General features: G+C 42.0%; 1 protein-coding gene and 1 long non-coding RNA gene across 3 annotated transcripts; one reads left to right on the forward strand and one right to left on the reverse strand.

Moving 5' to 3' along the window:
- Nucleotides 1-27,189: 27,189 nt before the first annotated feature.
- On the forward strand, nucleotides 27,190-104,472 carry ITGA6 (integrin subunit alpha 6). 2 transcript variants are annotated; one of them, XM_086718906.1, is made up of 25 exons: nucleotides 27,190-27,600; nucleotides 64,932-65,056; nucleotides 66,487-66,566; nucleotides 67,986-68,241; nucleotides 70,629-70,760; nucleotides 73,871-74,081; nucleotides 74,811-75,004; nucleotides 75,151-75,239; nucleotides 75,938-76,056; nucleotides 78,900-78,998; nucleotides 79,458-79,519; nucleotides 83,551-83,711; nucleotides 84,100-84,243; nucleotides 85,855-85,970; nucleotides 86,099-86,288; nucleotides 86,379-86,462; nucleotides 86,560-86,639; nucleotides 86,789-86,866; nucleotides 86,953-87,055; nucleotides 88,344-88,517; nucleotides 90,048-90,146; nucleotides 90,247-90,357; nucleotides 90,457-90,555; nucleotides 96,817-96,942; nucleotides 102,380-104,472. In XM_086718906.1, exons 1-25 carry the CDS (start codon nucleotides 27,419-27,421, stop codon nucleotides 102,539-102,541), a joined length of 3,276 nt encoding a protein of 1,091 aa, XP_086575032.1. In that variant the 5' UTR covers nucleotides 27,190-27,418; the 3' UTR covers nucleotides 102,542-104,472. The 2 variants fall into 2 exon arrangements, with proteins under 2 accessions (XP_086575032.1, XP_086575033.1); XM_086718907.1 differs by lacking the exon at nucleotides 102,380-104,472 and adding an exon at nucleotides 100,125-100,254.
- Nucleotides 101,787-103,310, reverse strand: LOC112872000 (uncharacterized). Its single transcript, XR_003224638.2, has 2 exons — nucleotides 103,189-103,310; nucleotides 101,787-102,487 (listed from the first exon to the last, which is right to left on the reverse strand). It is a non-coding gene; the product is annotated as an uncharacterized LOC112872000 (long non-coding RNA).
- Nucleotides 104,473-144,179: the final 39,707 nt, after the last annotated feature.

The raw sequence follows: 144,179 nt of genomic DNA on the forward strand, positions 1-144,179 counted from the left end.
CTGGCTCAGGTGGCTTTTAATTAAAGCAATTTATATTCAAAGAATGTATGCACATGCAGGCTCACACGAAATCAATGAAATCAAGAGAGGAAACGGAAAAAAAAAAAAAAAAAAGAATGTAACCAAGTGGCACTTATGTGGAAGGGCAAAAAGAAATTCTTTGTGTTCAATTTCTATTGAGAATATTTGTATACGTAGCCTCATTTCAGCCAAAATTCTAAATGTGTTGCATACTGTTTCCTATTCTCCCTCTCCCTGACTGCCCTCCCCCTGCAAAATAAGGCTGAGTTCCGTCCTACGTGAAGCCTAACTCCTTATTTTTCTTACACTTAAACAAGGACACAGTTTGAGTGCCTAGGAGGACACATGGAATAATTTTCTGCCCCTTTCTTTCAACCAACTCCGTGAGGATGAGGTATTAATGAGAGTGTCCCCTTAAACAAGCTGCACAGTTTTGTCATTTCCATGAAGCTTGCTGGCATAGAAATATAACCCCACATTCTTTTATGAAACACATAAATGCAATAAAATAGTTGCTTTGCTTCTTTTCTGGAGGCAGAAGGAGAAAAATGTCAAACTCTCATTGTTCAGTGTTTCCAACAGACCTCTTTTGTATAACCGGGATGACTTTCCAGCACAAAGTTCCCAACTGCAGATAATAGCTTAAAAGGCTATCTGAACTCATTCTGTTATGTAGATGAAAGGCAGTCTTTAAAATTAATCTATGGCATCTCTGAATAAAAAAGAAAGGCACTCATCCAACTCATTTCCTTGGGCCAGAGCAGTGAGCAAGCAGAACAAAAATGCCAAAATTCTGCTGCTCCAAAACCAGAGTTTAACATGGCACCAGCACAGCAGATTAGCAACCAGATTTTCGCTTCTGACCTGTCACTGTTTGGAAATATGAAACAGTGTGTTATTATTCAGTGTTATCACTAAATTCAAAGTTAATGTAAGGCATCTGACTAAACGGTGGCGAACCTGTTACTTTGCTGTTTTATAACAAAATGTTTTGCGAGAGATAGATATTTAAAAGGACATAAGTACTCCTTATGTAAATATTGAAAGACTGTCCAAACCAAGGGAAGCAACAGAAAAACAAATTCTGTTTGTTACTTTGGAATAAATGTACTGGGAATGATCGATCACACATCATCCTTGACAATCAGTTTTATTAATAAAATTGTATCTCCAAACGTATTTCTATCACAAGTACTGTAGTAAGGAATCAAATGCAAATATCGGCAAAGCACGAGATTTAAAGACTGAGTTAGGGGCGCCTGGGTGGCTCCGTCGGTTAAGCGTCCGACTTCAGCTCAGGTCGTGATCTCACAGTCTGTGGGTTCAAGCCTTGCGTCGGGCTCTGTGCTGACAGCTCAGAGCCTGGAGCCTGCTTCGGATTCTGTGTCCCCCTCTCCCTCTGACCTTTCTCTGCTCATTCTCTCTCTCCCTCCCTCCCTCTCTCTCTCTCTCTCTCTCTCTCTCTCTCTCAAAAATAATTGAAAGTACTCAGTTCTCAGAAAGAATAAGCATTTAGGGGGATTAGTTACAAGATAATTGTGCAGATCAAGACTGCTCCCCTATTGAGAGCCAAAGCATAAGAGACTCTTAAAAACTGAGAACAAACTGAAGGTTGATGGGGGGTGGGAGGGAGGGGAGGGTGGGTGATGGGTATTGAGGAGGGCACCTGTTGGGATGAGCACTGGGTGTTGTATGGAAACCAATTTGACAATAAATTTCATATATTGAAAAAAAAAAAAAGACTGCTCCCCTATGCAAGCAATACATAGGAATATAAGAAAAATACAGATCCCATTCATACTAAGATGTTGATACACACAAAACATCAACAACATAGGAATATACCTATCTGTAGAAAAAAAACCCAGTTTCCTTTTGAGACATGTAAGAGGAGGTTTGAATTCTATTTTTCTCCTGGCAAAGACATAATAATAATATCCATTAGTAAGTCAATCCCTTCTAATTAAGCTTTGATTTTTAACAAATTTGTAATGAGAATGCCAATAGGATTTTAGGGAGAACTTGACAAAAATGTTCTAATGTTCGTCTGAAGAAAAAAATCCATGATAAAAGTATGTAGGAAAATCCTGAAAAAGTAGAATAATGATGTAGGATTTGCCCACGTTTAAAAATGTATCATAATTATTTTGATCAAAACAATATGGCATTATGGGGAGCCTGGGTGGCTCAGTCAGTTAAGCGTCCGACTTCAACTCAGGTCATGATCTCATGGTTTGTGAGTTCGAGCCCCCCATCAGGCTCTGTGCTGATAGCTCAGAGCCTGGAACCTGCTTCGTATTCTGTGTCTCCTCCTCTCTCTGTCCCTCCCATGCTCATGCTCTGCCTCTCAATAAATAAACATTAAAAATTTTAAAAAAACGGTATGGCATTATCACAGGAATAGGTAAATAGGACAGGAATCAGTAACATATTTGGTCACTCTACCAGTTGGCTGGACATGGTAGTGAACACATATAGTTGGGGTTTCTTTCCCCAAAGAGGCTTCTTACCTCCCAGATAAATACATTTCTACTGGGCATTTTTTCAGTTTATCAACAGTGCCTAGAGGTATTCAATGTTTGATGCGTGAATAAGTGACTATATTAATAAATGTGCATTGGAAAGAAAACTTTGAATAATGTTAGGATGGTCCACCAGCTTTAAATCTCCGCTTGAGAGTTGCTGACAAAATTCCTTTTCAACGGCTGGCATTAGAATGAGATTTCCTATTTAACAAACCAAACTGCAGCTAATACCTTAGTTAGGTATTTCTCAAATTAAATTAATTTATAGACGGCTTTTCATGGAAAAAAAAGCCCAAGTGATGACTCAATTTTTTTTTTTAAAGTAACATTACTTAGAGGCACCTGGGTGGCTCAGTCAGTCGAACATCTGACTGTTGATTTGGGATCAGGTCATGATCCCAGGGTGGTGGGATCGAGCTACGTGTCTGGCTCCACGCTGAGCGTTAAGCCTTCTTAAATTCTCTCCTCTCCTCTGCCCCTCTCCCCCACTCACACTCTCACTCTAAAATAAAAAATAATAATAATAAAGTAACGGTACTTAAACATAAATACAAGTAAAACTAGGTATATCCTTTCTAGGTTTATGAATATTAGGCAAGCATAATACCAAAATGCATTTATCAGTTAAACATCCATATTATAAAACCAGTAAAATCCAAATAAGCAACAGATGGTATTTAATGAAAACCAAATTGCTGGTGTTGGGTTTAATAATAGAAAGATGTGTTTAGCTATTGTACATTTCACTAGTTGGCTTGATTCTTTCAGTCTTCAGTATGAAGGACCCTTATCTGAGGCTTCCTGAGGCTTTCTGAGGTGTTACTGCTGTTATTTTTAGTTTTTGCAGTTCTATCCATTGATCCTCTATAGTGGTTGTCCATTGAATTTAGTACATTGCCTAGCATATAATTCGTGTACAATGTTGTGTACAACACTGTAGGGTTGGCACCAGGTCTCATGGAAACACAAATGCATATGCTGAACTCAAGATAGTGTTTGGTCATAAGTGGTCATCCCAATGGTCCAGAACCCTCTTGTATTACTTTTCTTAGATTATAATCTAAAAGAAAACTCTGAATTAAAAAATCCTTTCAGAGCTTATAAACCTTTGTTTGAGAAACATTGCCCTAGCCCATTTCAAATAGTAATTGATTTTTTTTTTTTAATTCCAGAATAAGAGAGCAAATGGGGCAACATTTTGTGATTGTTGTAAATAGATTTTTGACCGTTGATCTATATTTTCAACACCATCTGTGGCATGAACCAACCGATCCTCCTTTGGAGACAGGCACCGCTAACCCTACTTTCCAGAACAAGAAACTGAGGCAGCGAACAGCACTCGGGAGCACAGAGAAAATTGTGGTGAGATTTAGATTAGAGGTCGAAGTCGTTTGTATCTCATTGATAGGGAAAGTGAGTGGTAATCACACAAATTGCTGAGCCTTTGGCTTGCTCTGACAATCATTTAGGCTTTACCTCTTTTCTTCTTCTGGCTAAGTAGGACTCCTTGATATCTCAGACCACAAGGTACAGAGCCTCATTGAGCACTTGTGCTAAATACACACTCCCTGTACCTTACCCCCATGTGTCCTATTCAGCTACAAGGGACTCAATGAAAGCTAATAGCTTGTCTGAGACCATGAGAGCCCGCAGTCAGCTTAAAGGTGTTATCCACTTCTAATTACAGACCTGTAAGGGGTGAATGCTTACCATGGGGAGCTACTATTCTTTCCCAAGTACAGGTGTCCCTTCCCCTTGAGCAGCCGCCAGGTGCTCAGCAGCTTGGGAGCCCTCGCGTAAATAGTACCTCAGGTTACATTGCCTCAACTGTGGCATGTGCAGGCACAGCCCTCAGGTATTTGGGCATGGACCTGCCTTAGTCATAGTAAGACTAGAGAGAATATTCCTTCAAATCAGACGAAGTCATAACCGCTTCCCTAAATATCAGGGGAACATCACCTAGCCATTAGTGACTACTATAACCAAAAGAAATCACCAGCAAACATAGAATTCCAAACTGTGCCAAGTAGATTCCTAATTAATGTAAAATAAGATACCATTTGGTATTAAATATAACTTTCCTATGTTTGAAACCTTTCTGCAACTCAGCAGAAGAGCACTGAGAAATAATTTCAGTTCCATAATTCTTATTATTAACTCTAGTAAGAGCTGGCATCCTATTTTTAAATTACCAAATTTGACCTATTTGCATGTTTGGAGTAACCTGCCCAAACTAGTAAGCCAGGTCGCACTGTTCCATACCTATATTATTATCATTTTCAGGGTCCCCAAAGTAGGGCCTAATACACTCTTAAGAGGGAGTTTGACCTATGATCTTTAATAAGGAGCTTCTTAAATCGTGCAAGGTTTGGAAGGCAAATATTTATAAACATGTTCCTACATGCATAAAAGGGAGGATGTAAACCTCACTGTTAACAATGATAATCTCAGGGGAGTGGCATTAGACAGGGAGGAAAATGTCACTTTCTGTTTTATACACTTCTATTGTCTCAGTTGCTTTAATAGTGAGCATGTGAGTCATATTCTAACTTTTTAAAAACACTGTTTTTATTTAGAATAATTTCATTCCCTTATGGAAAATGAAACTAGAATCACACTCAACCCAGAGCAAGTATGATTTAAGGCACATTAGAATAAGTTCATTTGAATTGATTGGCTTCAGGATGAACCTGTGAACATAGACACAATCTGGGGTAGAACCTCTAGAAGAGGGGGAAGGGATGATTTCTCTCCATTTCTGGATAAGAAGTAGTATGAAGTCAGAGAGACTGCAAGCCCTTGTGTGGAACCTGAGTGGCAGTGACTGGCAACCCTATTAAAGCAGACAAGATCCAGCCTCAGTAGAATGTGATGGCAAAACACAGTCATGAAATCACCTCAAACTCTGCCAGGTGTTTGCTCACAACTTTAGCATCTCTGGGCAAATATAAATTCCATGGATATGTTCCAATGCAAAGCCCTAGGAATTCTAGTGTGGGGGGTTGTGCTTGAAAAAAAGAGCATGTCACCTCTGTGTTGATCTGGCCTGCTAGGGAAAATACTTGGTGAGATTAGGAAGACTCATGATCTAATCCTGATTCTGCCTCTAACCCTTTATGGGTTTCAGTTTCCTCAACTCTGTATACCTGAGACGATTGAATTATACATGATCCCTCAAGTTTCTTTTCATACAAAAGCTTTATGACCTCTAAAGCGGTCCATAAAGCAAGAATTTTGAGTAGTGAGTACCATACCGTTTCTTTCTCATTAGTAAGAGCACAACTTAAAAAAAAAAGCCCAACTTTAATTAAACACAGCAACTCAGTCACATATGTGTACGTCATATGTAACATGATATATCGTCAAAGAAAAGTCAGCCTCCCCTGTAGCCTCCCCTGTATTATAGGAATGGAATTGGAGAACCAAGAGAAGTGGTATGCTTCAGGTTTCTCATAAAATAAGCATGGACTTGGAATTAGGATTTAGTCCTCTATGCTCCAACGTGGAGACAAAGCTGCCTTCACATCTCTCTTCATCAGCACAGTACCTTAGGAATAAGGACCGTGTCACCCATTTTCCTTCAAGTGACACCTTTGCCCAGGGGCAGAGCTCTGCATAGAATGGGCACTCCAAGTTGACGCCATGATTGATATTGTGGTCAAGGCATTCCCACTCTGGTAGGGTCCACTCTCAGTTGGGTTCCTGAAGGTAGTTGATGAGTCAGTCTTAGACTGACTCTCAGGTGTCTCCCCCAGGAAGGTCTTGTGAAGATCAGGAAGGACGACTACACATGAAGTGCCTGAACTCTTGGCCACTCTATTTGTCATGCTCAACTTGGGTTACTTCTAAACCGGGATGTGATTTGATGACAGCTACCCCGTTGCATAGTATATTGTACAAAATAAGAGAGCAAAGAGTGACCTTTGGACATCATCTGAAAGGTGAAAGCTAACATGACCACTTCCTCTGACACATGTCCCTATCTGTTTATTTCTTCTTCCTCTCTTTTTCTTCTATACTCTATTTATTTATTCCTTCTCATCTGACTCATGGCTCCCCATGGCACTTCTGGATTGGCATTGGGTATTTTTGTTGGCAGCCTCAGATCCAAAGATGCTACTGAGTTCTGTTTGTCAACCATGTGAGACTTCCATGTGTTTTCTAAATTTCTTCTTGAACATGTCTCCAGGGCTGGGCAGTCCTTGGCCTTGTGTAACCTGTGAACAGACTCCTCCTCCTATTTGACAGAAGAGATTTGACCAAAGCTCATTCCTACTTTTATGAATACAAGACATAATTGTGATTAAAAACCTTCCATACCTTTGAAACAATAAAAAGTTACTCAACTTTCTTCTCTCTAGACCAAAGAGCCCCAATTCCTTACAGTTTCACTTATAAGTCATACTTTAATAATTTAAAATTTCTTGAAACACTTGCCAGGAGATCTATATCTCTGTATCTTTTTTTATTTTATTATTATTTTTTTAAGTTTATTTTGGGAGAGACAGAGAATGCGAGTTGGGGAGGCACAGAGAGGGAGGCAGAGAATCCCAAGCAGGCTCCGTGCTGCCAGTGCAGAGCCCCATGCTGAGCTTGAACTCATGAAACCATGAGATCATGACCTGAGCCTAAACCGAGAGTTGGATACTTAACCAAGGCACCATCCAGGCACCCCTATATCTTTTTTATTTTAAAGGATGGCAAAAATGACACTGTGTGCTAAGTAAGATTTGATTAAAAGAGAGCAGAAAGTTTTTTGAAACCTGCCTCTTAAAAAATCATGATTTATGTAATACATTCCTTTTCATATAGGTCAGTATTGTATTGTTTCTTTGAAAAATGGTTTCACATAGGTAAAATTATTCTTTAAGTCATGTTTCTTTTTCTCTTCATGCATCAACATTTCCCTAACCTATTTTGGAGTAGAGAGATTTTGTCCAAAAGTGAATTGCTTTTCGCTCATCTGATTTTCAGGTTAGGTTTTTCTGTTTGCAAGGAACAGAGCCCCTCTTGAGTTCTAAGGCCATGGGGCTTGTAAGAGTTCCTGTGGACCACAGTGGAACATGAGCACCGCCAGAATCTGGAGAGGCACAAAGCATAGCCGTGCTCTGATTTCTCATGTTCGTCTCTCTCCCTTTCTCTTTCACTCTGTATCTCTTCTTCATCCTTCTCTCCCAATGGGCCATCTTGCTCTGCTCACTCAAAGCTTCTGCTCCCCCGTAGCTTTGGCTTGCATGTGTACATGGCCACAATGGCCTCTCATTTTCTTTCCTTATATCATAACTTTTCAACCTGAGTTGCTGTAGCCCACTGGGACACTCTGTTTTCTAGAGAACTGCCAAGAGCAAAGATCTGATAGGCCCACTGCAGCCTATGGACAGACTGTGACCCACGGGCAGTCCAACACCCCTGGGTCAAGTGTTGGTCCACATCCAATCACCTATGCCGGGCACGTGAGCACATGTAGCGTGGAGTGGCTGATTTGGCACTGTATTTAATAAACATCTCTGGCACATCTAAAGTGAATTGAATAATTTTTATAGAATTATTCCCCCCCTTTTCTGAGAGTTAGTTGGAATTTCCATCGTCTTCCAAGATATTAACAATTTCACTGAAGTCATTAGCATACTGTTAACAATTTCACTGAAGTCATTAGCATACAGAAATTGAGGAAACACAGTCTCTTTTTATCTACCTAATAAATACTGATGCTGAATGAGATAGATTCTAAGAATGAACCCCGTGGGACTCTCTTCAGAACATCACAGGTGGACACTGTCCCTATTGACCACTTTTAACTTGTGATTTAAGTCTGGAAGCCATGACTCCAACTCTTACCAAAATAAAATCAAAAGATAATACTTGTTCTTGATTGATAACTTTAAAAAGTCACATATTCTGGGAATTGGTTGGGGGTTGGAGTCATGTATACAGGCTCTGGAGCTGGCCTACTTAGAATCAAAATCTGGCCTTGACACTTCTGATCTGTGTAACTTGGGGGACTTATGTGACCCTGCTGTTCGTACATACATAAAATGGGACCACTAAGAATATTTTTTATTAAAAAAATTTCTTAAGTTTATTCATTTATTTTTGAGAGAGAGAGAGAGAGCAAGGGAGAGGCAGACAGAGAGGGAAAGAGAGAAAATCCCAAGCAGCCTCTGCACTGTCCAAGCAGAGCCTGACACAGGGCTCGAACCCACGAACCACGAGATCATGACCTAAGCTGAAACCAAGAGTCGATGCTTAATCAACTGAGCCACCCAGGTGCCCCAGAATATATATTTTTTAAATAACTTCTTTTTAGGTTTATTTAATTATCTTGAGGAAGAGAGAGAAAGAGAGAGCAGGGAAGGGACAGAGAGAGAGAGAGAATCCCAAGCAGGCTCCATGCTGTCAGGGCAGAGTTCGACTCAGGGCTCGAACTCAGGAACTGTAAGATCATGACCTGAGCCAAAATCAAGAGTCCCACTCTTAACCGACTGAGCCACTCAGGCGCACCCCACCCCCTCCAGAATATTTCTGATACAGGTTCTCGTGAAGATTAAATAAACGAATCAATGTTAAATGTTCGCTGGGAGCTACCTATCACACAGTAAATAAGCCATAATTGTTATTGTTGTGATAAGTAGTGCCACAACTTTTGTTGAATACCGATTGTATAGCTGAAGCTGGTTTGAGGTGGGATTCTGTGATTTTTAAACCATGGTGGTCTTTTTCAAGAAAATGCGGGTGGGTCTCTTGTCACTTTCTCCCAATCAATGTGGCCATGATTTTACTATAGAAAGACTGGAGACTGGTTTGTTTTGACAAGCTCCTTACAGAATCACACTGGCAATCTCCTGTCATCTTCATATATATTATTTCATTAGTTTCCTGTTATGAATATTTTCAACTGCCTGGGATCAAATTGAGAGCAGTTGCACAGTTTCTGTTGTTTTCCAGAATATTAGATATTTAATTTCATTTATTCCAATTAAAGCGTCCTTCATTTAATATAAAATATTTTTGCAAAGCTGATTCTTTGAATCTTATAGTGACATTGTTTTTGTTTTGTTTTCCTCTCTATTTCTTCTGGCTATGGTGATTTGAAGCTGTGAGTATGTCGGTGTGGGAGTCTATAGTAAAACAGACACAAGAGACACTCTTGAATCCAAGTTCACGAAGTGTGAAAAGCCTAATAAAGAAATGTGGTTTTGCTAGTTGTCATCTGAACTAAGCTGCGCAAGTTCTGCTCCAAGGTTCTGTCACACTAAATACACTCATCTTGCTAAGGATACATATCAGGTTCAATGCCTCTAAACAGGCAGCCTCTTCTAACCCAGTGGTAAACATTTTGATTAGTGAGAAGTGTTTCCACATCTGCTTATTTCAAGCTTAAGTGCTTTTCTCCTTCTCACAGAAAAATTGAGATAAGGCAAATATCATCATCTCCATTCACTGCCATTTGCAGTTTCAGCTAGAATGTAAATACAAGGCTCAGAGGACCAGAAAATGCCTTAAATTAACACAGTATTATAACTGCGTTGCCCAATGCTGGGGAGTGATGGGAAATTGGTATTCCTAACGGAGCCGTGGTGAATATTCATTTTTTCCATCTGGAAACTAAACATATGCTATTTAAGAGATTGAAAATTGGTGTGACTTCAGCACTGTAACTATATAAACTTTACAGTCTTGAGGGTGTATTTCACATTAAAAAAAATGAACGTGTCGCTGTAAAAGTATACAAATGAGAAATCGAACTGAATTAGCTGCCGGAGCTAATTAAGTCTGTTTTTCAGAGGTGATCTGGGGCACAACCATGTTAAGAAAAAATCATGGGTGGGGATTCAGGACCATACTTTGATCACTATTATGAGGGGCTATAAGAACTTGGAGACGTTCTCTGCCCATTTCTCCACAGGATCTCAGTTTCAACGAGAATTGCCAGAATCTCCCTAGAAATGCAGAATATTGAGGAAATGGAAAGAAACTGAGTAACTCAAAGACACACCTTATACCTTGAATAAAATCCTGGAGTTAGACCTTGGATTGAAAGCCTCCCGGGGATTGACAGCTCGTTCCTCTGTTACAACTGCTCTCTGGAAATTAATGGGCTTGGCTTTGTATCTCCAACTGTTCTGCACAAATGAACCAAACTGGGAATCAGTTGGAGTTAGTGAGGCTTAACACAACTCCAGCTATTGTTTACACGGCTCCCATGAAACCCCTGCGCCAAACTGATTAGATTTACAGTTCATTCGATAAGCTTGTCTGCTCATGGCACATAAGGCAGTGAACCTTCTCACAAAATGAAACTAGAGCTGGAGAGAGGGGGAGAAAGGCCTTTAATGAAGAGGGAGGCTGACAGACATTGGTGGGGGATCTTTTGAGTTTTAGGCAGCCTCCCTTCGGCTGGGATTCTTCCATTCCGTGTTGGAATGACACTTTGGGATTTGCCTTCCTGCTTACCTGACACTCTGCGGTGCCATTTTCATTTTGTTGTTATAATGGATATATGTAACATTACTGGCCCTAGGCACTAGAAAAGACTCTTAAAGGTAAAATTGGGTCAGGGAGCACCAAGTGGCTCAGCAGAAGCTCTTACGAACCGCACAACACCAGACAGAGCCGCTTTTTGTTCCTCCCCTATCCCCCATGCTAGAGGCTGGGAGAAACCATACAAAGCCTACCCTATTTGCACATGCTTTGGATCTATTATTGAGTGATTGAAAATTAGTCATGGAGCCATGAAATCATCACCCTCAAAACTCTGTCTAGTCACCTTTAAGCAAGTATAACTGCCCTCATTTCTCAAAGATCATGACCCCAAAATTTTGCCAACCACGGCCTAGCACTGTGGATTTGCTCCCACTGAGAAAGATGTCAGAGGACGGACCAGCTGAATAGAAGGTGATGCTCACCATCAGAAGGGTCCCACGTGGGAACTTTATACCTCATCTGTTGTGGTTAGCTGTTGCTGCATCACAAACTACCCTAAAACTTAGTGTCTCAAAACAATAACTGCTGTATGAACATCTTACAATTCTGTGGGTTTGGGTTCCAGGCAGGGATTGGCTGAACCCTGCTTTTTCTTCACATGGTCTCCGCTGGGATTTCTTGGCGGTATTCGGCTGGTGGCTGGGCAGGTTTGTAGGGCCCAAGATAGCTTCACTCCCATAGCTGGCACTTTGCCATGGACAGCTGATGGCTGGGCTCTGTTGGACCTCTCCCCCTCCATGTGGTCTCGTGGTTCTTGTGCCATAGAAGTTGAACTTCTTGCATAGCTTAGGGCCCAAGAATGAGTGTTCCAAGAGTCCCAGGAATGAGCTGTAAGGCTCCTTACGCTTTAGCCTGGGAAGTCTCAGAACATCACATCTGCTCATTTTTATTAGTCAAGAAAATCTCTAAGTCCAGTTCAGATTTAAGATGAGGGAGTTAGACCCCATCTCTCAATGAAACGAATGTCAAAAAACGTGTGGCCATCTTGAGTCTTCCTCAAACACTTTCTAGTGACCTTAGAACTCTAAGAATGAATTCAGTATTACAAGTCATTTCTCAAATCTCTTACCCAATGATGGAAAAAAAAATGGAAGAAAACTCTCAAGAAACCTTTATGTATACACTGAGCATGCACTGAGTATTTAATAATATCGAGGAAACCTTGGTATGTGCTGAATTCTTAATATTTAGTAACAATTGAGAGATCTATTAAATGGAATATATGATTGAGAGTAATTGCACAGGCTCTAAACAGATAACTCTTGGCTGACAATTTTACTATCAACCTTGAACAAATCCCAGAGAAAATTGATGTTTATATAGAGCAATTTAGTCTGTAAGTATTAAACCCTGGGACTCACACATTGGATGCCTTTTCCCGCTGTTTACCTCATGGTTTGTCATTTATTGCCGTAACCATATGCCCTCACACACACTAACCGTGTCTCCAGAATTCTATGTAAACTATAGTTGTGGCTCTTAACCATAATATATCATCCCTGTAGTGGCGAACAGAAGCCTATTTTCTCAGGTCTTTTGATTTTTTTGTAATAAAAAGTTACATCTGTAGTATTGCGTCAAGCTTGTGAGCCTCAGCTGGTCTGCCATGTATACTCAATGCATGCTCTCTCCCAGAAAACCTTTCCTGAGAAGGCCTGGCTGGCATTAAGCTTTCTCCCAGTTCGGCAAGGACAGCTGGGATTGGGAGAAGGCCAGGTGCAGAGACTGTCCCAGTCACACACTGTTGGGTGGACTGGGCCGGGGACACGGGGGAGATTAGGAAGCATGTCACCTGGACCCTTCCTACTTCAGGTCACTACATCTTTTTATTTGGTGACTAAAGGACGAGGCACACTGACGGTGGCAGCATTGTGAGCACGCTGGGACAGCAGACCAAGGAGTGAAACCATGGATTTTCCAATTTAGGGGATCTAGCCCTCCAAGGACACTGCTACTTTCTTTGTTCAAAAGGCTTCTGGATTTTCAGCTTTCACGCCCCCCTCTTCCATCCACCCACCTCTTCACTCTCCCTCTAACCTCCCCCAAATCCTTTGCTAAGAATTTCCGCTCCAGATTATGCAGTCCACTTTCACTTTTTCCTAGCTGTCTTTGAATTGTTGGCGGGATTAGCGCTTTGGAGACCTTGAGTCCAGAATGGTGCCTTGTTAATTGGCTGACTGGAGGAAGGCGTTTTGCATTTCCATGAGAATTCCTGATCTTTAGAGGAATCTGGGGAGGGAGGATGTGCCCTTTGAATAAAGTATACTGTTGGGTATGCTCCATTTGCAGCATATAATACAAGGGTGACACATTTTCTGTAAAAAAAAAAAAAATGCTTAGGTACCATAGTCAGTCATTTTTTCTAGCTTCCGTGTTCCAGGACTAGTTATTGGTACCAGGGATACAAAGATGAATAAAGCTTGAATAAAGCTGACCTCCACACTGAAGGAATTAAGTTTAGTAGCAGGCAGTTTAAAAAAAAATTCATTTTAGAGGCGCCTGGGTGGCTCAGTCGGTTAAGCGTCCGACTTCGGCTTAGGTCACGATCTCGCGGTCAGTGGGTTCAAGCCCCGCGCTGGGCTCCATAAACGTATTTTTGAGACAGAGAGAGTGTGAACAGGGGAGGGACAGGCTCCAGGCTCGGAGCCGTCAGCATGGAGCCCAGTGCGGGGCTTGAACCCACCGACCGCGAGATCGTGACCTAAGCTGAAGTCAACCAACTGAGCCACCCAGGCACCCCTGTAGCAGACAATTTTGTAAGCAGATGAAACACAGTATCACAAATATAAAGTGGGAGAGAGATGTATGCATACCGTTGATGGAATCTGAACAGATGGACAGGATGTCTACTTAATGCTACTCTCCTTTTTGAGTATTTATTGTAAGTGGCTAATGGCTAGCATATATATATATATTATATATATATCATATATATATATTCTATATACATCTTTTAATTAACATTTGAAAAGATTTCAACTAAGGAATATATTTTAAAAATACACATAACACTAAAACTATTTTTCCTGAGTTTGAACTATTTACAAAATACAGCTAGAAATTATTTATAACCACTAACGACATTGCTAGATGACTGTAGCCAGCACATAAAGAAAGCTCAGAGAAATAAAATATTTTGGTTATTTACAGAGTGTAAATTAGGATATTCTAATAGCCCTTCAAAATCAAAGAGCTGACTGTCTCCCACACCCTCTTACCTTCCTTTCAACCAGTGTGGCATTTACCCAAACTCTTCTGTAACCAATAGCAACTGGGGGTGGATTGGCTACTCTGGGAAAGCAAACTTCTGGAGCAATGGCGTGGAGACTCTATTTACTAGTAGGGTCCAAGGCTGAAAAAAAATTCACCCTGGTTCATTGGGCTGGGTAGAGAGTGAATCCCCCTGGTTAGCCTTTCTACACTTTCCACCCTTCTGTAAGCAGGAAGAACGTGCACATGTGTTTATGTCTGAACACCTCAACCTAACTGATACAGTGTTCCTGGTGGTGGTTTCCTGCCGGAGAACACCTTGGACAGAGATTACTCTTTTTTTTTTTTTTTTTTTAATGTTTATTTATTTTTGACAGAGAGAGAGAGACAGAGTATGAGTGGGGGAAGGGGCAGCGAGAGGGGGAGACACAGAATCAGAAACAGGCTCCGGGCTCTGAGCTGTTAGCACAGACCAACGCGGGGCTCAAACTCACAGACCGCGAGATCATGACCTGAGCCGAAGTCAGAGGCTCCACCGACTGAGCCCCCCAGGCGCCCCAGGAGATTACTCTTGGTGACCTGCTACAGTTCCTGGTTTGGGAGGCAGGAAATTTGGTCTTTGTCCGCCAAAGCTGAAGGAGACTATAAAGGTGTGGTGTTGGTTACCAAATCAGAAGTCGAGATATCCTGAGTCTTCATTTGTTCAGAGACCCTGGCATTCTCTCTTAGGAAAAGTCCCTGCTTTAGTGTCTCCAGATATAAAATTAGGACAGTGGCTTTGCCTTTGGAAATGCACTGACTTTCTAAAGATTTTGGAAAGATGAAATGTGATATAAGTGCCAGTGAGGCCATTTTTCTCCGTTTTCACCAGGACTGCCCAGAAATACCTTGTATAATGCAGAATCATTAGGCCCCTCACTTTGAATCATGTGATCTGGGACAGCAAAGCCATTGTTACAGGAACATTCTCAACTACTAGGTGGTCTAAATTTCTGCATTCTTTTCCTTCTTTGTTATTTGTTCTATACAGTGGTACGTTCACAGGGCAGAATTTATTACCTTGAGTTCAAACATCTTGCTAATGTGCTAACAGAAGCGACTTATTGAACAGTGAGTTCTTAATTATTCATGTGCAAATGGCTTGCTTTCAGATTCAACTGTGAAGAAATTTTGACGTTCAGGGTCTGATTTCTCGATTAAGCAGCAGGTTCTCTTAACTACCTCGCCAATTGATTTTTCAGTAGTATAAGCTGCTTTAACATTAGCAGCAAGATGTATTCAATAAGCTAAAGTTTCAAACAGAGTAGCAGTGATTTGTTAAGTCGGCCACGGTTTTGGAGGATCTTTATCACTAACGTTTCCCCTGGTTGGACAGACTGTGAAAGGAAGGAGATAAGAATGTGTTTGGAAATGTCCTTCTACTTTTTCTTTTTTAATTTTTTTAACGTTTTATTTTTAAGAGAGAGAGAGAGAGAGACAGAGTGTGAGCAGGGGAGGGGCAGAGAGAGAAAGACACAGAATCTGAAGAGGCTCCAGGCTCTGAGCTGTCAGCGCACAGCCCGATGCGGGGCTCCAGCTCAGGAACCACGAGATCATGACCTGAGCGGAAGTCGGATGCTTAACTGACTGAGCCACCCAGGCGCCCCTGTCCTTCCACTTTCACCTCATTCTCCCGCCCGGCCTCCTCGCAGGCTGGTCCTCTGAGCTGTTTTTCCCTTTCCAGCTTCTGGTGTGGAGTTTGGGGCCCATCGTTGCTTCCGCAAACACTGCAGGAGGTGCAAGTGGCCCAGAGCTAGTGTGAAGCGTGGACGTGCTTGCGCCCAAACGCCAGGCACTGAGAAGGTGCAATGACAGGGACTATTGGCCAAGCTCAAAGGGAAGGAACGGTTTATCCGGACCATTTACATGAAGTGACTGTGGGGTGCAGGTGACCTCATGTACATAGCCTCTCCCCTGTGTTTAATACCCATTGCCTGAAGCCTGCTCTTGTTTTATTTTCTAGAATATTTTCTCCTTCTTCATTTTCATAGCTACTATTTTACTCTCTATGTATTTAATAGTAGGCATTGTGCTCCATACCTCACGTCCATAATTCATTTAATTCGTGTAACAACCCAGGGAGACAAGAATGCTGGACATTTTGTGGATTAGAAAACCGAGTCCTTGAGAAGCAGAGGAAATCGTTCCAGCCCCTCAGCGGGGAAGTAGGTGAGGCTAAGCTGCCACTCTTGAGTGCTTGCCTTGATCTGAACTGACACACTCCAGACATCACTGGTTTAAGTCCTGACTCAGAATCAGCTTGTTATTGTTTTTCATTGAAGTTCTTTTTGTAGAAAGCGAAATTTTTTTCTTTACTTTTTTAATGTTTATTATTTATTTTTGAGAGAGGGAGAGAGAGACAGAGCACGAGTGGGGGAGGGGCAGAGAGAGAGGGAGACACCGAATCCCAAGCAGGCTCCAGGCTCCAGGCTGACGACAGAGAGCTTGATGAGGGGCTTGAACCCAATAACTGTGAAATCATGACCTGGGCCGAAATCAGACGCTTAACCAACTGAGGCACCCAGGCTCCCCTAGAAAGCAAAACAATTTTTTCTTTAAAGAAATCAATTTTAAAAATGTCTCCTCAGGGTGCCTCGGTGGCTCAGTCGGTTAAGTGTCTGACTTTGGCTCAGGTCATGATCTCCTGGTTCACTAGTTTGAGCCCCACGTCAGGCTCTGTGTTGACAGCTCAGAGCCTGGACCCTGATTCAGATTCTGTGTCTCCCTTTCTCTCTGCCCCTCCCCCACTCATGCTCTGTCTCTCTCTCTCAAAGAATAAAGATTAAAAAATTTTTTTTTAAATGTCTCCTCTAAGTTTGGCCTTTCAGTATATAGAAAATCAATATACAGAAATCCATTGCATTTCTAAAATTTTTTTTTTTTCAACGTTTATTTATTTTTGGGACAGAGAGAGACAGAGCATGAACGGGGGAGGGGCAGAGAGAGAGGGAGACACAGAATCGGAAACAGGCTCCAGGCTCTGAGCCATCCGCCCAGAGCCTGACGCGGGGCTCGAACTCACGGACCGCGAGATCGTGACCTGGCTGAAGTCGGACGCTTAACCGACTGCGCCACCCAGGCGCCCCGGAAATCCATTGCATTTCTATACACTAATTATGAAGTAGCAGAAAGAGAAATTAAGAAGAGTCCCTTTTATTTTTATTAAATTTTTTTGAAACATTTTTTTTTTGTTTATTTTTTGAGAGACAGAGAGAGAGCACAGGGGAGGGACAGAGAGAGAGGGACACACAAAACCCGAAGCAGGCTCCAGGCTCTGAGCTGTCAACACCAGAGCCCCATGCAGGGCTTGAACCCACCAACTGTGAGATCATGACCTGAGCTGAAGTCATATGCTTAACTGACTAAGCCACTCAGGTGCCCCAAAACAGTCCCATTTATAATTGCACCAAAAATAAGAAAATACCTAGGAATAAACTTAACCAAGGAGGTGAAAAACTGGTACTCTGAAAACTATAACACATTGATGAAAGAAATTGAAGATGACACATACACATGGAAAGACATTCCATGCTTATGGATTGGGAGAACAAATATCGTTAAAATGTCCATATACACAAAGCAATCTATAGATGCAATATAATCCCGATCAAAATACCAACAGCATTTTTCACAGAACTAGAACAAACACCCCAAAACTTTGTATGGAACCACAAAAGATCCCAAATAGTCAAAGCAATCTTGAAAAAAGAAGAACAAAACTGGAGACAGCACAATCCCAGATTTCAAGATACACTACAAAGCAGTAGTAATCAAAACGGTATGGTACTGGCACAAAAATCGACCCATAGATCAATGGAACAGAGTACAGAGCCCAGAAATAAGCCCACGATTATATGGTCAATTATCTTCAGTAAAGGAGGCAAGAATATGCAGTGGGAAAAAGACAGTCTCTTCCACAAATGGTGTTGGGAAACCTGGACATCTACATGCAAAAGAATGAAACTGGGCCACTTTCTTACACCACACATAAAAATGAACTCAAATTGGCCTGAAGACCTAAATGTGAGACCTGAGACCATATAATTCCCAGAGGAGAGCATAGGCAGTAATCTCTTTGACATCAGCTGTAGAAAAATTTTTCTGGATATGTCTCTTCAGGCAAGGGAAACAAAAGGAAAATTAAATTATTGGGACTAGGGGCACCTGGGTGGCTCAGTCGGTTGGGCGGCTGACTTCGGCTCAGGTCATGATCTCACGGTCCGTGAGTTCAAGCCCCGCATTGGGCTCTGTGCTGACGGCTCAGAGCCTGGAGCCTGCTTCGGATTCTGTGTCTCCCTCTCTCTCTGACCCTCCCCCCGTTCATGCTCTGTCTCTCTCTGTCTCAAAAATAAATAAACGTTAAAAAAAAATTAAAAAAAAATAAACTATTGGGACTAAATCAAAAGAAAAAGCTTTTACACAGTGGAAGAAACCATCAGCAAAACAAAAAGATAGCCCACCGAATGGAAGAATATATTTGCAAATGATATATCCAATAAGGGGTTAATATCCAAAATAGATAAAGGACTTATACAACTCAACACGAAAAAAATAAATAATCCAGTTAATAGCAGGCAGAAGACATGAACAGACATTTCTCCGAAGAAGACAAACGATGGCCAACACACATATGAAAAGATGTTCAGTGTCACTTACCATTAAGGAAATACAAATCAAAACTACAACGAGATATCACCTCATACCTGTCATAATGGCTAAAATAAAAAACACAAGAAATATTGCCCAAGAGGATGTGGAGAAAAAGGAACCCTCGTGCACTGTGGGTGGGAATGCATATTGGTACAGCCACTGTGGAAAAGAGTATAAATGTTCCTTAAAAAGTTAAAAATAGAAATACCATATGATCCAGTAATTTCACTACTGGGTATTTGCCCAAAGAATATGAAAACGTTAACACTACATTTCCAAAGATATTTGCACCCCTATATTTATTGCAGCATTGTTTACAATAGCCACGTTAAGAGCCAAATGTCCATCAGCAGATGAATGGATAAAGAAGATGTGGTATATTTATACAATGGAATATTACTTAGCCATATAAAAGAATGAAATCTTGCCATTTGCAACAACATAGATAGATCCAGAGGGTATAATCCTAAGTGAAATAAGTCAGAGAAAGACAAATACCATATGATTTCAGTCGTATGTGGAATTTAAGAAAGAAAACAAAAGAACAAAGAAAGGAGACAAACTAAAAACAGACTGTTAAATATAGAGAACAAACCGATGGTTACCAGAGGAGAGATTAGGGGCGGATGGGTGAAATGGGTGAGGGGGGTTACAAGTACACTTATCACGGGGTGCTGGGTGGCTCAGTTTGTTAAGCATCCGACTTCCACTCAGGTCACGATTTTGTAGTTCGTGAGTTCCATCCCTGCATCAGGCCCTGTGCTGACAGCTTAGAACCTGGAGCTTACTTCATATTCTATGTCTTCTCTCCTGCCCCTCCCCTGCTTGTGTTCTGTTTCTTTCTCTGTCTCTAAAAAAATAAATAAACATTAAGAAAGATTAAAAAAAGAGTGATGTATAGAATTGTTGATTCATTATAGTATACACCTGAAACTAATCTAACACTGTATATTAATTACAAGTGAATTAAAAGAAAAAAGACTACATTGCATATGGCATGAGCTACACATAACTTCATGTTTGTTTCTGATGATGGTGGGATGGAAAACCAAATTTTCCAAGTGGTGGTTTCGCCTCAGCCTTGGGAGCTCAGTTTTATATTTCACTTGATTCTTTTAAAATTTAGTTTATTTTTGGCTGTCTAGCAAAATGTGGCTTCTTGGCTTAGAAAAATTCCCTCAAAACAAACAGTAAGAAAAGAATCCCACCTAAAGTGACCATTTTAACGAGTTCATTGTAAGTGGATTGAAATACTCAAGTGAAATTTATTTTAAAATAGATCTGGGTGAACAACCTTAATGCCCACTGATGGATTAATGGATAAAGAAAACATGGTGTGAGTATATATATATATATATATATATCATATAATATATGTATGGATAGCAGAATATCATTCAGCCATAAAAAGAAGGAAATCCTGCCATATATGAGAACATGGATGAAACTTGAGGACATTATGCTAAGTGAGATAAATCAGAGAGAGAAAGACAAATACTGTATCATCTCACTTATATGTGAAATCTCAAAAAGAGAAAACAAAAACCCAAACTCATAGAAACAGAACAGATTGGTGGTTAGCACAAGCAGAGGTGGGGGAGTGGTGTTCAAAAGGTACAAATTAACTTCCAGTTAATAATATACATACGTTCTGGGGATTTAATGCACAACACGGTGACTCTAGTTAATAATATTGTATTTTATATTTAAAGGTGACTAAGACAGTAAATCTTAAAAGTTCTCATCACCAGGGGAAAAAAAATCGAACCGTGAAGTGACAGGTGTTAACTAAACTTATTGTGATTATTTCACTAAAAATGTACGTAATCTCTGGAAAAATAAATAAAATAGATCTGGGTTTTAAACTAAGGTATAGCTGGAAATTTGGTTTCTCCTGATTCCAGCCAGAGGTAGGTTTGCCCCTATAAAATGTGCTGTGACTTAGAGCAAATAAAATGTCAAACAAAAAACATTTTTAGTGTGGAAGGAAAATCTCTGACCGCTTACATAAAGAGACAAAAAAGCAACGTGGAAAACTCTTTTTCATTTTCTGAAACATAAAATCTGCCATTGAATAGTAGAATCCCTATTTGAAAAGTTTACTGTATGTATCTAGCTCACAAAACTATGTGTATCATGGGTCAACGCATAACTTGTAAAGGCCAGATTTTGAAAGCTTGTACACACGTGAAAGTTTTTATTTTAATGTAACATTTTAAGTGCTTCAGATTCCATCAACCTTACTAATCCTTAAGGCAAGGCAACTCTTTGGGAGTAGATGCTATCATTATCTCAGAGCTGGGGAAACTGAGGCATGGAGAGATTAAATGACATGAGGTCATGTGGCCAGTCTGGACACAGAGGCACAATTTGAAGCACGGGGTCCACAGACCATGTGCTCCAGGAAACATGTAAAACCATTAGTATAATGCAACTACGAAAGGAGAATAAAGAGATGTTTTCAATAGTTAGTTTCCATGTTGCCTAAAAGCAGCAAACATGATGTTCTCTGCAGTTGGTGATGATGAAGTCAGTACAACTGTGAACCTGATAGCAAAATGATTACAGTATTACAGTAGGTCCTAGGAAATGGAAAATATTTCAGGCATGATGGGAGTTTCTCAGAGTTCTTCACAGGTGACCCACAGTTTAAAATTACTTGAAAGCTCCCCTACCAAAGGTAGGATATAGAACAAATAATTTTCTTTTGAAAAGTGTATTGGTAAAACATAATTCAAAAGCTCTCATCTGAGCAAATGTCTGTTCATAGCTTTCACTGCCTTTTTGTTTAAAATTTCCGGTTTGTAGAAGTATCGTCTGTGATCTTATAGTCATATTCTTAGGTATTCCTGTTTTCTAATCAGCCTTTTTTGGAACATGACCCGAGTTTGTCATTACTGGATTTGTCGAGCAATTCTTGCAATATGTGTATGCACACACCTCATGCCCTATACGGTCAGCACATCTTTATCATCGAGCTAACTTCCTCCCTTTGCTTCCAGACAAGTGTCTTCTTGTCCCAGATTTATTTTTTCGTTAAAACTATGTACCTCTTTCCCCAGGTCTTTACCTCATAATTTTTAGCTTTCTTGGTTCTTTCATTTCTTTTGGTCCTGAAACTGACAATGTCCTCAGCAGATCGTGAAGGTCGTCTACATCTTCCTTTTGAGACTTCTCTTGCATTAGCCTAATTCTATTTATCACGGAAATGACAACTGATTCACAAAACTTGTTACAGTTAATCAGGAAAAGCTGACAGCCTTCAAAGAGACTATTGTGAAGAGTCTTTGAGTTTGACTCAAATTCAAGTATGTTTGGCATCCTAGGCAGGAGATAGGTGGAAGGTAGGAGTGTGGTTCAAAGTTTTCCATCTGTCACGGGCACTCGGCACACTCCAGAACAAGTCTCTTATCCCTGTTTTTCCTTATCCCTTCCTTTTCCCACAGATCATTCAATTCCATAGCACTCTATAGTTAGTTGCTATTTTAAGTTTAACATTATTTAAAATGTCAATTTGAGCACAATCAATATTTGGGATCAAGTAGATAACTGGCCATTCAAACATCATCTACTAAAACGTATCTTGGGATGGAGGCAGCAAACGGTGCACAGAATTACCCTTGGAAGCAAGGAGTGATATTCCAGTATGGTGAACGGCTGCTATGACACAGGCACACCCCACCAGATGCCCTTGCAACACCAGGGCTTAAGGGTTTAAACCTTTAGTTGCTGTATTGTGGGGGTGGGTCCTAGGAAAGTGGCCAGGGTAGGGGCAGTTGAACTTGGGGAGCTCAGGGCAGAGTTTTTATCAACCAGTTCAGAAGTATTTCGGCAGGCAAACCATAAGAGATTCTTAAATACAGAGAACAACCTGAGGGTTGATGGGGGTTGGGGTGGTGGGGAAAATGGGTGATGGGCATTGAAGAGGGCACTTGTCGGGATGAGCACTGGGTGATATATGTAAGAGATGAGTCACTGGAATCTACTCCTGAAGCCAAGACTACATGGTATGTTAGCTAACTTGAGAATAAATAAAATAAAAAAAATAAAAAACAATTTACTATCAGGAAAAAAAACTTACTTAAATGTTTTTGAGAATGAGTTAGTACATTAAAGAGAATCAGCATTTATTATGCCTATACTACAAGCCCTGTATTAGGTAATTTAGGAGATTAAAAAGTATAATGTGTTTGCCCTTTTCAAGTTCTTGACTTTAATCATTACCCAAGATTTAAAAATGAAACCACTAGAGAATAAAATAATACCACATTTAACCGTGTAAATATTAAATTTCTAAAATAGAAGACAAAGAGGATGGAAATTCAGTGGAGTGGGAGGAAGATACACAAGGCAGAGGTGGGGCCTTAACTGGACCTTGAACACGGTAGTGGAATATGCATTACAAGGCGGTGGGGAGGACTGCATGAGCAATGGCTTAGAGAAGGAAGGAAGCGTTGTTACGCTGGACAGTGTCAGGTGTCAAATCGAGTCGCATTTCAAAATTAAAAAAACAAAGCGTTACTTAAAAAAAAAAAAACAAGTGCAACCAGTACAGCTGCATCAGTGGCTCTCCCTGAATTCCAGCTTGCAGTGAGGCTCACTGTACTCTCACTGTAATAGCTCGGATCTGTTTCTCTGGAATAGTAGGTGTTCAACATGAAGAAGAAAGGCTATCTTGCATGAAACATCATAATACAGATGTTTTCCTTAGCTTTCTCAATTAGTTTCCAACAGTTTCTCAATCTTACCACGGTTATTACGCATTTGTTAAAACAGTGTGATCTTCAGCCTTGCCCACTGAATTTGAATTCACTGCACCCCACTTTTTTTTTGAGATGCTCAAATCACGTGGTTTATTCACTCAATTCAAAACACCATGAAAAGCAACAAGAATTTGATGGGGTAATGAATGCACCTGGGATGTGGTACCTGCCAGATGGAAGGACCATACTTCCAGGATTCTAGAATCCTGGGCTATGTGTTGACCCTCCATCTGCGGCATCATCCTTCCTTGCCAATGATGTGGTTACAAGCACTGGAGTTCAAGTTACACAAGGGGCTCAGTAGACGCAAGGTGCTGTAACCAGCACATGCTTGGATATCTGTTGGGAAGATATCTGCCCAGTAGCTTGTTGGTCACGGACTAACCAGCTGAGTGGCTATTTTTGGCAGAATACTGGCCCCCAAAGATGCCCTCGTCTTAGTCCATAGAACTGTGACTATGTAACTTCACATGGCGAAGGGAACTTTGTAGATGTCATAAGGAAGCTTGAGATGGGGAGATTATCTTGCATTATCTGGTGGGCCTGGTGTTAATGACAGGAGGCCTTTTGGGAAAGTGGGAGGCAGGGGAGTCAGAGTTAGAGAAGATGTGATAATGGAAGCAGAGTCAGAGAGATAGACTCTGTTTGAAGGTGCTACACTGCTGGCTCTGAAGGTGGAGGAAGGAGCCATAAGCCAAGGAAAAGCAGGTGGCCTCTAGAATTTGGAAAAGCCAAGTGTTAATGGACCGAATTGTGTCCCTCCCCTCTGTGGAATTCCTGTTGAAGTCCTCTGCACCCCACTTTTGACAATACTTGACTGGAGTTATTGATTGGAAGAGAAGTAGGACACGCCCCTCTTACCTGAGGGACACACTCTGGCAGTTGTTACCACCCGTGGACCCTTGATGGTGTTCAGGCAGTTTTGTGCGGTGTGGGCTGCTCCCTTGGTACAAATACTCCTTGAGGTGAAGGGGCATCCCTATCCCCATCCCCACGTGCACACACAGTGCTCCAGCTCTTCCCTGGGGCTGTGCTCTGCCTCCCTTTCCAATGCAGGGACATCAGATTCCAAGGCAGCCTCCCCAAGGCATTCCAAGAGCCTCAGGCTAGCACTTCTGAAACCTTTTCATGCCATGGGACCCCTTTGGCAGGCTGCCAAAGACCACGAATCCCTTTTCAGAACAAGGTTTTTAAATGCATAAAATAAAATACATGGGATTACAAAGGAAACCAATTATATTGAGATACAATTAACAAAATGTTAAGAAACTTACGTTGTAGCAGTACATATACTTAAAAAAATTTTTTTAATATGAAATTTATTGTCACATTGGTTTCCATACAACACCCAGTGCTCATCCCAACAGGTGCCCTCCTCAATACCCATCACCCACCCTGCCCTCCCTCCCACCCCCCATCAACCCTCAGTTTGTTCTCAGTTTTTAAGAGTCTCTTATGTTTTGGCTCCCTCCCTCTCTAACCTCTTTTTTTTTCTCCTTCCCCTCCCCCATGGTCTTCTGTTAAGTTTCTCAGGATCCACATAAGAGTGAAAACGTATGGTATCTGTCTTTCTCTGTATGACTTAATTTCACTTAGCATAACACTCTCCAGTTCCATCCACGTTGCTACAAAAGGCCATATTTCGTTCTTTCTCATTGCCACGTAGTATTCCATTGTGTATATAAACCACAATTTCTTTATCCATTCATCAGTTGATGGACATTTAGGCTCTTTCCATAATTTGGCTATTGTTGAAAGTGCTGCTATAAACATCGGGGTACAAGTGCCCCTATGCATCAGCACTCCTGTATCCCTTGGGTAAATTCCTAGCAGTGCTATTGCTGGGTCATAGGGTAGATCTTTTTTAAATTTTTTGAGGAACCTCCACACTGTTTTCCAGAGCAGCTGCACCAGTTTGCATTCCCACCAACAGTGCAAGAGGGTTCCCGTTTCTCCACATCCTCTCCAGCATCTATAGTCTCCTGACGTGTTCATAAAAGATTTTTAATGTTTATTTATTTTTGAGAGAGAGAGAGCGAGACAAGAGTGGGGGAGGGGCAAAGGGAGAGGGAGACATAAAATCTGAAGCCGGCTCCAGGCTCCAAGCTCTAGGCTCTGAGCTGTCAGCACAGAGCCAGGCGGGGCTGGAACTCACAAACCATGTGATCATGACCTGAGAGAAGTCAGAAGCTTAACCGACTGAGCCACCCAGGCGCCCCTATATACTTTTTAATTGACCTATTGCACAACAAGATCTAGTGGAGGGTCTATCTAATGACTGTAATTGAAGATATTGTAACTAGGATGTGATGTAAAAAAATCTACGGGTTCTACTCGAGACTAAAGCATAGGTACTTATCCTACTGCCCCTGTGGTGCGTTGCCTACCTTCACAAAGGAAGGAAATGCTAAATGCCAATTAGAGGTTAGTGAAAATAAAAATGTAAAAATTTTTTTTGTCATCCAAATTTCACAGTAACTCTGAATTCTCTTTTCCCTGGCTAAGAATCCCTGGGGATAAAGTTGCCCCAGAGATCAACACCTCACTGGAGGCCCCACCCACGCTCTGGAGGCAGGAGCCTTTAGGCCACCCACACAGAGCTCAGAGCTGACTCTGGGTGGGGACCTAGTCCCGGCAATTTGGGGGGCAGGAGAGAAGGGCTCCTGAGCCCTTGTCGGTACCACTTTAAACACCCATCCTTTACTGTTGAGGGGCTTCTTCTCAGCTTCAGAGCACCTACAAACCAAGTTTCAAATTGCTGATACCAGTGTGACTTCTCCCAAAAGCTCTCCTTTTCACCTGGTCAGATCCCTCCCTGGGTGCTCTGGGTCCAGGCTGAGCTTGAGTTTTTCTCATCTGCAAAAGAAATACCCATCTCATAGGAGTGTTCGGAGGGTTAAATGAGATAATAGCTGTGAGCTGTAAATTGTATAGCACCATCAAAGTTTGGGCTATGATCATTTTTGACGGTTAGTTCTTTGAGGGCTGAAAACAATCCATGCAGCTCCCTTCCCCGAGTATCTGGCACGCGTAAAGCGCTCCATAAACACTTGTGAACTGAATGAAGTGCGCATTTGCACGTGGGCTTGGGTCGGCGAGAATCCGCTGCTTAAGGCGATCAGTGCCGGCGCAACACCAGCACGTCTCCTTGCTAACAGATAGTAAACGCCTTTCTGGCTCGGCGCCGAATTGCAACCACAATTCCCAGTGCTTCTTTCCCGAAGGACCCCCCAGACGGGGCTGCTGGGCCGAGAGCTCAAGGCCCACCCCCCAACTCAGTCTCCCACTCCGGCTTCCGGGCCAGGTAGGCGGCTGCCGGAGCGGCCAGGGGCCGGCCGGGGAGGGGCAGCGCGGGGACGCAGCGCAGCCGGGCCGGCCGGGAAGGTGCCGGCTGCGGGCCGGGTGGCGGGCGCGCGAGGAGGGGCCAGAGGGGTGGGGAGGGGAGGGGCGGGGCCGGCGTCCTCGTCACTTGATAAAACGCCTGCGAGTCTCCAGAGAACAACGGGCTCATTCAGCCACCGGGAGCTGCCCGCGAGGGGGAGCGGCCAGGCGGAGTGCGCAGCTCGTCCCGGGGGTGGGGCCGGGCGCGGTGGCCGGAGGAGACTAAGGTGGCCGCGGCGGCGGCGGCAGCAGCGGCAGCAGCAGCAGCAGCGCGGCAGCCTCGAACCCGGCCCCGAGCGCAGGGCGGCCGCCGCGGCTCCCGCTCCTCTCCACTTGCGCCCGCCCATGGCGGCTGCCGGGCAGCTGTGGCTGCTCTACCTGTCCGCGGGTCTCCTGCCCCTGCTCGGCGCCGCCTTCAACTTGGACACCCGCGAGGACAATGTGATCCGGAAAACTGGGGACCCCGGGAGCCTCTTCGGCTTCTCGCTGGCCATGCACTGGCAGCAGAAGCCCGAGGACAGGCGGCTGTAAGTTCCCCGACTTCCCACCCCCGCCAGGGCGCCGGCCTGCGCGCGAGCAGGGGCGAGGGCGCGCCGCGTTCCCGCCAGCCAGCCCTACCCGTGCGTCTGCCCCGCCCGGGATTCTGCCGGCCCCCGGGGGAGCGCGGCCCGCTGCTCGCCGCCCCGCCCGTCGCGGCGCCTCCCCCCATTTGGCTTTGGAAGCCGGAGGACCCGAGGGCCGAGCCCCGCGGACCCCGGCCCCGGTGCCAGGCGGGGCTGTCCTCGGCCCCGGGAGAGTTTACTTTTTTTTTTTTTCTTTTTAAACAAAAGTACTTTCCGGAGGTCCTTCCCTCCGGGCATGTTTGCTGGGAACCCGGCAGGTGGCACGCTTTGCTGAGCTTCACGTGTATGTTTGGGGCGAGGGTGACCCGGGGTGTAGGGTCGCTGCATCGCTGCTGTGGGCTTGCTGGGAGCGTTGTTCGGAAAGATCCAGGCCTTTCCCAACCGCACACACTACCTGGTTTCCTTGAAGACTCGCGAGCCCGGCAGAAGTTGGAAAGCCACTTTTTATCCTGTCTTGCGTGGCTTTCTCTGAACGGCGGGCGCTCCTCTGGGAGCTACTCTTACACTCCAACTCCCCCCCCCCCCAAAAAAAAGATGAAATTGACCAAGCACCTGTTCTCATGACTAAGATCAACTGAGAAAACAAGACCCTATGAGTGGTGTTCCCGGTCCCCCGCCCAGGCCCCAAAGCGCCCGGCGGGGGGTACCTCAAGACACTTTGGGCCCCTGCACTGGGCAGGCCCAAGCTGAAGGGTTAAAGCAAAATGTCCGATCTGGGCTGGGGCTTTGCAAACAAGGTTTGGAAATGACCCCCCTCCCCCACCATAGCATAGCGGTGTTCCTCCCGGGAGAAAGTGGAGACTGGCACTGCTTAGCTTCTCCTTTTCTTTCTTAGATGGTGTTGGTTCCCGCATGATCAAACTATTTAGGCTGGAGAGGGTTTGGGAGCTTAGTCCGCCCTAATCGCTGTGGGCCTTCATTCTTGATCTGTACTACCGAAAAATAAACTCACAGAAGGTCCCTCCTCCCTCAAGGCTTTTAGTGGAACCGAGGCCCTTCCAGGACCAACAGACCGGAGAAAGCAAAGTGCAGCCCCAGTAAAGAGAAGACTGTGTTTATGAGAGACGAATGGGATTCTAGAGCTGGAGGAAACCTTTTGATTTCTGAGTTAAGAACTTAAGAACTGGTGAATCTTAAAGTCAGGATTTTCTGATAACACCTGCTAGTGAAGCAAAGAAACTAGTAGGGGGTGGGGAGGCCCAGGGCTGGTGGTCTGAGGGCTGGCCAGCTGCTTATACTCTGCCTTCTTTTAGTAGAAATAATTGTCAAGCTGTAAATCTGAAATGAAAGGTGGTTTCTGTTACCTCAGTTAATGGATGACGTTTAGTGTTTCTGAATACTTAGTGTGTAAATGTGCTTCCACCCATATGGAGAGTTTGAACTGGTTAGTGCAGCAATGATTGTGGGCCAGCGGAGGGAATACGTTCTGCTTGGTATTCTCTTGACCTGACGCCTACTGAAGGTGATGGCTTCCTTGGAATACTTGTTCAAGCAAACATTGTGAAGGGGAAGTATTGGGGCACGGAAATATCTGGGATGGAGACTTGCAAAATGTGACTTTAGCCAGGAATCTCTGTCACTGTGCAGCATGCCTGCTAAAACTTGTTACTGCTGTTAGAGTCCCCTCCCCTTCTTTTGGTAACGTATTCCAGCTTCAGGAGCAGCTTTGGTCCTCCCGGGAAAACCACACACACAGGCCATAATCACATCAGTTGTCACCTTTGACTGTAACAGTTGTGGGTGTAAATAACAGCCAGTGAGATTGAGACCCCACAACTTCTGGTCCAGTGTCCTAAACTCTGCACTCTATAGAAAAGCTCAGTAGGAGTATTTCAGGGAACCAGTGAGAGAGGCCTGAGCTCATATTCCTTCTGGGCCATGTAGCAGCTGTTAATTTATTTTGAACCTTAGTTTCTTTATCTGTAAAATGGAGCTATTACTGCTTAATAAGGTTATTGTAAGGATTAAGAGATAGCACGTACAGTGCTCAATTCCTGCCTGGCATGGGTACTTGCTGACTAAGTGGCTGTTAGTGCTGATAAATTTAGAAGCACTAATTCAGTTCCTACTATGTGCCAGCTATTGGACTGGTGTTAACCATTCTGATTGTGACTGCCAAAGAGCAAAGCCAAAGTTTATTGTAGGTGGCATGATGGATATCGTAAACTCTTAAGTTACATTTATGAAACCTGTGTTCAAAGCAGTTTAACTTTAATTGGTCATAATTAGACTGATAACAAAAAGTGGATTTGCTGACCAAGGGACTTCATTGAGGCAGGAGAAGTAAAGATGTGTGGGAATATCAGATGAATGCACTGTTATCGAAACTGTCATAGATTTTTGTGACTTAAATTTTCTACAGTGTTATTGAAATATTTAACACCAATTTGAACTCAAGTTAAGATTTTATAACAGAATAATGTATCTGAGAGCCTTGGAACGTGTTGGGTGTTCCCAGGACTTTGGGGACTATAAAACTGACCTAGAGACTATAAAACTTCAGTCACGGTTTTAGGCTGTGCATTAAGGAAGTTTGAGACTCCAAACGATGATGAGATAGTCGTCTGAGTTACCGAGGTCAGGGTCTGCACTCCTTGGGATCTTTCGTTTCTCTTAGATATTTAAGGTTGAGTTACCACCCCTGCCAGGTAGACGGTGCAGGATGACACCTGTGGGTATGTCCGTTCTATGAATCATCACCCCTAGCTCTTCTTGGAAGAGACGGATCTATGTTTGACTATAAAGCAGAAACTAGAAGGAAGAAATCTCTAAGTGCAATTCTTGTAGAGCAGTTCTGGGTTTTTCCTCGTCCATTATCTTCTTTTGGGGAACTTTTTGATCCTCGTCATCTTCCAGAGGCTCTCCAGGCCCCTTGTCCCTTCTGACTCTATGATGTTTGCTTTTGATTTTTCTCAGACTAGTGATGCTCCTGCTTTAAAAATCATTAACTAGAGGTCATCTAGTCCGACTGACTCCCTTTATAGATGAAGAAACTGAAGCTGAAAGTTAGGAAATGTCTAAAGTCTCACAACTGGTTCAGAATCTGAATAGAATCTGGATTTGAACTTGGTGTTTCTGACTTGTGCTCATGCCATCTCCTAAAGGAAAAGTCAGAAATGTCCTTCAGACCTGGAGGAATTGGCCGGCATCTGAGTTTTGGAAACGCACTGTGTTATGTTGATTTATTAAACTGCTTTCCATGTGAATCGGGGCTATCTGTTTAAGTATCTGTGCCTGGACTCTCTTCTAATTGACCCTTATCCAGCTGGCCTTGGATCAGCTTCCGGGTTCTTCTTTCTTTGCCTCTTATTCCCTCCCCTTCTGAAAAAAGCCCAGTGAGGGGTGACTGGAGCCAGCCAGGGCTCAGAGTTGCATCCAAGATGTGTGCCTTAGCGCTTGCTTTCTTGAGTGCATTCACAGTGCCATGTGGCCCAGGGCCAGCATCCAGGGACTGTGCTCGGTCACCTTGAGTCCTGAGATTAGAGAAAGCTCCAAAATGGGCAGGGAGACTTAGAGATCTTAGGACTCCGCAAGAAAGAGAAATAGACCAGTTTAATTTTAACACAGGTTGGTGTGAGACCAACCAGGTAATGACTTAAGGTTTGAAAAACAGATCAGAGTACCCATGGTATGAATAATTTGTTAAGAGTCAGGTTAAATGCTCTTGTAAGACTCTCCACATTTGTAAAGAAGCAGTTACTGTGTGTTCTTAGTTGTATTGTACTCTGTTTTAGCATAACAATAACATTAAGATTTAGTTTAAGCTTTAGTAACCAAATGGAACTCAAGCTATGGCACATGGTTACCCCTGGACCTGGGCTCCACATACTACTGTGGACAGAATTGGCCGGTGAATTATTTGGCACTTTCAAGAGGGATAGTGGAGACATAATAGAAAATACTATTGTATGTTTAGCTGACCAGGTCAGTTTTATGTGGAACACTGATTGGTTCTCAGGCAGCCCATCGTAAGAAAGAACATAATCGTATCTCAGGAGCCAGTTTAAATTTCTCCATGAAAGCCTTTTGAGCCCAACCTACACTATAGCAATTTCTTCTTCCTTTGAATATCTGTAGCACTTAGTATCATGTGTCTGACAGTTCTGAAGGTTTTGTGTTTAACTGTTATCTACCATTTTCAAAGGATGAACCAGTCTCCCCAGCTGGATTATAGGTAATGTGAGGGCAGGGGTTTTATGTTCATTTCTTTGCCTGAGAGCACCTAGCATATGCCTTGAAAATACCATGTAGTCCTATCATACAGTCAATGTAACTTGTGAAATCCACTCTTTCAGCTCAGAGTAGAGAGAGAAAGAAATCCCTTTATTTAACCCCTTGCCATTCCCTGCTCAAAGTAGCCCTTGGACTCTGCTACCCCCAAGGAAAGGGAGGCATAATAGGCATCCAAGACCTTCATTCTTGGTTTTTGAATTTTCAAGGGTTCCTGTCCCAGCTAAGGGATTTTCAGGAGTGATTTTAAATTACATTTGATTTTTGCCTTAAAGGTGGCTGACCCACACTGCAGTGGGTTCTTAGGATTTGTTGGTTGTTATAATGAGACTAGATAGAGATGATGGCTGTAGAACAAGATCCTGAAAGCACTTGGCAAGGATGTGCATGGGTCAAATGGGAGTAAGCATGTGAGGGTACTAGTGAATTGATGGCTAAAGCTTTAGTTATTCATGGCTAGTAAGGGAATCTTGGATATGTGTAACTCTAGGGGCCGTGGCGGGGAAGCTGTTAACTTCCTCCAGTGGGAGCTGTAGTCTAGATCCCAGTTGTGATTTGGTTGGGACCTTGTGTCAGAAACAGAATTCGGACGGCTTCTCGGGAGGGTGGTCAAGACCCAGCTGCAGTAATGGGCACCAGGGGCAAGGCCAGCCCCCGTTCTTTCTTACCCTTCTGTGTTTGTGTACAACTTGAAAATCAAATAACTTTATATTTGCAAGGAACCTTAGGGATTTTTTTTTTTTAAGTTTATTTGGGAGAAAGAGTGTGCATGTGTGTGTGCACAAGCAGGGGAAGGGCAGAGAGAGAGCGTCCACGCATGCATGCAGGAAAGAGAATCCTAAGCAGGCTCTACGCTCAGCATGGAGCCTGATGAAGGGCTCAATCTCAAGATCATGTGATCATGACCTGAGCCGAAATCAAGAGTTGGTCACTTAACTGACTGAGCTACCCAGGTGCCCCAGAGTATTAGGGATTCTTAAACCTGTTGGCCATCAGGGTAACTTATATAAACATATACTTCTAGGCTCATCCCAGGTCTACTGTATGTGGATGTGATCCAAGAATCTGCTCTTAAAGTTTTCTAGGTTTGAGCCAGATGAGCTTTCCTTTTTTTACACAGAAGATAGCATAATGTAGTGGGTAAGAACAGATCCTAGAGCTATAGTCTAGTTCCCAGCTGGAGCCTAGAGTCAGCTGGGATGAAATTCTGCTCTGCCATTTACTAGCTATGACATTGTGCAGGACAGCTATAATTCTGCACCCGGTTCCAATGTATGGGCTTTTTTCCCACACACCACCAGTTGGGTAATCCTACAGTATCCAGTTGTGACACCATCTACCTGGAGATAGATTAAGGACTACCTATCCCACAGATTAAGGGCTCAGTCCTATAAGACTGCCTTCTCCCACTTCAGATGCCAGTCCCAAGTCCAGGTTGTCACTTGTGCTTGTGATGGATGAGCTGTAGATTGGAGGTTGCTATGACCTCTCTCCTTGGGTTCAATTAATTTGCTGGAATGGCTCACAGAACTTAGAAACATTTCACTTGCTAGATTACCGGTGTATTATAAAAAAAGTACAGCTCAAGAACAGCCAGATGGAAGGGGTGCGTAGGACAGGGATGAGGAAAGGGCGCCGAGCTTCCATGCCCTCTCCAGGTGTGCCACCCTCCCTTAAATTTTTACATGTTCACTAAGCAGAGGTTCTCCAAACTCCATCCTTTTGCGTTTTTAAGGACGCTTCATTACATAGGCACGAATGATAAGTCATTGGCTATTGGTGATTGACCTCAGCCTCCAGCCCTTTTCCTTACTGGAGGTCAGGAGGGTAGGACTAGGAAGTTCCAACCCTCTAATCAAGCAGTTGGTTCTCATGGCAGTCAGCCCCCATCCTTAAAGTGTGGTCCAAAAGGAACCATGGATAAAGACGAAATATATGTATTTCTTTTTTAAATGTTTATTTTTGAGAGAGAGCGTGAGCGCCCAGGCAGGGGAGGGGCAGAGAGAGGGGGACAAAGGATCTGAAGCCAGCTCCATGCTGACAGCAGCAAGCCCCATGCAGGGCTCGAACTCACGAACTGCAAGATCATGACTTGAGCTGAAGTCAGACGCTCAACCAACTCAGCCACCCAGGCACCCCCAAACATAAGTATTTCTTACTTTAAATCACAATATCAAATCTGTCTATGCTCTCCTTACACAATTGTAAAGGAGGATAATTGTACCTTAGACTAGTCCTGGCCCAGAATAAGGACTTGGTGTTTGTTAAATAAATGTGGAAACCAAGGCTGTAAGGAGGTGAAGTGACCATGGCACGTTGTTGGGCAGGTTGGTTCTCAATCTACATCTTGCATCCTTCTTGGCCTGTGCAGCATGTGGTTTCTCCTTTTGGGTTTGAGTTTGATCATGGTTAAGTGTACATCCTCCCTTTAATTCCATTCTGTAGTTACCATGTTTGGAAAGTACATCTCCGAGGAACTGTGCCTCGTAGTCTTTTGGTAGCTGCCAAGCAGTAGATGAATACCGGTGTGGTTTCACTATGTGGAGGAGATCAGGAGGCAGACTGGTGCAGGGACAGTGAGGTGCTGGGCGGGCAGTGACTTTGTGCACAGGATACCCTTGGAGCGTGGATTGTGACGTTGCAGGATGCAGTTAATAAGGAACACCAACTGTTCGGTTTCCAGATCTTCTCAGACCTCTGACTTTGGAAGTACCCCCTCATCCTTATCCTTGGGAGACTGGGTAATTTGCACTTCCCCCAGGGCAGGGTTGATGATGATTTATTTTCCTGGTCCTTTGGCATTAATGTATGGTAGGAAAGCTGGATCTGTTTGTGCAAAGCTGGGTCTGATTGTTCACAGTGAAGCTGCTTAACGTTGAAGGTGCACGGACAAAGTGTGGAAGTAATGTTCCAGCAGATTTCTGTTTCTTAAGCTGGCACTTGGAATTGGAAATGAGTGATCCCTTGGAACTAAATTAAGAGACTAATTGTTAATTAGCCCTGAACTAGGACAGGTAGATTGGCTCTTCACAAGTGTCCGTGCCTATTAGCCTAATAACAGGGGGGAATGATCACCATCTAATCTGCTGCTGTCTGGCTTTTCTGGTTACAGGTAAAGAAGGCAAGACAATCCCAAGTCGGTTTACTCCATAGTTGGTGTGCGTGTAGAATGACTTCTTTCACAGGCCACAGGGTAGCCCGGTCAGACCCCAATTTGCTCTCTCGCTGTGTGTCTGTGTCTTTCTCTCTGTCTCTCCCACACACATGCTGGATGCTAGGGTCAGTTACTGTTGTCACTTTGCCTAATCCCAAATTGGGAGAAAGACTTTAGAAAACGTTTAAGACTCTAAAACCAATAAAATTGCACAGAAGGCTGTTCTGAATTAGGGGGGTGGGGCGAGCGTTACTGAAGCAAGCGTGGAAGGCAAAAGCAAGTACCATGAAGTCACAGATGTCCTCTCGCGTGTTTATTTGCTAACCAGCAACATACATTTTGCGTGTTGTACAATCCGAAGATTACTTTTTTTTGAAGAACCACTTCAGATATAGTATAGGAAAACCTTTTAGCAAAATATGCTTTCTAAGCCTGGAAGCATAGAAATAAAAATAAACTTTGGAATAATGTGAAAGGGGCACGCTGGTTAATGATATGAAGAATAAACGGAGCACAGAGTAATGCCTGTTTACCCGAGGTCTCTGTTTGCTTTGTTTGGTGATATCAATGTCACTGTAGTTTCTTCATTTTGTAAAGGACATCGATTTGTACTGAGGTTATTTTAAGCGTGGGTGTGGGGGGAAGTGTACAAATGATGGTAAACATTTCAGGCCCATAAGGGTAGGATGTCACTGAACTAGAAGTCTCTTGAGCCAAATAGCCTCTTGTCTTTGCAGAATTAGAGCCCTTCTCTTTAGGATATACTGCCATTGATAAAGCAGCATGATCTAAAGTTAGCAAGAGGATCCTCATCAAGGTGAGTCACAGCCAGGGGTGTGGGATGGTTATTCCTGGTGTGAATGGACTACTTGCTTGATAGCAGTGGGATTTTGAAGTCCTGTTTTTCTTTCTATTTGCTGAGGAGAGTAAGCAGCCCTTCCTGGGTTCCTTTCCCACTGATCCATCTGTCAGATGATGGTCTGAGCCCCCTCCAACTGGCAGTGTAGGACCCTCTCATGAGAACAAGGATTGTTTTGTTTTTTTTTTTAACTTTTTTTTTCTTTTTAGTGTTTATTTATTTTCGAGAGAGACAGAGACAGAATGCGAGTGGGTTAGGGGCAGAGAGAGAGGGAGACACAGAATCCGAAGCAGGCTCCAGGGTCCGAGCTGTCAGCACAGAGCCCGACGCGGGACTCGAACTCACAAGCTGTGAGATCATGACCTGAGCCGCAGTCGGACGCTTAACCGACTGAGCCACCCAGGCGCCCTGAGAACGAGGGTATTTTGAAGTGAAATGGACATGTTCATAATTCTGCAAGCCTCTGGTGAGATTGGAGATCAGTAGGAAAAGGTGTTTAAAATATGTGGGGTGAGGGGCGCCTGGGTGGCTCGGTTAAGCGGCCGACTTCGGCTCAGGTCATGGTCTCGCGGTCTGTGAGTTCGAGCCCCGCGTCGGGCTCTGTGCTGACAGCTCAGAGCCTGGAGCCTGTTTCAGATTCTGTGTCTCCCTCTCTCTGACCCTCCCTTGTTCATGCTCGGTCTCTCTCTGTCTCAAAAATAAATAAACGTTAAAAAAAATTTAAAAAAAAATATGTGGGGTGAAGAGAAGTGTTGAAAACCAATTGACTGGGGCTTAAGGAATCCAGCTTTGCTGTGACACAAATAAACCTAAGAGTTTTCAAACAAGGAGAAGCTTAAAGAGACTCAGATGTGATCAGGTGGATACGTAAAGACGTAATTCTAGGAAAATGGCACTTGCCCTTGAGGCCTTCTGGCTGCTAGTGGGACCTGGCCTAGGTGCCAACACTTAGGACAATATTCAGAAAAAGTTGAGAGGTGACTTAAAGAGCTGGGTAATGAAGAGGTCTCACATGAACCCACAAATGCAAGAGGTAGGCCTGGACACTGTTGGGCCTTTTAGAGGCTCAAGGATAGAGGACCTGGAGAAGGCGGGTACTGATTTAGATGATCCAGAGCCCAAGGGAGGGCTTTGGGGGCCAGCTGGAAAAGAGTTTTAATGCTTAGGACATGATAAAGCCAATTCAGATACCATATCCTATCAGCCAGTTCAGAAAGAAATGTATCTTCTAAGCCTTATATTTAGAAAGGGCCCAGGGCTGGTACAGAGATTATTAACTGAGGGTGGAGACGTGGAGACGCCTCCTCACTCAGGATGATCCCAGGAGGTGGGGGCTGCAAGATGAGAATCCCCCAAGTTCCGCAGCACCATGATCCAGAAGCCGTCTGAGAAGGTTTTTCACTGTTGTAGGGTAAGAAATTGATCTTTTGTAAGCTCATTTATTTCTATGTGTGCACATTTATATATAACTGTATAGTTTGTTTCAACTTAAAGGGATTTTTTTTTCTTACTTTACCATGACAAGCAAGTAAAAACTTAGAGGTGAACGTGCTCTGGATGTCTAGGAGAAACCATAATCAACTTTTTTGGGGTTTTGCTATAGAAGTTGTAAGTTCAACAGATACTCAGTGAGCGTTTACTATGTATTAGGCACTGTTCTAGTGCAGGAGCTATGGCAGCAAATTAAATAGATAAAATCCCTGCTTAGTTCTGTTGGGGGAGACAGACAAATAGGGGTATTATGTTAGAAGGTAGTAAGCAGTACAGAGGAAAAGAAAGTGGAGAAAGGAACTGGGGGGTTGTTTGGCAGTAGGTCAGCCGGGGAGGACTTCACTGAGAAGGCAAAACTGCAAGCATGACAGTATTGGGGGGAAAGAGTGTTTTGGGCAGCAAGAACACCAAGTGCAAAGGCACTGGGGCAGAAGCATGCCTAGCAAGTTAAGAACAGCAAGGAAGCCTGTATTTTCCTTGAAGGCAAATTGTGCAGAACCTCATAGATCATTGAAAGACTTTGGCTTTACTCTTGACTGAGGTGGGAAGCCATTGGAGGGTTCTGAGAAGAATATGACATGTTCTGACTTAGATTTTAAATGGTTTTCTCTAGCTGCTGGATTGAGCATAGACTCTATGAGGGCAAGGGTAGATGTGGTGATACTAATTAAGAGGCTCCTGTAATAATAAGAGATGATGGTAGTTTGGACCAACGTGGTTGCAAATGATTGGATTCTGGATCTATTTTCAAAATGGAGTCAATAGGATGAAGCAAGAGAGAGAAGAAAACAGTATCTTCAGGGTTTTTGGGCTGAGCACCTGGAAGGATAAAGTTGTCTATGATGGGTTAGGACAGAGCATAAGAGGAATGGATTTTGGGGGAAGAGCAGGAGTTTGATTTTAGACACGTTAGGTTTGAGAGGTTGAGACACCCCAGTGGAGGTGTTGAGTTGGCTGTTGAAGAAGTGTGAAGTTCAGTTGGGGAGGTTTGGGTGGGAGATACAAACAGTACAGTCCTGGGCCTCCTGGTGGACTGAATGATGAATGAGGTCAAGGGAGTGGGAGTAGAGTCTAAGGGCCGAGCTCTAGGGTACTCCTGTGCAGGGGTTAGGGAGAAGGGGGGCATGGCTAGTAAGCAGGAGTAGATGTGCTCTCCTGGAAGTCACGTGATGAAGGCATGTTGGAGAGGAGATGATCCATCAGTTGTGTCAATGACACTGCGAGCTGATTACTGGGATAGCAATGTGGAGGCCATCCGCAACCTGATCAGAGCACTTGTGGAGGTCTGGGAGCCATGCCTGGCTGGAGTGGGTTAGTGAGAATAGAAGAGGAATTGGAGACAAAAAGTAGGAAGTCAAAATTTTGTTGAAGAGGGGAACAGAGCAAGAACTGGAGGAGAAAATGGGGTCAGGAGGGAATTTTATTATTTTTATGGTGGGAGCAATTGATAGTGAGCTGGGCCATTGATGAGGATGATTGAGTAGAAAAGGCAAAGTGAGTGTAGGAGACGGGAGGGTTGTCAGTGTGCTAGCTGGGACCACAGCACAGGTGGCTCATCACACCACAGAGTAAGGGCGTACAGATGCAGGCAGGTGGGTTCTTGTCCTGGTGGGAGGCTGCGAGAGGTTTTTTTCTGGTTGCTTCTCATTTCTCATCAATAACAGTAGCTCATTAGCCCAACGTTACTCAATACCTGTGTAGAAGTTTGCCTTGCAGGGGTAAGAACTCCATTCTAGAGATAGAGGAATGTGGGATTGGAATCCCCGCTTCTTCACTTTCTGTGGATTTGACCTTGGGCGGGTTGCTTGTCCTCCTCAGGAAGGTGGAGGTACTAACGGTACCTACCCCATAGGGTTGTGAAGAGGGAATGCAATGAGGATAAAGCTCTTGGCATAGTGCCTGGCACATCCAGTCAACATCATCTTTTACTGTTGTGGGCTCCTTAGCAGTAAAGGCTGCTGTAGCGATCTTGTCTCGACAGTCTGGCAGGCAGCAGATGCTCCTCTGGGGGGTTAGGTCAAAGGTGAAGTTGCCCCACGGGCAGGGCTGTCACCGGAGTTGGGGGCTGTCCGTAGGCAGACAGGAACTATAGTCTCGCCTTGAGGAGAAGAAAGGGAAACATGGGACTTGGAAGAAGGAAGAGAAAATGGCAACACATCAAAATCCTTTAGCCATCTCTAGTTCCTTGTGCTATATTTGAGCTGCAGAAAACTGCAGCTTTTTATTTTGTTCAATTCTTACAAGGCTCGTATTAGGTGTTGAGTGAACATCACCCATATGGGAGTATATGCAGCTCCAGGATCTGGAACGGTCTAGGATGGCGTAGTGCCCATGTGTCCATCATCCTCCCGCCGTAGGCATCAGGGCATCGGCAGGCAGGGATGTGCTGTGCAGGGTGGCAGTGAGCCAGGAACACAGCAGGAGTGCTGTCGCCTTGCTTCCTGCTCCTGGGGCCTGGTTGATTGTCTTTGTAATCCTGGTTAACGTATCTAGCGTACCACGGTGTGTATCCAGTCAGAGTGACTTAGGGCCTCGTTGAATTGTCAAGAAGGTAGAAAACTAGACTAAATAACCCTTTGGGGTCTAAAATACTGCCAATTTTCAGCCTCTTCTCACAAGACAAGTGGTATAGGCTAACTAGGTAGCTTGAGGTAAATCTGAATCTAAAAGGAAATAGACGGTCTCTGAAATTATGCAAGAGGATGACTCATCAGGACCTTATCCTCTATTGCCCTGGGGTGTGCCACAAATTAATTACAGAACATCTCCCTGAGGCAGCATGGTGGTGAGTTATTAACAAAGCAAAAAAAAAAAAGGTTATCTCTTTCTAGTGCAGAATGAAATATATGTAAGTTTTTAATCTAAAACATGAGGCTTTAAAGACAGTTTAAGCTTTTAGGCATTTTGGGCTATGCCCCCGTGCATGTTCACCTTCTCCCTGGTCATTCACTGCTTTCGTGGAAATGGTTGAGAAGCACCCACCAGCCTCTTCTCTATAGAGGGACAGCTGAGACCTAGAATAGTGACAGCTAGATAATGGCAGTGAGGGCCTTGGCACACAGCTGCCTGATGCCTAGTCCCTCTAATGCTATGCCCTACACTTCTACCTTTTGGTGAAGCAGGCTGTTCTTGGAATTAATCATGTGCCACATAATCTTGCCCTTAATAGAGCAGTGTCCTATGTTTTTAAGTGTCTCTCTGGAATAAGGATAGCAAGTATATAGCCACTGTTGCCCTTTTACCCTGCTAATTGTGGACACTCCAAGTGAGCATGGCACTTCTTTCAGCCGAGTCTTAGAATTCTCCAGGTCAGCATAAGTTAGCCTCCGCTGGTGAATGGTTGTCTGCACATAAGACAACACCTGTTTGCCTACTTGGTCTGGCCAGATCCCCTGCTATGGAAGGCACTCTATATAAATGTCTGCCTGATGGATATTATCCCTACTGGTTTGAGAGCTTCTTAAGAGCAAGGCTGATAGCTTGTCCTTTTCTGGCTCGGATTTCATGGAAATGGGTACCCAGTGGTACTGGTTGAGCTCTTGGAGTTGATTTAATTTCCCAAATACATTAAAGACTTCTAGAGAACAGGAAGTGGGATGACCATTTTTTTAAGAATGATCCTTTCATCTTGGTACTGTTCTTTTGTTTACCATCTTAACGATTTTTAGGTGTACATTTCGGTAGTGTTAAATATAGTCACGTGGTTGTGAATACTTTGGCACTTCTTTTTAAAAAATTTTTTTCAATGTTTATTTATTTTTGAGAGACAGAGTGCGAGCAGGGGAGGGGCAGAGAAAGAGGAGGAGACACAGAATCCGAAGCAGGCTCCAGGCTCTGAGCTGTCAGCACAGAGCCCGACGCAGGGCTTGAACCCCCAAACCATGAGATCGTGACATGAGCCGAAGTTGGCTGCCCAACTGACTGAGCCACCCAGACGCCCCTGGTACTTCTTAAACTTGTTTTGGAGCCACCAGAAATCAGCTTGTCCATGTTATGAGGCCAGAAAATATTGACCCGCTAAACTTAAAATAACTAAATAGAGACTTGTGTTACATCCTGTCATCTGATAGAATATTCTAATGTAGATTAGTGGCAATGGAATTAAAAGTTTAACAAATTTACGGTAGAAGTTAAAACCCCCCTTGCGTAGCTTAGTGCGTGTTTTCCAGTTTCGGAAGGGCTGTTCCGGTTGGACCCACAGCTGTGCTCCCATCTCCAGGTGTGGAACGCCCAGTCTCCTCAACACCTGCCCTTTGAAAAACTAAAGTAATTGTTTTTCAGTTTCTAACTGAGTGAAAGAGAAAATCGCAGCAAATACCAAGCCTGGCCGTATTCGTTTGTCACTTACGTCTTGCTGCTCTTCCTAACTCAGCAGCTTTAGAATGAAACCTCCTTTTCAGTGGCACCCCGAGGTCAGGTCAGAGTTGAGGTTTGGTCTGACAGTGGCACATTTGCCGGTTGAAGTTTGAATGGAAGTGTGTGTGTGTGTGTGTGTGTGTGTGTGTGTGTGTGTGTGTTCGTTCAGGGAACATCAGATTAGACTAACAGCTGTCCCTAGCAGTATGGTCATCATTAGCTTGTCTTGCACATTCTTTCCTTGTTCCTACCTCCCCACCCCCAGCTTCCTTTAGAGCCATGTTCATCTGTTACCTGGGAGCAGCTTTATTTTCTTTCTCTGTTCCTCATCTCTTTGATTTTTCTAGTGACTAATTTCTCTATTCTGTTTAGCTTAATAAACTCTTTTTATTCTTACTGATGTGTGTATCATGGAATTTCTAGTAAGCTATTTGGGAGCCGTCAGAATAGAAACTCACTGATGGTTCTGAATTGTGGGCCCTCAGAATTGCGTCTGATTTACCTGTGCCTTCCTGGGGCTTTAATGTGGAGCCTGGCACACGTCATTCCTCAAAATAAAACAGAAAAGTGCTTTAAAAGAAACCTAGGCCTATGCACAAGCCATAGATGTTTTCATCTGCACACAAAGAGTGGGCGTATTCTAGTAATATCACCCAATAATGCTTTTATGGATTTCTTTATCACTGGAATTATTATCACCTGCAGAAGTTGGCAAGGAACCCAATGAATGATCTAGAAAGGTAGACCATCTCCCTTGTTTTATGGATCAAGGAATGGAGGCCTAGAATTTGTTGTAGGTCATGTAGCCAGCCACTGGTGGAGCTGCCCCTGTGTCCCTCCTCCATCCAGAAGTGTTTGTACACTTGAACCCCCGTCCTCCACCTCCACCCCCAAGCAGGGGTCTGTGTAGTCCATGCTTCTGTTTTTATAAGAGAAGCTTAAGCAGATCTGTTCAAGTCCTACCAAGCCTCTCTGAAAATCTTTTCTCATCAAAAAGAGCTGCCATCTTGAGTCTGAGCTAAGCGTTTCTTGATGAGGAGCTGGGCCTGGATTTGCCTTTGACCACAAATCCAGAAGCAGTTATGTGTTCCCTGTATGGATCCCCACACCCTCTGGTATGTTCCTGGACCAGGAGTCCTGGTCGCCTGCACTCCTCTCATTCATGCTGTAGATTAGATGAAAGGTGAGGTGCCTGACTCAGGCCATGACTCATTCCTGCTCCTCCCTTTAGCAGGTGGTTACTGCAGAGAGGGTTGGGTAGTGTCCATAGCATGGAAGACTAAGGCATTTAAACCCAGCAGCTATTTATAAATAGCTCTGTATATTGGGATGCCTCTGAACTCGGTAGATTCATTCCCTTCTAAAGGAGGATATGGGGAGTGAGAATTGTGTCGATGTTCCTCTGTAGCTGACATGTTCCCCTGAATGCTATTAGCAGTGTGGACTTTTATGATGAGTGTGCAGCTTCCTCTCTGGTGTCCATGCATTTTACTCTCTAGCTCACTTGACCATGGCGGGAAGCTTGTCCACCTTCTCAGTTGTTTGGATTTCCTCTCCTCAGTATCTTTCAACTTCTGCCCTCCATGTGGACTTGATTGTAATGCCCAGATGGCCAGCACAGTACGGGTTATATGCTTCTTTATTGCTGTGTCCTCATGCCTCTGGAATGGGCTGTAAAAATCAGCTTTTGACTTTTGCCTGCCTGCAGCTGCCTACATAAAGATAGCATGTGTGAGCTTGTCTTCTGCAGTTCTGAGCTTTGCTTTCTTCATGACTTCCAGGCACGGATTTTAACCTCCGTGACCATCTCTGTCCTTTACTCTGCAAGATTTTCAGTGACCCAGTGTTCGTCGGCTGACATTATTTTAAAAAGCACATTTAAGTTTATTTTTGAATAGGTAATATAGTCACAGGTACACATACAAAAGCTACAAAAAGATGTGAAGTGAAAATTACCCTCCCACCCCTGGTCTCCAGTTACCCTGTACTTCTCAGAGTCAACCGTTGTTTAACCAGCTTATGAATCCTTGCACAGGCACTTCTACATTTATAAGCAAATACATGCATTTTTTTTTTTTTACACATATGGTAACATGCTGTATATATTCTTTTGCACCTTTTTTCTCTTGACATGTTTTAGAGCTTGTGTGATGTAAATAAAGAGCATCCTTGGTATTTAAAAAATTTTTTTTTAAAACGTTTATTTATTATTGAGAGACAGAGAGAGACAGAGCATGAGCATGGGAGGGGCAGAGAGAGAGGGAGACACAGAATCTGAGGCAGGCTCCAGGTTCTGAGCTATCAGCACAGAGCCCAATGCAGGGCTCGAACTCACAGACCACGAGATCATGACCTGAGCTAAAGTCGGCTGCTCAACTGACTGAGCCACCCAGGCACCCCTCCTTGATATTTTTAAAGTCTGCATAGTATTCAGTTTTAAGAGGGAGCCATGATTAATTTAACCAGTCTGGATGTTCAAGTAATTTCTAATCTTTTGCTGTTAAAAGCAGTGCTGTAGTGAAGAACTTTATACCGCCCTTTGCTTTACCTTAAGTCAATTCCCAGCACGGTGGTTTGCCCAGCATTGTTTTAATGAACATAGTTGATTCTTGAGTGACTGGCTGCTCTTTGTGACTGCCTATCACGAATGATGTCCTACCATCTGATACTGTCACAGACTACTACCCTGCCATTGGGGTTACTGGAATCTTCTCAACAACTATAATTAACAGTCTTTTAAAAAAATTGTTTTTAATGTTTATTAATTTTGAGAGAAAGAGAGAGACAGTGGCAGAGAGTGAGTGACGGAGGGACAGAGAGAGGAAGACCCAGAATCTGAAGAAGAGCCTGGAGCCTCCAGGCTCTGAGCTGTCAGCACAGACTCCTGTGGGGCTCTCAAACCCGTGAACCGTGAGATCATGACCTGAGTGAGGGTCCGGTGCCTAACCAACTAAGCCACCCAAGTGCCCCTACAATTGACAGTCTTACATTCAAACTGTTGGATTCCTAATGGCTTCAGCATTTGTGCTCCCCCTGTACTTAGACTTGTTAAAAACTATTTGCAAGTCAGAGTGGCATGTTGGAATGTGTGTTAACTGAATACTGATAAGAGCATCACTGCATCAGAGTTTACAAGGTTATTTGATGTTATTTTGTTTGATCCTTGCAACACCCTATGAGAAAATTTAGAACCATTTCACAGATGATACCCAGCTGTACAGCCAGGCGGTACAGCCAGGATTAGAACCCATCAGGTCTTCTGGTAACTCCCTCAGTGTTTCCGATTATGGTTTTTGCCTTGGCAGTCTGCTCTGGGACAGGTCAGAAGGTGTGAGCCGTCCCTAGGCGGTAACTGCTAGAAGAATGTGCCCTATTGTTCTGACCGCAGCAGGTCCAAGCAGAACTGTTGCTCAGCCAGGGTATGCCGGTGAAGCAGTACTTGTTGTTAGGCTATTGAAATGCTTCTAGTTGGCAAATAGTTATGTCCCAAACCCCCTGAGTGTCCCTTGACAACTGTGCTGGCCGCTCTGCCTGGATGCTCCCGCCATGTTTCCCCACAATCCAGCCACTAAAAGGGAGGTGTCCTAACACAACAGGGGGCTTCTGGGTGCATCTCCAATACTTTGCCACCATCTGTGCTAATTGGTCACTAAATACTTCTGAATATCTTTAAATGCAGGCGTGGAGTGGTAAACAGCATAAATGTTTAGCAGTGTACCTTCTATAAATCTTGTATACACTTCTGAAATGGTATTTTTTTGTTCACAGTATCCTTATTTCTAAATCTTTTTTTTTTTTTTTTTTTTACCTGAAAGACCTCTTTTGACTTTGCTTTTTTGTGTTGTTTTTGGTGTTGATTGTTCTGCCATAGCGCATAAAAATCAGGGTAGCTGGTTTGAGGTGTCTGGGAACCGGAACTCCTTCTCCCTGCTACTGCACCATGCATAGCCTCAACCTCGTAATCCAGGAGGGCGGCGTCTGAGTTCTAGGGGGACAAACGAGGGGACAAAGAATAGAGCCAAAGGCACACGGGCGCCATCTCTTAAAGGAGATTCCTGGAAGCAGCAATGTGATACCTTGTCTTGCATCCCCTTTAGCAGGACCGAGTTCTGTGGCACGTCCAGCTGGAAAGGGAGGCTGGCATGAGCTGCCTTTTTTCAGGGTGGCCTGGTGCCTCGGTAATCCTTTCACTGTGGGAAGAGCGGAGAACCGGTCGGTACTGGGCCACAGCCGGCAGCCTCTGGCCCGGCTAAGCCTGTCGTTTCAGTTAGCTCATTTAGAAAATAAACTATGTGATATTAATTTCCTTTTCTAAACATTGAAACATTTGGATTTCCTGAGATATTGGAATAGTAAAATGGATATGGTGACTAACCAGGTGTGTGTTTTTTAAATATACCTTTTGTCTCCCTGGTTTTTATTAATATTTTACTGAAGAATGATGGAAATTGAAAGTCACTTTTTCCTTTGCAAGTAACTATTTGGTACCAGCTTTTAAGAATGACTTTTTCTCCCCCCAAGAGTTAGCACTGATACGATTGATGCATGGTACATTGGGCATATAAAAACCTGCTTGGTAACAACATACTCAAGTCTAGAATTATTACATGTAATAAATTACTTCTAAAATAAACTTCATTCATTTAACTGAGCTTACTGTGTACCTACTGTGTGCCAAGCAGTGTGTGAAGATTGGGGATGGGAGGCTGGGCTCACTGCCCAGCTCGTATAGCTTCTCAGACTTGGATCCTTGAAAGGTCAAGTCACCAGAAGGACAAATGTGACTCGATTTGGCAGCTGGGAAGTCAGGTATCTGAAAATTCAGAAGCACAGGAAGTGATCAAATGGCACGTTTGACAAGGTCAGGCAGCTGCTTTGTAAAACTAAAGGAATAGTTTTGCTCGGAGACCTTTCATTTTCCCTTTTCTTACTGCAGTGGATAATAGCGTTTTTATTACAGTTCTTTGAGTGATGACATACCAGTAATGATTTGCTTGATCTGCTGAAAAGCTCTTTTCGCTAATGATATTATTTTTTAAATGAGCTGGTTATGTATCGATACCTATACTTTCTCAATTTTTGTTGATGTGGAATTCTTGGACATTTTAAATAGAGTCTTTTATGATTTTACCTTATTGGGTGCTAATTATATTTTTCCTTCAGATTATTTAAATCCTTATTCCTGGGAGATTAGAAGCCAGTGTTGCACCAAAGACACTCCAAAAATTGATGCCAGGGATGGAACCAGAAATCCTTCCCCACCCCGTCTCCCTCTTGCTGATCGGACCACTCTCGTTGGTATTCCATTTAAGTAGTTGAAATCAGTGCCGTGACTTCCCTCTTATTCCCCCGGTAGATGGTCGAGGTTTCTGAGCTGGAAGACGAGGTGAATGCTGGGGATAATAAAAACCCTTTGTGCTTTGTGTGTTTCTTTATTGCGTGAGCTCCTTGTTCTTGGTCAGAGACATACCTGTTGGAAAATGTACCCAGTCAGGTAGGAACTAGAACCTTCAGGTTCCCACATCACGGGAGCTTCGTAGTCGCTGGAAACTGGATTTAGTTCCGGCATGTGTCTCCAAGGAGCCAGGAAAAAAGTCTCTTGTAAGAGTTTTGGATGGCCAGGATGAGATTATTGGTTTTGTGGCCCACAGAAAGGCAACAGGTATTCTTTGGGCCTCTGTGGCCTGGCTCTCAAAGCGCTGTTTTATAGACCTTAGTTATAACTGGCCATCCTTTTATAACGTACTTCTTCGTAAAGGTAAATAAATGAAAGTGCTTTGGTGATGTTATCCAGTCAAGCAGAAAGGAGACCTAGGGTGTAGTGGTTTAGAGCAAGATTAGGGAGTATGGGGCATAACTCCTGTTTGACCGCTTACCAGCTGTGTGACACTGGACAAGTTACTTGCCCTCTCTGAACCTGCATCCACATTGGTAAAATGGGTGGTGATAATGGTATCTGCTTCTTCATGAACTCAGAGTGCCTCGTATATAATAAGAGATGATGGCTGCCAGTGTGTTCTTAATAATAGCTTGTTTGCCCTAATTTGCAGGTCAGGTGTGTATTTATGTGATTTCTTGGAAGGTTATTAGAAATCCAGTCTTTTGAAAGTGAGATTGTAGTTCAAAAGGGAGCCTCAGCCTTTTAATCACCTTTCTGTGTAAACGGGAAAACCTGAAGCAAGGAGGTGAGCAGATTTGTTGCACTGTGAATTTTAACTCCTACTTGCCCAACTGGATCAGCCAGTTATTACAGTTAAATAGCGTTTTGGTTTTTCTTGGCCAAACACTCTTGAGGTCACACACACACAAAATGGGACCAAATTCCTGCCCTTGAGGAGTTTATAGCCTGATTAAAGTGAGGTTGGGAGAAATCCTTGTCTAGGAAAGCTTACTGTGGGGAGGGTGACACATGAGTGCAGAACCTGGAAGGCACATTTCTACGTACAGCCTGGAGCTGGAGTCTGGAAGTAGCTGGAGTGGGGCAGGATGGCAGGGAAGTCATGAGGGAAGGCACCGAGGCCTTTGTGTGCTCAGAGAGCAGGTGCAACTTGTGCCCAATGGCTAGGGGCTGGCTGGGTGCAGGGGGCGGCTCTCAGCTGTCGCAGGCAGCGGGCAGCATGGAGGAAGGTATTAATCAGGCAGTGTCCCAGCCTCGGTTTCTTCACCTCTGGGATGCAGATACCTATCTGGAACATTCGAATAAAAGCATATGTGAATAACTTTAATAAATTACAGTGTCCCACACATGCAAGCGGGTTCCCCCTACTCAGGTGTGCTGCCTCCCTTGCTAAGAAAAGCATTGGGATGCATGAACACTGTCTACATAGGGTTACAGTCAGCCCATGTATTGAAGGCCGAGGCTGTGCCAGGTACTGCTCCAGGTTTTGTATTCAGGGAGCAAGAGAAGAACCCCTGCACCTGTGGACTGGTAGCATTCTGGAGAAAAGGTGGGAAGTTGACACAAAAAATGAATATAATTTCAAGCACTGGTAAGGACTGTGGAGGTTATTAGGGTGAATGTAGGGAGGGACTGAGGGAGAGCTCTAGCTAGATAATCAAGGTAGGGTCTTTCTGAGGTGGTGACTGGAGTTGAGCTCTGAGAGATGCAAAGATCCAGGGCAAGAATGTTCTGAGCCCAAGGAAACAACGGCAGAGACCCTGAGATGGAAACGAGGTTGATGTGTTCAAAGGACACAAGTCAGGCCAGTGTAGGGGTGGGGAGTGAGAAGGGGCAGATGAAGGGCAGTTCTCATAGTACCTTGCAGAGCACGGCGGCATTTGAATTTCATGTGAGTGGCCATGGGGACCGATGGGAGGGTGATAAGTGGAGGACTGATGTGATGTGTCTTAAGATGTAGAAAGAACAGTGGTTGGGGCACCCGGGTGGTTCAGTTGGTTGAGCGTCCGACCTCGGCTCAGGTCATGATCTCACGGTTTCTGAGTTCGAGCCCTGCATTGGGCTTGCCGCTGTCAGCGCAGAGCCTGCTTCGGATCCTGTGTCCCCCCTCTTTCTCTGCCCCTCTGCCACTTGTGCTGTCTCTCTCAAAAGTAAATGTTAAAAAAAAAAAAAAAAAGAAGAAGAAAACAGTGGCTGCTCTGTGGAGGATGCACTGGGTGTATAAGAGTAGAAACAGACCAGGTGGAATGATACTGCACTTGTCCAGCTGTGACCAGAGGGTGGCTCCTATAGCAGAGGGGCCCCCGAGAAGTGGGTCAGAGCGAGATGAGGAGGCAGAGCTAAGAGAATGGATGGATGCGTCAGACGTGGGTTTGGAGGGAAAGTGAGCCCTTTCTTCATCCAGGCACGTCTAGTTCCTGCTTGGACAAGATTTGAGGGTCAGAGGTGAACTAGACAGGGGAAGTCACAGGCACACTCTTGTCCCTCTCCTCCTAAATAAGGAAAGTGAGCCCGCAGTTCAGAGCTCTTGCGGGGCAAGACAAGACTGGTCATAGTGGACACAGTTCCCAAAGTGAAGAATATATAGGTAACGGACACTTCCCATTAAACTGGGGGGAAAGCGGTTAGAAGGGGCCCTCTCTGCATGGTACCCTCCTAGAATTATTGTTTAAAGCTCTAACAATGAAGAGGAGCCCCCTGGTGCTTAATCTCACTAAGATTCTGCAGGAGTTTGACATTCTGGGGCTTCCTCTCAAACGAGGTAAAGAAATGTGGTTTAGAATTGGACTCAGAAAGAGGTAGTCTGTTTCCTTGGCCTGCTACCCTTGACCTTCTAGTTCCTCTCTCCTTGTGGTTAATTGTTTTCACCATTCCGTTCTTAAATGCAGGGCTGTATATAACTGACCATGGCACCTGGGCAGGTCCTCTGTGAACCTTCATCCTTCAAATGATCAAATGAGATCAAGCTGGGCTTCTTGAGCTCCTCCAGGAAACCAGGGACTGGTGGGGGTTGGTGGGCAGTGGCTATGCCCAGGGGGTGCCAGGGCTCAGAGAGAGTATGCATGGCGGCCAGCACTGGAGGAAGCAGAAAGGGCTTTCTTCACTCGTGAGGGGATGCTCGAGTTGAGTGAAGATATAGGGCAGACGTTCTGCGGGAATGGATGGCATTTGCAGAGCGCAGAGGCACCAGCCTGGTGGCAAGAATGCACCCAGAGGGTTTATCTGGTTGGAGTCTAGGTGGGTGTGGAGGGGGAAGTGACGAATGTACAGGACCAGCTCCAGATGGTGACCTCATATACCACAGTGCCGCCTTATTCAAGGGGGATACGTTCCAAGACCCCCAGCGGATGCCTGGAACCACGGGTAGTACCAAACCCTATACATACTGTGTGTCTTCCTATTCCCACTTACCTGTGAAGAATTGTCGCTTATAAATTAGGCACAGGAAGAGATTAATAACTGATAAAATAGAACAGTTATAACAATATACTGAGATGAAAGTTATGTGAATGTGGTCTCTCTTAAGATACTGTACTCCCCCCCCCCCCCCCGCCCCTTTGTGTAATGAGGTGAGCTAACGTGTCTGCGTGATAAGATGAAGTGAGGTGAATGATGTAGGCACTGTGATGCTGTTGAGACTGTGTTAGGCTACTCTTGACCTTCTGATTGTAGGTGGAAGGAGAGTAACCTGCTTGCAGATCGCGATTGACCACGGGTAACTGAGGCTGCAGGAAGAGAAACTGCGGATAAGGGGGACTGTTATATAGGAATAGGTGATTCTCCTGTATTTTCTCATCTGTACAAGCAGCCATGTGGAGAATCCAAAGTGGGTTGAGTTAAAGGCATTCAAAAACATTAGGGCTATGAGTTCTGCATGTTTAAAACCAGAAACAGAGTTCAGATTTCATTTGACAAGTAGAAGTTTCTAAAGCTTTCTCTCAAAACCCATCCAATGGACTTATTTTGGTGTTTGTCCTTTTGGGTGAGTTGTAGTTGAAGGCATTTATGTTACTTAAAGCTATGTTTTGATACCTTGTAGACCCTCTTTTGACTTTCCAAATGTGTGGGCACCTGGGAAAAACGGCTCACTGTGCAAGGTGTTGCTATGGGTCCCGTTTTGAAAGACCCGTTTCCTCTGCAAATGCATTAGTCAGTAGGAATCACTGGACGGGACCACTGACTCCTCTAATAGGTCCAGTTGAGGTGGGGAAGTGGGTCAGTCACCGCGTAGGACAGAGCACTCATTCAGTGAGGAGCTCAGGAAATATTTGCTGAATGAATGAAGGAGCAAACAGAGGATTGAAACTGGCAGCCAGCATTTCCATGTCATTTCACTCAAAGGTTTACAGACAAAACTTTTTTGCTTAAAACAGTGTCCCATTAATACAGTTTAACTTTAACATTAGGAAAAAATTTTTTAATGTGTGTTTATTTTTGAGAGAGAACAGAGTGCGAGCGGGGGAGGGGCAGAGAGAGAGGGAGACCCAGAATCTGAGCTGTCAGCATAGAGCATGACGCTGGGCCTGAACCCACGAGCTGTGAGATCATGACCTGAAGTCATACACTTAACATGAGCTGAAGTCATACACTTAACTAACTGACTGGGCCACCCGGGCACCCCTCCCTTTTTTTTTTCTTTTTCTTTTTCTTTTTTTTTTAGTTTTTAATGTCTCTCTCTCCCTCTCTCTCTCCCTCTCTCTCTCTCTCTGTGTGTGTATATATATATATATTTTTTTTTTTTTTTAATTTTAAATGTTTATTAGTCTAACTTTTACATTTAAAAATTCACAGTGCAGGGGCGCCTGGGTGGCGCAGTCGGTTAAGCGTCCGACTTCAGCCAGGTCACGATCTCGCGGTCCGTGAGTTCGAGCCCCGCGTCAGGCTCTGGGCTGATGGCTCGGAGCCTGGAGCCTGTTTCCGATTCTGTGTCTCCCTCTCTCTCTGCCCCTCCCCCATTCATGCTCTGTCTCTCTCTGTCCCAAAAGTAAATAAACGTTGAAAAAATAAATAAATAAAAATTCACAGTGCAAATGCTTTTTTCAGAAATAAACTAGAGCCCTCAAAGGAGTGTTTGGCTTTCTGGTATTAGGATCTCCCCCATTGTTGGGGTGGCTGAGTGGCTCAGTTGGTTAAACGTCCGACTCTTGGTTTTGGCTCAGGTCATGATCTCATCATGGTTCTTGAGATCGAGCCCTCCATTGGGCTCTGTGCAGACAGTGCAGAGCCTGCTTGGGATTCTCTCTCTTCTCTCTCTCTGCCCCTCCCCTGCTCGTGCTCTCCTGTCTCTCTCAAAATAAATAAATAAACTTAAAAAAAAAAAAAAAGGATTTCCCCATTGTCCCCTGCCTTTAGAGGGCTGCTTGTAGAAATGGTTGAAGGTTGAAGGTTTCTCAGATTTTAGATCTGTGTTGAAATTGTTAACAGTGAACTTTTAATTGTGTAAATTACTGTATGAACATGGCTTATGTACGTATGTATGTATGTATGTATTTTGAGATAGAAAGCACGAGTGAGGGAGGGGCAGAGAGAGAGGGAGCAAGAGAGAATCCCAAGCAGGCTCTGCACTGACAGCCCGCAGCCCGATGCCAGGCTCAAACCTATGAACTGTGAGTTTGTGACCTGAGCCAAAGTCAGATGCTTAACCAACTGAGCCACCCAGGCACCCCTTGTTTATTTATTTTTAAGACTTTTTAAGAAAAGTTATTTATTTATTTTTTTTTTTTTGAGGGAGAGAGAATCCCCCGATGTGGGGCTTAAACCTCACAAACCATGAGATCTTGACCTGAGACTAAATCAAGAGTCAGATGCTTACCCACCTGAGCCATCCAGGTGCCCCAAACAGGGCTCATTTATTAAAAAAATTGTTGAGTGTCCTTTAAGGGTCAGGCACTGAGCTGGATGCTGGGGGGGGGGGGGGTGGATGTAGCAGTGAACAGACGAAATGTGGCCCCTGTCCCCATAGATCTGACCTGGAGGTAAGGGAGGTGAACAGTATGCAAGTGCTCACATTACTAAGCATGGTGATTGCTGTGAAGGAGAGGTAAATGGGAACTTACAAGAGGTGACACCTGGCCTCGTCTGGAAGGTATAGGGAGATTTTTAAGCAGAGACCTCAAGTCTGAGTAGGAGGATTCCAGGGAGAGAGAGGAGCATGTGCAAAGGTCCTCAGCCAGGAGACAGCATGTGCTGGAGGGGTTTGAAAGAAGCCCCATCCAGTTAAAGGGTCCAGAGTGAGGGAAGAGTTTAACTCAGACTGTGCTCTTCAGACACACTTAACCTCTGCAAAAATGTTTTGGGTTATCACCAAAATTCAAGTTCTTGGTGAAGATGAATAGGGAAGAGGCTGTTCAGCTTTCTTGCCATGGTAGAGAGCATAATGCTTATGAAGAAGTCTGTGTCCTAACCCCTCCACTCCCAAACCTGTGAATGTATTAGGTTAAGTGGCAAAGGGGACTAAAAGTTGCAGGTTAAGGTTGCTAATCAAATGACTTTACGATTCAGGAGATGATCCTGGATTACCCAGGTGGGCCCAGTGTAATCGGAGGGCTCCTCTTAATGTGGAAGAGGGAGGCAGAAGAGAGATTGGGAGCTGCACATCTCACTTACTGCCAGCCTCGCAGACGGAAGGGGCCATGAGTGCAGGAATGCGGGCAGCATAAGATGCTGGCTGGAGTGATGAGACAGATTCTCCCCTAGAACCTTCGGAAAGCAACTGCCGACACTTCGATTTTCACCTCTGAACTGTGCTACTGTAAGATGCTACATTTGTGTCGTCTTAAGCCACCAAGTTGGTGGTAATTTGTTACAGCAGCCATAGAAAACTAGTACACCTGCCCAACTCCAGGTCTCATTGCACAGATGGCTGTTGCCACCAAGTCACTTGGTGGTAACAACCTCTGACAATTTGCTCTTCTCAGAGCAGCGGAGAGTGGCTCTTATGCATCCTGTCTTGCGGCAGTTAGCCATGATGCTTCTTCAGTAAATATTGATGGTGCACTGCCACGAGCCAGAGCCTGCCCTAGGAGCTTGGGATAAGTCCGAAGGTTCAGAACAGAAGGATCTGTGCTTTTCTAGAGCTTCAATCCATGTGCCTCACAGCCTGACTTACACAGAGGGCTGGTGGGGGCAGAGATTTCTGGCTCATGACTGCTGGATAGAACTTTTTGTGAATGCAGAGTTCTCAGATGTATTTTTAAATCTCCAAATGACCAGTCACCAAAATAAGGAGAATTGCTTAAGGTTTCATAAGTTTAATAATACATATACATACATTTTGGTTGAAAAGCCTAACAGGAGGTATTAGTCTGATGATTGATTTTTTTCTAGTTGCAAAGGAGAGAGAAGCAGGCCCTCTCCCCTGAAGGAATCTAACACAGGCAGAGTTGCAGGGTTTAGATAAAAGCTTTAATGCCTTTGCTTCTCTTTACCAGATGGAGAAGAGAGAGGAGGAGGAGGGTCTTTAAAGAGAGGGAAGAACCATTAAAAAAAAATGGGGGGGCACCTGGGTGGCTCAGTTGGTTAAGGGTCTGATATGGTCATGATCTCACGGCTTGTGGATTTGAGCCCTGTGTTGGGATCTGTGGGTAGCTCAGAGCCTAGAGCCTGCTTTGGATTCTGTGTCTCCCTTTCTGTTCTCTGCTCCTTACCCCTCCCCACTCAGAAATAAGCATTAAAAAAAAAAAATTAAAAAAAAAAAAAAAGAAGGATGAGACGCCTCAGCAATCGGGGCAGGCTACCTGGGTTGCGAGTGGTGGTGCAGGGGTATGGACGTTCCCTGTTGACCACTAGTCCTTGGAAAACAAGTACCTCTCCCTCCAGCCAGAGGCAGGACAGTGCTTCTATCAGTGGACACCTGGAGAGTCAACCTGGTTGGGGGAGAGAAGCTCTTCTAAGGCCAGTGGAGCTTTGGGGATCAGACAGGCTGTCCCCAGGTAGCCCAGATATATGGGAATTGAACATAGGGCCTCCCAGGCCAGAACATCTCACCAAGTGCTTGTGAAGCCATGGTCAGATCCAACCACACAGCTGGAGTTTTAAGCACAGCATTTTTAAGTTCAAGCCGCTGCATCAGTCCAGTTCTATTGCTAGCACTCTCTCTGAGGCTGGGGTGACTGTATAATTGGTCTACCAAGCTGGGATATTTGTGGGAGTAAGGGGGGGTCCAGGACAACAGGTGTGAAGTAGGAGTGTCCTGGGAAAACCTGGGGATATGGTCAGCCGAGCTAAGTGCTGAAAGCTTTAACCACACTGTGGATAGTCTGCTGACCAAAAATAACTCCATACAACACGGCCTTTGTGTAGACGGGACCACCCCTTCCAGGAGAGAATGCGTGACCCGGAGGTCTTTCCTGAGATGCCTGTCCACAGCATGGGGAGCTCTCCGGCCGGGGGGGTCTTGAAGATTTGTTTTCTGTGCACCCTTGAATATAATGAAAGATCTATTTTTTCACCTCCAAATGATTCCACCTTCTATGTGAACCCTTATAAAGATGTTCTGTGAGAACTGCCCTCTTGATTACTTTATTTTGAACAACAAAGTTCTGTTTGTTATAAACACATTAGCCTGAAAGGACCTCAATCAGTTATAATTGTGGATGCGGATAGAGGTTAAATTGGTTTTAAAATATTTTAAATAAAATAAATTGCTTTTAAAAAGGAGGCAAAGGAATTTAGCTCCCATTTAGTAATAATTCCTCAGGATTTGACACCATAATTGTAAGTCTTGGATGTTGTTATAAACTTTAAAATGTCCTGGGAATGCTCCTGAAAACTGGGTTAGACCTGGCTTTCAGAAAGTAATGTCAAAGAAGCATATGGATTTTGAATAAAATCACTTCATGAAATACAAGTAAAACTATTTTTAGATGTTTAACGTGTTATTTAAAATGTATACATGATCAGATGTGGTCAATTGACTATCCTCTATATTCATAAAAGCTTACATATACAAATTGGCTAGAAAACCTGTTTTGGATTTTTTTTTTTTTTTTCCATGCAGGGAGTCTTCTAAGTAGGTACACACAGTATATGAGAGAGGGTAGTAATGATAAAGAGGTGTTATGGGAACAGTTGGGAGAAAGACCTCTGCAGACGGCCAGGAAACAAGGCTGGAATGAAGACCTGATTCCTTTAAGAAACTATTGGATTTTGAGTTAAGGTTGCAGATGGTGGGCTGGGTATACAGGGTTTCCCTCCAGGCTCCTCAAGGCTCCATAATGGGTGAGATTAGGTTACTGAGAGACAGGAAGCAGATGGGCTCTGGCTTATGACTGTGACAAGGGGAGGAACCGCAGTCTGGAGCACGTCACGTGGGAACTGGGGGGTGGGGGGTGGTCCACCTGTGACGGACCACCCTTGGAATCCTCAGGTAAGGCGGGGACTGGGGAATGAGGTATATATCTGGAAGGGAAGGTCTTTGTGCAGGACCACAGATACCAGATTCCCCACTCTGTGCAGAGTATATAGTCTGTTGGCATTTAACACTGTGGCCAGAATGAAAACCAAACCCCATAGCACTCTTTGGGGGCAGCGGGATGGGATTGTTGACAGGTTTTAAGAGCTTGATTGCAACTCAAAAATAAAAAACAGATTCTTGTAGACAAGGAAGCTATGTGTTACTAAAAACCAAAAACAAAAACAACCCAAAGCTAGGTCTTCTGGTGTGAATGCTGGCACCCCAAGAATTCAAGGCTTCCTCCTCTAGCATTTATTTGAAGAGTGGTTTGTAGTCTGACAGCAGCTCCCCACCCACTCAGCCAATAGTGAATCCTGCAGGCCCCACCCGGGACTCCCTTCAGAATTCCTTCTCAGGGTGAGACCAAGCCAAAAATGGACCTTTTAAGACAACACCAACACATGAGAACCAAGGATCATGAGGCATGTGGTGAGAACATAAAAGGGAATGGCTGCAGTAAACCCAGGAAAACACTGGGAAACAGATAATCCAGGAACAGAATGAGACCTGAGGGGGGAAAAACCTAGGTAAAATGCTCAGAGTTTTGAGAACATGCTGATCCACAAGTTAATAATAGAGTGCATTGTTATGTAAAAGGCACGATCAGAACCAAGTAAGAGCTTTTGGAGATTACAAACATAACTGCTGAAATTCAGGGTTTTCAATAGAACTATTGGAAAATCAAGTTGAAAAGCCTTAGAGAAGGAAGAAAATGAGAGAAAAGATAGACTAATCCAGGAGGCCTAACACCTGACTAGTTAGGAAGTTCCAGAAAGAGCACAGAAAATAGAACCTGTAAAGTGATAAATGTACCGTACAAGTTTCTTAGAAATTTTTTTTTAATGTTTATTTATTTTTGAGACAGAGACAGAGTATGAATAGGGGAGGGTCAAAAAGAGAGGGAGACACAGAACGTGAAGCAGGCTCCAGGCTCTGAGCTGTCAGCACAGAGCCCGACGCGGGGATCGAACTCACAGACGGTGAGATCATGACCTGAGCTGAAGTCGGACGCTTAACCGATGGAGCCACCAGGCGTCCCACGAGTTTCTTAGAAATTAATGTTCTAATTCCATGGGTCGAGGCCATGCAGTCAGTGCACAGGTAATGAATAAAGGCTCATGTGCAGATACATGGTGGTGGTTGTATGTTTTGCTGTTGAGAAGGCCCAGGGTAAGTGAAGAACCTAAAAGTTCAAAGAAGTCAAAACTGGACTTCCCTCAGAATTTTCATTGGGTGCGAGAATAACAGCAGTAACATTAAAGTTCTGAAGAAAATGTTTTTCAGCCTAGAAAAAAACAACCAAACTATCAATCAAGGGTAAGAGCAGAATAATGACATTTTTGTATATGGAGGGACTAAGTTTACCTGTCATATACTGTCCTGTAGGATGGTTTTTAAGAAAATAATTAGAATTAGAGGGAAATCTGTTTTCCTAAGCAGATCAGCCCAGGAGGGCAGTCCTAGGGTGACCCAGTACCACAGCCCTGGAATAATCCGTGTAGTGATGGGAGGTCTGAGGCCTCTGAGGAGGAAACCTGAGCAGAGAAGCAATCCTGATTTAATACAAGGTATGACTGGGGGCTTAGAAACGATGGAGGCTAGAAAAAAGCAAACAAGGTAAGGAAAAGGGCAAGAGAAATGCCAAGAAAAGCAAAAGTCATGGTTCAAGTGTGAAGTACACTAAGCCATTGGTGGAATGTAAGAAGTCTGTTTGACCTTGGTGCTGGGGACAGTTTCCTTTGAGGCCAAGGACTCTGACCCAGGTCCCAGATAGAAGAAAGAGGATAATTTCAGTGTGGTTAGATTCAACGCTGAATATTTACCTGGTTATGTAAAAGAACAGGTGACCGAATTATGGTTACACAAGACAAAATGTAAGTGGTAATATAGTCTGATAATAGTGTAAAAGTTTAGCTAATGGGTGGTAGGACTTGGAAGGGAAAGTTTGGGGGAAAGGGTCAGAATGCTGAAGCCTTCGTCTCCCTAATTCGGGAATGGAGACAGATTTTGTTGAAAGTTGGTGAAGGGAAAATAGAGGGTTAAGTATATTGTGAAAATGTTAAGGGTAACAAATACAAGAACTAAGGTAATATAGTTGCTAAACATAGGAGGGAAAGTGCAGTCCCAAGTAGTGTAAGTTCTTCCCTTTTCATGTTGTGGGGCCAACAGTTATTGTCCAAAGCTGATAAATCAAGAGATAAAAATATAGGCAGAAGTAATGGAATTATGGAGAAGTAAATACAGGCTTTTTTTTTTTTTTTTTTAAAGAGGTATACCTAGAGACTGGGGCTTGGGATGAGTTTGGAATCTGTTGCTTTCCATCATAAGTTCTTTCTGTTTGGTTTCTTGTCATTTGTATTTAACAAAAATTAAAACTTGAGTTTGAGGATGGGTTAAATGCAGAGGTGACACAAATCCATGGTAAGGCTGTCTTCTAATTTTCTAATGCTTAATTTGAAGAAACTAAGAAGGCTGTGTTTTAAATTAGGCAATAATAGTGTCCTTGTTCTAATGAAGCAATATTTCATGTTTCCTGGGACAGAGTTGCATAGCTAGAGGCAGAATCTTTAATCCTCGAGGAAATGAGTTATTGCCAAAAGCAATGAAGCAAAGCTGCTATTGTGCTTAGAGTTTTAAAAAAGTGTTCCAGTGTTTAGATCTTTTGGTTGAAGTAGTTATACAAAAGTATACCTGCTCTGTTTGGGGGAGAACTTGCGTATATGAAATAGGAGTACTTGAAGTTTGAAATAACCTTGTGGTTAATGGCATGACAGTGGGTCCCGAATCTTTGTGCTAGGACTTCTGATCGGGATTCCAAAAGGACCTTGAATTTTAATACCATACCCTCAGTTTTATGTCATACTTGTGTCATTATTAGCCTTTCATATTGTATTTTACTATTTCAGATTTTCTCATCTTTAAAGAGAATGATGATGTGGTTTTGCAGGTTTTGAATTTTGTGGGTTTTTTAAAAGGTTTTAGTTATGTAAGTAATCTCTGTACCCAATGTGGGGCTCATACTCATGACCCAGAGATCAAGAGTCCCACGCTCTATTGACTGAGCCAGCCAAGTGCCCTGAGTAGTGTATTTAAAATTTTTAGGGGCGCCTGGGTGGCGCAGTCGGTTGAGCGTCCGACTTCAGCCAGGTCACGATCTCTCAGTCCGTGAGTTCGAGCCCCGCGTCAGGCTCTGGGCTGATGGCTCGGAGCCTGGAGCCTGTTTCCGATTCTGTGTCTCCCTCTCTCTCTGCCCCTCCCCCGTTCATGCTCTGTCTCTCTCTGTCCCAAAAATAAATAAACGTTGAAAAAAAAAATTAAAAAAAAAAATAAAATTTTTAAAAAATGTTTATTCATTTTTGAGAGGGGGGGAGCGGCAGAGAGAGAGGGAGACACGGAATCTGAAGCAGGCTCCAGACTCTGAGCTGTCATCACAGAACCTGAAGCAGGGCTCGAACCCCTGAACATGAGATCATGACCTGAGCCGAAGTTGGACGACGCTTAACTGACGGAGCCACCCAGGCGCCTCTGAGTTTTATATTGTAAATGTGGCTTTCCAATATGTTGGAATCCCAGGGCAGTTTTTATGTGACTGCAGCTTCAAAATAGTAAAGGTGATGTTTCACTAGCCCTGTGGAAAGCAATCTGGGAAGTATTTTTTCCTGTTCCTTTTGGCGCCTAAGACAATCTTAGTTTAAAACTTAGATTCTTGCCCTTCCTTGACAGTTTTTCTTTTGACCTGATATGGGAATAGGCTTCTTAGACCCAGTTCTGTTAATTTCCACCACTTCCCTTTGAAGGCCATAACTTCTATCCGCTGGCCCCTGCCACTTTGAATATGAATTGTCGCTCCAGGTTTGAATTCCTCCATACATGTGGCTTAGTAATAACAGCAGCTGCTATCACTGCTTCTTAAGAGGAAATGAACTCAACAGACCAGCAGCTACTACCTGAGTCCTAGGAGTCGCTGTGGGTATCCTGGCCGTGCCCAGAGAATGTGTGCTGCCTACACCGAAGCAGCCTCTAGAGGAATTGGGGGCAAAGTGAAGAAAACTGGGCTTTGAGCAGAAACTGTGGACTCTGGTGTGACCTCAGGGTTCCTCTACATGAACACCACCCTTTTTGGAGCTGTACCAGTCGGCTAGCTCAGGAGGCCGCTTGTATTTGAATGGCTTATAGACCAGTGCCCATCCTACAGGACTTAGACGGGACTTGCACCGGGGATGGTATCGTTTGAGTGGACACAGCTCTTTTTGAGTATTTGTTCCTGCCAGGCACAGCCTCCACTTATGGGCTGTGACCTCCTGATAAAGGCTGGTTTCGAGCAGAATTAAGAGTTTGCTTATTTCCTGATCCAGAGAAGACCGCTTTCACCTTGAGGATTGAGACGCCTGCCAGTTGTTGAATTTGGTTGGGGTTAGTTACTGTGTTTTTCCATCAAGGTGCTTCCTTGCATTTTCTGTGCTTCTCATTTTATCCAACTCAATTCCACCTGCCCTTCCCTCCCCCACCCCAGTCATTGTTTTCCCGAATTTCCGATTAAGTGTGGGCCCAGGGAACCAGGTGCAGCCAGAGCAGGGGCACCCTTCCGCCCCAGTACTTGCTTGCTGTCTGCTCTTCCTCTGACTGGCTGGGGCCCGAGGCTGGAGGGGGTCTGCTGGGGGCCCCAGAGCACTCAGCCTCCCTCCATCCAGGGTGGGATGGGTTCTGAAGTGGGCTCACTGTGCCAGCTGTCCGGGGACCTGGGAGGAAGGACTGTGGTGGGAACGCGTGCAGGCAAAGCCCACCAGGCAGCGACGTGACCCTTAACGTTGTTCTCCAGGAGTCCATTTCTCGTGTTTGCCAACTTCTCTTCTGTGTTTCCTGCCCCTCCCCACACCCTCAGACCTTCTTGCTGTTTCCATTCTTCTGTATGTCGGCTTTCATCTGCGGCAGTTGCCACGAGCGACATGGGTGGACTCCTCCTGCGAGAGGTTGGTGTCTTTAGCACACATGAAATTTTGCTGTCACGGTTGGCAGACTGGAGTGAAAGCCCTCCCATTTCTCACATGCCTGCTAAAGGCTTGTCTTGGCCACTCTGGATAAGGGGGACAAGTGGAAGGTGGAGGTACTGAGGAGGGAGAGGCCCTACCGTTCTGCCAGGAGAAAGGGGGCTGGGGGAGGTGGCAGGGCTACTCCGGACTGTCCGTGTACGTGGAACAGGAAGTCCGCAAGCGCCTACCCTCTGCAGGGCACGGCAGCCTGGGGTGCTGAGGGGCTCCGCGGGTGCGTGTGCCTCTGACCCTTCACCCCAGAACCCCCAACTCCACTGACCAGCTTGCGCCTCCCCAGCTCCGTCTTGTGGCATCACCGATTCCCACCCCTCCTTTTCCTCTGGCTCCTTCCCCCTGCCCGCGGTCAGCCTCTGCAGGTGACAAGCCCCTCATCTGCACCCCCAGCTCTGCTGTGGTCTGGGTGACCCCCTTCCCCGCAGGCAGGTTTTGCCCCCCCCCCCACCCCGGACCGTGCGCAGGATTACCGGTCCCGCCCTCGCATGGCCTCTGCCTCCCTCTGGTTTAGTACCTGCTTCTGAATCTGCCTCCCTCAGGGCCAGAGTTTTTTTTGGGGGGGGGGAGGGTGCGAGGGCAACCCGTACTCATTCTAGAAGGTTTTTAAATGTTTGTGGAATGAATAAGTGAATGAGTGAACATGAAATAACAAGCCCAGCACCTGCCTCAGCCTCGGGTGTGGATGAGGAGGAGAGGAAGTGGTCAGAGAAGACGCTGTAATAACCTTGGAACTCCCCGGCTGCTCTTTATAGCCTTCCCGTTGCAGTTGGTTACCTTTACAGATAACCTCTTCCCAACCTTCACCCCACCCAATTCCAGCAACCCTTTCACTCCGCCTTCCTTCAGCCTTTCCATATTTTGCTTACATCTGTCAGTTACCAGAGCAATTCAGCAATTCTTGTTTCAGTGTTTCATTTGTGTAGGTTTTGCCCTTTCCGCAAAGTTGTAAATGCCTGAAAATCCTGGGTTTTATTTCCTAGGAAGCATCTAATAGGAATGGGAAAAAACATTGCTCCAAAGTAATTTTTTTGTCCTGTCTATATCTGTGTATCTATATAGATATATGCTTATACCTATATCTAGCTGTGAGATCTTAGGGGCAGACTGCTTATCCTCCTTGCAAAGGCCTCTGTTTTCTGTTCCGTAAAATTAGGGAGCTAGATGCTTTCTGGTGCCTCCAGTGCTCACATCCTGTGATTCAGCGCTGTTGACCCCAGCGCCTTGCTAGTCCCACCCAGTCCCTGGGTCAGGGTTCCATCCCCATCCTGCCAGGTAATTGAGCTTGCTCACTGACGGTCGAGGCCAGCTCACCTCTCAGTTATTTGTCAGAGCTCCTGGGATCTGGGACAACATTCATGGAATATGTATGTGGGGCAGTCCCTGTGGCCATTGGTCTTGCCTCAACTCTCTGCCAGAAACTTCCAGGCACTAAGGACCCTGCCTTTGTCCTGCTGAGTCTCCATTCCAGTTCTGTGTTTTGGTGTATGCTGTTCATCCCTTCAAATGTGGGACGGGGTTCGAGGTGGAAGCTCACTGTGCCTGCTGTCCAAGGTTCCGGGAGGAAGGACAGCGCTAGGGGCGTGTGTTCCTGCATGAGCCAGCTCTCATTCTGTGACACCTGGCTGCACTCGCCCTCCCTGGACAAAGTCTGGCCCCTCCATTTTTGAGTGCATTTCCTTCTGTTGCACCTGCTGCATTGTATTGGTTTAGATTTTTTGTTGTTGTTTTTGTTAAATCCTTTATTGGGATCATAGAGACAGGTGGTAGAGACTTTTGTTTGTAGGTGGGTTTTTTTTTTTAATTTTAATTTTTATTGTATCTATTTATTTATTTATTATTTTTATTTTGCATCTGAATTTTGTGGGTTTCTTAAAGGCCAGGAGTGGCCTATTTTCTGCCTGGGGGTTGTTTGTTCACTTTTGTGCGTCTAGCCCTCTCCCCCAGCTCCAGCCTTGCTTCTCTCTGTCCAGTCAGGTGTGTTCCTTCTCTTTGTCTCTATTCCTAGCTGTTCCATGAGTCAGTCAGACCCAAAGATGGTGAGTAAAGAGCATTAGCAACAGGAACCCTGCAGAAAGACAGTAGGACTCTAGAGATCCCTTCTGGCTGTGACACTGAGACTTTAAGGATTGTGGGTTGGGGATAAGGCCCCTTCTTACAGGAGCTAACAACACTGGGGTGGGAGGGAAGAAGAAGGAGCGTTACAATACCTAGTATGTAGGTGGCACTGCCCAGACCCTGCCTGTGGTCTCTGTGCCAGGCTGATAGGAGGAATGTGGAGGACCCTGTCTGATTCAAGAGTGCCAAAAGTAAGAAGTGATGCAGAAAGGCAGAGAAGGGGACGGAGGGAAATAAATTCAGGCCGGTTGTAACTTGGGCGAGCTTAGGATCTAAATCAGTATTGTTAAAAGATAAGCTGAAGCCTATTTTAAAAACTTCGAGTTTATTTGAGCAGAAATCAATGGGAATCTGGCAGCAGCAAGTTGGAAGTGGTTAGGAGTGCTCTGCCAACAGGAACCAGGGGAAAGACCTACTTACAGGGAGTAAAGAATCAAAGAAAAATTATTTAATCAGCTGTAGCTTAAAGCCTGACTGGCTGTTTGTGATCGGTTGTCCTTGGGTTTGATTTTATAACCTTGAGGCATTTATAGGCTTAGATATTTTTTGCTTACATAGGCTGCCACGTCATTAGAGCCACATCAGCCTAATGGCCTCCTTGTTTCATTAATTTAGCCAGTATGTATACTGAAGATTTAGGTTAAATTTACCTTTGAAAGGTTAAAATTACCTTTGAAAAATACCTCAGGAAGGCACAGTGTTAGAAATTGACACATTATTGCTTGTTAAGTTTAACGGGACCATTTTCCCCCCTCCCGTGTGGGAGCATTTGTCTGTTAAGTTCCATATGTCCTTGGTTTAGGTTTAGGGGTCATGTTCTATCTATGAAAAGTGTGTCTTTTAAAACACCAGAATCCTACTCAGCAGAGAGGTGCTGATACTATGACAGATGGCTGATACTTTTCGCCTTGTTTGAACAACCCCTCTTCTGAGGCTTGACTTGGCTAGTTGTGCATGCGTGTGTTGCATGAGCCGGTCACGGGACTCGACCTTCACTCTCCCCAGCGCCCAAGCCAGCAGGGCATCTGGGAGCTCTTGACAAAGAATGATTTCCCACATCTCTTGGTTCTGACTGATTGAAATGTTAAGTGTGTTTTAAACTCCAATCCCCCAATTCTCTCTTTTGTCAACAGGTTGCTCGTAGGGGCCCCGCGGGCCGTGGCCCTTCCACTGCAGAGGGCCAACAGAACAGGAGGCTTGTACAGCTGCGACATCACCTCCCGGGGGCCTTGCACACGGATTGAATTTGATAATGATGGTGTGTTCTGTACTGTGTCCACTTGGCCAGCTCGCCCGTATCCCACTTGGCCTTTCCATGAGGGGGGAGGGAGGTCCAAGTATTCTCGGAGAGAGGGCCTGTTTTCATTACATGTCTTGAATTGTTTGGTGGGATGCTTGAAATTGCTGCCCTTCCTAATCCTGCTCTCTAAACTGATATGGTGTATTGATGTCGCCACCTAGTGATGTGTTGAGGTTCTACAGGAGGCTGTTAAAACTGAATTCACAGCGGCAAGAAAATTGGGCATCGCTTGTACTTAGCTGCCAAAAGTTCTCGCTTGCTGTTAAACTATGTGGGAGAAAGTCTGTTTTAAGTATCAGCTCTCTCTGAAATGAAAACTGACCATCGTGGATAATTTTTCCCTGCTGGCTCAGACCGGCTTGTTTTGTGAGGCCTCCATGCTGAGCAGAGCAGTTAGTGTACTAAGAAGGCTCAAGCGAGCTGGATTTGACATTCTTGGTCTAAGTTGATTTGCAGATTCACGTTTAGGTGCTTCTCTTGATTTTACATATTTTAGAAATAACGTTTGTTTTTTTGTTTTTGTTTTTTTGCTGATTAGCAAATGATACATGTTAATTGTGGGAAACTTGTAAAAAAGACACCAACCTGTATAAAGAATAAACCAAAAACCCATGGGTAATTTAGACTTAATCACCCTTTAACATTTTGGCTTCCGTCTACTTAAAGTGACTTAGTGTTTGCATTTTTGTAATGATTCAAGATTAAAAATCATACCTGCCCTCTCATTGAGGAAGGCAGCAAATTGGAGACTGGGTCACACAGTAGGTTTAGATTGATACTGAAATGAACATACATGATGGTGTTTGTGATATCTCTCTTTCCTGGGGGGAGGGACTAAAAATATATCTATTTTCCTTTTTGACATTGATAGATAATAAAGTGAATCTGAGGCCTTGCTTCCTATCTCTAATGAAGAGAATGATTCATGCTGTTATGTAACAAATTTGATACTATGTAGAGAACTGCCCATTTTGTGTTAGTTTGGATGATAGCTGGAGTTTGGAAACTGGATTTCTGCATCACTGCTTTTTTAAATATATCTTTGCTTTAAGTGGCATACGGGGGAGGGCTACTTCTTAGCCTTATAATTTTCAAATGCCTTTCTGTACTCAGGACCCTAGGTGTCAGAGAGGATGGAGGGCTACCAAATAGAGCTATGTATTTTATTTAAGAATTTTACAGAAGATTCTTACCAATAACCACTTACCCATTTTCTTAAAATGAGAAATAATTTTTCTGAATTGAGTACATGAATTTACTAAGTAGCAAGACTCAGAATCTGGGCAATTTAGAAACCGTCTTGTATTGTGTTCATCTCTTGTTTATTGACTGCTCCAGTCACTTTGAAGGTCCTAACTGTGTTGTCTCACCTGCGCTGCTTTCCACAGCTGACCCTTCATCAGAAAGCAAGGAAGATCAATGGATGGGGGTCACCGTCCAGAGCCAAGGTCCAGGGGGCAAAGTTGTGGTAAGTGTAGAGAAGCGTGTTCATTCCACAATGTCTGAGTGCCTGTTACATGCCAGCATGAGACGTACAGTAGTGCACAAGACTGGCAGAGCCCCTGCCCACACAGAGTTGTACCTTCTAGAAGATTGACTGCTTTAAAGCAGGCATTGGTGTCAAGAAGAAATCAAGGCATTATTTTTCCTGTGATTTCTGATGGTCCTTAAAACACAAAACTAGACATGGTTTCTGTCTCAGGAACTATGTGTCTCTTTCAGAGGAGTTATTAAAAATGTGGGAATGGGGCGCCTGAGTGGCTCAGTCGGTTGAGCGTCCGACTTCAGCTCAGGTCACGATCTCACGGTTTGTGAGTTCGAGCCCCGTGTCAGGCTCTGGGCTGATGGCTCAGAGCCTGGAGCCTGCTTCCGATTCTGTCTCCCTCTCTCTCTGCCCCTCCCCCATTCATGCTCTGTCTCTCTCTGTCTCAAAAATAAACATTAAAAAAAAATGTGGGAATGGTCATGGAAAGTAAGATCAGATAATTTAAAACTTCTTGGTTGTTTATTCTGACAAGTCAAATACAAGTGTAGTGAAGAAAAGAGGTTTGTTAGGTGGCTTTGTGAGATGGCCTTGGTGGTGCCTTCCAGGCTGGCTTATGACCATCCTTGCGTGTCTGTTTCAAAATCTGGCTGCTGTAACAAATTTATACAGGGTTTTGAAAAAAAAAAATGAGAATTTTACTGAACACTAAGTTTTGATATCTAAGGGATCCTTACAGGAAATCAACTTGGATATTGTAAAGTCTATTCATCCTCTGTTACATGGAGGGTAGCCATGAATATCTTGTAAAATTATAGGGATTATTTCATCTTTTCTGGCAGTATAATTCTCTCTGCCTTTTGAAATAAACTTAATCTCAGACTTTAGAGTATAAGTTAGGAGTGATTATAAGGAAATAGTGTGGGTAAAAGGGAAATGTTTTTGTCTTAGCTGTGTTTGCCTGATCCCTATGAAAATACGTCTGATTTCCCTCCTCTGGAATGTAATTACATATTTTCACAAACACACTGATGTGAAATTTCATACGGCCATTAAAGCCAATTAAATTAAGAAAATGGAATAAGATATTTCCCATTGTTTATGTGACAGGTAAATTTACAAATAAATTGCCTGTGGATTACAGATTGGCATTCAGTATTTGGACTGGAGCATTATTCTCCAGGTGAAAAGAAGACAGGAGTCCTAGTTCCTATGTGCTAGATAACGGTCTTCTTAGTGCCACTTGGGGGAACAATTGCTGGTTTGGGATCCAGGCCCAGGATGAGGACATGTTTCACATCCCATTTAGAATTAATCCCTCTTTATTACAAATTCATAAAATTGTCCATAATAAACCTAAGTTTTGTGGAAATTAATGGGCAGCTTCATTCCATCTGTTTGCAGACATGTGCTCACCGATATGAAAAAAGGCAACATGTCAATACAAAGCAGGAATCCCGCGACATCTTTGGAAGGTGTTACGTCCTGAGTCAGAATCTCAGGATTGAGGATGACATGGATGGAGGAGACTGGAGTTTCTGCGATGGCCGATTGAGAGGCCATGAAAAATTTGGTTCTTGCCAGCAAGGAGTTGCAGCTACTTTCACGAAAGACTTTCATTACATTGTGTTTGGAGCCCCAGGCACTTATAACTGGAAAGGTAGGACATGTACTTATAGCAATAGAGATTAGACTGACTACGTAAGTTCTCCTATATGCACCATGATTGAGAACATTTTAAATTGAAACCAAATGTGTTACAAGACACTCATGTATTATAGAAGTAAGGTAGGATCTTATAATCTCTCAATTATGTGATTTCAGAAACAGTGGTGGAAATGTTTGAAGATTTTTTTTTCCTTCTCTCAGCAATTTATATTAATACAAGTAGTTAGCCTTTTTCTGTAAGAATATAATAATTAACATTAGTGGGTTTTTTCTGTTTGTGTTTTCCTGTTTCTTGAAGGTGAAAGTTTTATGTTTTAATGTTAGTAAACATTGCATTTTAAGGTTGTGATCTGAAAACAAAATAATTGGTGTCCTATATAAGTAACAGTGTACTAATACAGATATATCTTTCATTATATATTATCTTAAAAGGCTGTGTTTTACTAATAAAGCAGAAAAGTTAGAAGGGTAGATGAACTAGGGGAATTTTGAGATGATAATTTTAGATAATTTACAGGAAAGTTGTTTAGTGGTATAGTTTAATGATGATTGTGATATAGGTAAAAGGAGACGGAGGGAGGGAGGGAGGGAGGGGAGAATGGTCCTCAGTTTTGACTGGATGAACCTGGTCAGCTCCTATATAAAGTTTAACTTCTCTGAAGAAATTAGGCAGGCATAGAAAACCAGTATGTTATAAAGGACAATTAACTCTAATGCATAATGAAGAAAAATGTATATGATTTAGACATAAGACTTCTTTTTATTAAAATAAATCCTATGTTATAACATTTTCACTAAGTTAGGAAACACTTAGGAGATGCATTTTAAAAACCTCCCAAGTTTGAATTCCTTTTTAAAAAAATTTTTTTAGATGTTTTTATTTATTTTTGAGAGAGAGACAATGTGTGAGCTGGGGAGAGGCAGAGAGAGAGGAAGACACAGAATCTGAAGCAGGCTCCAGGCTCTGAGCTGTCAACACAGAACCTGATGCAGGACTCATACTCATGAACCTCGAGATCATGACCTGAGCCAAAGTCAGATGCTTAACTGATTGAACCACCCAGATGCCACCCCCCCTCCTCCTGCTCCCTGCTCAAGTTCGAATTCCTATTAGAAATAATCCTCGAGGACACCTTCCTCTTTATATCATCCATGTTAACCTTTGGGAGTAATCTCCTTTGGCCTCCCCACCCCCAACATGACGGTATTTGTAAGGTTATACTGACCTAATGAAAATAACACATTGAATTTAGAATTCTGTTGTAGCAAGAAGAGATGCCATACATAGTAAAATAACAAAAACACCCACCAATTATGTATATATATATATTTATGGGAAACATGTCTTATATGCTTTATAAACCCTGACTTAAAACGTTATTTATTTATTTATTTAATTTTAGAGCACATGCGAGCAGGGGAGGGGCAGAGGGAGAGAGGGAGAATCTCCAGGAGCCTCCATGCTCAGCACAGAGCCTGATAAAGGGCTTGATCCTACGACCCTGGGATCATGACCCGAGCGAAAATCAAGAGTCAGATGCTCAATTGACTGAGCCATCCAGGTGGCCTGAAATGTTACCATTTTTAAAAAGTCATGTAATAGGTTTACTATATGAAATCTTCTTAATTCTTAATGGTTAATTGTGAAAATTTTAGAAAGATGAAATCCAGTCTCCTCCATCACATGAAAGTGATTTGGAGAAAGAATCAAAACATTTCACTTTTACACTATAGTAAAGTAGGTAAATTGGTATAGGATTGCTACATCAGGCTCCTATAGCTTTTAAAAAGTTATTTTCTGGGGGCGCCTGGGTGGCTCAGTCGGTTGGGCGGCCGACTTCAGCTCAGGTCATGATCTCGCGGTCTGTGAGTTTGAGCCCCGCGTCGGGCTCTGTGCTGACAGCTCGGAGCCTGGAGCCTGTTTCAGATTCTGTGTCTCCCTCTCTCTGACCCTCCCCCGTTCATGCTGTGTCTCTCTCTGTCTCAAAACTAAATAAAATGTGAAAAAAAAAATTAAAAAATAAAAATAAAAAAAATAAAAAGTTATTTTCTGTAGGTTTAGTTAAGTAAACATTCCATTTTCCATCTAGTTGGTGGCATTATAAAGATAATTCCTAAAAATGCATGGTGCATTTTTTTTTTAATAACTAGAACAATTTCTTTGTAAAAATTCACACGAACATGATTTTTTAAACTTTAATAACCTCAAAAGCCCCCTTTCCTTTGCCTTTTCTTCCTCTAGACTTTTCTTCCTATACTGACAGTGATAACACGAGGCATGTTTATTAGGAACCATCTCTTTGATTTTGTTTTCATCTTCATTGTTTTTTGTTGTTGTTGTTTTTTTTGTTTTTTTGTTTTGCCATTTCATTCCTGTAGGCATTGTTCGCGTAGAGCAAAAGAATAACACTTTTTTTGACATGAACATCTTTGAAGATGGGCCTTACGAAGTTGGTGGAGAGACTGACCATGACGAAAGTCTAGTTCCTGTTCCTGCTAACAGTTACTTAGGTAGGAATGAGCAAAGCTTGGCGTGCCTGTCTTTTCAGATGCCTCAGTGTGACAGCGCCCTCCCTGGACCTGGACTTGGAGGCTGAGGACGGGCCAGGCGGGACCAGGGGCCTGTGGCTGCTCTGATGAGCAGTCGGGTTTAAGCTTTGGTGATCCTGAGGTAACCTGACTGGTGCCTGGGACCCTTCCCTTCTGACCTGGGCTCCCTCAAGATGGGAAACCTCTTGCATTCAAGCCCATCTCTTGGGCTAGCATCGGCCTCTGTAACCTGAAACAGGCTGTTCATGCAGTGGGGAAAAAAAATGCATGGATGTTAGCAGTCAGCTGAGCCGTATCCTCTTTCTAGAGATACTCTTGAGAGCTCCGTTTATGAAGTTACTCTGCAGTGGCGGGTCAAAACCTCCGCGTCCTTCCTTTGTGACTGTCGATCTTCCAGGGTTGGCCCGGCTTCTGGATCGGGGCCCCCATGTCACGGGGCCCCTGGCGGGTGGCATGGCAGCTTTCCAGCGGAAGCTGGGCAGGACTGCTGGAGGACACCCAGATCGTGTCTAAGTGCCAGTTCCCTAACTCCTCAGGCTTGTCTGCATTACTAATGGGCGTCCTAAATCATTCGTGTGCATTATGGTAATTACACAAAGGCTTTTAAAAGCTTTAATTCTTGGTATGAGTTGACATAAAGAATAATTACTGCACATTTCTTGAAAAAAATGTAAAAAAATATCCTAAACCTAAATAGTAACCTGTTTTTTTTTAAAGTCCCCCTGTGCTAGAGATGTTACTGGAACAATGGAAGATAAGTCAACACAAAGAATAGTTGTTATCAATGTGTTAGTAAACAGATTCTTAAGATGGCCTAATTATGTACATATACATGAATGATCCTGTTAATTTAGGGGAAAAAAACAACCTTTCAGACATTCCCTCCTGCCCCCAAATTAAAAATTTGATGTGAAAGCATACAAGAGAGCAGAGCAAAATTAAATTTATCACTTGTTAAGTGTGGTTCATGTGCTCTAAGTCATGTGGTATATTTACTACTTTACAGGTCTTACTTGACCTTCCCAAAAACATTATAAGTATGATTATCCCTCTTTTGATGATGAAAACAGTGTATCTTAGGAAGATTAATTTCTTAGTCTAAGGTCATACAGTTACTGATCCCTCAGCCTAGGAGAGAAAGTTTCATGGAAGTGACAGGGTCAGGGTGGGAAGCGGCTGGATTGCATGAGTGCCACCACGTCCATGGCTTCGCAGGACAGGAAAGGATGCAGGTGCCAGCAGTTTGCAGTCTCAATATTAAATACGGTTTTTCGGGATAAATACTGTCAACAAACCCATATTTTATTCGAATATATGTGCTGTCCAATCAAGCGTGTTACTTAGGGGTTATTTGTGACAAGACGTACTTAATTTTAATTTTTTAATGTTTATTTTTGAGAGAGAGAGAAGTATTTAATTGTAAATGAAAATTTGACTTCATGGTCAAGAAACCAGTGGTCTAGTCTTTAAGATAGATGCCCATGGATTTTTGTAAACATAGATGCTATTGGAGCATCTGAAAGGATTCAGCACTTTTTATTAAGCACATTTGCCACTTTGATGAATGGATTTCCTCCAATGTGGGTGTCTGGCAGGGGAAACAGTCAAGTTTGTGTCGTTACATGTTTTGTTGTCCGTGCTGTCTGTGCCTCTGTCATTTCAACGAGTCTGTGGTTTTAAGGAATAAAATGATCAGCTTGGGGTTCGGGAAGCTGGCAAAGAGGGTGGCTTGCTAGATGCGGTGGTGGCTTGGTGGCCTCATCGTTCGGCTGGAGCAGCTGAAGCTCTCGTGCCTCTTACAGAGCGTAATTGCTTTTCCCTTCAATCTCTTCTGTTCCGTGCACGTGTCCAGGCCTGCTGTTTTTGACCAGCGTTTCCTACGCAGATCCTGATCAGTTTGTTTACAAAACACAGCCTCCCAGGGAGCGGTCCAACGTGTCCCCTGATGTGATGATGAATAGCTACCTAGGTTTGTGACCTCTGAGATGACAAATAAATTCTCTTGGTCATGGTCATTTAAGAATTTTTTTTTGATCCATACAGAGCATCCATCTTTTTATTTTTTATTTCCTTTAAGTGGAGCACACACATGAGATCATGCCACTGTTGAGGTTCTGCTCCCGGATGGTTTTCAGAGCTGGATTCGGTTATATCACCCTTTTCTAAACTTGGAGCTCATCGTATTTTGCCACTCAAACTTCACAATTTGAGAATTACAACAGTAGTGGTGAAGCTTTTTATAAATCCCACTAAAAAGGGGGAGCTTACACCATTCTGCATCTGCCTCACCTTTACATAGCAAGATTTGCTTAATGCAAGTGATTTTGATGGAGGCGTTTACACTCACTTGCTACCAGATCTCAGTCTGTTATCTGACATCCTACCTGATGCTTTATAATCAGGTGTCTCACATGTTCTGCCCTCCCAACAAGTATGTAATTGTCATCAATGACAGCTTGCTCACCTCTATTGTTTATACTGGGTTCTCAAATACTGTATCTCACCAGCCATGGTCTTGTTTGCATGTTTGTGTCCAAGAATCAAGTTGGTTCAAAACACTGAAATGTTGCCTGTGGTATACGAATGATGTTAGCATTTGTTCTTGCCTGATTACCAAGGAGATCACTAATCATTACATTATAGCAGAGCCCTATAGCATGCACTCAGGTATGCTGTGTCTGGTTGTATCTCTGTGTACCCTTTCCCGTGATAATTTACTATCTAGCTTGACCTCCTTTGGCCCACAGTTCCAGTATTAAAATGGGGTTTGAGCAGCTTCTTCAGATGCATGAATGCTCCATGATTCAAGTTACACAGATGTTAAATAGCATAGGTGGTTTCCTCTAAAAGTCTTAATATATTTCCTGAGAGAGCAATGAAATAGCCTACTTCTTTGTACTTGAGTCAGACCTCTTACCTCTGTAACTCTTTCGCGTTGTAAATGTGATAAGCTGGTAGAGAGGCTCAGAAGGAGAGGGTTGGAAGCCAGAGGAAGAGGTAGTGATGGGGTTACCAATGGTAGATACCTCCTGAAATACGGGGTGATGTGAACTGTTACTTTGTGTTTCTAGGCTTTTCTTTGGACTCAGGAAAAGGTATTGTTTCTAAAGATGAGCTCACTTTCGTGTCCGGTGCTCCAAGAGCCAACCACAGTGGAGCTGTGGTTTTGCTGAAAAGAGACATGAAGTCTGCACATCTTCTCCCCGAGCACATTTTCGACGGGGAGGGTCTGGCATCGTCATTCGGCTATGACGTGGCAGTGGTGGACCTTAATAAAGATGGGTAAGAGGGTCTTAGGTTGTTTTACGCTTGCCAAGAAATCGTTGGTTCTTTGGCTTCTTTAGGTCTTGAGAAGAGCCATCCTTTCAGGTTAGTGGATTCCAAAGAGTGTTTTTGCTGCCAGGTTTTTACTATCCTGTCACATCTTTATCACTTGTATTTTGGCAGCAGACCTTCATTGCCCTCCCCATGGTGTAGGATTACATTTCAGTTTTCAGATCAAAACTCACGTTTTGGGTCTGTGAGAATTAAAATTTGGGGGAGAAAAAGTTAACTTGAAAAATGACACCTACATCGTTCTTCTGTGATTTCTTCAGGGGCTGTCAGAGCATCTAGGATGTCCTTTTGAAAGTAGGGATTGGATTGGGGACAGAGTAATAGTTATGGCTGGTGGTGCCATTTCGGGTGGTGGGTGGAGGGGAGTCTCTGTGCACGCTCGTTCTAACTTGGGGACTGTCTTCAGGTTCTTTGATATTTTTCTTTGGGCATTTATTACGGGCTACCATGTAAAATGTTTTACCTAAGCATAAACATTTACATGCCTAAACAGTATGTTACCTAAACATTACATAAAAATACCTTAAAATGTTTTAATTGATGAGAAATGAATTCCAGATTTGAGACCCTTTCCACATCCTATCTCTGTGTCCCTAATACCTGGGCTGGAGGTATCCTCCGTGAGCTTACTGGTATTTTAGCTGATGGTTGTTTTATCCCTTGTTGTATTTTTAGGTGGCAAGATATAGTTATTGGAGCCCCACAGTATTTTGATAGAGATGGAGAGGTCGGAGGTGCGGTGTATGTTTACATTAACCAGCAAGGCAGGTGGAATAATGTGAAGCCAATTCGTCTCAATGGAACCAAAGATTCCATGTTTGGCATTGCAGTAAAAAATATTGGTGACATTAATCAAGATGGCTACCAAGGTAGGTAATAGATTGTGAAACAGTTATGCTGCTCATAGGTAGATTGATTGTCTAAGATGATGAGTGCTCATGGCATCTTATTTTGAAATGTTGTATTGGAACGTTTTTAAAATGTAGTGTTTGTTGAAATGTGATGTCCTCAACAGATATTGCCGTTGGAGCTCCCTATGATGATCTGGGAAAGGTTTTTATCTATCACGGATCCCCGAACGGAATAAACACCAAGCCAACACAGGTAACCAGACAGCCTGGATTTCTACAATAAGGGTCTTAGCTTTTTGCCTTGTAATAGGGCATTTGGGTTTATGTGCATTTTCGTGCTACTCATGTTTTATTTACAAATCTATAATAGTGTGAATTTTGTAGTTAAAAAACGTACTGTTAGAAGATAGCTTGGAAATAGATACAAATGCAATGATGTAGATGTGCTTATTTAAATTGTAAAATTTCTTAGATAAATTAGGAGTTGAAGTAATACAAAGGAAAAGATGATTTTGCCAGGACAGCACAAATAGATGGAAATATGATATCTTTCCTTTAGTAGCATACTAAATGGAGGTAAAAATGGGGCACGTGAAATAGATGATTGTGATTACATGGAGAATTGAGACTCCAAAAATTAAAAATTGCTTTTGAGAAGGATAAGACATTTGGAGGGCAGGCAGAGAGGTTTGTTTGGTATATAGTAAAGAAGCTCATCAAAACTTGTCTCAAAACCTTTGAGATACAATGTAAATCAGATGACTTCTATGAAATAAAACATATGAAGTGTTGGATAACATGTAGACTTAGTTATAACTCATTTATAATTTAGTATCATTTATAAGCAAACTCTTGAACTTCAGTTTAAAAGGAACCATGTGGCTTTTTGAAAGCACAGAGAAGCTCGTTTTGGTGGGCCAGTCGTTCATCCTGATGCTTTGTTCATTTCAGATTCTTGAGGGTAAAACACCTTATTTTGGATATTCAATTGCTGGAAATATGGACCTTGATAGAAATTCCTACCCTGATGTTGCTGTTGGTTCACTCTCAGACTCAGTAACTGTGTTCAGGTATGCGATCTCTGACTTCAGTGAAGCATGTTCAGTAATCTGGTTACACTCAGATTTGACCCTTTTAATTGAAAATTGTAATACCTGTATTTCAAAGTCAAAAGCTTGTATGAATTTTGAAGATTTTTCTTTTGACAGTGGTATAACAATGTGACATGTTTTGTAAAATCTTGCTAATTTTGAATTGAGGAAAAAGTCAGAATTGGTGAAAATTCTACTTCATAAATATTTTTTAAACCTTCTATTTTGGTAAAAACTGAAACATAAAATTTGACAGGACAAAGCTTATAAGGGAGGAAATAAGCATCCCCTGTATTTAATATCCATTAGTAAGCTCCAAAATCTTGGTTTACATCCTTTTAGTCCTTTGTTTGCTATGAACGTACATGTATATTTAACAAAACTGAGATCATAACGTACATATTGTTTTATAACCTGCTTTTGTCAGTTTGTAATGCATTAGTGGACTTCTTCCATGTAAGTGAGTTTATAACGTACAGGTGTTTTTTCCCCTTTCGTTGAGCACTTTTCTGAAATGAAGTTTATGGCCGCCTATAAGGCGTCACATGGCTGGGTCCTAATTTAGTTAAGAACCGCCATACTGTCATTGGATATTTATGTTGCTTTCCAGGTTTGTTTTTGATGATACACAAAGCTGGTAAAATCTTGACTTTTGTTCATGTCCTGAATTATTTCCTTATGATAAATTCCTAAAAGTGAATTTCAAAAGTCAAAGGGCATATGTGTTTTCAGACTTTGGATTCAGATTCACCAAAATGACCTCCAGAAGGGCTACAGTAGTTTGCCCATCACCTTTGCTTGAGTCCCCCTTTTCACTGCTGGGAATCAGCATTAAAAATCACCTGGGTGATTTTTATTTTATTTCGGTCACCTGGGTGGCTCGGTTGAGCATCTGACTTTGGCTCAGGTCATGATCTTGCAATCTGTGAGTTTGAGCCTCGGGTCGGGCTCTGTGCTGACAGCTCAGAGCCTGGAGCCTGCTTCAGATTCTGTGTCTCCCTCTCTCTCTGCCCTTCCCCTGCTCATGCTCTTTCTCTCTCTCTCAAAAATAAATAATAAACATTACAAAATAAATAAATAAACTTTAAAAAATAAAAATGTTTTAGGCAGAAGGTATGTTAAAATATATCCTTCTGATATTTATGTCACATTAAAGCTTTAATACTATCATACATGAAATACTCTTGCATCTGTAGCAATTGGTTATAAGATGTTTGTGGATTTTTGTCTCTTAAATATGCTCTCAAAACTTTAATTAGAAATATATCTAGAATTTAATTAGAAATATATCTAGCATCTTAGAAACCAGCAGCTGTCTGAAATAACAATAGAAAGGTAACTAATTGAGATAAAAGGAAATCTACAAATGAGAAGGTGGGCAGCATTTGTCCTTTTATATAGGCTTCCACCTTGCCCACGAATGTTCTCATGCCTTTTCTAGCCTACGGATAGATGGAGTCCAGAAGTTCCAGTTACCTGTAAGGGATTTGGAATGCTTATCAAACATCTTACCCAAGACGGCTAGGTTACCAGAAGACTGCTGAAGTCAGTCGAACTGGATCCATGTGGTAATAAAACCATGGAACCCATTCTGAGTTCTGGCTGAGGAGTGATGGAGATGCGAGGGGTCTGTCTCCCCATCCACTTACACTCCCAGCCACCGTCTAGCTGGATTTCTCGTACCTGCGGCAGAGTTCAGGACGTGGGCTGGGGGTGACCCCACTGGCTGTGGGGAGTAGGGGAGAAGATGGAAGGGATAGCAAGGATGTTTTCATATGGTGAGAAGGACCAGAGGTGTGGGATTCCAGCTTCTTGAGCATTTGCGAGGTCGGGGTTAAGGCAGGGCAGAAAAAAGGCAAAGGGCTCGAAGTTTCTGCTTACAGAGATACTGTTGGGGCAGAAAAGTTGTGCTCCATTCTGGTGGCAAGAGGACAAAGGCTTGAGGCTGGGGATGGGAGCAAGGAAGGGCAAATGTTTTAGGATGGATATCCGAGAGCTAAGGATTGCCTGTAATAATACAACTCATGTATGTAGAAACCCTGATTGCATCCCCGGTGTTGGGTGTATATGGGGTTTTAACCTTTTTGAACGTATTTTGGCAAATTTAAAACATGTACGTATTCTTTGACTCAGAAGTTCCACCAGGAGTTTATCCTACAGGTAAACTCAAACATGTGCCGAGAAGCAGATACAAGGATGTTTGTCAGAGCTGCAAGCCTAAAAACAGCATCAGATGTCTACCCGTTAGGGACTGGTTAAATAAATGATGTTGTGTGGGGACAGAGCAACACCACCAGCTGCGAGAAACCGTAAACTAGATCTATGGATAGATAGGAGAAGGCCTCTGAAATGTTAGAAAAAGCAACATTCAGAACAAGAAGCCAGTAAAGCTCCCATTGAAGAAAAGCATATGTATGTTTCTAGATTTAACTTCAGGTAATATTTTTAACAGAAACACAAAGACCAAATAGGTTTCTGGAAGGACATACATACCAGGCCACTTGGGGGTTTGGATGGGGACAGAGACCTAACACTTACCTGAAAATTCTAGAACTTTTACATATCACACATATTACTTACCATTTAAAAACTCTGCTAAAACTATAAAACATTTTATAATTATAAAATGTTATATTTAAAACTTAAAAAAAAATTGTGTCATCAGGTTTTCAATGGTATCTGTTATTTTCTTTGGCAGTGGGGAACATTTTTTTCCCCCTCTGGTTTTTAAGATGTTGTAGGCAGCTGATAGCATGTAAATTCATCTCCCACTCAAGGTAGCAAAAGGCTAAGCCTGTGTTTTTTTATTCCTTTGTTTTCAGGTCCCGGCCTGTGATTAATATTCAGAAAACCCTCACCGTAACACCGAACACGATTGATCTCCGCCAGAAAATGTTCTGTGGGGCACCTAGTGGGATATGGTGAGAGCTTTGGCTTTGTGTATGTAACCTCCTTAGTGTTGTGTTTTTGTTTTTTGTTTTTTGTTTTTTTAAGTTTCTTAATTTTAAGAGTGAGCATGAGCAGGGGAGAGGCAGAGAGGGAGAGAAACAATCCCAAGCTGAACCTGATGTGGGGCTTGATCTCACGAACTGTGAGATATGACCTGAGCCAAAATTAAGAGTCGGACGCTTAACCGACTGAGCCACCCAGGTCCCCATGACCTCCTCAGTTTCACAGCCCTGCTTTATGATGACCCGATTGCCCTGGGGAGCCATAGGCAAGGGTAGACAGATATGGGCAAAGGGGACAGGGATTCTCAAGTGAATATATAACATTTTACTCATCGGTGGGCAGTGGGGTATTTGAGAGCTGGGGAACATGGAGTTTTTTTCTGCTGTAGTAATGGATCTTTTAAGGCATATGTGTTTGATTTTATACAGCCTCCAGGTGAAGGCCTGTTTTGAATATACTGCCAAACCCACAGGTTACAATCCTTCGATATGTGAGTACCCAGTACATTTAAAAATTCTGTATTTTCTATCTGCCAGGGTGAAAGTTCTGCATAAATAACAGAAAAATAAAAACTGCAGTGGCCAAGCTGGGTTCATAAATTCGTGTTTACGGAATTCAGTGTATCTGTTGTCTTCTCTTTAATCAGGAGGGAATAACACTCCATTTGGTCCTCATTTAGATTTTCCAGAGCAGATGGTTTAGGACAGGATGCCTTGGGAGAGCAGTCATTTGCTACCACAACTGTTTCCTCCATTTCTGCCTTTGAAGAGCCATGTGGAAAATTGGTTTTGTGGCTGTGAGGTGGTGGGGGGTGGTTAGAGAAGAGTGAGAGCCACAGCCTGAGCGTTGCACAGAATTGCCGCCTTAGCCTCTTTTCACCCCCTTGTCCCCTCCCGGAGGCCTCCACGGCCTGGAACACCCACGCTGTGTCCCTGAGTGCAGATTCCTGCACAGCTGGAAGGCCGGTCTTGAGAATTCAGAGCCCTGGGCTCTGCTCCTGGTTCCAGCTCCGAGGCTGGCCGACCCTGACGCACAGAGCAAGTCTCTTAATATTTGAGTTTGCATTTTCCTGTCAGTAAGAAAAATGCCTGTAATAGAATTACTACAGAGGATTGTGGTGAGAGCAAAGGAGATGCTGTGGTGAAAGCTGTTTGTCATTTACAAGGTATTACTCTGCTCCCTTTCCCTACAATCCAAACAGGATTTCTGCCCCAGGATTGGACAAGGCTAATGGTACTCTAACAGGAGTGCTCGTCACCAAAGCCTTCTGTGCTATGTTTTAGTTAACAGCCATGAGTTTTCAGGTGTAAGCCACCTGCTGCAGCTCCAGAGGCAAGACGGGGGCACGGGAATTGAAAGAAAACCATTTCCCGAAGAGCAGGTACAAAGAGTGACGGTGACCTCCATCCTAGGTCAGGCGGTAGTCCCAGAGGCCTGCGGTGAGGGCGTAGCATGCTACCAGGGGCAGCTTTCTGAAGGGACAGGGTGGCGTTCAGTTTTTACTGGAGCTAATGAGCTTTCTTACGTTTCCTCCTTGTTACCTAAAGTACTACTCCGTTTCTTTGTTAACCGTATGTCCCTTATGATGTCCCACGATTTGGCAAACATGTCCGTCTCCACCCAGCTCACATTGTCCTAGGCCCCCTTTTTGTATGTTAAGCCTCCGTCTTTCCATATTTTGAGCCATCCTCAGGCAGTTTCTTTACCTCCCTGATCTCTTTAGGCCCCTCTTCTGGGCTGTCTGCCGCCATAGCCTCTCTCGCTGGGATCTGCAGACCTTGCCTGAAGTGTGCTTGCTGTGGCTGTGTCATGGCCTGTGCCCTTTGCCTTTTGACGTGGCTGGTATTTTATTCGGTACTGGAAACGATTCTTTGCGTGGCGCCCACTGAGAAGAAAACATCTTCCATGGTCTCTCACACCCCGTCATCCTTTCAGTATCTTTTGTGTTATTTGTACCCAAATGCAGTACCTCACACTTGTCTGTTTGGATAACGGGCGTTTTACCTCTGGGTTTGGAGTAGACTAGAGAGACCAGGAGAAACTGCAATTCTCTGACTAGAGGAGGAGAGGAAATGGGGAGACATCTTTCTCAGTCAGTCATTTTCCCATACATCTCTGACCACAGACGTGAAACCTCCTCAAGAACTCCCTGTCTCCTCCCACATCAAACATTTCTATACAGTCACGAACTTCGTTCTAGCTTTCGTGCAGCATTTGATGCCCTGGGTATGAAATTCATATTCAGTAACTACTCCATTAACCAAGTGTTTACGAACAACTCCATTAGCCAGGTGTTTACCGATGGCCTAATATGGATAGAACTTTTTTCTGTGAAGACATTTAGAGGGACCCTGTTTTTCATTTCCTGTACTTCCTGTAATTCTAAGTCAAATAGAACTTCCACAAAGCTATATGAGTTGATATATCTCAAATCTGTTCCCAGAGTCTGAGAATGTGAGCTTATTGTTTGATCAGGCTATTTTAACTCCATAGTCCTCAGATGCGGTGTTCCATACATACGGATATTTATAATTGAGCCTTAATGAGTATTCTACTTGGCTTGCCCCTCAAAAGGTCAGCAAAGGTGGCCTGCAAGGATTTTAAGATGATGTGAACTGTCTGGAGGGTTAGGGAAGGTTAGAGTGGGCTTGGTAGATAAACGGTTTTAATGCACCCACACCCTCCCCTACTTTTGCTGTGAGGGGCACTCAGCATGTGAGCCTTCATCTGGTTCATTGTGAAGTTAACAGGTCATTGATAAATGGATGATGTCAAGGCTACAAGGCTAAAATGGAGGCACATTCCATTTGGCAGAAATTACTATTGAAAGTGTCAGTGTTTCTCAATTTTGGTCTCACACATCCGACTGGCTATTGTTTCGGCATAAGAATAACGTCACGTTGTTCGTGCACATGCCTGTGTGTGCATCGGTGTGCATGTGGGTGTTGTGCCAGTCACTCCCGCTTCCGTTCGTCTGTTCTAAAAATCATACTTACATCAGGTGTTGTCCTGTTGCTGGGGAACACAGTGGCGGGCAGACCGACGTGGTCCCTGTCTACGCTTTTGCCTGGGGAAGACGGTCGGGCGATCACAGCACAGTAGCTAAGTGCACTGGCTGGGGAAATAGAATACTGTCGGATCCCCCTGGAGAGGCCGGGAAAGTCTTCCTGGAGGAACTGATGTCCACGCTGAGATCTGAAGGAGGAGTCGAGTTAGCCAGGCAGTCAGGGGGAAGTGGAGAGGGAAGGGGTCCAGCTGGCAGAAGAAGAGAGTGACTGAAGCAGAGGCCTAGAGGAAGTGGGAACCTGGACATCTAAGAGGCCTTCATCAAGCAGTTGTCTTGTGTGTTTGTGACAGAGACTTAGAAGCTGGCGCTGCCTCTGTCCCTCACTGTATGATCCTGGGCCAGTCTCCTACCTCTGTGGGCGTCCCATTTCTTCATCTGCAAGAAAAGGGTATTAAAATAGATGCTCTTTGAGGCCTCTTCTGAACTCCAGCATGAATATTAGAACATGGGTGGTTCATTTTGTACACTTTCTGGAGAAGTTTTGTTTTGTTTTCTTTTCTTGAGGCTGCCTTCTGTGGCCCTGTACACACTTTGGTTTTCTTCCCCTCCTGATGGTTAGTGAGTGATTAATGAATGAATGTAAGTTATTTAAATATTGTCCCATAAAGAAACACAGTAGCTACATCCAGCAAACCAGCAGAGAATGCATTCTGAGGTCAAGAAATGAGATTTTGATCGTCCAAATCCTGGCTTGCCCTCTGAGCTCCATTGGTACAGATAATCAGGAACGGGATGTGCCTTCGAGGAGGTTGGAAACTTTGGTTGTGGGAGATACAGTAGCTGGGCCCTCTAGCTTCTAAAAGGAATATGTTTTATCTTTTAATTCTTTTAAGTGAAAAGTCTCCTATTAAAAGACTTCTCTAATATCGATTATTCCCATTTGGCCAACATTTTATCAGTGCATCTTAAACTTTAACATGTATAAGAACCACCTGATGGTCCTGTTAAAATGTAGATTCTGGTTAACTAGGTCTGGCTGGGGCTTGAGGTTCTGAATTCCCAACAGACCTGAGGAGACCTGGTTCAGAGACCTTTTGTTAATATGCAGACATGGACCCACATAAGCAACAGACAGCTGAATGGGAATCAGTGTCTGCCTTTAAGGAGTGTTGGATCCCCATTATCTTTAGTTCTCTAGGAGTTGTTGAAATTTAGCCGGAAATCCTTGGATGCTGCTCAGAGGTTTTGACTTATTCTCGAGCTCCCCCAGGTGGCTCAATGGAAATTTAACTTCAAATAAACTATTAACAGCAGTGGGCAGGAAAGGACAGCTTGATTTGAAACACCATAAATCAGTCAAAATGTACGTTATCAGGAAATATGAAGAGCAACAAGGACAATGGGAAAAGTATTCTTCTGCAAGGAACTAAACGCAAAAGGGAACTCCCCATACTTCTGGCTGAACTGTACATGGATGCACTTAAAGTTCATATGATTTTGTTCATTTTATCTAGCCATTTTGGGTACACTTGAGGCGGAAAAGGAGAGAAGAAAATCTGGGCTGTCATCAAGAGTTCAGTTTCGAAACCAAGGCTCTGAGCCCAAGTATACTCAAGAGCTAACTCTGAACAGGCAGAAGCAGAGTGCGTGCATGGAGGAGACCCTCTGGCTGCAGGTGAGGCCCACAGACAGTCACGTCTGCTGTTAGGACAGAAGTTGGGTTTTATGGTGGCATATGTAGATTTCTGAAATTTATGCCAGCGGCTTATTATTCAGTACGAAAGAAAGCATTGCGGGTGCTTAGGGCTCAGCTGGTGAAGTGTCCAACTTCAGCTCAGGTAGAGATCTCATGATTCGTGGGTTCGACCCCGCATTGGGCTCTGTGCTGACAGCTCAGAGCCTGGAGCCTGCTTCGGATTCTGTGTCTTCCTCTCTCTCTGCCCCTTCCCCACTTGTGCTCTCTCTCTCTTTAAAAAATAATAACAAAATTAAAAAATAATAAAAAGGAAATCATTGTTTGCCCAGGAGCATTGACACCATGCTTAACTCTGCATACTTTTCAGGAAAATATCAGAGATAAACTACGCCCCATTCCCATAACTGCTTCAGTAGAGATCCAGGAGCCAACCACACGGAGGAGAGTGAATTCACTTCCAGAAATTCTTCCGATCCTGAATTCAAACGAACCCAAGACAGTTCATAGAGATGTAAGTCTTTCTGATTTTTGTATGGCCAAAGCTTTTGCCGTGTTATTATGTTACATCACATGTCTTTGAAGGCAGTATGACTAGTGATTTGCTTTAAAATCTATTCCTTTGTATTAGGTAAGGTTTTTTAATATATGCAAAGTTTGGTTGAGATTTGTTTCCCAAATTAATAGTGAGAATAGAAACATATGGAATACAATTTGGAACCAGAGTATTGTTCTGAATAATTTTTGGCCACTGGAACTTACTGAGACTATAATTGGCAGAACTTACTCTCACTTCAAGTTTCTTTTGTAGCCGTATGTACAAAGAAAAATACATTGCATTATACCATTGAGAACATTAAAATGTAGAAAACAAACTTGTTAGTCTGAACATTAAAATCAAGCACCACAGGGGCACCTGGGTGGCTCAGTTGGTTAAGCGTCTCTTGGTTTCCACTCCAGTCATGATCTCATGGTTCATGGGTTCGAGCCCTGTTGAGCCTGCTTGGGATTCTCCTTCTCCCTCTGTTTCCGCCCCTCCCCCTGAGCTTGCTCGCACGTGCACGTGCTCGCTCGCTCTCTCTCTCTCTCAAAAAATAAATAAATAAACTCAAAAAAAGTCAAGGCATATAACAATTCAGCAAGGCAGAAAAAGAGTAGCCATAAAATAGTCATCTAGTGGCTAATGTAGCCTAGCCTATGTAATCTTGGGAAGAAAAATTAACGTGGCTTGCCATATGCCTCATATAAGGTGGGGTCTATTTGGGCTTAGGGTGGTGGCCATACAGGGTTAGGCTGGAGAGCTGTGGCATCTTGGTCTGTCATCGTGCACTTGCTGTCGTAATCCAGTTGGTGCTGGAGCATCCACTCTGAGGCTCTTGGTTCTGGTGGCCCACGGGTGAAGCCTTTCAGCAGGGAGACCTGCTTCAGTCTACACGTTGCCAGTCTTCATTGTCACAAAGTGTGGTTCCTTACACTATCGTATACTTTTTCGTAGACTTTGGATGTTATCATCACGTGAATATTTCTTGTGTCTATTCCTAGCTCTGTAGTCCAGTTAAACATAACAGGCAGGGAGACTGTTTTCCTGTTTATCAGTGTGATTCTTGAGCACCCGTTAGCGCTGTACCATTTGCTTTCCTGATCTTAAACTCTGTTTCCTCATTTGTACAGTGGAGCCCGTAACAATATCCTCCTAAGTCTGTTGTGAGGATTGAGTTAAAATATGTAGTCGTGTGTTAGCATCATCATTATTGTTGGTAATTCTTACAGTATCCCTAGCAAGTAGGGTGGTGGTATCCCCATATTACCTAAGGTGAAACTTAGCCTCTGAAAGGTTAAGTGACTTCCCCCAAGCCACGTGGCTAAGTGAGTGGCAGAGCCAGGATTGAACATGGACCTGTGTGGCTGCAGGGCTCACGCTCTTTACTGCACCTCAATGCCATGGCCAAAGTGTTCTTAAAGCGTGGTTCTGTTAAAGCACAGAGTGGGCATTGGATGCATGGCAAAGTACCTTTGAAGCTTGTGCTGTGGTAACTGTCACACAGGGAAAGGACTGTGTGGAAACAGCCAGTCACTGTTGAGGGTCCTAAATGGCATAAATTACAATGGTTTTGTTTTCCTACAGGTGCACTTCTTAAAAGAGGGATGTGGAGCCGACAATGTATGTAACAGCAACCTTAAACTAGAATATAAATTTTGTACCCGGGAAGGAAATCAAGACAAATTTTCTTATTTACCAATGTAAGAATCGCTCTGTCATCCTAGCAAAAATGACTGCTTTGCAGTGGGTTACTGAAAATGTACTGAGGGCTCTGTCATTTTTCTTGTTTTTTGTGTTTTTTTTTTTTTTTGCATTGTTTTTTTAATAGTCAAAAAGGTGTCCCAGAACTAGTTCTAAAAGACCAGAAGGACATTGCTTTAGAAATCACAGTGACAAACAGCCCTTCCAATCCAAGGAACCCCACAAAAGACGGCGATGACGCTCATGAAGCTAAACTCATTGCAACTTTTCCGGACACTCTGACTTACTCGGCCTACAGAGAATTGAGGGCTTTCCCTGTAAGTGTTTTTGGAGAGCTGTGAGGAGGAAACACCCAGAGCCGTGCGGCAAGTGAATGCGTTGTGATCTCGTGTTTTTTTTTGTTACAGGAGAAACAGTTGAGTTGTGTTGCCAATCAGAACGGCTCACAAGCAGACTGTGAACTTGGAAATCCTTTTAAAAGAAATTCCAGTGTAGGTGATGCCTTTACATACTGTATTGTACTGTTCTACGTGCCATTACAGTGTTGACATGCTTGATCTCTGGTAACATCTCTTTCTATTTGTTTAGGTGACTTTTTATTTGATTTTAAGTACAACTGAGGTTACCTTTGACACCACAGATCTGGATATTAATCTGAAGCTGGAAACGTAAGCGTTTCTTCAACCTTTCCATTCAGAATTATTTCATGAAAACACAGCCAAAGAACCAGCTCTGCTCGAACTCCTAAAAGAAGTGTAATTGTAATGAGAAAACTGACGGTTAAAATGAAACCCTATTGTTTCCTTTTCATTTTCAGAACAAGCAATCAAGATAATTTGGCTTCAATTACAGCTACAGCAAAAGTGGTTATTGAACTGCTTTTATCGGTCTCTGGGTAAGTGTTTGTGTTTAGCATAACAAATCAGTGTTTAAAAGAACCGTTTACAATCTTGCTAAAACTGGTGTTTTTTAATTTAACAGAGTTGCTAAACCTTCCCAGGTGTATTTTGGAGGAACAGTTGTTGGTGAGCAAGCTATGAAATCTGAAGATGAGGTGGGAAGTTTAATAGAGTATGAGTTCAGGGTGAGTTGAAACAGTTGGTCTTCCGTACTATATATACTAAAAGCTAACATATACTATATATGGGGATATGTGATGTAATTTTAATAAATGTGGATATGGATTTTAGTATGTAATATCAATATTAAGCAATATTAATAAATAAGCATGATAAATGCTCAGTTAAAAGTGAGTTCACCAATTTTTAAGCAACAGACTGGCTTACGGTAAAAGTTTTATCCTCCACAATGAAGAACACGACCATCATTCAACATAGGACTTTCAAAATCCAGTTCAGTTTGGCCATTTTCCTGTTAGAGAGTTTTAATGTGTAAGTGGTGTAGAGACCAAGGAACACCTCGCCCCTCCCCAGAGTCTGTCTGTAAAACAAAAATCTCAAAGTACTTCATATCTGGCTTTAGAATGTGTTATGACTCATTTCTTCCTCCACCATAAGGACATCTTTCTTACTGTGTGTGGCTAATGTTCCCTAACATTTCACAAGCCCAGTGCCAGTAAGGAAGACTACTGATTGCTCTGAAGCATTTCAAAATAGGAGTCACACAGTGCCTCTAAGTCTGGTTGGATGAACAGAAACGCATAGGACAGAGGTGGCTCATACCTCATCCGTGGATTTGGGTCTGAGACGGCAAGAATGTGCCCACCCCTGTCCCCAGCAGGATGAAGGGGTTGAATTCTGTTGTGTGTGTGTGTGTGTGTCTTAGCATCATAGACACAGCTGTGACAGGTGGTGGCGGTGGCCATGATGATGCCTGCGCAGGGGTGGCTGAGAGCCGCGTCTCTGGGCTCCACAGCTGTCCCCGCGCACAGACAAAGAGAGCTCGTGCCTCTTTCGGGTTCTGCTGCGGGAAGTTACTGTGTCCCCAACTTGGACTCCTGATTCACGGCTGTCATAATGGTTTTTACTCAGACTCTGCGTTGCTACCCAAGCCTCCCCTGGGTAGTAGAGGACAGAGCCTGCTTCATGTTTACAGTGGGAGGGGCTTCCCAGAAGCAGGTTATTGGTGACTTCCCGAGTGTGTTGAGGGTGTGGCGTATCTACACCACAGATGCTGTTGCACACACTAGTTCCTGGGTGGGAATGAGCAATCATTTCTCTTTACCTTTTTTAGGCATCAATCTCTGTTTTGGACCCCATATTGGTAGTCTCAATTTTTGAAGCCCATACTTTCACTGTAGGATTATGCCAGATATTTGGGTTTTTTCTTTTCCCTTGGCAACAGGAGCTGCTACTTAATTTTATGTTGAGAGAATTACACTGAGATATATAATACGTATTATTTTCTAACAGGTTATTAACTTGGGTAAACCTCTTAAAAACCTCGGCACAGCAACCTTGAATATCCAGTGGCCAAAAGAAATTAGCAATGGCAAATGGTTGCTTTATTTGGTGAAAGTAGAATCCAAAGGCTTGGAAAAGATAGCTTGTGAGCCGCAAAGTGAAATAAACTCCCTGAAACTAAAGGTATGTTGATGGATTTATCTCCTGTCTCCATCGATGTAAATAGGGAAGCTAACCTTTGAGGGGAAAATCATCTTTTTCCTTAGGAAACTGACATAGTGGCATGTTGACTTTTTCTCTGGTGTCAGTTTCTCTGTTACAGTTGAGTATCCAAGTCAGGCTGAGGGTTGCTGCTGATTAGTGATCGTTATGGCAGGGTCATTCAGCACTTGTTGAAGGAAATGACGCTTCCTGGAGTTTTACAGCCCAGTATGACCTATAAAGAGGACTAGGATATGCTTCTGGGGGTTGGCCAGCCAGTGTTAACTCCCGGGAGAATCAAACTCATTACAAAGGATATTGGCACCTTAGCAAGTGACCTTCAGAGCTTTCATTCTTATTTTTTAAAATAGTGAATACTTAGTCGAGTCTTTATTGTGTCTCAGACACTGTGCTAAGCATTTTATTTGCTTTTTCTCATTTCATTCCCTTGATAGGCCTTTAAGGTATTTTTCTTATCCCTACCACTTCATAGATGAGGAAACTGAGGTTCAGAGAGATTAATGTTTTAAGAATCAGCTCGGCAGTTAAGAGGCAGATTCTGCATTCGAGCTCAGCTCCGCCTGTTTTCAGAGCCTGTGTTCTTAACTGCTCAGTACTGGTGCACAGAACGGGTTTATCATCTATGCTCCAGTTGGCAGATCTGCTTTGTTATTGCATGTCTGTTTCTTTTAAGTTGTAGAGTGACTCGGGTATGACCAGTGTTAACAGTTGTCGGCTTATAGAAGTATCCTCTGTTCGTCAACTTTGAAAAACAAGATGGTCCAGGGGTGCCTGGGTGGTTGAGTTAGTTGAGCGTCTGACTCTTGATTTTGTCTCAGGTCATGATCCTAGGGTTGTGAGATCGAGCCTCATGTTGGGCTGTGTGCTGAGAGTGGAACCTGCTTAAGATTCTCTCTCCCTCTGTGTCCCTCTCCCCAGATCACTCTCTCTCTAAAATAAAACTAAAAAAACAAAAACAAAACCCAAGATGGCCCATTACTCTTAATCCTGTCTTAAGGAAAATGCTATTTTGAAGCAGAATTCTTACATGGCTTACTTTTCAGTACTCTACTTTGAATAAGTCACTGACTAGTTCTTTTGCTTTTTTCCTTGTTCTTCGGTGTCATTTATTTATTCAAGATGTGCTGATTTTGTACCATACATTAGTTACTGAGCTGGGTGCTAAAGATAAAGCAATGAAATCTGATGCCTGAACTCAGGGTACTCAGTCTGGTGAGGAGACAGAAGAACATAGAAAGCCTCTTTCTTTGCCTGAGTTTTGAAGTCAAAGTGGGAATAAATGACCTTAGTCAATAAACTCGCAATGAGATCGGAACATTTGTGGACTTTACACTTAAATTATTTCCGTTCCTTCGATGACAGGAGACGGGCAGATGTTAATTGCTGATTACGTGAATTTGGCGTTATTTGGGAGGGAGGGCTCAAGGGTTTGTATGCTAGGGACAAAGAATTACATTAAGTAGAACTGGTTTGGATATAATTTCTTTTCAGGAGTCTCACAACTCAAGAAGGAAACGGGAAATTGCTGAAAAACAGACAGATGATGGCAGAAAATTTTCTTTATTTGCTGAAAGAAAATATCAGACCCTTGTAAGTATTTTTTCAAGAGCCAGGACTGTTTGACAGATGGTGGCGGGAAGGTCTTCCCTGTACTGTTGGATTTTAACTGCCCCTCTTGTGTCCTGTCCAGAATTGCAGCATGAACGTGAACTGTGTGAACATAAGCTGTCCGCTGCGAGGGCTGGACAGCAAGGCCTCTGTTGTCCTTCGCTCGAGGTTATGGAACAGCACGTTTCTAGAGGTTTGGTCCTGCCGTGAGGCTGTCCCCTGCAAGTCATTTGCTGTTTCTTAGGACATCTCTCACTTCCTTAATGCATTTGCTAACTTTGTCTCCAAACAGGAATATTCCAAAATGAACTACCTGGACATTCTCGTCCGGGCTTCCATTGATGTTGCTGCCGCTGCTGAGAATATCAAACTGCCACACGCAGGCACTCAGGTGAGAGGTCCCCCTGTCTTGCCTGAACTCGGAGAAAATCACTCTGTCTCTGCCCTGTGCCCCAGCCTGAGGACATGCTACCGTGGCACTCATTTCGCTCACAGCACCGTGACCCCTCCTTTAGGAGAAGTCAGATGATGCTTTAAGGTGCTGCCACCCCAAGCTGTATTTTAATAGAATCATTGGAAAAAGAAGTACCTCTGAGGTCATCTAGTTCTGCAGTGCACGTGGCAGATTGGAGAGCTATTAGCCCCGTGAAAGAATGGGTGCACCTCCCACCTCTGTAGAAACCCCAAGTCTTAGACCATCCCTGATGCCGTAGTCATCTCTGGGAGTGTCCCCGCTGATGGTCACCACCACTTTATGGAGCAGCTCATGGCACGTGTGGCCAGCTGCAGTTATTGGAAAAGATCTCTTTACGTGTGAATCCAGAGGTGAATCTTACAAAATCGGTCCCTGGTTATGCACCTTGGCACAAGTCCCAAATGAGCCCTCTCTCTTAGCCACGTAGCGGCCTTTGGAATAACTGAAGGAAACGGAGATGCCCCTTGGACATGCCTTTCCTTCCGTTCAGAGCGAAGCATCCACCTCTTCAGTTACCCGTCATGCCAGGCCCTCTCCTCCTGGGCTGGCGCTGGTCTGGCAGCGTGACTCCCACATGGGCAGAGTGTGGACCTGCTGTCTGCCTGGTTCGCCTCACCCTGAGGCCCCGAACTCCAGACACCTCGGCCCCACGCTTCTGTCAGCCTAAAACTTGGTCTTGCTGTGAACATGGGAGACTGTGTTTGCACTTCTAGCGGCTACGGTTTGTGTTCTGCTGAAACTTCCCGGTGTTTTCAAAAGAATGTGCTGTCAAGCTATAGCTCCCATATCCTGTCCTTGAGCAATTTTTAAAAATCTAAATGTATACCTTTTAATATTTTTTAACGTTTATTTATTTTTGAGAGACAGAGGCAGAGTGCAAGTGGGTTAGGGGCAGAGAGAGAGGGAGACACAGAGTCTAAAGCCGGCTGCAGGCTCTGAGCTGTTAGCACAGAGCCTGACGCGGGGCTCAAACCTACCAAGTGCAAGATCGTGACCTGAGCCGAAGTCAGAAGCTTAACTGGTGGAGCCCCCCAGACGCCCCTAAATGCATGCCTTTAAATGTGTCCTTACGTTTTATGTGATTTGCTTGTGGTCTGTCATTTCAGTTCACAGAGTAGTTCTGAGTCTTGATCATTTGCCCTGGTAGTGTTCTATGCCTGCAAGGTTTTATCTTTTTCAAAGCTGAGAGGCATGCCTTCTCTGGCCTCACCCAGGCAATTGAGAAAAATGCTTCACGGGACTGGGCGCAGTGGCTTCGGGGGCACACTGGAAAGGGTTCCTTGTGGGGGTCTGTAGCCCACAGGGGCTTCTGTCATGCTCTCAAGATACAGTGACTGCATGTCATAGACCAGGATGTTTTACAAGAGACTGGAGAAAAAGATTGTGACTCACCGTTCTTAAACTGATCTACTGATGTGCCTATAGAAGTGTTTTGGCTTCAGTCCTTTGAGCCAGCCGTGAGCTCTCCTGAGCACTCGTTTCTGAATACAGTGATTTTTAGCTGTTAAAACCTATCATCCAAACTAGAACACATTTGTCTTTTTGTCTGGGGCAAATGCTAAACTGGGCAGGATGCTGGGACAAGGGATATAAATTAGGATTGTCCTAGGCTCACCAGGACATACGTCACCCTGGCCTTAGATTATCTTTGCATGTTATTCCAGCCCACCTTTCTGCCTCTTATCAATAAGGCATCATAGAGGACGGTCAGTGGAGCCATAACCTTCCTGAGAAGCCCTTCTCTACCCTCTCTGACTGGAGGCAGCTGCGATAGCTTGCTAGAACTTTAAATCAGTAAGCCTGAGGGGCTTACTGCCTTTTGGTTTCGGCTCAGGTCATAATCTGCTGGTTTGGGAGTTCGAGCACTGCAGTGGGCTCTGTGCTGACAGTGCAGAGACTGCTTGGGAATCTCGCTCCTCTCTCTCCATCCCACTCCTGCTTGTGTGCACTCTCTCTCAAAATAAATAAACACTTAAAAGAAAAAAAAAAACAAAACAACAGTAACCCTGAGAATCACTGAGTTTTTAGAGCTGGAAAAAGAAGAAACACTTTAGAGGGGATGGATAAACATCATAAAGCATTAATAAAATGTCTACAATTTACTAGACATTTTACCTATGTACAGTCATTTAAACCTCAGAAGAATGACAAGGTGGACTTACCCATTTTACCAAAAAGGAAGCAGGCACAGTTGGGATCCTGAGTTGAAACCTAGAAGTCTCTGGTTTCAGGGCTCCTATTCTTTGACTCTGTAACGCCTGCTTCCCAGTAAGTCTCCAGATGTCAGATTCCCATGAGAAAACAATCCAAGGAAGGTTGTCTCTCAGGTCACAGGACTGCCATGTGACGTGAGACCAGACCTTGGGCTCACAGGCCCCCATCAAGTGCTCTTGTTTTCTGGAAGATGATGGGACTAGGGTGCTGGTACCCAGTCTAGTGGCTGGGTCACAAATGAAAGTGAGGTTCTCTGGGGCATTTCATGTAAGGGCTTGGAGAACTCGTGCATGCTAATGGGAAGTGGAGTCTGCTGTGACCCTCCTTGGTTATTTAATAATGGGTGGATTTGTGAATGTATTACTGTTTTGTATCTAAAGTGCATTTCTTTTGAAAATGGAGACATTTGCTTATCTCTAGTCTTCTGGTACCTCTTCTATTGACTCTGATTTCTGAGATACAGCAGCTCAGATATCCATCTACATGTTTCTTTAGTATTTTCTTTAGTATTTAGGTGTACTTTTCCTGGGCCTAAAGATGTGAGCTTAATTCAAGTGTCAGGATGCCTTTCTCTTTATTCCCTCACTTATTGTGGGTTTCAGTTTCATCTTTATCTTAGTCCATCTGTCCTTTCTAGCCTGAAGATCATTTTTCTTTGGAGATAGAAGCAAAGGAGGTTGAGTAATTCAGTCTTGTCTTTTGGTCTTCATATTAAAACTTCTCCTTGCTTTCACTCTAGTCCTGGCTAGAAGGAAAGAAAAGGAAGAAAAACAAAAAAACAAAAAACACCTTTTAGTTTCCTTATAACCCAACCAATTTTAAGAGTGTTCTGTTTGCTTCTCAATACATTTTAGCACATTGTTATAATAAAGTCAGAGAGCTGGTCACCTAATTGAACCAGATAAAATGGTTACATTTTAGCATCAATTAAATCCATCCAGTTAACAAGTACTTATTGTGCACACACACTACGTGCCTTCCCTGCACAAATGCTAGAGAAGCAAAGTTGAATAAGATACAGTGTTGACTGTTAAGAATTTCATGGTCTAGGGGAATGTGAACCAGGAGATAATTGTTGAATTAAGTCAAGGAAGGAAGAGATTGTTTATTGGTTGTATTTATATATCCCCCACTTCATTCCTAAGGAAATTGGAAAAGAGTATCTGCTTCCTCGTTGCCGAAAATAGGTAAAAGGCATATCATTCTTCAGGGGAATGTGATGTCCTTCTTTTGGCTCTAAATTCAGAGAATATGAGATCTGGATCCTTTTACAAGATGGGTTTCTGATATGAGGAACGCGCATGAAAGGTGATGATGTCTTTAATAGAGAGTTTTGTGAAAGATCTGAAAATCCCTTCATGTGATTTCTTACATTGATGTTCTAAGAATAGAGAGTACTATGTCACAGAGTGATTCAGGGGAACCATTCTGGCAGTGAGCAGGCAAATGGGGTCTAAGCACTGCTCGCTCATGATGGAATTTAATGCGTCAGCAGAGCTCAAGCCTCATCTTCACATGCATATGTGAAAAGTGCAAACGCCTAGATTTTAAAGAACAACCACCCCCCCCCCCCAAATGTTTCTGGAGTTGGAGTAATTTCTACTCCCCTTAACCTGTCACTGTCCATCAATAATAGCTGCTGTGGCAAGATCTGACCAGGCTTTCCAGAGCTCTGCAGCTCACGTCTGGTCTCCCCTTCCCCAGTTCTGAGGTCAGCTCCCCCTTGATTCCCAGTCCCAGCTGGAGAATGGCTGTCTTAAAAACAAAACAAAATTTAGGTGAAAGTTTATGGAAAAAACAAAGTCTTGCTGACTCGCCTCTCTCACCTTCCTGGACTGCAGTGTGGCCTTACACACAGCCTGGGTTTGCAGAGCACATCTGCCCTTTACAAGTGTAGCCCTGCCCCTGGCTTCAGTCTTCAGTCTTTGACGCTGAGTTGTTTCACAGTTTCTGAAAGGCTCCAAAATCTGGTTTGAATGGTAGTCAGACTCGGGGCTAGACCCCTCAGCAGGATGTACACTCCACCCCCACCAAATCAAAAATTACCTTGTTCAGCTCTTATACTGTTGGATTGCTGCCATTTATAGGAGTGGTTTCCCCTATTATCAGCCATTTAAAAGGTACTCTGATACACAGTGCGATTGTGGGGCTTGGTCCCCTGCCACGGACCAGTCTCCACTCTCCACTTCCAGATTTATCAGAACTTATTCTTAAAAATGAGGATGGTCCTTCCAGGTTGTCATCTGGCCCCCAAGTAAATGAGACCAGCATAAGCTAATTTTTTTTGTTTGTTTTGGTTTAGAGTAGGTAGGCTTACCAGTCACATCGAGTACGCTATTTCATCACTGGTCTCTCACCATTCTTTCTTCCCACTAAATGGATACGCCTGTGTTAGACCCAGTAATCAGGGGTGGTTTTAGCTTACAGCTGGGATGCCTTTCCGAAGGGGGATGGAAGGTAGGGAGGATTGAACAAAGGGGCCCCCCCACCCCCACAGTTGTCTGGCAGTTTGAGAGAAACCTCACTGAGAGCATAACAGGAAACACAGTAGCTGGGAGAGGTGTCAGAGTTGGTGTAACAGGCTGAAAACAGACTTCTTTCCTCCTAAATGTTCAAAGAAAAGCAATTCTCTTGCTTTAAAGTATATTCTGTAAATGAGGCTGAGAAGCTACTTTCTATTATAAGTAGAAAGAGAAGTATTTTAGTGAAGAGGTTTTCTTTTAAAAAGAGAATCACATAAGTACGGAAGCACAATGTAGACAGACATAGAAGCACTTTTAGGCAGCATCAGGAATTCGGTACTAATACAGAGTACTTGACTGAAAACACTTGTCAGAAGCCAAGTACTCACACTTTTTCTTTACCCTTCACCTTACATTCTTGTAATTCAGAAATATCAGAAACCCAACTGGAAGCTCTCTAATCCATTTACAAAATCCTGTTTGTAGCTATCACCAGGTCTTTTACGTGCTTGGAAAAATAGTCTCCTGGTTTCACAGAAATCCACCTGAATCCTAAACGCACATAACCGAGTTGTTGCAAATTGCTGTAAGCAACTTCTTAGGTTTCTGAATAGACACTATTTCTGTTTCATTGGTATTTGCCAGCTATCAAATGGTTAGAGTTTAGGCTTCTCACCAGCTGCAGCTTACAGATCTAAGCCCTCTAAGAACAAATCCAGGGCTTACTTTGTCCAAATATATTATTGTAGAACACACGTACACGGCCAATGCAGGAAACCTTACTGTGTATTAGGGTCCTTAGTTGGACATCCTAACGAAAAGTTAAAATGTATCAGCAATGCAGCTCCATCCCTATTTCCATATTTCACATCATCTTTAAAATCTGAGTGAGGAATGGGATGCCTGGATGGCTCAGTCACTTAAGTGTCCAACTCTTGATTTTGGCTCAGGTCATAATCTCAAAGTTCATGAGCTCAAGCCCTACATCGGGCTCCGTGCTGACGGTGTGGAGCCTGCTTGGGATTCTCTCTTCATCTCTCTCTGTCCCTCCCCTGCTCATTCTCTCAAAATAAATATATAAACATTTTTTTAATCTGAGGAATATAGGCTAATTATGGCCTATATTAGCCATTTTGGGCCCTTCTATTTCCATTAGTGAAAATGAAAAGAGAAGGTTATCATTCTCAAAAAGATACTTAGATTATACAGATGAAACAAGATTGGCTGTGTATTGATGAGTGCTGAAACTTGGTGATGAATAAATGATTTATTATACAATTTTCTCTACTTTAACTCAATATAAAGGTTTTAAAAAGATGGGTTAGCAAAAAAAAAAAAAAAACTTTGTCAAAACACAGTCCAGCATTTTCCAGGTTCTGAGAAAAGATCTCATATCAGTTAGATCAAAGGCATCGCAATTAGGCTGTATTCAAAATGTGTCTGGAACAGAATTAGAACTATGAACCCCACTTACAGTGGTGCTTGCTTTTGTGCCCCATAGGTTCGTGTGACTGTGTTTCCCTCAAAGACCGTAGCTCAATATTCAGGAGTACCCTGGTGGATCATCCTAGTGGCTATACTTGCTGGGATTTTGATGCTTGCTCTCTTAGTGTTTTTACTCTGGAAGGTAAGTCCTGGCTGGCATTTGAGTTTTTATGTTTTTTGAAAACAGTGAATTTACACTGATGGTCTGTACATTTCTTTGTAATGCTTCCCTTTCCCTGACATTTTATGATAAAGCTTTGCCAACATAGAGCAAACTTGAGAATTTTACAGTGAAACCTGTATATCTACCAAGCACCTTAGATTTAAAGGTATGTCATTTGTACATTATGAGGAGCTTCCTAAATAAAAAAAATCTTGGTGCTTTTTCACATAATTTAGCTGTTCGGAAAGTAACAATTTAAAAGTTTTACTACTTCAGCATTTTCTTCATCTTAAATTAGGAATCTAAGCCAAATTGTTGGATATCCCATTAACCTGAACGTGTATCCTTGTTAATTTCAACTTCTGTGAATAAACGGGGCTTACTTACAGTTGCAGCCAGATTAGAAATAGAAAAGCATGAAATTGGGGTACCTGGGTGGCTCAGTTAGTTAAGCATCCGACACTAGATTTCAGCTCAGGTCATGATCTCACAGTTCGTGAGACCGAGCCCCGTGTCAGGCTCAGCACTGACAGCACAGAGCCTGCTTGGGATTCTCTCTCTCCCCCTCTCTCTCAAAATAAATAAATAAACATTAAAAACATGAAATTAATAACTCCATTGCAAGGGAGTCTTCATAGCCTCTATCAAACATGAGGAAGATCTGGGTTTAATTTGATGTTCTTCATGAGAATTTGGTCCCACAAATAAAGTTTAGTATCTTCCCCTTGATTTCTGCCAGTAAATAGTCTACATTACAAAAATATGTGTGTGGGATGGATGCATACTTTCATTGCCAAAGATTATGACCTATAGATTTTGGACGATTCTAAGTGAGTAAAGGAGGCTCATAGTCCCTTATTGACAATTACAAATTGCAAAAAAACTCTGAAAATTTGTAACAACATATTTGGGAACAAGACGACATGTGAAGAGAGGCAGTATATACCCTTTATTTAGCAGTTCTGTGAAACTAATGTCTAGATTACAGTGGCATTATGTATGCAGCATGTTACTTTTCAAAGATGCCAAAATTTCTGGATTTCCAGAAAAATTCTGGTCCACAGGATTTTGGGCAAATGATTATGAACCTCTACCAACAATCTCCAGGACCAAACCATCTATATCCTTCCCTTGGATCCAAGTATAATTGACAAGGAGTCAGGATATTGTCACTTTCAAATATTGGACATTTCTTTTTTATTTTTCCAAGTAACTTCCTTTTCCTAGTGTGAGATAACTTTCTGGTGTCCCCCAAATGTGTGATTGAAGCTTCGTAATTGTTCATGCCAAGACTCCTCCTTGAATTGGACATTAGCCAATCCTACCTCTGATGTTCACTTTAGGCAGTAGGTTTCTCTGGTCAGCACAGCCAGCCACAGGAGATGCTCTGGAAGCTATTTTGGTATCAAAAACTGAATTTGAGGTTTGATATCTGAGGATGGCCTTTGTGTACTCTTGGGAGGAGGTCACAAAGACAGTCTTTTTCAGAGCAGGTCTTATTGGCAGTCTTTAATGAGGGTGAGACATAGCAGTGGGTTGAGAGTTAAGAAACCCAAGCTATATAATTTTAGGCAAATCATTTCATCTCCCCAGGGCACTGGTTTGTTTTAGCTCTTTAGTACGTACATTGGATTGTGTGATCTCATGGGTTGTTTGTAGCTCTAAAGTATCCAGAACTCAAAAGTGCAACTCAGACAACCTCTATGTCCCCTCCATGAAGATCATTTTTATTACTTTACGGATACTCTTCTTTCTGAAAGTGAACTATTTTTTTGTGTTAAAATCCTAGAACTGGAGGGCCGGAGAGGACTCTGGTTCAGTGGCCTTTAAAGTGAGTTTTGCACATCCACATAGGTGCCAAGATGAAGTGAGGCAGGGGAGTTAGTGCAAATATCCCCACTTCAACCAGAGTAGTTCTGATATCTGCTTTAAATTCCAGGATATTACATAGGGTTTTGTTGGAAGGTAAAGACAAAAAGTCCTTGAGGCTGGTCCAGTCGCTTTAATTGTGCCAACAAGGATGCTCATGCCTGTGGATATTAAGAATGTTGCCAAACTGCAGGCAGGACCAGGACTTTGGGTTCCTGGCTCATTCCTTCTCCCCACCCTGTTGCCTGGCATGTGTGACTGAAAGTTGGCTGGGTGTGTTCACTGTATTAAATGAAGAGAGTCAGAAGTAAACACCAGGACAGACAGTTTAGATCCATGCTGCCCATAAAACGCCCTGTGATAATGGAAGTGTTCTGCAGCTGCACTATGCAATGTGTAGTCATGAGACACAGGTGACTACTGAGCACTTGGAATGTGGCTGGTGCGACGGAGGGATTTTTCATTTAAATTTGAATACTCTCATGTACTTAGTAGTTAGCATGCTATACAAAACAGACCTAGATTTTTACTTTCATGAGTTGCCAGGCTAGGAAGCACAGTTTTCCAGGAGGGCAGGTTTATTTGACCAAGCTATGTTTCAAAGGGCAGTTCCATAGCCTTATGAACAAGTAGACCAAAGAATTTCTCCATCATTGAATGAAGGAAATTATAGTAGAAAGTGGAATTACACTTCTGTGTTCATTTAGAGTGACTTAACCTGAAGAACATAGGTTCCTACCACTTAAGGGTTTCATAGTGGTTCAGAATTTGGGAAAATGACAGCAATCATTCTTTCATGATGGTAAATTCAAATTTATATTGTGATTTACCCACAAATCCAAAGGCTTCAGGTAGATGGCATTTGTTCCATACAAGTTACTGTGAAAGGCAGAAAAATGCAGCATCTTTTTTTATTTGGATTTGTGCTAAATTTTAGAGAACTTCCTTAACCTTTGTCTAAGTAAAACGCAAAAGTCAGTCTTTTGCCTGTTTTAGAGTTCATATTCATAATCGTTACAATGATTTTTGTCCTCAGGATTTCTGTTACAAATACAAAAATCAGCTGAGTAATGTCATCTAAGTATCTGACCAGAGACCCATGACAATCGAGTTGGTTTGGTCGCTGTCCGTGTAACATAGTGCGGTGGCTGTCCACTTTTGGCTGATCCATCATGGTCTCTTTGTAAATAAACAAGCTATAAATAGAAAACAGGTTAACATCTGAGATTTGCTTTTGTTTAGCTCTTATATACAAAACTGTAAAACTGACTAAATACCTTGCTTCCTTATAGTGTGGTTTCTTCAAGAGAAATAAGAAAGATCATTATGATGCCACATATCACAAGGCTGAGATCCATGCTCAGCCATCTGATAAAGAGAGGCTTACTTCTGATGCATAGTATTGATCTACTTCTGTAATTGGTAATTGATCAATGTTTTTTAATTGCTAGCTGTGGGACGTGCTATGGTTGTGGTGGCTAACTTTAAGAGCAACAGCTTGCTGTGTGTGTCCCATTAACAGATGTTTCCAAATGTCCACACTGGCTTGCCTTGCTTGGATTTATTCTATTTCACTTGAAAGCTCAGGGTTTTTTTATTTTTTAGAAATGTACAAAGAATCTTTTGTTGCAGGTGAGTTATTCTGTGTTGTTGTCAAACATCACCCACAGCAATGAAGAAGATTGTAATCTATGTACACACAAAAGGAGGCATTAGCCCTCCACAGTAGCCCAGTTTGCCATGTGTTGTCAATCCAGTACCTAGCATCCCACTTGGAATTTCAAAGATGAATAAGAAATCGTGACCGGTTTCTTGTCCATTTTGGAATTTCCCACAGATAGAAGCTTGTGTTGACTGCCTAATTAACCTGTTGCATGTTGGAAACATTGTGTTTCTCCTGAAGAGAAGGCTTTCTCACTGTCTTTTTTGATCTTGCTATAAAGTGATGGGGGAAGGCTTGGAATGCTTTTATTGTTGCTCAGAAATTGTTTTATGCTAGCTAAGCATGCAACTTCCTTTTCCTGCTTATCTATACTACAGGTCAAAGACCATTACAACAAACTATGACTGTTGTTGACATGGTGGACATGATGGCCAATTTCAGAAGATGGTTCTATACTAAAGTGACCTTCATTATGCAAAATTCTAATATAAAAATGCTCTGGACAGTTACTATTTCAATGTTGTTGTAATGGAGTTTGATCTTGTTTCATGTTCCTAGAGATTTTATTCAACTTTGGTTCTTGGTTGATTTTAAGTTCATGTATTTTGCTTCTCTTGTGTGTAGATCCATGGAAACAGGAATTGGTGATAATTCCTTTTTCCATTTCTCTGGGCATGAGAGGATAGAATTACTCCATAATCCCTTTCCATGGCATTGTCATGATGAACCCCAGCATTTCCATTTCAGTTTTACATACCACCCTTGATTTCCTCCTTTGTCTAAATGAAGAGCCACATTTTGTAACTGATAGGTATTTTGGCTCTTTGCACAGAATAATTATGGAGTCCAGTGTAGAAATGGCCTTAGAACAAAATGTCTTGGTCAGTTTTTCCTATTGATTTAGTGATGCCTGGATATAATTTTACTTTGCCCTGTGACACTTTTATAACATCTAAATGTTCCATTCCTGTTACGTGATACAAATTGACCCTTCCAACTGTCTTCCTCATCTTCCCTCTATCTGCATTTTTAAATTGAAAACACATCTGTTTCATTAAATGTATATTTTATTCATTTTAAAAATTCAATTTGAGTAAAAAACTTCCTAATATGTTCTCAATAAAAATCTACTTTCGATTAGATTATTTTTTAAAAAATGAATAAAATATATATTCATTAATAATTTAAGTGTTAAATTTCCTTTGCCAAAAAAATCAGGGGTGCTCGGAAATTCAATGTAGTGCTACTGTCCTCAAGTTCTTTGTGGTACACAATTGCTTTTATTACAGGACACAGTTACTACATGATTTATTAATGAAACAGCTTAATTTATAAGCACAACAGGAAATCCAGGCAGTGTAAATTGCCTGGTAGCTAATGAGAGATATGTGCTGAGCCTTGGAGGAGAGAAGATTCTTAAATTGGCCCATTTGAACACTGGCATATTTAAATAGTAATTTGTAAAATATTTGTGATCTGATTCCATTTTGTTAGTGGGAAAGGGGTATGAATAATCTTTGGTTTATGGCCTTTATTAGAATATCATTTTTAAAGACCAATCTTTTTAACCTGAAAATTAGATCTTTAACATATAATATCGTGATTATAAAAAATGGAAGCATTTTTCCATAACTCTTGTTAGTAGAGACACAATGGAAAAACGGACTTTTCTTCCAATGTTACAGCTGTCTTCTCTTCTGTTTATCCCCACTGCTGGTATGTCTTTTGGACCTACTAGTTCCTTCTTAAAAGAAACCATGTTTATTTTTTCCCCTTCATCCAAAGGTAGGCGTAGCTGAACAGAAAGCTTAGACATTCCCATTTTGTGCATTTGCTTTTCTTGAGATACTTAGTTTGTTTCTGTTTCTCTTTCCCCTTCGTCAGTGCGGATTCTTTAAACGCTCTAGGTACGATGATAGCGTTCCCCGATACCATGCTGTGAGGATCCGGAAGGAAGAGCGGGAGATCAAAGATGAAAAATATAATGATAACCTTGAAAAAAAACAGTGGATCACAAGGTGGAATGAAAATGAAAGCTACTCTTAAAGGGGGCCAGAAAAAGCTTCACAGTTCCCAAACTGCACCCTCCCCCTCCCAACTCAAATCAAAACGGACTTAAAAGGCTGCTCCATCCCTGGAATATTAACTTCAGACAGACTACACACAGTACGAACTGAGCAGTTTCAACTGTGGACGTGGTCATGTAGCCTGAGGCTCTGGTTTTGCACAGCCAAATTTAAGACTGTTGGAATGGATTTTTCTTTCACTGCCTTAATTTAACTTTCCGGGTTGCCTTTGTTGTTTTGGTGTGGCTGACTTACACGTGCCGGGACAGGGACCCCCGGGTGGCGCTCACGTGACATCTTCCCGCTTAGCCTAGCTGAAGAGGGCTCCCCGTCTCGGCGCTAACAGACTGGTCCTAACCTGGCGCTGCCTCTGCACACACTGTTCCCATAGGACTCGAGAACTCGCAAGTTAACTGTCCCTCATCACAAGACTATGCCGTCGGGGGAGTTGTATTTCGATTTAAAGTGCTATTCTTAAATGTGCAATAGGTGATGTTGCCATCCTGCCATCTTTTCCCATTTCCTAGATGTGTGAATACTCACTCACACTAGATAACATACAGGTTTCATGCTTCCTTTTCACTAAAACACACAGGTGCAACAGACTTGAATGCTAGTTATACTTACTTGTATATGGTATTTATTTTTTCTTCTTTATAAACCATTTTATCATTGACAGGCCAAAGATTCTCTTCCAGTTGGATTAAACCATCAGAATTAGAACCTGGATTGTCATGGTTTGGATTTACTGCAAAACAACAACAACAACAACATTCCTTATAAAGTTCCTACTGCATCTCCCTTCATGACAGCCCTCACACGCCTTCCTCCAGACCCAAAATGTTTAAGAAATAGGAATTAACCATAGAGGTTTAATCCTTACCACACAGTGGATATTTCTGAGTTTGGAGCCCTGTGTGATGTGTCCTGCATTTTGTGCTGTAACTTTCAGGAACCCTTGGAAATAATGTGTTCGTCTGCTGAACTTCAGTGCAGTTTAGTCCTTACTGCAAGTATTGTATAATCAGGACTTGAAAGAAATGGTGGGTGCCTCTGGCAGATCCAGACTGATCCAGCGTGAGACTACTGAGTATCTGATACCGAAAGTCAGAACATCATGGCTTTTAAGTTTTTAAATGTTGGAAACAGTGAGTCAATGTTCTGTCTTTAACTTTGTTTCCTCCCCTAATCTGTATTCCCCCAAATTACTTTGGGACTGCACTAACCACAATTTTAAATGGCTTAATTATAAGAATGAAGTGGCATTTTTATACATTCAACAGAGATTGAATAGATAGTAAAGCTGAATTTAAAAAAATTTCAAAATGTTATATGGGGAATAATAGCAAGCAGGTGCTAATTTGTTTGCATATAGTATAAGCAGTGTCTCAATCTTTCAAAAGAACAAAGTACAGCTATATGTGCCATTTTTGCTGTGGAGCTTTTTTTTTTTTTTTTCTTTTCAGAAATCGTATGCCCTTAAGATACTCTTGTTGTACTTTGGGATTTTCATTCACAAAGACAGTTTTACAAATGATACTTTGTTTACAAAAATTTCTCTAAAATCGGTCATACCAGTGTTTGAAATCTCAATTTCTTCCTTAGGTAACTTGTAACCTAATGCACTGTCTTTCTAGGTTGCTAAGAAGCTGGTATTTTGAGTGTTACAGACCTTTGTTATAAAAAAAAATGAATAAAAGGGAGGGAGGAGGTGGAAGGGTGGTTCAACAACAATGAAACAAGAATGTAGTGGTGTTTATTGTTAAAAATGTCATCTCAAGTCAAGTCACTGGTCTGTTTGCATTTGATACATTTTAATACTAACTAGCACTGTAAAATTATTTCATGATTAGAAAATACCTGTGGATATTTGTATAAAAGTGTGAAATAAATTTTTTATGAAAGTGTTCATTGCTTAGTAACACCACATTATATATGTGAAACAAACTCTAAAATTATAACCTGAATTGTTTTTTTTATTCCATGGAGCCAAACTGAAGTATTTGAGGTTTTTATTTTATATGATTGAAGGTTTTCTTTTTTTCCTTTGGGCTCTACTGTTCAGTTGATGTCAAAAGAAAATGATCTTAAAGATGGTTTATTCAAGATGCCTACAAATTGAGAGATGTCGTTTAGCAATGATACCATGGAATGAAGAGTAAAAGTTTTAGGGCAAAGTTGCTTTCTTCTTAGAAGGTATTTTGGATGTGACATGTGTCATTACTGATCACCAAGGACTGATCTGGCAGAATTGACCAGTCTGAAAATATTTTCTTCACCAAAGGATTTTGTTTAGATTTAAGCAATTTTATGAACCTTTTCTAGCTGGTTTATCACAATCTAATAAATAAAAATAAGGCATCTATGTAGTGCTCAGATAACACAGCATGCACTGGCCTGAATAATTTTCCAATGCAAAATATACTGTCTAGTAAATTAATAGTTTTCTATTTGGTATTATATAGTGAATTGTAGTCTTAGTTCTCTGAAGATCAGACAGGTATTACCACCCAAAGAAATGTGGTAGTTTTTAATGACAGACCAGTGGCTGTGAACCTCTTATTCACAGTCCCAAGGATCCGCCCAGATTAATTACTACAGTGTGTAATCACTCAGAGTGTCAGTACTGTGGCCTGGCTAGGGTGATGGCATAAATGACTTGCACTGGACATCATGCCAATGCTTTATAGGACGCCAGGGATTCTACCCCTTTCTCTCCCTCTTAAAAAATCGTACAGGAATGCCTAGAAATGACAGTTGTAGAGTAATGGGAATCATTTACAAACACTGACGTTTTGTTGTTGGTTACAGATTACTTGCCACAACCACATGCTGGGTCATGCCCTTGGGGTTGAGACTAGTTGAGACTATTGAGATGTAAGTGGGAATGCTTTAAATTGTCCAGACCAGGGGAGTAAGGATAAGACCAAGCCTTCTACTCTAAATGAAAATATCTTATTGAGAAGTGATCTCCAGTACACTAACCTATGAAAGGACAATGTGGGAAGACAGACTGGGATTAACAGATTGTTTTGTTTTGAAGAAAAGAGTGAAATGCTATAGGTGGCTGGGTTCCACATGAATACAACCTGAGGGCTAAGAAAACAGGAATGTATGAAAGTTGTGATCAGGTGGGGTAGCATAAAGTAAATGATTACAGGCAATTCTATAACACCTAAGGGTAGGGTCCAGTCATGGCTCAACCACCAAGGAGAAGGCAAGGTTCAAAGAGATGAAGAAAATTAACTTCAGAATGATTTCAAAAAAGTAGCTATCGCAAAAAAAAGCTAGTAGGCCTCTGTTCTTCTAGTAGTTCCTGCTTCTGGTCAAATGGCAAGTGTTTTCTTTCTCTTTCTTTCTCTTAAAAAAAAAAAAAAAGGTTTTGCTGACTCTGAAAGACCCAGCTGTTAGAAATGGGGAGCACTGAGTGCTGAGTACCAATGGCTGAGGCCAGGTGTGCAAAGGCGATAACAACAGACCTATCTAGAGGGACAGTTGTGAAAGGATTCATGGTTAAATCCTCCAAGAATAAGTGAATTATAAAACACAAATCAGTGAGAAAACTGGTCTAGCACAGTGTGAGGGTGGAGAAGGTGCCACAAAGTATATAACCAGCCAGGGAATGGTTAATGAGGACCCTGGAGTAAAGGAGTCAAGTGCAAATTTTATAAGTCAGTGGAGCTCATGGGCATCAGTCTCTGCCCTTCTGATGCCATCTCTCAGGCTGTCTGTTGCATGGAAATGGGCAGCAACAGACCCATGTTAGCAGAGATCAGATAAAATTTCCTACTATTCATTCTTCTAGAACATTCACAAAAAAGTCTCAAACTATAGGGATGACATTACTTCTTTTGTTATCCAGAGCTTAGCAGATAAGCATTCAATTCACCAATAACCAGTAGATCGATTTAAGTGAATATTCTGCTAACACCCTGTCATTGTGAAATGGAGATAGATGTCGTTTAACTGTTTCTTCCAGTTGGAAGTAAAACTTCTAAGGATGGTAATAGACTCTGGGGATACACATACAAATGAGACCTCTTATAGGAAGCTTACCTAAAACAACAGATGGCAAACCAAAGCAATCTTGAGAAAGAAGAACAGAGCTAAAGGGATGTATCCCAGATATACTACGAATCTATAATAATCATAACACTACGGTACAAGCACAAAAAAAGACCTATGTCGATGAAACAAAAGAGAGAGCCTAGAAATAAATCCAAACATCAGTTTATGACAAAGGAAGCAGAAATATGCAATAGGGAAAAGACAGTCTTAATAAATGGTGCTGGGAAAACTAGTTTCTTACACCATACACAAAAACTCAAAATGGATTAAAGACCTAAATGGGAGACATGAAATCATAACTCCTAGAAGAAAACCTACGTAGTAATCTCTTTGACATCAGCCTTAGTTAGCAACATTCTTCTGGCCAGGTTTTCTCAGGCAAGGGAAACAAAAGCAAAAATAAACTATTGGGACTATGCCAAGATCAAAAGCATTTGCGTAATGAAGGAACCGACGAAAGGAAAAGGCAACCTGTTGAATGGGAGAAGATATTTGCAAATGAAACATCCAATAAGGGGATTATATACAAAATATATAAAGAACTTCTACAACTTGACACTAAAAATAGAAATAATCCAATTAAAAATGAGTAGAGGACCTAAATAGACACTTTCCAAACAAGACACATGTAGCTAACAGATACATGAAAAGATGCTTAACATCACTAAATATCAGGGAAATCCAAATCAAATCATAATCAGATATCACCTCACACCTATCACACCTGTCAGAATGGCTAGTATCAAAAACACAAGAAACAAGTAAGTGTTGGTGGGGATGTGGAGAAAAGGGAACCCTCATGTGCTATTGGTGGGAATGTGAATTGGTGCAGCCACTGTGGAAAATAGTATGGAGGTTCCTCAAATTAGAAATACCAGATGATTCAGTAATTCCATTACTGGGTATTTACTCAAAGAAAAAAATACTAATTTAAAAAGACACAGACACCCCTATGTTTACTGCAGCATTATTTACAATAGCCAAGATATGGAAGCAACCTCAGTGTCCACTGATAGACGAATGGATAAAGAAGATGCGGTATTTACGTTCTGTGGAATATTAGTCATAAAAAAATGAGATCTTGCCATTTGTGACAACATGGGTGGACCTAGAGCACATTATGCTAAGTGAAGTAAGTCAGAGAAAGACAGATGCCATATAATTTCACTTATATGTGGAATATAAAAAACAAAGCAAAGCAGAGACAGATGACCACAGAGAATTGGTGGTTGCCAGAGGGAAAGGGGGTGTGGCGAGGAAACAAGAAAATGGGTGAAGGGGAGTGGGAGATGGAGGCTTTCAGTTATGGAATGTGTAAGTCACAGGGATGAAAGGTACAGCACAGGTAATACAGTCATTAATACTGTAATAGCATTTTATGGTGACAGATGGCATCTATACTTGTGATGAGCACAGCATAATGTATAGACTTGTCTACTATGTTGTATACCTGTAACTAACACCATGTGTTAACTATACCTTGATTTAAAAAAAAATCACACACACACACACACAAATTCTCTATCATTACCACAGTCCTCCCCATACCTTTTATCTGACCTCTAAGAATGGGAGAGGATCTTAACAAAAGTATGATTTATTTTCTTTTATGGTCATTTTTGGGTAGAAGTATGCAATAGTTTGGGTTTCTTCGTCATGTGAAGCTATTATAATTCATTTATTTTGACATTCAATAGTCATAAAGAACCTGTTAAAGTACCTACTACAGGCCAACGTCTATGGAAGGCGATAGAGATACAGAAGTAACACAGACTTGATTCTTGTCCTTGTGGAACTTACCATATGATAACTAATACTTAATCAAAAAAGTGGTTGGATGGCATGATAGCTAATTTATACTTTTAAATATAAAATCCACTGCCTTTTGTCTACATAATGATATTACTTACCAGATCTTGTATAGAATGGACCAAAAATCATAATCAGAATTTGTGAAAAAGTTATTCCCAAAGAGTAAAATAATGTAATGGATGCTTTCAGTAGGAATCAATTTGTGTTCTTTCCCTTTCTTTTAACTCTTACCAGTAGTGTAATAAAATACTGCAATACTTAAAAGACTCTAAGAAAGAAAAATGTTTAGATAAAACAACAGATGGTGCTGTCAAACACGGATGAACTCACTTTATAGAAGTAACAGAATTTAAAATCTTGCATTAAGATATCAATGGTTGACATAAGAGGAGTACCTGATCCTATGTGGGTAGAACTTGCCTTCAGAACCAACCCCATTCCCGGAAAATTTGGAATAGTCATTCTCAACCTGAGCTGCACATTTGAATTTCTAAGGAACATAAAATTTTAAAAAATCCCAATGCTTAGACATGCCGGATAGACTCTTTTAGAATCTCAGGATGGGACCCCATGCATCAGTGCTGTTCAAGGCTCCCCACATGACTCAAAGTGCAGCTGATGTTGACAACTGCTTTAGAAGTCACTGGGTGGCCTGGATATTTATGGAAAGGGCTCTTCACTCATGGGAAATGCCTCGTTTCTGCTTATGGTGCTTCCACCGCACCAGCAACAAAAGCTGAGAAGCCAGAGGCATATTTGCCATAGAGAGGGAGCAAGTGGTCAGGGTGTATAAGAGCAAGGCTCGAGCCACACTGCTGAGTGTGAATTGGCTTCTGCTCCTAGAATATAACCTGGTGAGTGACTGACATGTTTGTGCCCCAGGTTCCTCATCTATAAAACAGGACTGATAGTAGGAGCCTCACAGGTTCTTTAAAAAATATATATTTTTTAATTATATAGAGACAGCATGAGCAAGGGGAGAGGGACAGAGGGAGAAAGAATCTCAAGCATGTTCCACGCTGAGCATGGAGCCCAATGCAGGGCTCAATCCCACAACCCTGGGATCATGACCTGAGCCAAAATCAAGAGTCGGACGCTCAACCCACTGCGCCCTCAAATGCCCCTCTCATAGGTTCTGGTAAAGAGTAAATGAGATGATTCGGAAGTGCTTGTTAAATGTTTTTGTAATTACACTTGTTTGTTGTGTAGAATCATAACACATTAAATAAAGTAGGAAGGAAGTAGAGAAATCTAGTTTTACTTCCTCATTTCACAGATGGGGAGACATAGTTTCTTTTGATTCTCACTGACCTTCTGTCTCACTCTTCAATGTCTATCATACCCCATGATTTACTAGTGGGTGTTATAGCTACAACCTACAAGCTTAAGTACCTTTAACTACAAAGTACTGTGAACTGAAGTCTTGAATTTGAACTGCTTATCAACATAGGTTACTTTGTACAATAAGACTGACCTTATTTCTGTGTCTTACCCCTTAATACAGTAACTGTAATGCAGGCTGGGGTTGGGGCATGCACACAAAGTCAGTGTGTAGGCATCTTGAAATTGCTTTGTACTGATTTTGGATTTTTTTTTTTCTGAAATGGAAGAATGTAAAAAAAAGCAGGTTCCTTTTTAAAATGCTTTCTCAGTGCTTTACACACACTATCAATTCTTTGGTTTCCTTTAGTGGGAGGGTGCCCTACCGTTTTGTTGCTTATTACCTTTATTGCTATGCAGAAGAGGAAATGCTCACAGGGCCCATCTTGTGCTTGACTTACATCATGAACATTAAAGATTAGAGTTTACTATTGGAAGAACAGCTTGAAAACTCCCATTTCTCCCTCTGACATGTCATAATGTACAGACTGAAAGACTTATTAAAGGCAAAAACGAAAAAATGAGCACTTTCCCCTAGGAAGACAGGTTCTGCTTCATCAAATTACTGACAGAACCCAAGTTCTAGGGCACCTGCCTCACGGAGAAAGCTACTCCTGGTTAGGAAGTCTCAATCAGCAGAGTGGCTATGAGCAGACTCCTCATACTTTAACAAGCCAAGAATCACCTAGAGATCTTGTGAAGATGAAGGTTCTGATTCAGGCAGTCTGCAACAGAACCTAAGAATCAACATTTCTAACAAGCTCCAGGTGCTGCAAACCTGCTGGTCCATGGATTACACTTTGGGTAGCAATGGTTTCAGGGATAAGTCTTTGTCTAAGTTACTTCTCTGCCACTTCCTACTTGTGTGACCTTGGACAAATATGCTAACCCCTGACCTCTGGGGAAGAAGGCAGAGTAGGAGGATCCTAGCCTCATTTTGTTCCATAGATACAACTAGATAACACCCACATCACTGTAAATAACCCGGAAGAACAAACAAAACCCAAAACCAGCATAAGGAAACAATAAAGATTAGAGCAGAAATAAATGATATAGAAACTAAAAAAACAATACAGCAGATCAATGACAACAGGAGCTGGTCCTTTGAAAAGGTCAACAAAATTGATAAACCTCTAGCAGATTCGGGGGGAGAGGGGGTAGAGAACTCAAAATCACAAATGAAGGAGTACAGATAACAACGAACACCAAATAAATACAAAGGATTCTAAGAGAATTACAAAAAACTATATGCCAACAAACTGGACAATCTAGAAGAAATGAATAAATTCCTAGAAACAAGTAGCCTACCAAAACTGAAGCAGGAGAAGATAGAAAATTTGAACAGACTGATTACCAGCAATGAAATGGAGGCAATAATCAAAAACTTCCAACAAACAAAAGTCCAGAACTAGACAGCTTCACAGGCAAATTCTACATAACATTTAAAGAAGAGCTAATACCTATTATTTTCAAAGCATTCCCATAAGGAAAAATTCCAAAATCATTCTATGAAGTCAGCATTTACCCTGATACCAAAACCAAAGACACCACCAAAAAAGGGAACTATAGGCCAGTATCTCTGATAAACATAGATGCAAAAATCCTCAACAATTCGCAATCTGAATCCAACAATATATTTAAAAATCATTCAACATAATGAAGTGCAATTTATTCCCAGGATGCAAGGGTGGCTCAATATTTGCAAATCAATCAGTGTGATACATCACATCAATAAGAGAAAGGATAAAAACCACAGGATCATTTCAATAGATGCAGAAAAAGCATTTGACAAAGTACAATATCCATTCATGATAAAAACCCTCAACAAAGTAGTTTTGCAGGGAACATAAAATAGGCGTTATATGAAAACACAAAAAAAGCGTTATATGAAAAACCACAGTGAACATCACACTCAGTGGGGAAATGCTCTCAGGAGAGGTCAGGAACAAGACAAAGATGTCCACTCTCACCACTTTTATTCAACATAATACTAGAAGTCCTAGCCACAGCAATCCGACAACAAAAAGAAACAAAAGGCATCCAAATTGGTAAGAAATAAGTAAAACGTTCATTATTTGAAGCTGACATGATACTATATATAGAAAACTCAAAAGATTCCACCAAAAAACTTCTAGAACTGATAAATGAATTCAGTAAAGTCACAGTATATAAAATCGATATACAGAAATCCATTGCATTTCTATACACTAATAATGAAACAGAAAGAGAAATTAAGAAAACAATCCCATTTACCAAAAATAATAAAATACTTAGGAATAAACTTAACTAAAGAGGTGAAAGACTTGTACTCTGAAAACTGTAAAATATTGATGAAAGAAATTGAAGATGGCAGAAAGAAATGGAATGACCCTCCATGCTCATAGACTGGAAGAACAGATATTGTTCAAGTGTCTATACTACTCAAAGAAGTCTATGGATTTAATGCAATCCATATCAGAATACCAACAGCATTTTTTTTTGTCCAATATATGAAGTTTATTGTCAAATTGATTTCCATACAACACCCAGTGCTCATCAACAGCATTTTTCATAGAACTAAAGCAAACAATCCTAAAGTTTGTATGGAACCACAGAAGACTCCGAAGAGCCAAAGCAATTTTTAAAAAGAACAAAACTGGAGGTATCCCAATCCCAGATTTCAAGATATACTACAAAGCTGTAGTAATCCAAACAGTATGGTACTGGCACAAAAACAGACACAGAGATCAAAAGAACAAAGAGCCCATAAATAAACCCATGATTATATGGTCAATTAATCTTCAACAAAGGAGGCAAAAATATGTAATGGTAAAAAGACAGTCTTTTCAACAAATGGTGCGAAATCTGGAACAGCTACATGCAAAAAAAAAAAAAAAAAAGAAACGGGAACACTTTCTTACACTATACACAAAGATAAAGTAAATGGATTAGGGACTTAAATGTGAGACTTGAAACCATAAAAATCCTAGAAGAGAACACAGGAAGGAATTTTTCTGGTATCAGACATAGCAACATTTTCCTAAATAGGTCTCCTGAAGCAAGAGAACATAAACAAAAATAAACTTTTGGGACTACATCAAAGTAAAAAGCTCCTGCACAAAAAAGGACACCACCAACAAAACTAAAAGACAACCTACTGAATGGGAGAAGATATCTGCAAATGATACACCTGCCTGATAAGGGGTTAATATCCAAAAAATATAAAGATCTTATACAACCCAACACCAAACAAATAATCCAATTAAAAATAGGCAGAAGAGGGGCCCCTGGGTAGCTCAGTTGGTTAAGCATCTCTTAGTTTTGGTTCAGGTCATGATCTCACAGTTCATGAGATTGAGCCCTGTGTTGGGCTCTATGCTAACAGCACAGAACCTGTCTGGGATCCTCTCTTCCTCTCTCTCTCTGCCCCTCCCTTGCTTGCATGCGCTCTCGCTCGCTCTCTCTCAAGATATATAAACTTTAAAAAAATGGGCTGGGGCGCCTGGGTGGCGCAGTCGGTTAAGCGTCTGACTTCAGCCAGGTCACGATCTCGCGGTCCGTGAGTTCGAGCCCCGCGTCAGGCTCTGGGCTGATGGCTCAGAGCCTGGAGCCTGTTTCCGATTCTGTGTCTCCCTCTCTCTCTGCCCCTCCCCCGTTCATGCTCTGTCTCTCTCTGTCCCAAAAATAAATAAACGTTGAAAAAAAAATTTTTAAAAATAAAAAATAAAAAAATGGGCAGAAGATATGAACAGACATTTCTCCAAAGAAGACATATATGTGGCCAACAGACACATGAAAAGATGCTCCACATCTCCCATCAACAGGGAAATGCAAATCAAAACCACAATGAGGTATCACCTCACACCTGTCAGAATGGCTAAAACCAACAATACAAGAAAAAAATAGGTGTTGGCAAGGATGTAGAGAAAAAGGAACCCTCGTGCACTGTTGGTGGGAATGCAAACTGGTGCAGCCAACTGGTACAGTATGAAGTTTCCTCAAAAAGTTGAAAATAGAACTACTCTATGATCCAGTAATCACACTACTGGGTGTTTACCCAAAGAATATGAAAACACTAACTCAAGGGGATATATGAACCCCTTATATTTATGTCAACATTATTTACAACAGCCAAACTAGGGAAGCAGCCCAAGTATCCATCAACAGATGAATGGATAAAGAAGACATACTGGAAATTGAAATTAAAAAAAAAAAATTGCTAACCCCTAATAACTTAATTTCTTCATCTGTAAAATGGCATATGGAATAACCAGGCCCCTAGGAAACAGACTCTATCCTACTCACCTCTATACAACCTCCAACCCCCTAACATCCTCAAACATATAGATAAAGAGCATTAGGGGCACATTTTAATCTTTCTTATATCTGAGTGCACAGTATTCACTATATTGAAAGGATAATGACATTGGCCTTTGTGGCCCATGCCTTCAGGATACATGCCCTGCTAGAAGCAAAATTCCATTACAATGAACACCATTAGAACTGAATGAGGAACAATATGCCAGTTCTTGTCGATGACCCACAGAAACAGTGATATATCGGTCTGGTTATAGTGACTTCTCTAAGTCTGTAAGGAAACAGAAAGATTGAAATAAGGCTCAGGATGACTCCAAGAGTTAAGCTTTTGCAATTCGACATTTCCTTTTTCAAGCAGCAACTGTTCTTCAGTTTTCCTCTGCCTATTCCCACCACAAACAATCCAACTACTCCTGCCAAAAAACATAAAAAGAAAGAAAATGCCTCAGCCATTGTGATAATTAACTGTGGATTGGCTTGTTCAACCTCTATTCCACCCTTCTGGTTGGAAAAGCTAAGTAGACATTTCCAGACTCCCTTGTAGCTAGGGTTTTGCATGTGAGTTAGAGACTATGAATACATACCTTCATTTGCGATCTGAAAGGTAAACTCACAGTGGGTATTTCTACTAATGAGCATGGCTGTGGAGATCAAAATTTCAGTGTTGGGAGCCTTCTAGCTTTCTGAGTATCAGAGCAGGGTTAACTGGTGGTGGTCTCTTCATTCATTTTCCTCGCCTTGGACTGCAGCTACAAGTATATGTCTTCACCTGAACTTTCAGCAACTTCCCCAAAGCTTCTCAGGTAGATCATTATTCTCGAAATTATCCTCAGAGGCCCAGCCTAGAACTCACCTTAGTCTATTCTGTATACATGTAATTTCCTGAATTAAATCTCTTCATGCCAATAATAGCTAGAGTGACTTCTGTTTTATTCACTGAACTCTGACTAATATGGCCACTCACCCAAAGAAAATGCTAAAGAGCTAAGAAACTGAAAGAGAACATAGGTACTAAGGATGTGGCTGCCTTTTTCCAGCTACTTGCCAGATTCAGAATACTTTTACTGCTTTTAAGATCAACTTGATTTTCTAAGATTTATGTCCAATAAACTCATGTTCAGGTGAATCGTATTTCTTTTTTCTAAATCTCCTCTAAGAGAAGGTGGAAATGTATACATGCATTACCTGACTTAGAAAAGAAATATCACCAAATAAGAGGAATAAAAAAGAGAAAAATGTGACTAATCATTATTCTTTAAATTTCAGAATGTCACATTTCATGGACTGAATGTGTTCATTATATCCCAGTAAGGAATTCTAGCAATAATGAAGAAATATTCAGTAAGAAATTTGTAAGTACAAGTACACTATAAGAAAACATGTTTCCAGTCTGCAGAACATGGAAACAGATAATCAGTGTGTGTTGTTTTCCCCTGCCCAGCATCCTTTCTTTGAGTGAAAGGATCTGCTGTGTTCTTTGGGGATCCTTCCCGTTCCTAAATCAGTGGGAGAGATTGTGTGTGTGTGTGTGTGTGTGTGTGTGTGTGTGTATGTGTGTGTGTGCATGTGTGTGTATGTGTGTGCGTGCGTGTGTGTGTGTGTGTGTGTGTATGTGTGTGTGGGTGTACATCACCAAACCTATTCCCAATTTCTAGGAGTGGAAACATGCCCCATGCTTGGCCAATCAGAGTCAATCTTGGTGCTTCTCTAGAGCAATTAAGGAGAGAGGTGCTCATTAGGGAGATTTTGCCAATCTAGGACTACTGCAGGCTGGTGCTACTTTGTCCATCTCTGTCATTACAAGGATACAGTCAGTCTTGTGAAGCCAACACCAAAGAAAACAGAGATGAAATATGGGGAGGAAGACAGGGGAGAAGAAGGAGGGCAGGATACACTCTGACGCTCTGGTTCCACCTGAGGATTTTTCAGTGACTTGAGACAAAATAGTCTCTTTTTAATTTAAGGAAGTTTGAGTTGGCTTTTCCGTACCGGAGTCTCCAAGAGTCCTGCCTAATACAAAGTAAAACCTGTCAACTCCATGACATCACTGACAGGATTATCTAAAATAGATAAATATTTGGTTATTCTGAATTTCCTTTCTTTACATGGTTTATACAGTGGGCTTCTCCCACTTTCCCGTTAGCTTCAGCTGTATTCTGTCTCCTGCTTCACACACACACACAAAAAGTAAATTATCATAGAAGGATTTTCTCAATTTCCTGCTTAGATTTGGGCAGTGGTCTAAGTTGCTTTAACAAACATGTTCTCTCCACTAGGCTATATAGCCTTAGCATTCTCCAATGTAAAAACAAAACAAAACAAAAATCCCACACACAAAAAAAACCCACAAAATGATTTCATTAGTTAGTGCCTGTAGCATAAAGAGTGCTGAATAAGAGAAACAGCCATAATCACTGAAGACAATGAGCAGCTCAGCCAAGGTTACAGAGTTAGAAAGTGGAGATGCCTTGATTCCAACCTATGTCTGCCCACATCAATTCCACACATTTCTCAAACACACTGTAATGCATCCCAATCAGAGACAGGTTCCTCAGGCAAACCTCCAGTCCTCTAGGACTCTATTCAGGTACTTAACTTCTCCCTCTTTATATACAGTTTGACTCACTGGTCCCTCAGCTCCAGCATTTAGACATACTCAAAAACCTTCCCTTTGTAAAATACATGAATAAACCAATTCAACTCCATGGTACTTCCCAATGACTGTATTTATTTACAGTTATCTTTACTTCCCCACTCCTATTCTCATAAAACAACTCATTCCAAAGCCATCAACATTTTGGTTAAGTCTAAAGCATACTTCTCAGTTCTCATCTTACCTGACTGCTGAGGAATATCTAACAGTGTTGAATGCTCCCTCATTTTTGAAAGCACTCTTCCTTTAGTTTCTACTAGTGATCATCACTTAAACGCTGTTGCATTGGAGAATTGTCTCTGGCTTCATACCTTCCCTAGATGATCTCAATAATTCCAATTATCATTTTCATTAGAGACAGCGAGTTATCTCTCTAAGGGCCAATGTCAGACCTTCCCAAGATGGACCACTTTGGCATGGACTATCTGGTCAAGGTCCTCTCTATGTCCCATTGTTTCTGAATGGCCCAGAAAACATTTGTTTACCAAACATTTACTCCTTTTAATCCTCCTGTGAATGGTATTCCTTCCCTTTGAAGTCCCAGACCCTTACCATTCTCCTTAGTTCAGGATGAGATATATACTTCATTTTGCCTGACTTTGGAATCTCATGTCTATGTGGATTCTCTGTACATATAAAATTAAATTTCATTTTCAGCTCTGTCTCACGCCTATTTAGTTCTTAGTTCAGTTAGAAGAACCTTGAAGGGCACAGTAAAATTTCTTCCTCCCCAACAGCTAGCAAAGTCAGCAGGATACTTTAACTTTGTGGACAACTTTGTGGAAGCTTGCCCCAGTACTGCTTCAACTGATATTCTTGGGCATTTGACATACATACAGCAGAAGGTAAGTTTTCTTACTATGTCAGCCTCCCAGAATTTCTGTCTGCAGGGTCCAATGGAACAAGATTTCTCTTTCTAAATTTATTTTTTTTTAAGTTTTTTTCTTTTTTTAAATTTTATTCATCTTTGAGAAAAAGTGAGGGAGAGCAAGCAGGGGAAGGACAGAGAGAGAGAGGGAGACACAGAATGCAAGTAGGCTCCAGGTTGTGAACTGTCAGCACAGAGCCCAATGCAGGGCTCAAACCCACGAACTGTGAGATCATGACCTAAGCCAAAGTTGGGACACTCCACCAACTGAGCCAACTGAGCCACCAGGCGCCCCTCTTTCTAAATTAGATTAGCAGGAGAAAATATTTGTGAAAACTAGTTCCTTGGACTTAGCAACTCTTGCTAAATTTGGTAGAGTACTCTTGGTTTGATTAATCCATTTCCTCCCAGAGATGGTCTTTGTTCTCATCTTTGTCTGTTATGTTGTTTGTCATTAAAAGGAAAAACCATAGGGCAAGAATGCAGGCATAGTCCCTATTATAAGTCTGCTGTTCAACCTGGCCTCACAGATTGTTGAGTTCATGGTTCTTACCAGACTGGCATCTGTTTAGATAAACTTTGCTGTTAATGTACATACACATGAGGAAAAGGGTGTTGCTAAGGGACATCTTGGAAACCAAAGCCACAAAATAGTTGGGTATGGGTTGCACACTCAAAAGCTGTTAGAGTGCCTGCCACCTAACTCAAAGACTCCTGTGTTAGGATATGTTTGGTCATATCGTATCCATCAACTCACAGAATGGGTTAGACGGAGACTAGGTCACCTGTCAACTTCAAGCAAACTTCCATGCAACATGGTACACTGTAAAACACCACACAATCTCTAACTCCATGGCACATCCCTCCTAATATGTTGGGCTCCAAGAGACCTGTGGCTTAGCTAAAGCTGTTAAATGTGCACATAAGAAAAATTAGATGAGGTTTTCCTTTCATCTTGTATGTCCTGAGAGCTTGGCATAAGCTCTGAAGGATGTACGTACCAGTGTACATCTGGGGGATAGCTGAATAGGCTGTGGACTCAAACTTAGGAAATTAAACAAAAATTGGGGTGAAGTTTTGGCTTGGTAAGTCATCCTATTCTGTTCAAAGTAGGGAAAACACGTGATTCCCTGTGTTTTGACACAGCTGTTTAAAAACAGAGTCCCTCATAGTTCTTGTCTGACTGTGCCAGCTCTCAGGGAAGTTTGTCATAAAGAGGTCCCGGACTATAAGAAATCTTTGTTGTCTCGACCTTCATTGCTTGTTAGTGCTACGAAGTCCCTTTCCGGTGGCACCTGCCTGGTGTCACAGATCGGCAAATCTGTGACTGGAGGCATCTCACGTTCTGGGGGGAGACCAGGGACACTATTTTACTATACACCATCCTTACTGCCTATACAGTGAAGGCCTTTGCTTTCTTAGGAACTTTTGGATCATGAAGCTGCGTCATTCATCTATTCCCTAAGAACGCCTCTTGTATCTTTGGTTAAGCCATTAAAAGGCTTATTGGTTTGAGACACTACTAATAGATCCTACTTGCCAATGGCCAGATGATGGATCTTTTAAGTTGGCTATATTTTAAAGAAAAAAAATCTTTATGGAGAGCTCTCAATTGTCTTATTAGTATAACAGCTAGCATTAGGGACTCCTTTGACAAGATAAAAGAACAGAAATTACACTTAAGATAAAAATTAATGGCCATGACTATGAAAATTAGTAAAGCACTTTACTAAACTGGATTTGGGAGGCTAGAAGGAGAAGCTGGAAGGGGTAGCAGTACTACTCAATGCCAATTACAGGAAGACTTGTCAATTGCAGATCATGACAGAACCATCAACAAAAAAGAGTCATCCATGACAGATTCCAACAGGGAAAGACATTGCATTTCCTAGAAGAAATCAACTACCTCAGCAGCTCAGCCAATGAGAAACTGTCATCACCCTAAACTCTTGCTTTTCTCCAATGGACTTTCCTTCAGAACAACTCCTTTAAAATTCCTCCCTCTTCTGGATAAAAGAAGATTCTTTTCCTTTTGTTTGTTAGACTTCCTTATGGTTCTGCCATAGCTTGTTTGTCCCAAATAGCAATTCTCTGTCATTCTTGAATAAACCCACTTTGCTGGTAAAATAACTGACAGTTTTACTTTGAAGGTTAACATTACTTGGTGATCAGAGGTGGGATCCTCGGAAGACCCCCCAACAACCTTAACGCTGATGAGCAAACAGGTGCTCATCAGAGCCCACAGAGCCAACTGGACTACTCACTGCTTTTTTGCTGACCTTGGAGTTTGAGGGTAATTTTCTCCCAGATTTCAAGCTCCACTCTTTGTGTTTGAGCTCTCCAAGCTTTATTTGGGTTCTATTAAAGACTTGGTTCTTTCTGAGAATATTCCTTTGGCCTTCAGTCTAACCCCTTTTTGGAAACAGACTGTTCCTGTTGGAACTGTGCCAGTTTTTGGTCTGACTGCCATTTTTGTGAGTGGACTATACTTGTTGGAACTGTGCCTGTTGGGATTGCACTAGCCTTTGATCCAATCCCTTTTTGGAACCAGACTGTCCCTAATGAAAAATGTGCTGACCTTTGTTCCAGCTCCTGTTTGGAACCAAACTGTTCCTATTGTAACTGTGCTAGCCTGTGGTCATTTCTTTTTGGAATTGGATTGTTCCTAGTGGAACTGTGCTTGCCTTTGGTCTGACTTCTTTTTGGAACTGTTCTATTGGAACTGTGCTAGTCTTTGGTCCGATTCCTTCTGGAATGATGCTGTGACTGTTGAAACTGTGCTGTTTAGGAATTTTTCTTCCTACTCTAGAGAAAAACCTCTAAGAAATGGGATCCCAGCTACCAAAATGCTTTGAGGGCATCCTGCCTTACTGGACCCCAATTTTATGTTTAAAGACTATGATCCCTCCTCCTGTGCATTTCTAACTAAATGGATGGACTTAACCAAAAGTAATTTAGAACGTCAATGGCCATTATGGGGAACTTTCAAATCTCCCAAACTTGTTTTTCTCCAAATTAAGTTAGAAAGCCACAGCTTCTAAAACAAACTAAACTAAATGGGAATGCATACTTTAATTGGTACCTTACGCTTCCAAATGTTTTCAGGATTCTCCTTGCAAAATACTATTTCTACAGAAAGAAGTCGTAATGTCTTCCAAGGCCTCTTTTTCACCTCCCTCATCTTCTTTGCAGACCTGTGGCAGCCACCTTGTGCTCAAGGCCTGCCTCCAGCACTATTTTCTTTTTGCTGGACTTCCCTTTTCCTCCAAACTTCGCCCCATTTTCTCCTTTCCTGAACCTTTTAAAACCTGTTACTTTAAAGTTAAGTCTTCTGAGGAACTAAGGAAACCCCAAGATTCTTACATTCTCTGGACTAAGCTGAATTGGGAGCCACAGTTAAAGGGTTCTCTAAAGTAACTAAAGGGCCCCCATAAGTTTACTGAAGAATTTAACATAGTTATTCAAACATACCAACCTGATTTTTCTCAGATTTACGTCAATTAGTCCACATGCTTAGTGAAGGGTAGGCCACACACTGGATGAAAATAGCCCACTGGGAACCTCCTGAAGGGGACCTAGAGATGCAAACCCCTAACTTTTGGTAAGATGCTAGAATACTCACTAGACACATCCACCAAACAAATATAGTAGTTTTTCTAAGCTGCCGACTGGAACAAAATTCAGGCTTGCACGCAAAAATCCTGATGAACCTGTTTGTGACTATTACAATCAACTCCAAATTGTCTTTAAAGAAAATTCTGGTCTTCCTTTAGATACTGAATCCACCTGGGTAGCATTCAAATCTATGTTTACTACTGGGCTGAACTGGGATCTTTCTCTTTCAGTTAAAAGGACTAGGATGGAAGGAGAACCTGCCTACTTCAGATTTAGTTAATATGGCAAACCAGCTCATTCACCCCCTAGATGAGTCATCTAAAAGAAAGATTGCTTAAAATTCTTACTTTTCAACTCCAGCAATTAAGGCCTCTAAACAAAACCAAAAGCCCCCTAATTTCTGCTGTTATTGCAGAGAGCATGGGCACTGGAAAAAAGATTGTTACAAACTTAAGCATTCCAGGCACCTCCAGCCCTCTTATCATTCTTTCCAATGTCCTCCTAATTCCCAATGATGGGGCTCCAAGGAACCACAGAGTCTTCTCTCAGCCCTCCTTCTTACTAGGCTTGGAGAAACCACTCTCCAGATTGGGAATGAATATCTCTCTGTCCATACTGACACACTCTTTGTACACAACCCCACAGCTATAAAGCAGCCCCTGCCTTGGAGTACCAAAACCAGTTCAAATAGCAGGGGTCTCTAATAAACCTCAATAGGTTCTTGCATCTGAACCTATTCTCTTCTAAGGCCCTCTGAGAGACACACATGCTTTTGTCTTTAGTTCTTCTGTCCCTATTTACTTACTGGGCCTGAAATTTCTTAGAAAAGAAGTATCATGCTAGAATTTCTTTCTGCCAAAAGGGGGAATAATTCTAGAAATTGACAGTAGTAATCAAAATAGCCAGTCAGGGGAATTAAATGACCCTTTGACATCTTTTATTTGTTCTGTCTCTGACAGCACTATAGCTGAGTCTGGGGACACTGATTATTCTTATTGGATCAGCTACCATTGTCTTTATGGGAAAAATCTTAAACTGATATAGGTAGAATCTATAGCGTACCTCCCACCAAGATTCAAATAGATCCTGGGGGCGCCTGGGTGGCTCAGTCATTTAAGCATTCACCTCTTGATTTCGGCTCAAGTCATGGTCTCACAGCTCGTGAGCTAGAGCCCCGCATCAGGCTCTGCATTACAGTGCAAAGCCTGTTTGGAAATCTCTCTCTCCCACTCTCTCTGCCTCTCCCCTGCTTGTGCTCTCTCCCCTAAAATAAATGAATAAACCCTAAAAAAAAAAGATTCAATAGATCCTTCAAATCATTTCCCTGGAATTAATCAATACCCCATTAAAAAAAAGAGGCCCTTCAAGGCATCAAGCCCATAATAGAAGGTAACAAGGCTCAGTGCCTCATTATCTCCTCTACTAGTCCATGAAATACCCCTACTTTACCTGTGAAAAAATCCAATGGCTAAGGGTGCAGGTTTGTGCAGAACCTCTAAGCAGTAAGTAACACTGTTATCCCTTGGCATGCAGTTGTTCCTACCCCCATATGCTACAGACATCCACTCCCACTGGAAGAAAAATTTTCACTGTAACTGACCTATTCAGTGCATTTTTAGTATTCCATTTGATAAAGACAGAAAATATCTTTTGTTTTCACTTGGGAAGAATGGAAATATACCTGCACAGTTATATCCCAGGGTTTGACAGAGCGTCCTTACTTTTCACAAATATTAAAAACTGATTTAGATGAGGGGCTCCTGGATGGCTCAGTTGGTAAAGCATGCGACTCTTGGTCTTGGGGTCATTCGGGCCCCAAGTTGGGGGTAGTGTTTACTTAAAAATTTTTTATAAAGCTGATTTGGATGATAGAAAGTTTTCTGCAGGCTCTACTTTGTTATACATAGATGATTTGCTTCTCTGTTCCCCTTCTAAAACCTCTTCACAGGAAGCTAACACCCACCTATTAAAACTTCCGGCCCTAAAGGAATGTAAAGTCTGAAGAAAACTGAAGTTGCTCAAACTCAGGTTTGACACTTAGGGCACCTCACTCATCTTGGGGCAAGAACTACATTTAGATCCAGGTAGACCTCAAGGAATCCTGAACTTCCCCAAACCTAAAACTAAGCACCAATTATGAGGTTTTCTTGGACCGGTCAGCTACTGTTGAAACTGGATTCCAAGATTCTCTCTTATGGCTCAATCTCTATATGCTTTACTAAAAAATGACTAACCTCATCCAATTATTTGGTAAGATCAGGAAAATATAGCTTTTGAGACTTTAAAGAAAAGCCTTATACAGCCCCTTGCCCTCAGACATCCTAATTATCAACTTCCCTTTTTCCTCTTTATATATGAGAGGGAAGGAAATGCCCTTGGAGTGCTCACCCCAAAACACACACCATTACTGACCACAGAGTAATTATAGCCAGCAGCTTGACCGTGTGGCATGGGGATATCATCCCTCCCTCACAGCCATTCCTGCCACTGCCCTTTTAGTTAAGGTCACTGAAGAAATAATCATGGGATCCTCTTTACCCATCCTTGTACTTTAGCCCAGAGTAAAACTGTAAACATTTATACTGATAGTATGCTCTTCAGGTAACTCTTGAATTTGGAATAGTATGTAAACAATGAGGTGTTCTTACCTCCAATGGGGATAAAGTTAAAAATGGCTCCTATGTTCAAAATGTATTAAATGCCATACTTTAGCTGGCTGCTCTGGCTATTATTAAAGTCTCTGGGCATTCCAGACTACACTCTCTGGAGGCACAGTGAACCACTTCACTGATATCATACCACCAAAAACACTGCTTTCAAGGAAACCAACAGCTAAATTTCTGGCATGGTCAATTTGGATATTCTCCCAAATGATAATTTGGAAAAACTGGCAAGAGATACCCAACAATCGTTCCCAGAGAGGGAAAAACAATATGAAATCTAGTAACAATTGGTTCAAAAATAAAGAACTCTGATTTGCACCAAATAACAATCTGACCCTATCAGAAATTCTAAAATCCCACTATTTCCTGTATAATTATTTTATATTTTGTATTTTGTTGCCTATACATGCATTAAGCCATTGGTCTACTGATAAAATGATAGTATTCATGGACCAGTATTGGTAACCGAGAAATATTAATAAGGCTACAAAAACTGTCTATCTCACTTGTCCCACCTGTCCAAAGTATAATCCAGGGAAACCTGTTCACAAAGTGGATTTCACACAGCTTCCCTGTCTCATGGATGTAAATATGTTTTAGTCATGGTGTATGTTTCTCACTGAACTGAAGCTTTCTTATTCACAGGCTGGTGCTGCTTTTGTAGGTAAAATTTGGTTAGAAAAGATTATCCCTACCAGGGGAACCCCTCTTGAACTTCATTATGATGAGGAAGCCCATTTTAGCTTCAATAATTCTCTTTGGCTGGTTTTACAATACTTTCATTGTGCACACCAGCCTCAATCATCAGGGTTAGTCAAACACACCAATAGCATTAAGACTCACTCAACTGCCAAAATCTGTAGAGACCCTCGAAATACCATAGCCCAAAGCAGTGCCATTTGTCCTTCTAAATCTATCAACTCCCTATGGAACTCGTAGGCTCTCATCCTTTGAGATAGTCGCAGATGTCCAATGCACTTTGGCCCCTGCCTCCTTTGACCCACAGTAGGTAAAAGAGATATAATTTACAATATTGTAAAGGCCTACCTGCTTCTATTAAAATAATCATACTATGGTAGACCAATCTTTTCACAGTCCACTCAGGGAGACAAAGACCTTAAGCATAATACCTTGCAACCTATTGGAAGACACTTCCAGAAAGACTCTCTTCAAACTCACTGGAAGGGCCCTTATCAGATATTGCTAATCAATGTTTGTGCTGTCAAACTCCAAGGAATAGACTCCTAGATTCATGTGATATACCTAACCAACGTACCAAACCCTGACTGGACCTGCACACCATCTGGTGACCTGAAAGTAAATATTTTTCAGAATTGAAGCAGAAGACATCTGATGAGACAGCTTCCCCAAGATGTCTGGATCAGACCTATCTATCTTTCTCTCACTGTTTGCTTCTACTATCTCTTTTGTGGAAACAGTGCCAATGTCTGCATTTCCCAAACCCTTGCCAAAGGGAGAATACCTCTTCTCTTGACCACGGCCTTTTGGAAATAACCTTGTCATGATCTCATGACAAATATTTTCACTTGCTCCTTCTGAAGGATTAAAAGGTTCCAGATTCACAAAAGTCTTTTTTCATCTAGACTATTAACTGACTCTGGATTCTTATCCAAATTCATGGTTTCCAGATTCATAACTTTTCAGACTATATTATTGATAACATTTAGTTCCAAATAATGCTTTTGAAATAACAAACATTTTTGTTTCTTTTTTTTTAACGTTTATTTATTTTTGAGACAGAGAGAGACAGAGCATGAATGAGGGAGGGGAAGAGAGAGAGGGAGACACAGAGTCCGAAACAGGCTCCAGGCTCCGAGCTGTCAGCACAGAGCCCAACGCGGGGCTCGAACTCACGGACTGTGAGATCATGACCTGAGCCGAAGCCGGCCACTCAGCCGACTGAGCCACCCAGGCGCCCCATTGAAATAACAAACATTTAATACATCCTTGAAGCTTTGCTATTTTCATTGCAAAAAGTTCATTATATTGCTTCATAATTATACCTGCATCGTATTTCCCAAATGCACTAGGTTAACTCTTTCAGTGTGTTCCTGCAGTATTACTATTCTGCTTTCATGGCCCCTTTAAGCAAAGACTTTCAGGAGGCGTACATCATTTGCCTTGATGGGAAAAACCCCTAAGTCTGAATAAATTCCAATAAATGTTTAAACTGGTACTTTCAGACCTAGTGTCCTGGTATAGAGCTATCATACAATTTGGAATTATTATGTTACTTCTTCTGTTCTATATAATTATTTTATATTTTATATTTTTTTGCCTGTGAAACTTTTACAATAATGATGTACCCAATAAAGAGATGGTTTCCAATGCTTATGATCTTGATACATATGAACTATTGATGATAAGTGCCTGAGAATTCTCTCTCCTAACTTACCCTGTTATTCAAATGTGGCCTTGTTTCCAACTGCTCTGCTCTTTCCCTCTGACACAGGGAAAGGTCTTTCTTGGCACAGAGGGGCAAAACCACTAAATACAAAAAAACAAAAAAAACAAACAACTGATTTTTGATCAGTCATGCTTTCAGAAAAGAATCTTGATCAAAAGGGAGGACATGTGAAAATTAATAAAGGGAAACCACTAAAATGGACTTGAGATGTTAGAAGGGGAGGCAGAAAGGGGGAGCAGTACCACTCAATGAAAATTTCAGGAAGACTTGTCAGTTACAGACCTCAACAAAAGAACCATCAACAAGAAAGAATCATCCATGACTGATCCTAACAGAGAAAGACATACACCACATTTCCTACAAGAAATTGGCTAGTCCAGCAACTCAGCCAATGAGAAATTGTCATCACTCTGAACTGTTGATTTTCTCCAATTGACTTTCTTCCAAAACAACCCCTTCCAATTTCCTCCCTCTTTTCCATAAAATATTCATCTCCTTTGTTTGTTGGACTTCCCTGCAGTTTTGACATATTTGCTTGTCCCGAACTGCAATTCTCCGTTATGCCCAAATAAACTCATTTTGCTGGTAAAAAAAAAAAAACAACAGTTTTATTTTTAAGGTTAAAATAACAACATAAATCCCCCTTCTTAAAATCCAGCCACATTAGCCTGCTTTAAATTCCCTCTTCCGTACAGGCTTTAGAGAGAGCACTCTGGCTGAATCTCTAGTCCGAAGTGTACAGGTTACTCATATAAATGCTGAAAACCAAAAAGTGAATTTAACAAAAGTGCCTAGGACTGGTAGTAAGTCTCACTTTGCTTCTACTTTCCAGGGCTCTGTAATCAGGTTCTGCCAGCTTCAGGCATTCCAACGCAATGTCCTTTGCAGGTTTACCCTAGACCTCCCACCACCAAGAATTCATGTTCCCTGGACAGCAACAGATCTTTGAAATGATAAAGCCCTTTACCTCCACTTTCAAAAGATCCTACCAAATTTAGAGAGGAATTAGAAAGGTTGGTGGCCATTCACAAGCGTCCCGTACCCCATCCCACTGGAGGAAACAGATGACTCTTCTACAAATTATCTCCAAAAGGCCAATATTCAGGAGCTAATAGCAGCCAAGGTTGAACTGTGTACTTAGGGAAAAGGCTTTATTAAAATGCTTTATACAGACTTTATAAAGCATAAATCTTTAAATTCCCATTTTAGTTAAAAATCTTCCTGAAATAAAGAAGCAAGTTTAATTAAAAAGGTAGGTCAAGCCCTTAATATTCAGGCTGCAATCCACTTCTCTGGGGGAATTAAAAACAAATTGCTTTGTTGTAAGAATCTCTACAAAACCAGAAATACAACTGTAAAAACAAGTCAAAGCCCATCTATCTTTACCAATCCCCCAAACCTCACCTATTCCTCTCAAAATGCTTATTGATACAAAAGATCAGGGATAGTGGAACAAAACTGTCCTGTACTTAAGAAAGGTAAATTTTAAATGGCAATTACTCGGGAACTCTTAGGAAAAAAGAATTTTTTTTTTGCATTCTTTCTCTGTTCCGTAAAATTATAAATCTTGTTATGTCTTTGAACTATAAATATAGCTCATACCACCTAAGACTGATGAACAGAAAGGGGGGAAAGAGGGCTTTTAAAATACAAACTGCTAGGGCACCTCGCTGATTCAGTCAGTAGAGAAGGGTCCTGAGTTCGAGCCTCACGTTGGGGATAGATTTTACAAAAAATAAAAAAGGCAAATTGCTGAAAGTGTTCCAGCATCTCTGATAATAGGCATATGTGCCCCAAGTCTCAACCTTGAAAAAAGTTTTGATACTTTCTCTGTGCCTTTGTGATGTCAATTTTCTATCCCTATTTTCCCTAGGACCGAAGAGCCATTTTTTGAAATGTAAACTTTAGGGAGAAATTTTTCATGAGAAATTACAAAAAAAAAGAAAGAGACAGAAAGACAGAAGATAGATACGTATTTGGAAATTGGGCCTATAATGCCATATCCACGAAAATTAGTAAAAACAAAAGCTATTAGATTTTTGTTTGTATCTGTGTTTATATGTGTGTCCATAAATATGGTGCAAACGTCAGATATTTTCTCTACCTCCAAATGGCATTGTGAAAATGAATCTGTAACAGAGCTATGTTTCCTTGGTTCAAACGCAAGTGCTTGTAAGGATTGCTCATTCTAAGACTCTCAGAAAGATAGAAACTGACCCAAATGGTTTTAGAGGTCATGTGATCTGGGAACATATCTAGTATTAAAACTAATTTAGAGTTGTTGGTTTAATTAAGATAGAGATGTCTTCAGAGTTATCAGCATTGAATATAAAACTTTGTTGTGCCTGTGTTTCCTGAAAGTTGAATAAGTTTGTTATCTCTGTTGCAAAATTTGTCAGAAAGAAAAAAAACTTAGCACAACTTTGATGCCTCATAAAGCTTTGTGGGTAATCTAAACATAATTGTTAAGAACAAGTAAATTAAATAGGTATAAATAAGATAAGAAAGTTTATAGGTAAACTTTTGAACAGCTTCCAAAATATTTTTGGTAATCTTAAAGTTTTGCTAAGTTAAATGATAAGTTAAATTCACTATCTAGAGCATTTCCAAATAAAGTAAAATAATGAACGTTAAGTACAGAACGTAGGTTTATCTATTTTTCTCTTATTACAGAGAAACTAAAGATAAATTTGGGTCTGTTGGTAAACATATTTTGTGCTTAATTAAAAGACTGTACTGTGAAGATGCACATGTTTCTAGAAACCATGAAACGAATTCATAAATTTGCCAATATAAAGAATACCGGTGTAACAGTTCACAATTGCTTACTACTTAGATTTCACTAGAAATTAAGGTTTTGTCACCAGCAAGACCAAAAAACCTGACCTTACTGCCCACCTGCATGTATGTACTCACCTTTATCCCACATTTTTCCTTAACTACTTCTTTCCAGCTTATCTTTCTCTTCACTTGGGCAAAAGACCCAATGGGCATAGCATCCTGTGATGGAAACTGAAACTACCCCTCAAGCAATAATGACTGCCCTGATGAAGAGCTCCGGCCAGCCCAGACCACCCTGACCAGTTTGAGCTCATACTCTGACTCACACCTGCGCAAATGGACCGACCACAGAGTGACCAAAAATTACCTTTATTTCATTTCAATGCTAAAATCTCTGCTCTTCTCTGCCTGAGGAACACAAGCCTCATTAACATAACATACAATGCACGTATAGGCATGTTTCTGTAAGGTACATGTAGGAACCTTATACCTGACTCTACATAGGATGACAAGGTTTCCCTTTCTAAATATTCATCCTAACCCTAAATAAAGGGAACCCATTCATCCTTGCTCAGGTAGTCATAGTTTCGGAAGTTATTCCTTGTGACCTTGTTTGCTGGAAATAAAGATTCCTTTGCGTGACAACTCTACCTGGTTGGTCTCTACCTGTAACTCAGCAAGAAGCAAATTCATGTTAGTTCAAATACAGTTTCTAAGAGTTAAGAATTCTAATAAGTGTAATTAAAACTACTGGAAATGGGAGGAGTTAAGATGGTGGAGCAGTAGGGGAGTCTACGCTTGCCTCATCCCTCAAGTATGGCTAGATAAAAATCAAATCATTCTGAACACCCAGGAAATCAATCTGAGAACTGAGAGAACACAGTGCACAACTAGAAGAAGCAAAGAGGCCACATGTCATGGAAGGCAGGAGGTGCAGAGACATGATTTGGGGGAGAAAAAAATTATGGGTGCTGCTGAGGGAAGGGAACCCTGACCACAGGGAGAGAGAGAGAGAGAGAGAGTGAGAGCACACAGTGTGCAGGGGACTACAAAAGAAAAACACTTCCCAAAGCCTTTGCTGGGGAAAATGAGAGGGCCTGATTATTGCAAGCTTTTACAAGCAGCGGAGCTCAAAGTCTCAAGTTTTGGAAGTCCACACCATCTCTGGGGTGGAGCCCGGCAGGCGTAGTGGTGCTCCTGTCAAGAAGGAGAGCAGAGGTCCAGGAGCAGACAGCATGCTCTGAGGATCCCCTGGGTGGCACTGGGAGAGACAGTTCCTCTTCTTGGAGTGCATTTGGGAGAGGTGGCACTGTCTCTCAGGGGACAAAAGAGTGGGGAGGCACTATTGCGCTGCCCTGTTCATTAGCATAGGAACAGAGACACCTGCTGAGGGCAGCTAACCTGGATGATGGCTTTCTGCTGCACTTTACCATAAACTTCAAGCCCCTGTGTGTTTGTGCAACTGCCCTTCTGGGACAAACTAGCACCAGGCACAACACAGTGAGACCCTCCCCCAGAGGATCAGCACAAGACTGTGCTGTGCCTAGTCACTAAAATTCAGAGTTTTGAAACCCAGCCAGTACATCTGAGATAAAACAGGAGCACTACACCATGAGGTGGGCCGATGGCTCAGACACAGAATGAAGACAAGGATCAGAGGGATGCCTGGGACACACGAGGGGAGACTGTTTGCCTTTCTGTGAGGGTTTCCTGGAGGTGGGTGTGAACTCGCCTCATCATCTGGTGATGAGAGAGTGGGCTGATGCAATTTTTACCCCCACCAATCAGCACAGATAGACTTCAGTGACCAGCACAGCCCCCACAATGGAGGCTTGAACCACTGACACGAAGTCTCCCCTCCCTGTGCTCTATAGATGTTTTACTTGGGCACGTGTGCCTAAGAGCCAGAGCAGCAGCAGGCCCCTCCCTCAAAAGACCAGCAGAAACTTCCTACACACACAAAGTCTACTGACCAAAAAGTGTTGTAAATCTTCAGTTCAAGGAAGTGGAAATAGGACATAGCCTCTTTTAACAAACAGACCAAAACACACCTAGTTAAAACTTGCCACACACTGGACAAGGTCCAAGCACTCTCCACTACAGGCAAGGAGAAATTCTGCAGAGGACTGACCTGAGGAAAAGAGCAGCCAAAACACAACAGCAGAGTCCACACAGCATATACCAGAAACACTTCCTGAAGTGCTAGGCCCTGGAGAGTATATGACCTTTTCTTAATATAGCCATTACTCTCAGGAGCAGGAAACGTAACAGACTTTCCTAACACATAGAAGCCAGAGATCTAGACAAAATGCCAAGATGGAAGAATTCATCCCAAAAGAAAGAACAAGAAAAGGTCACAGCCAGGGATCTAATCAAAATGGATATAAGCAATATGCCTGAACCAGAATTTAAAACAAGAATCAGGACACCCGGGTAGCTCAGTCAGTTAAGCATCTGACTCTTGCTTTCAACTCAGATCACGATCTCATGGTTCATGAGATCCAGCCTGTGCAATCAGCACGGAGCCTGCTCAGAATTCTCTCTGCCTCCCCCCTCACTTGTGCTCTCTCTCTCTCTTTCTCTCTAAAAATAAATAAATATTTTAAAAAATAAATAAAACAACAATCATGAAGATACTAACTGGGCTTGAGAAAAGCATGGAAGACATCAGGGAGTTCCTTACTGCAGAGATAAAAATCTAAAACCAAGTCAGGACAAAATAAAAAAATACTATAACCGAGATATGAAACCCACTGGATGTAATGACAAGGACGGAAGAATCAGAGGAACGAATAAGTCATATAGAAGATAAAATTATGGAAAATAATGAAGCTGAAAAGAAGAGGAAAAGAAAAATATTGGATCATGAATGTAGATTTAAGAAACTCAGTGACTCCATAAAGCATAATAGCATTCGTATCATAGGAGTCCCAGAAGAAGAAGAGAGGGAAAAGGGGGCAGAAGGTTTATTTGAGCAAATTATACCTGAAAATGTCCTTAATATGAAGAAGGAAACAGATATCCAAATCCAGGATGGCACAGAGAATTCCCATAAAATCAACAAAAGCAGGACAACACCAAGACATAGCCTAGTAAAATTTGCAAAATACAAAGATAAAAAAAATCTTGAAAGCAGCAAGGGAAAAGAAATCCCTAACCTACAAGGGAAGACAAATAAGATTAACACCAGTTCTCTCCACAGAAACTTGGCCAGAAAGGAGATGCATGACACACTCAATGTGCTAAATGGGGAAACTATGCAGCCAAGAGTCCTTTATCCAGCAAGGCTGTCATTCAGAATAGAAAGAGGGATAAACAGTTTCCCAGACAAACAAAATGTAAAGGAGGTCGTGACCGCTAAACCAGCCCTGCAAAAAATATTAAAGGTGACTCTTTGAGTGGGGAAATAAAGACCAAAAGGAACACAGACTAGAAAGGAACAGAGACAAACTCCGGAAACAATGACTTTATGGGTAATATAATGGCACTAAATTCATGTCTGTCAGTAATCACTTTGCATGTAAAAGGATGAAATGTTCTAATCAAAATACACAGGTTATCAGAATGGATTAAAAAAACAAGGCCCTTCAATATGCTGCTTACAAGAGACTCATTTTAGACCCAAAGACACCTCCAGACTGAAAGTGAGGGGATGGAGAACCATTTACCATGCTAACAGACACCAAAAGAAACCTAGAGTAGCCATACTTATATCAGACAAACTAGATTTTATAATTTTTTTAATGTTTATTTATTTTTGAGACAGAGATAGACAGAGCAAAAGCAGGGGAGGGGCAGAGAGAGAGGGAGACACAGAATCCAAAGCAGGCTCCAGGCTCTGCCAGCACAGAACCCAATGCAGGCCTCAAACCCACAAACTGCAAGATCACGACCTGAGCCAAAGTTGGACGCTCAACCGACGAGCCATCCAGGCGCCCAAGACAAACTAGATTTTAAACCAAAGATTGTAACATGAAATGAAGGATGCTATATCATAATAAAGGGGTCCACCCAACAAGAAGATCTAACAATTTTAAATATTTAAATATCTGTCCACTTACAGCAATGGACAGATCATCTAAGCAGAAGACCAACAAAGAAACAAGGACTTTGAATGAAACACTGGGCCAGATGGATTTAATAGATATATTTAGAGCATTTTATCCTAAAGCTGAGCACCATACACATTCAAGTGCACATGGAACATTCTCCACAATAGATCACATACTGTGTCTCAAATCAGGCCTCAACAATACAAAAATCCTGAGATATATCATGCATATTTTCCAACCACAATGCTATGAAACTTGTTGAATTCAACCACAAGAAAAAAATTTGGAAAGACCACAAATACATGGAGGTTAAAGAACATCCTACTAAAGAATGAATGGGTTAACCAGGAGATAAAAGAAAAAATAAAAATACATGGAATAAGTGAAAATTAAAACATGACATGGGCCCCTGGGTGGCTCAATCTAACTTCAGCTCAGGTCATGATCTCACAGTTCAAGAGTTCAAGCTCCACATTGGACTCTCTGCTGTCAGCACAGAGCCTGCTTCTGATCCTCTGTTTCCCTCTCTCTCTGCCTCACCCCTGCTCACACTCTCTCCCAAAAATAAATAAACATTTTTTTAAAAAAGAAAACACAATAGTCCACAACCTTTGAGATGCAGCAAAGGGAGTCATAGAGGGAAGTATATAACTATACAGTTTACCTCAAGAAGCAAGAAAAGTCTCACGTGTACAACTTAACCTTATACCTAAAGGAGCTGGAAAAAGGAAAGAAAATAAAGCCTAAACCACCAGAAGAAGGTAAATAATAAAAATTAGAGCAGAAATAAATGATACAGAAATTTTTTAAAAAAAGTAGAAAAACCAATGAAACTAGGAGCTTGTTCTTTGAAAGAATTAACAACACTGATAAACCCCTAGCCAAACTTATCAAAAAGAAAACAGGAAGGACCCAAATAAATAAAATCATTAATGAAAGAGGAGAGATCACAACCAACACTGCAGAAATATAAGCGATTATAAAAGAACATCATGACCAATTATATACCAACAAATCAGGCAATCTGGGAGAAATGGATAAATTCCTAGTAATATATAAACTATCAAAACTGAAATAGGAAGAAAGAGAAAATCTGAACAGACCCATAACCAGCAAAGGAATATAATCAGTAATCAAAAATCTCCCAATAAACAAGAGTCCAACGCTGGATGGCTTCCCAGGAGAATTCTACCAAACATTTAAAGAGTTAATATCTATTCTTCTCAAACTGTTCCAAAAAATGGAAACAGAAGGAAAACTTCAAAACTCAGTCTATGAGGCCAATATTACCTTGTTTCCGAAACCAGACAAAGACCCCACTAAAAAGGAACACAGGCCAATATCTCTGATAAACATGGATGCAAAAATTCTCAACAAGATACTAGAAAATGGAATCCAAAAGTACACCATGATCAAGTGGGATTTATTCCTGGACTACAGGGCTGGTTCACTATTCACAAATTAATCAATGTGATACACCACATTAATAAAAGAAAGGATAAGAACCATATCATCCTGTCAATAGATGGAAAAAAAGCATTTGACAAAGTACAGCATCCATTCTTGATTAAAACCCTCAGCAAAGTAGGGATAGGGAATCCACGTCAGCATCATAAAGATCATATATGAAACACACACAGCTAATATCATCCTCAATGGGGAAAAACTGAGAGCTTTCCCACTAAGATCAGGAACGTAACAGGGATGTCCACTCTCACCATTGTTATTTAACGTAGTACTGGAAATTCTAGCTTCAGCAATCAGACAACACAAAGAAATAAAAGGCATCCAAATTAGCAAGGAAGAAGTCAAACTTTCACTATTCACAGACAACATAACACTATGTAGAAAACCCGAAAGATTGCACTAAATAATTGGTAGAACTGGTATATGAATTCATCAAAGTCACAGGATACAAAATCAATGCACAGAAATCTCCTGCATTTCTCCACACCAATAATGAAGCAGCAGAAAGAGAAACCAAGGAATTGATCCCATTTACAATTGCACCAAAACCCACAATATACCTAGGAATAAACCTAACCAAAGAGGTTAAAGATCTGTACTCTGAAAACTATGGACTTGTGAAAGAAATTGAAGATAACATAAAGAAATGGAAAAACATTCCATGCTCATAAAAACAAATATTGTAAAATGTGTACTTCCCAAAGAAATAAACACATTTAATGTAATCCTTATCAAAATATCATCAGCATTTTTCACAGAGCTAGAACAAACAATCCTAAAATTTGTATGGAACCAGAAAAGACCCCAAATAGCCAAAGCAATCCTGAAAAAGAAACCCAAAGCTGGAGGCATCATAATCTTGGACTTCAAGCTGTATTACAAAGCTGTAATCATCAAGACAGTATGGTACTGCACAGAAACAGACATATAGATCAATGGTACAGAATAGAAAACCCAGAAAAGGACCCACAACTATATGGTTAACTAATCTTCAACTAAGCAGGAAAGAATATCCAATAGAAACAAGACAGTCTCTTCAATAAATGGTGTTGGGAAAACTGGACAGCAACATGCAGAAGAATTAAACTGGACCACTTTCTTACACCATACACAAAAATCAATTCAAAATGGATGAAACACCTAAATGGAAGACAGGAAACCATCAAAATCCCAGAAGAGAACACAGAAACCTTTTTGACATTGGCTGCAGCAACTTCTTACTAGTCACGTCTCCAGAGGCAAGGGAAACAAAAGCAAAAATGATCTATCTTCATCAAGATAGAAAGCATCTGCTTAGCAAAGGAAACAATCAACAAAACTAAAAGGCAATCAACAGAATGGGAGAAGATATCTGCAAACGACATATCTCATAAAGAGTTAGTATCCAAAATGTATAAAGAACTTAAACTCAACACCCAAAAAACAAATAATGCAGTGAAGAAATGGGCAAAAGGCATGAATGGACAATTTTCCGTAGAAAACATCCAAATGGCTAACAGACCCATGAAAAAAATACTGAACATCAATCATCATCAGGGAAATACCAATCAAAACGATAATAAGATACCACATCATACCTTTTGGCTTGTTATTACATGAAACTGAGGATACTGAGTCTAATGGTAAATGTGCTTTATGTTTTATTACAAGTTGTATTATGGAAAGAAAAAACACGTTTCTAAAAATTATAAAATGCCCTCATAAATTTTAGATCTAAAGAATTCTGGTTTAACAGTTCACAATTGCTTACTACTTAATTTTCACTGGGGTCTAAGGTTTCTAAGTTTCTAAAAGTTCTATTTACATTCTGCTAAATGTAATTAAGACTGATAAAAATGACAAAGAAAGCATGTAGGAAAGTAGGAGATATGCTAAAAGGTATGAAAAAAAGGAATACATTTTTATCAAGGCAAAAGGAAATAATTTTGTCCTAAAATGAGACTGGTTATTCAAAGAAGGCTTAGGACAAAATTTCAATGAAAAACAAAGTTGTAGAAGGTTTGTGAAGGGAAAGCTTTGGAAAAGAATTTTATATGTAGTTAGAACTAAGACTGAAATGAATGAATTAAAAGTATACTGGTAGGGGCACCTGGGTGGCTCAGTCAGCTAAGCATCTGACTTCGCCTCAGGTCATGATCTTGCAGTTCATGAGTTTGAGCCTTGCGTCAGGCTCTGTGCTGACAGCTCAGATCCTGGAGCCTGCTTCAGATTCTGTGTCTCTGAATCTCTCTCTACCCCTCCCCCGCTTGCACTCTCTCTCAAAAATAAACATTAAAAAAATAAATAAGTAGAAGTACACTGGTATAAGATTGAAATTCAATTGGTGTGCTCCTGATAGAAACTGTAAACAAAGTTTTTTCTTTTTCCTTTATCTTCCCAGAAAACCAAAGTGTCTATGTTTTATCTTTACCAGGTCTTTGATTACTTAGGAAAACTGAAACTTCTCAATGTTTAAGGAGCGAAGTTTGACTAGCACTTATATAAACTTCTGTAGAGTCTCTTATTACCACCTTGGTTAAATAATTAAATATTAAGTTGTGTAATAATCTGTAATCCTATTTAGGTATGTGCTTTAAAACTTTCTGAGGTTTTTCACAAAATTCCCAAGATTCAAATTCTAAATGGAAGTCTTTCTTACTTTTATTTAGTCTCATTTGTTTGGTATGCTTAAGTTACATGGGAAGTACCATCAAACAAACAAAGACCTTTCTAGGTTATATTGTATAGGTAAAGGCTAGAACTGTTTTAGAAATTATATGAAATTCCTAAAGTTTTAATATGTTCTGGTACAAGGTCATCATTTGACATTCTAATTATTGAAATGTTATATATCATAGAAACAACCAGATTTCCTTGTCAACTGTATTATAATGAACTCTCATCAGATTTTTAACCATGGCCACTTTTATTTATAGTTATTGTCCTTATGCTCTTGAGAAATGTGTTTCATGTTCAAGGAGATTCATAAAAAGAATTTTCTAACAAACATAGGTTTTTGATATCTTTAAGATCATAAAACTTAACTGGGTAAGAATCCCTGGAACTGGGGCGCCTGGGTGGCTCAGTCAGTTAAGCTGCCGACTTCGGCTCAGGTCATGATCTCGCGGTCCGTGAGTTCGAGCCCCGCGTCGGGCTCTGTGCTGACAGCTCAGAGCCTGGAGCCTGTTTTGGATTCTGTGTCTCCTTCTCTCTGACCCTCCCCCGTTCATGCTCTGTCTCTCTCTGTCTCAAAAATAAATAAACATTAAAAAAAAAATTAAAAAAAAAAAAAGAATCCCTGGAACTATTGTGGATACTGCCTTCAAACAATAAAAATGAATAACATTGGACTAAATGAACTGAGGAAGATGACTATAGTTTTTATGACTCTTATTTCAAACATTGCTGGTTCTATAATGTTTGCTCTTCCAGATTTAAGGAAGTTTTCTCTTACCTATGACTTATACAAATATGATAAAGTATTCCTTTGTGTACAAATTGAGACATTTATCTTTTCTCCCTCGAGGATTCAGCAACTCTCTGTGAGTATTCTTTCATGGCAGTTATAATTATTTGCATAAGTTCAGTGAGAATCTGTTCTCCTTGCAACAAGACACCATTGGAAACATTGGTTATATTACCAAGGCCTCGACTGGAATGTCATATTTGACAAAAACATGCATAGACTCATACGACCAGATAGCTTTAAGGACCTAAGGTTGACTTTATGGAGCCAACAGAGTCCCCTTGGAAATGTTAACTGTTCCTTACAGGGTTCCTAGCAGCTTTACCAGGTGAGTAAAGAATGTCACTTCCTTGCAGGTACAGGAAACCTCAGGATATTTGGGGGACCTCGAGAGGAAGAATTTACCCAAATCTATAGGTATTGCAGGCAAATCTGATGGCAAGTCTTTGGCTTGGCTTCTGGCCTTGAGAGGCTGTTAAAGGCTCAATCTGAAATTCCTTATAAAAGTTCCAGCAAAGCAGATTAAAATAAAACTTATATGGTCAATCATTATTCTTACTGAGTTTATTGAAATAATTAGGCCAAGTTTATTAAAACTGGGCTTATTTCACAAACGAACTAGTCTTGATTTGGCTATCTTTGATGGAAAATAGGGTGGCTTTAGAGAAAAATTATGTTTTAATAACACATCTTTGTCGATGTTAGATACTAGTTCTCATTGTCCTTTAGTTTTTGCTGTTTGCCTATAAAACTGGGTTGGATTCTAAATTCTGATGTCCTTAAACATCTGATTATGACTCTCCAAACTAAGATCTCCAATTTTCTCACATTCTATTGACTTAAAATCATTAAAAACTAAAACTGCTCTTTTTCCTACAGCCCTGCAAACTGAAGCTGGATAACTCGATGAAAACTTCAGAGAAGTTGCCACAAAACTCACATATAGATAGTCAACAGTGCCTATTGCTCTATGGGCCACTCAAAAGTATCACCAGAAACATTTAAACTATAATCCAAAAGGACCCATCAGACTGCCACTCCCTGCTCCCACTCCATTTCAGGATGCTTAGAGCCTGACATCTAGAAATCTTCTCACTGGCAACACTCAGGACTCAGACACTGGGTTTGTAAGTTGCTCCACTCACTAACTGTTTTCCTTTTGTTTCCATAGAAATGCCTCTTATGTATTACCTGACTGCTTGCTAAATAAGGCAGAGTGTATATGTGATGGCTAACACAGTACCTACCTGTATTAGTCCTGGGAAGTAAGAATCCATATACATAAAATCAGGCAACAAGTCACTTGGCTACAAGATGCCCTTGACTACATTCTTACAAAAATCTGGAAGTCTTCACAATGACTAACACACTGTGCTGTGTATGAATCAATTCATCTGGAGAAGTTAAAGAAGCCTACAGGTCACCAGGGCAGTAGCTAACCAGACCACGTTTCTCCATAAATCCACCCCTACCTCCTCTTCCTGGTGGGATTCCTTATTCTCCTAGTTTCCAGGCCTTTCATGGTTATACCCTCTTCTTGGACCCTTAATAACCACACTTATTCTGATGTATAGACCTCGTATCCTAAATTACTAACAAAATTTATTTCCTCTTGACTCAGCCAGGTGAATCTCCAGATGGTGGTCCACAACTACCCTGAAAGGAATCCAGAAACAAATGACTATCAACAGCCACTACACCAAGCCACAACTTCCTTCTATTCCCTACTGCCCATCCAGGTTTCCTACAATTTAGATAGCAAGGAATTCTGGAGCCCTCAGGCAGGGTCAACATCCCATACCAGCATGAGGTAGTTACAGAAGATAGACCATCACCCAATTTTCTCTTAAAAGGTATTAGGGCCCAGAGTCCTTGATGGGGGAATGTTAAAGTAGGCAGTTAGGTTCCAACAGGAAAGAAGAAGTCTTGGCCAGCTACTGGGAAATCAGAGGCCCATCCTGGCAGCACTCCACAAGAAGCCAGATCAAACCAGACAGGCCCAAGATGGTAGATGGCATACAGGAAACCCCTGCCCAAATAAGCAAGAAAAGGCACAAAGCCTTGCTTCCAAGAAATCCCTGCCCTTAGTAATGAATATTCCACCCCCTAGTTAACAACTGTCAATAAAAGATAGAAATCCAACCCCCAGGATGTGCAGTTCTCTCTCTCTTAAGCTCACCCACTTTAAAAAACTTCCCCATTTGTGTTGCTCATTTGCTGTCTCATGTTTGTTCTTGAATTTTTTCTTGTGACAAGACCAAGAACCTTTAGCATCATCTCTGGGACAGGCTGAGTTGAGGCCCCAGTTCGCCCAGCAACACCATGAAATCAGTGTTCCCCAATCACTGCCCACCTAAGCTCCAGCCATTTTACCAAAGCTCCAGCCATCCCCCCAAAGTGGCCCCGGTGTGATGCACAGAGGGACACCGAGGAACAGTGAGGACTGTAACTCCAGCCATGTCACCAAGGCAACATAGGCAGAAAGCACACCAGGGCACACCAGGGCCACACCTGCTTTAGCCCCTGACAATGTGTGGAACAGCCCCTTGTGTGGAACACCCAGGACCCCCAGCCTGCACCCACTTTACCTCCAGCTGTCCTGCCATAGCCCTCCTGCATGGGGCACCTTGAGACCTCCCAGCCTACACTGCATCAACTCCAGGTCTGCTGCTAGAGGGAGTGGCCCCCACTCCACACAGGGAGTGGCCCAAGATCACTTGGCCTGCACCTGCTTCAGCTCCTGCTATCTCGTTAGGTAGTCTCCTGCATGCGACACCCTGGGACCCTCCTGGACTGTGCTGACTTCAGCTTCAACTATCCTTCCAGGGTGCCCCTGGCCCACACCTACTTCAGCTCCAACAGAAAACCAAAGCTACCAGGCACATTCTGGTAGGGAAAGTTCCTTTCAAAGCTAAGGGAAGTAGCTATTTGTCTAATTCATTGAAACAAACACAGAAAGTCAAACAAAATAGAGGAATATGTTCCAAATAAAAGAATAAGACAAGACTTCAGAAAAAGAACTAAACAAAACAGAGACATGCAATCTACCTGATAAAGAGTTCAAAATAATGACCATAAAGATGCTTTCTGGAGTGAAGAGTGGATGAACCGTGTTAGAATTTCAACAAAGAGACAGAAAATATAAAAATGAACCAATCAGAATTGAAGAATACAATAACTGAAGTGAAAAAAAATACCTAGAGGGAATCAACAGCAGGTGAGGGGATGCAGAAGAATGAATTAGTGATCTGAAAAACAGGATAATGGAAAGTACCCAAGCTGAACAGAAAAAAAAAAAAGGAATTAAAAAAATGAGGATAGGTTAAGGAATTTCTGGGATAAATCAGGTATACAAACTTTGCATTATAGAGATACCAGAAGAAGAGGTGGGGGTGGGGGTGGCAGAAAACTTATTTGAAAAAATAATAGCTGAAAACTTCCCTAACTTGGGGAAGGAAACAGACATCTAGGTGGAAGCAGAGATAGCCCCAAACAAGATGAATTCAAGGAGGTTCATACCAAGACAAATAATAATTAAAATGTCAAAGATTAAAGATATAGGAGAATCTTAAAATAGCAAGAGAAAAACAACAAGTAATGTACAAGGGATCTCCCATTTGGCTATCAGCTCATTTTTCAGCAGAAACGTAGACCAGAAAGGTGTGGCATGATATGTTCAAAGTGCTAAATGGGGAAAAAAACCCTACAACCAAGAACACTCTACCAATAAAATTATCACTCAGAATTAAAGGAGAGATAAAGAGTTTCCCAGACAAAAGTTATAAGGTCATCACTAATAAACTAAACTGGCATTACAAGAAATATGAAAGGGACTTCTTTAAGTGGAAAAGAAAAATATGAAAGGAAAAACATGAAAGAAAAAAGCAAACATACAGTAAGAGTAAAAGCAAACATACAATAAGAGTAGTAGATCGATCATTAATACAGCTACTGTAAAGCTTGAAACGAAAGTAGTAAAATTGATTATATCTAAAAAATGTTACAGGAGTCACAAAAAAAAGATGTACAATATGACATCATGTACATAAAACATGGAGAAGGTTGGAAAAATGTAATGCTAGAATGTGTTCAAACTTAAGCGACCATCAACTTAATATAGACTGCTATATATTTAGGATGTTATATATGAACATATGGGAACTACAAACCAAAAACCTATCATAGACACACAAAAATTAAAGAGAAAGAACCAAAGCATAAAAATAAATAAAGTCAGACAGCAACATGCAGAAGAGTGAAACTAGACCACTTTCTTACACCATTCACAAAAATAAACTCAAAATGGATAAAGGACCTGAATGTGAGACAGGAAACCATCAAAACCCTAGAGGACAATGCAGGAAAAAATCTCTCTGACCTCAGCTGCAGTAATTTCTTACTTGACACATCTCCAAAGGCAAGGGAATTAAAAGCAAAAATGAACTACTGGGACCTCATGAAGATAAAAAGCTTCTGCAAGGGAAGCAATCAACAAAACTAAAAGGCAACAGACGGAATGGGAAAAGATATTTGCAAATGACGTATCAGACAAAGGGCTAGTATCCAAAATTTATAAAGAACTCACCAAACTCCACCCCCGAAAAACAAATAATCCAGTGAAGAAATGGGCAGAAGACATGAATAGACACCTCTCTAAAGAAGACATCCAGATGGCCAACAGGCACATGAAAAGATGCTCAACGTTGCTCCTCATCAGGGAAATACAAATCAAAACCACACTCAGATTATCATCTCACGCCAGTCAGAGTGGCCAAAATGAACAAATCAGGAGACTATAGATACTGGAGAGGATGTGGAAAAACGGGAACCCTCTTGCACTGTTGGTGGGAATGCAAACTGGTGCAGCTGCTCTGGAAAACAGTGTGGAGGTTCCCCCAAAAATTAAAAAAAGATCTACCTTATGACCCAGCAATAGCACTGCTAGGAATTTACCCAAGGGATACAGGAGTGCTGATGCATAGGGGCACTTGTACCCCAATGTTTATAGCAGCACTCTCAACAATAGCCAAATTATGGAAAGAGCCTAAATGTCCATCAACTGACAAATGGATAAAGAAATTGTGGTTTGTATACACAATGGAATACGACTTGGCAATGAAAAGAGAATGAAATATGGCCTTTTGCAGCAACGTGGATGGAACTGGAGAGTGTTATGCCAAGTGAAATAAGTCATACAGAGAAAGACAGATACCATATGTTTTCACTCTTTGGTGGATCCTGAGAAACTTAACAGAAGACCATGGGGGAGGGGAAGGAGGAAAAAAAAAAAGTTAGAGAGGGAGGGAGCCAAACCATAAGAGACTTTTAAAAACTGAGAACTGAGGGTTGATGGGGGGGTGGGAGGGAGGAGAGGGTGGGTGATGGGTATTGAGGAGGGCACCTGTTCGAATGAGCACTGGGTGTTGTATGGAAACCAATTTGACAATAAATTTCATATTAAAAATAAATTAATAAATAAATGAAAAAATAAAGTCATCAATCACAAGGGAAGAGAGCCAAGAAGAGAAAAAAAATGAAACTCCAAAAACAACCAGAAAGCCATTAACTAAATGCAATAAGTACATCAAGAATTACTTTATTTTGTATTTATCTATCTATCTATCTATCTATCTATCTATCTATCTATCTATCTATCTATCTTGACAGAGAGAGAGACAGAGCACATGAGCAACAGAAGGCCAGAGAGAGAAGGAGAGACAGAATCCCAAGCAGGCTCTGCACTTCCAGCGCAGAGCCCAACCTGGAGCTTGAACCCATGAACTGTGAGATTATGACTTAAGTCAAGAGCCAGATGCTTAACTGACTGAGCCACTCAGGCTCCCCATCATCAATAATTACTTTAAATATAAATTATCTAAATGTTCTAATCAAAAGACATAGGTGACTGGATTAAAAAACAAGACCCATCTATTTGCTGCCTAAAAGAGACTCACTTCAGACCTAAAGACATATACAGACTGAAAGTGAAGGGACATAAAAAGATATTTTACTCAAATGTAAGTAAAAAAGAAAGCTGGAGAGCAATACTTATAACAGACAAAATAGACTTTAAAATGAAGACTGTACAGA

This window comes from Puma concolor, chromosome C1 (assembly GCF_028749965.1).
Source record: "Puma concolor isolate L17-30 chromosome C1, mPumCon1.1.hap2, whole genome shotgun sequence".
Taxonomy (NCBI): Eukaryota; Metazoa; Chordata; class Mammalia; order Carnivora; family Felidae; genus Puma; species Puma concolor.

Bases quoted from the DNA above. Each gene is read 5' to 3' on its own strand.
- ITGA6 (XM_086718906.1), top strand. From the start codon at position 27,419: ATGGCGGCTGCCGGGCAGCTGTGGCTGCTCTACCTGTCCGCGGGTCTC. The intron at 70,761-73,870 runs GTAGGAATGAGC...TTGTGTTTCTAG, and splicing joins TCCTGCTAACAGTTACTTAG to GCTTTTCTTTGGACTCAGGA. The intron at 86,640-86,788 runs GTAAGCGTTTCT...TTTCATTTTCAG, and splicing joins ATTAATCTGAAGCTGGAAAC to AACAAGCAATCAAGATAATT.